This window comes from Thunnus albacares, chromosome 15 (genome assembly GCF_914725855.1).
Source record: "Thunnus albacares chromosome 15, fThuAlb1.1, whole genome shotgun sequence".
Classification (NCBI taxonomy): domain Eukaryota; kingdom Metazoa; phylum Chordata; class Actinopteri; order Scombriformes; family Scombridae; genus Thunnus; species Thunnus albacares.
Genome location: NC_058120.1, coordinates 21154033 through 21298211, shown reverse-complemented (window position 1 = coordinate 21298211; position 144179 = coordinate 21154033). Strand labels below are relative to the sequence as shown.

The window sequence follows — 144179 nt, the reverse complement described above, 5'->3', positions numbered from 1 at the left end:
TTTTTTTTGAGTGAGCATGAAATATGGTTGACTGGGTCCCTGGTGCTCAGGCAGCCTGCCAAGACTTGAAGCAGGCAGTTGAAATTCATCACAGTTAGACACACACACACACACACACACACACATGCAGACACGTACACACACACACACACACACACACATTCTCACTGCTGGAGACCTAAGGCCACAGGGGGAGAACAATCTGACATGCCACACAGCGAGGCTCTCTGCAATTAGACAGTCACTTTATCACACTACAAACTTCTCTTTTTCCATCTTTCTCTGTCTCTCTCACACACACACACACACACACACACAGAGACACACACCCAAACAAACACATAAAGGTGTAATCACTCACAAACACACTGCCAAAGTCAAAACTGCTATTATCTGTCATTAGGGACACACACAAGCAAACACAGTCGGCCTCATGCTGCTAGCCAGCGAGTTGCAGAGAAGTGCAGTGAGTAAGTTAGTAAGTAAGAAAAATTTATTTATATAGCATCTTTCACGGACATATGTCAGAAAGTGCTTCACAGTCGAATAAATAAAACAAGTATAAACAACAGATAAAACACACAAGGGGAAACGGACATAAAACACACGTTAAAACATAAAACACCACATGCTACCTAAATACCTGCCTGAACAGATGGGTTTTTAACTGCTTTTTAAAAGAGTCCACAGAGTCCAGAGACCTCAGACTTACTGTGAGACTATTCCAAAGCTTAGGTGCTGCCGACTGGAAAGCACAATCTCCCCCGAGGTGTCGTCGAAGTGTCCCTCGGACACTTAGACGACCCAGGTTAGAGGACCTAAGAGCTCGGCTCGTGGTGTGAGGGTGCGGAGAGTCCATGATATAATGTGGAGTCTGGCCACGTAGGGCTCTATAAGTGAGCACCAAAATTTTAAAATTAATTCAGAACTAACAGGAAGCCAGTGCAGAGAGGTTAAAATACTGTGGGTGTAAAGTGTGAATAAGTGTAAAGCACAAGACCTTTGCAAAGAGTTATAAATAGAGACGTGTTATGTTGTGGTTGTCCCTCCGGGGGACGACTGGAAGGATAAGTCATAACCTCTGCGACCCATGACCTTTAACCCCTTGCCCTAGGGGTTCAGTGGACGTGCTGTGAGTCAATGATGTCCAGAGGGGTACACAGGAGTATTAGCTTTTATATGATCTGTGCTCATGTCCCCCCTTCACCCCAACTTCCTGGAACACATCTTGAGTTCCACTATTCTGCGTGTGTACCCATTTGAACATGCAAACTGATACACATGAGTAGATTTTAACACATGCTCACAGGCGTACAGTGTATGCATAAACACAAGCATGAGCCCTTGTGGTGTAACCTTACGTTTGCAGCGTGAATACATGTGTGTCATAAACATACAGGGATAAAATCTTACAAAAGATATTTTGAGATTGGTTGCATCAATTGTTGGGGTTGATTATAAATTCTGATGTAATATTACAGATTTGTTTTTGTGGGTTTGTTTGCCTTTATTTGACAGCAGAGGTAGAGAGGAAGGGGGGAGAGGAGGGAGCAAGAGGGTCTCTGGTTAGAATCATAACAGGACGTTAAAGTTATTTATTTATTCTTCATCGATGCTACCTAATTAGCATGTGCTACAAGCTCAATGCCACTCTCATGAGAGAGGTATCAGTGTTCTCATCTGACTCACAGGAAGTGAATAAGCATATTCCTTGTTTGCCTTTTCTTTGTTTGTTTGTCTGTCTATGAAATATGATTATTATATCATCAAAATACCCACCAATGTGTTTCCAGCTGCAATGAGATGCTAATCACTGTTGTTTATAGCAAATAAGGTCCTCTTGTGACCAACACAGCTACAAATATGCTTCCACTAATATATTTACATAACATTTTCATCAGGGGTTTTTGTATTATAGATTTTTTTTCAATCCAATATTCATTTGTCACAAGACTGATAAATTCCTTAATTTCTTTATGAGAAAATTTCCCCAAATAATGCACCTGACTACTCACACGACATAATGTTAGGTACCAGAGTAGCAAAAATAACCCAATTTCCCTGTTGAAGACTATGAAGCTCCACAATTGCGAAACTGGAGCCTCTCGTCACACATCTACATGTGGTCATAACAGAGCAAACCATCAACCCAGGAGGTTCACAGTGTGAACGCAGGGTCAGAGGTCATGCAGTGATTGGCCAGTAAAGGGAATGGAATACGGAGGGCAAAGCTTCACAGAAGATTTGTCACCCATCATTTCACTGTATCACATATCCCAACTCTGCAGTATATGTTTGGCTTAAAAGGAGTTAAACTCCATGCCTTAGAGGGTGATTATTATTACACTGACGCAACAGGTGTGGAAGAGGTGTGGCAGGGCAAGACACCCTGAGCTGGCATGAAATAAATACAACAAAATTAACTGACACTGTGGAAGTGAATGAGGATGTTAGGAGATTATTAAGGATTAGTCACACAATATGTCAATATGCCAAAATGAGAAAACATAACATTTATTTATTGGAAGCAATGAGGGACATTTGAAGCATGTTGTAGTGGATTAACCCTCCTTATAGTGAGTCAGTTTTTTGCATCTGAAATAAATTCATACCTCAACTCATAGTATCATAGATAATCACACTGTAGGTATAGTATAGGTCAGTGGTTCCCAACCTGGGGATCATCTGTATAAGAAAGAAAACTGTATCAATATTATTATATTTTTTCTGGCTTTTCTCAAATGTTTGGTTTATTTATTGCAAAATACTCAATACTTTTTCCTCTTTATGCCTCTATAAATCATCTAAATGAAACAATCTGAGAAGAAAAAAATCACTCTTTGTTTAGACCGCTCATAATTCATGTCAACTCTAAGGCCGTATCTTTGATGAGGGCTCGAACATCAATATTGCTTCATTTTAAAGGGTCACAAGCCAAAAAGTGTGACGTCAACAACACTACAACAACTGCTATGTTGAAACTAGTTAGTAGAGTAAACTCACTACTTGCTTTAGTTGCACCATCTCTACTGGCACTTACTAAGTCAGTCATAATCAAATATTGGTGCTGTAAGTGACATTTTACCAGGTGCATCATTTAGGTAAAACAGAAGAGAAAACCACTACTTTACATTAGGAGATCTATAATAGACTGTATTATTAGAAAAAGAGAGCATGCTGTGTGCTATCATGTGCATAACTAGCTAAAATATGACACAACCCATCTTACGTCACCTCTTAAGTAATTGTTAATTGATTGCTTCTGTGGCACTTTTTTCATTATGGTGAGGATGTCTGTATCACATCTGAATATAGTAATAAATAAGAAAAACATCACCACAAATCTCTGAAAAACTTCCGGTCTTTGCACAAATATTCTGCAAAAGTTAACACCTTAACAGTCACAACTTCCTGTTGCAACTAAGGTGGTCGTGCCAGTGGCGATCCCCATCTCAAGAGAATGCAGCATAAAATCACAGTTGTGCCCGTGTCTAATTTAGCTAATTTAACTTTACAGCACAACACTGACCGTGCATTTCAGTGTCATCATGAATGTAAAGGGTGTTTGTCTGTCACAGGAAATATCCCCCTATAAATATCAAATAAACATTTTTCTGGCTGTTTTGACATTTTAGTCTCTAATAAGGAACAACTTGCACATGCTTGCTCAGGGGAGGTTATTGTAACAACCTTGCACGGTGCAATGGTGGTTATAGCATAACTCCCACACTACATTCAAAGCAGGTTACATTTGATCTTACAAGTTGCTGATGCAACAGGCTGCAGTGGTATAGGTGATATACTGTAGGAAAGTATTAGTCCTTTGACATTCAAATTCACATTTGAAAACAATTTCTTATTATAGCTGGAAGAAATTAATCATAACTGAATAAATACAGTTCTCAAAATGTTCTCCAGTAAAGTCTGCAGATGTTTTACTCATCTGTTTCTTTGCCACTAAACCTCCTGTCTCAAAACAAACTCTCTCAGTAGAATGTAAGCAAAGCAGAGAGAGTAAAGTTAAAAGAAGACGCCAGAAAAGATAAACAAATGCAATTCAACTTGACATCAGTTCTTATGTAGTGGGAGGTGTAAACATGCAAGCGCAAACAGCCCGAAGACATGATGAATTGACTTGCAGAGAAGGCTAAAACAAGGTGTGAACGCCCTCCATGTAAGATTTAAGAGTGTGTGTCTGTATACCGTATGTGTGTGTGTGTGTGTGTGTGTGTGTGTGTGTGTGTGTGTGTGTGTGTGTAAGCTACCAAGAAGAACATTGTGTCCAGGACTTGCAGCCAGGCAGTGAGTCAAGGCTGCAATAAGTGTGTGTGTGTGTGTGTGTGTGTGTGTGTGTGTGTGTGTGTGTGTGTGTGTGTTTGTTTATGTTTCAAACCTTGACACTACTGATGCTGCTGTGTGCTTTTCCTTAAATTCCTCTACACAGTGTTTTCTACATAAACTCCCCAATCTTCTCTGTTCTGAAATAGCATAAAAGGAAGTGGCTGGGGGTTGAACCTGCCTGTGGGGTGTTCTCCTCAACAACACCTCAGATCAGTGTCTCCTTTCACTCTTCTGATCTGTGTAGCTGCCATCAAAGACACCAGAGCTGTTTGGCTGAGGTTGAGATGGGCCCAGCCCTGCCTGCAGTGCATACACCCTGAGCTATTTCTCTTGCCCTGGAAAGGTGGTTTGGTTTCAGACAGGCTGCTACAGGCCTGCATCTGGGATCAGGATGGGGAGACATACAGCAACTCCTACCTGTGTGCTTTTCTATGTGTGTCATTGTATGTTTGCAGAGAGTGAAACAGATTTGCTGGAAAGGCCAGACGGGTTTCTGCTTGCTGCTGGGATCTGCTGCGTTCTGTTCAGTGTGAGTGTGTAATACCATAAAATGTATGGAGGACCAAAACTGCAAAAACTGAAATGCTGCCCCCTATTTGTTTGGATCAGGTGGCCAATTATTACACATTGAACCTTTAAATTGATTTATTTATGTATTTATTTCTGTATTATTTTCCCTTTGCATTTTCACACTATTTATTTCCCCAAACTTATTAATTTCTGTATTTTCTTTTTATATTTCTTTATGCATTTCTTCATTATGCAAATGAGGGGGCTGTCATTCGTGGGGTCAACTTTTCATCTATTAGTTGATCACATCAGAGTGCATAGATCAACTATGCATGTCATTAGCTTGCTCTTTCCTAACTGTATGTTCAGTGGGTGTCTGGTGTTGAGTAATGTTTGTGTCAAGCATAGAGACTGTATTATGTGTAGCTTGGAAAAAAATAATGATATTTTATGAATTTTTTGTTTGTTTTTTGAACATTTATTTATTTATTTTTGATTTTGGCAGTTTCGGTCCTCCATAAAACTGATCTTTATGTAACAGCTATTGAAATAGAAAATCACTTAACATGGGAAACAAATACATTTATAGGAATAAAAAAGTAAAGATAAAAATATAATAATATGATACAGATACATTTATGATCAAATTAAACCAAAAGAAAAGGCCACAAGAAAATGTCACATCCATAAACCATCTCCATTAAAGCACGAATTGTAACTTACATAGAAAATATGTTGGCCCTGACAGCAAAAATATGATCACCCTTAAGGCACTAGTGTACTTCATTAGGACTGCTGCCCTCCAATGTTGGATTTTGGGGAGCTGCGTCTGACAATTTCTGTAACTTTCTGAAACCAAAAATCCGACATTCACACCCACTTCATGCAGTGATTGGCCAGGTGTTCGAAGGTGATAAAATAAGCAAGGTTTTATATGTTTTCTCTCAAGCCTTGAAGGGGAGAAAAGCTCTCAGGCTAACCAGCTAGCTTGTTAGCTCAGTCACTAATAGTTTGCACTGTTTATTCAAAACATATTTATAAGATCTATAAGATTCATAAGATGCTAGAAACGAGCTAGCTACAAGCTTTCTCAATTTTGGACTCTCCGGCTCTCTGTTTCTTCAAAGGTTGGCATCAACATGGCTTGTTGTTGGTAAATGGTGCAAATTGGTGGGTCAAAGATGAACTCAGAGCCATAAATTGGCACAGATTTACTTCGGCCCCACGAGGGAATCCACTGATTGCTGCAATTGGATTGGCATGAATTGATTTCACCATAACAATTTGCCATTTGAAATACTGGTGTGACCAGGCCTTCAAGGACTTAGAACCGGACCTACATGTTGAGTCCTCAGCTCATAAGGGGTTAAAAGGTCAGAAATAGCCCCAGACATGCTTTAAATATAATCAGTAAAACTGGTATAAAGATATTAAAATTGATGTTACATGGGGATTGTTTTTGCACCAACTGAAGTCTAGAGACGTCTTCTTGGCTCAGACAGGAATTCAGTAAGTTACAGCAGTCAAGATGAGATGATTTACGTCTGGGACTCTGGTGAAATTGGGTCAAAAGATTCAAAGGATACAGGGGTGTGTTTTCTTGTACATTTCTTATCAGTAAGAAGATTTAAAGAATTCCTGACAATTAACCTTCAAAGGAATGACTTACTGGTGTGACACAAAATAACTTCTGCTACTGACAAAGAAAAGCGCCATTCACACCACATGATGCATTTAATATCTGTTCTGCAGTTTTCAATCATATCACACAATCCTCAACAGATGGAGTTCAATTGTCATGGATTTTTTTCCTCAGCACTTTAAGGACTTCTCATCTATGTTGGATTTATAGTTGAGACTGAAAGATCACTGTTTCCAACCTTGGAAACAGTTGACACAACAATCTCACCATAAGGTTCATTTAGTTGCTCTGTGAAGTGTGAACTGTGTGAACTAATTTCTTTAACAAGCAAACAATAACAAATTTGAAGAATGTTTTAAAGTTTTATTTTTGAAACCATTACAATTTTGAGTCTCCATGTTTAGGAGATGAATTATCTCAAAAACCCTGAGTAAATCAAGGAAGTGTAAATCTGGTCCAAGGCCAAAACATTTTTAAACATCCTTATCCTACAAGGAGCAACTTGATCAAGTATATTTGTCGTCAGAAAACCCCAATATCAATCAACATAACACATTTTTGTGGTAATCCATGAGTGAAAAGAAGATCCGATATATGTGGGGCCAAGACAAGTTATGAGATTCACTCAAAATTTCAGAAGCCAATGATGTATCTCTTTCAATAACCTAACAATAATAATATGCTGTCAAGGTTAAACCTTCCTACCTCAGCTGTACTCATCTGTCAGGCAGTGATTGTGCAAGGCAGCCTTACATCAGACATCCTGATAAGAGTTGATGGACATGACTGCTCTTCACGCCTCAGGTGCTTTCAATATGGTAGGATTAGTCAGGCAGGACCAGACACGCTGAACCTTATGAAAAAGAACACGATGATTACTTTTTTGGCCATTATACACACAGGCTAGGATTAGTAAAAATATACATTAGAGCTATTAAATTGCATTTTTTCAGAGGTTAGAAAAAAAGGGTCATCTAACACTGCAAGAGCACACCAGCAGCGTTCAACATATAACTCTCAGGTGCTTTGCCTCGAAGGCTAATGAATATAATTATAGATACTGTGCATCAAGTTCAACACTGTTACTTGTAGAATGTATAAATTAGAGTACAAAAGAACGTCACGCGCAGTTGGGTGTGTCTGTTTTTTCTCAAACATTTCTAACAATGAGAGATACAATCAATGTCAAGGTATCTACTTTTGTTGTCAAGTTTGTGACTCCAGCCAAAACTTGACATGTAAGATTTTAAATAAGATGAACACTGAAATTTAAAACAAATGATGGCCCTGAAAGGCTAGTAGATAACTGATGAGTGGCCCCTCTTTGGAGAGATTTGTTTTATACTTGATTATTGCCTTTACTAGCAAAATCACCATTCATAAACCCCAATTCATCATGTTTTAACATTTATAGGAAGAATAGTGAAAACTCTAATCATAAAGAGACAATAATTGATCATTTGCTAAGTCCAGTTACTTACCTACCAGTTACAGTTAGTTGCTAGTCTGTTAAACTGTTGCTAGCAGATTTTACCTGCTGTAACTAGCAAGAGGCCACTGGCTCACCAACCCGCACCTCACCAACCCGCTCTGACCCGGGTTAACTTGTGGATAGTCTGAACCGGTTTGTCTCTTTCTTCCACCACCGGGCTCTGGTAAAATTCATCTGAAGGCAGCAAAGAGGACGGGAGAATACGGACACAGCAATCTTCAGCTCCTCAGCAAATATTCTGTTCTGTTGTTGTTTTAGCAACGGATGCAAATATATCTTCTGAAAAGTGGATTACAAATAAGCATTTACGGATTATACTGCTGTTTTAGCAACAGATGGGCCACTGAAAGTGGGTAGTCAAAGCGCTATATAGCTAACTAGCCTAACTAGGCACTCTGCAACCTTGCGCTAACTAACTAGCTAGCAAACCATTTGTTGCTAGTTGTTTTTGAGCTCGCAAAATGTTGGACTGTTCACCCACTGGTGTTATGGGCTCTCTAGCCTTTCCAACTGGATCTAGTAGTCACTGAGGAGCTATCTATCAGTGTTTTTATTTGTGTATGTGTGTTTTGTGTGTGATGTTGTGTTAAGTAATCAAGCTTCATGAACAAATAAAGTTGCTGTCTCGACACAAGGCTTGTCTAAAAGAATGCTTAACGTGGTCAGAGCTTTTAAAGGCTGATTTTAAAACTCTTTTTTCATTACTACTGGACACAGGGAAACATATCAATATATCTGGCCTACTCCCCACCCACCAGAAGGGCATGGAGAGGTGGTCAAGGCTGTTTGGCCTTGCTAGGGGGCTACTGTAAGTCCATCAGGGTCCCCTATGTCAACAACTTTGACCTTGTCTGGGCAAGGCCTTCCCTTCTCAAGCGAGATGGTCTCTACTCAAACAGGATGGGGGCCCAGTTGCTGTCAGGCAACATGAACAACTGCCTCAGACATTGATGTTTTTATACAGTATGAAATAATTCCTCTGGACTACTGCCTCCTACTGTTTATTCTGTTGGTACTATCACCTCCTGCCATAATAATACAATGGATAGCAGTAAACCACATCTGGGATCTAATAGGAACAACTTAATATCAGTCTCAAAAGTAATAGCCCAGAAACATTGGCACTTTTTAATGTACATTCACTTTCTAATAAGACATTTCTTATTAATGACCTTATTATGGAGCACAAACTGGACTTTATGTTTTTAACCGAAACTTGGCTCAGTACTGACGGACCAGCTGCTCTTATTGAGGCCTTTCCCCGAACTATAGTTCCTCCCACTCATGTAGACAAGGGAAAAAGGGCAGTGGGACCGCAACTAAACTCTCAGCTGTTCTTGCCGGCAGGGACATATCTTTGGAGGACTTTTGTTCATTTGGCCATCATGCCGTTATACTTAGGTGTCAGCCTCCTGTGCTGGAAGTAACTTTATACAGGTCCCCCAAACAAAGACCCCTCTTCCTAGCCGATTTTGCAGAATTCCTATCTATTAGGATTTATAGGTGATTTTAACCTACATGTGGATAATAAGTCAGATTCCAAAGCCATGGAATTTATAAATATTCTGAATTATATGGATTATACTCAGTACACCTTAGATCTGGTGATAACACATGGACTTACTGTTGATGTACCCTCCATTGTTGATATCTCAAGGTCTGATCATTATTGTGTATTCTTTTTGGTTATAGCCTGCACAGCACAGAAAAATACAGAATGCCTTGTTAAAAAGTAGTGTCTTACCCCTGAGGTTCCTGCAAATTTCATGGCCTGTTTAAAAAGTATACCAGCAGTTATTCTACCCTCCTCATGTGATGATCTGGTAAATCACATAATTACCAAACTAAGGACATCTATTGACACTGTTGCCCCTGTCAAATATAAAAAAAGGACAACCCCAAACAGACTACTTGTCTAACATGGTTTTAAGTTATGTACCTCTGGTGATCGCCTCTTGGTTGTTCCTAGGGTCCACAGCAGCCACTATGGCCCCAGCATGTTGAATGGCAGGACCTGAGGGTGGCAAAGTGTGTGGATATCTTTAAAAGAAAACTTACAACACACCTATTTAGCCTGGATTTTATCTAGTGTGTGTTTATTTCGACTTGCGCTTTTATTATTAGTTTTGTCATACTATATTTTATTTATTCATTTTCATGTTTTTCTTATTTAAACTCATGTTCTTTTGAACTTAGGCTACTCTTACTTCCTCTTTTTATGTTCAGCACTTGAAAGTTGCATTTGATGTATGACTTGTGCTATATAAATAAAGTTTGACTGGTTGATTGAAGATAATTAACATTAGCTTCACGAGTTATTTGAAGTAATAACTGTTGCTAGCAGATTTTATCTACTGTGCCTCTCAATCTGGGGACTAGGGTTCAAAAATCTGCCAAAAGCCAGTTTCTCATGCTTTCAAAATCTCCAATATCTATGAATCAGAAGTTATCTTAACTTTTAAAACTGCCATACTGGCTGAAAATCAACATATTTTTCAACTATTATTTAGTAGTTCTTAGTAATTTGATAGTATCCTAGTGTTGAAACTCAGTAGTATTTAAACTCAGATTCAAAACCTGGTTGGAGCCATTTAATTTTGACACATTTTAAGCAAGGGGCATTTGTAACATTTCAAATTGCACCAATCAGAAATGAGACAGAACCATGAAACTCTTCATGTGCTCTGTGGTGATGCCTCTCTGCCTGCCAACGGACAAACTGATGTCTTGTCAAAGTTTTACTGCCAAGACTTTTTTTTTTGAGGTATGAAAGTAATTCTTTTCAACCACAGTATTTTCCTCATACTGTCTAAACCTTTAATGTCTATGAATTTAAATCTGTCTAGTTTTGATGACCATTCCTGCTGACTAACATTTGATATCTTTAGCTAGCTTTGTTGTTTTGTAGCTAGCAGATTAGCTTGTGTCATGGGTGGTACGGTTAGTTGACAACATCAAAATGGTTTCTGGCTTGATTGTTTTTCTCTAAAAACGTCAGAAAAGTGTTTTGTGTTCAATTTAAATACTTATACGAATTAACTATAGCCTAGTATACTATGTATAGGCCTACTGTGTTATCAATATACTTAGTGGCCTAACTGATACACTTGTCCAAAACTCTGCAGCTGGAGAGGGACAGAGCCGTTGGATCAAAGTGCAAGAGGAAGAAGAATTTCACTAAATCCAAACCCAAACCAAAGAAGAAGAATGTAAGTAACAGAAGAGAAGATGATTAGGAAAGTAAAGAGGAGGTATTCTGCATTGTCTGCCTGGAGAGCAGCTCCAGATCAAGTGAGGTTTGGATTTCCTGTGTATCATGCCACTCTTGGGCCTATGAAGAATGCACAGATGGAAGCAAATACTGTTTGTGCCATAACTGTGGAAGCAACTGTGACGTGCTTCACTTCAGAAAATGATGAGAATAAGCATTTGTTTTAACTCCCATGTAATTGTGTTCCCATTTTGTCAGTTGTCAGTTTTCCAGTTGTTGGGTTTTTTTTTTTTTTTTCTTTTTATAACTGTTGGTTACAGTTTTTTCTGTTCTCTTTTCTTGAGAAAAATTTAGCAGGTTGGGAGCATTTGGCACTTCTATAAATGATCAAGTTGAGATGTTTTTGGTGAAATGGTTTGTGACTCACTTCATTTTGTTGTCAGTTATGCTGACTTTTTAATGTTGATGAGGGGGAAACTTTTTTGTGTGATGCTGTTTCTGTTGCTTATTCATTAGACATGTTTAAATTGTTTTAACTATATCTTTATATCTATATTCATGGGGGTTTATTGTGGTCCTTGGTATTTATATGGAGGTTTTACATATGTTGTTACAATTGTCTCTGCATGCGGAGCCAGATGTAACATTTGACATCTAGTATTTCAGTCAATGTTTTGACACTAACATTGCTTGTAAAAACATTTGATGACTGTTAACAAGTCGAACACAGACACAAGTTACCTACAGTACATAAAAATTGTATCCAAATAGTTCAAGAGGTTTTTGATTAATGACATCATAACCAAAAGTTGTTACAGTTGCCCCCGGTCACCCCTACATAGCACAGCAATTTAACCTTAACTTGTTGCATACAGTCAATATTGCCAAGGAGAGATTTTCATCAATGAACTTGATGCTAACTTCTTGTGAAAATACATGTAGTATGTTAACCTTAAAGTATCACTATGAGGCAAAAACCATGGAATAACAGCATAACAAAGTGTCACAGCAAAAAAAAAAAAAGGGTGATAGTGAAATGAACAGATAAATGATTCAGTCTGCTATGTTACAATATCGCGCCAAGGTAGTAAGTCATCTTTATTTCATGTTTATTCTTGAGAGGGCGTTGCACTTTTCAAAGCAAAGATAACTCAATTCATTATAAAGTTGGTTCGGGGCAGAAACATGCCTGTGTACGCTTCCTTTACTTTGACATAATAGAAATATCAATCAACAGGTGAAGGCCAGCAGGTTTTTAGAGGGAGGAGGAGCCTGCGAGGGTTTCTCCCAGGGAACGTGTTTCAACTAGGAGATTTTATAGGCTTGTCACATATGACCTGATTGCTAAACAAAATAACAGTTTCCACGCCCAAGGGCTCCCATTGTACCAGGTGTGAGTGTGCTATATCTGGTAGGTAGTGTGTGTTGTGTATCTGTCTGATGTCTGAATAACATAAAGGGGTTCTGAAACACACAGAAAGAGAGCAGGACCCCCCCTCCACAGCCCTCCATTCCAGTTTCTTACCGTAAATGTGTGGTTAACCAGAAAAAGCTGTTGGTGGGGGCAGAGCAAATCTTGAGGGAAGTACACTTTGACAAATCCCGTTTTTGGTAAAGTTGAGGGCATTGTGGATTTGTTTAGACCGAGCTCATGACTCCCCGCGGACTTGATGATTATTATGATTGAGTTTGTTCATTTGTGCCGGGTAATGCACACATGTTGCCTCTGTGTTACCTCTGGCTACGCACAAGCTCAGATATCCCAGCCAAAAGTCAACCTCTCTGTGTGTTTCAGACTGAAGAAAGCATAAAGAGAGGGGATAGAGAGAGAGAGAGAGAGAGAGAGAGAGAGAGAGAGAGAGAGAGAGAGAGAGAGAGAGAGAGAGAGAGAGGAACAGAAAGAGTGGGAGGAGGAATAGAAGGCCAAGAACGAGGCTGTGAATGAAAGAAACAGATAGCAAGAGGAGAGGAGTGAGAGGAGAGAAGAAAAAAGAAAAAGAATGACAGAAACAGCACGAGAGTGAGAGAGCAGAGAGGGAGGGAGGGAGAGGAGGAGGAGGGAGTGACTGAGCATTGCTTTTCAAGAGCAGCGGGAACAAAGGCTCCTTTGTGTGCAGTGCTGAGAGAGTGAAGTGGAGCCAGGGCTTAGGGAGTGTTTAACAGTGTACACCGACTGCATTCCTGCAATGTGATTACAAGACGCTTTTAATTTATACTCAGGAAATGGACTTAACTCTTACCTCTCCTTGCATTCCCTCACTCTCTACCTGTCTCTGTTTTCCTTCTTGTTGTGCTGCTTTTAGTGTTTTAATGAGTTGTACAGTATGCATGCTTTGTATTTGTTTTCCAGAGTTTGCACAGTTCATTTTGCGTGTGTTGTTCATTTGTTAGAAAGCTCCCCTCATTACAAACTCATTCACCGCAGCCAAACATAGTTGAAACTCACATAACTGTATGTCAAATTCAAGTGGATATTCCAAAGTTTCCAAAGATTTCTAAATATCAGAGCTGCAGCCATAAACACTTCAAGTCTTGGCGTTGGATATTTCACACTGTGTAAACAAGCCGATACAGTATATTTAAGATATTTATAAGATATGATCTTATATTTATAAGATGATTTTAACAACCATAAAACTTCATAAGCAGAAAAAAAGGGAAAACTTTATGTTAAACCATCATTCATTCAGTTTTTTTTGGCCATTTGGGGACAACAGAACCAGCTGTAAACACAACATTAACATGCTATTGTTCTAGCAAACAGATTTACACAGCTTAAAGACATGCAACATAAACATCCATTTGGAGTTGTGTTTCTGGCCACCTGACAAATGCAAGTCAAATTTTCACATTCCTTTTAGCTCTGTTTTGGTCCTCACCAACTCTTGAGGGGAAATATCTGAATTTTAAGCTGCTCAATGCTCCACTATGTTCACCAGATAGTCACGAACTTTGTCTGTCTGCTGTTTGGTGCTGTGCAGGTAGCATACAGTGTAACATAACGTTCCATAAAACTGAGAGGAACTGCAGAGTTGGATGATACTTATTTGTGGGTCTCTACAAGCAACTACTATTCCCATTTCATTTTCAACTTTGAGGGACAAAGTAAAGAAATTAAACTGAAGCTACAGCTGATAGAAAGAAACTGTCATCATTGTCAAATCGCCTGAAAAACAACAACTTCTGCTCCTGCCCCAGATACACCACAGCATTGTTTACCAGCCAGAGTGCCATTACATATTGAGGACAGCCTCGATTATCTAATTTAGCAAATAGCATTTGGGCCTCACAGTCTCCTGACTTGGCTTGCCAAGTCAGAAAGGCTTGCTGGAAAGGTGGAGCGAAAGAGGAGGGGGGGGGGGGGAAGCAAGGGAAGGAGAGAGGGAAGGAGGCAGGGGTCAGGGCATGTGGACGTCAACCTCTGGCCTCGCTGCTGAAACAGCCTGGTCTGTGTCTGGAAGTGATCGTCACAGCTGCTTGTTATCAGGAGGAAACATCTGATCTCAGATCATCAGCTTCCCTTCTCCTCCTCCTCCTCCTCTTTCTCTCCTTCTCCGTCTCCTCGGGATGAAGACAAAAGTGCAGTCTCAGTGCGTCCTTCTTACATGAGATTGGCCACTAACTGCTTCTTTTACAACACACTTCCTCTTCTTTTTTTTTTTTTTTTTTTTGTTATTCCACTCCTCACCCTCACCCCCTCCACCCACCACCCACTGTTTTCATACATTCAAATGTAAGATAAAACTCCTCGCATTTCTCTCAGCTCTAAATCCTCCTTCTCGCTGTGTGATTTACTTTTCTCTTCCCCTTTTCTCTCTCGACATCTCTGCTCAGACTTCGTTCCAGTAATGAGGCTTGGCATTGTCCACCTCGCTCTCAATCTTCTATCAAACGCAGTGAAAAAAATAATAATAATTCACTACGGGTAAAGAAAACCAAGGGTGGGCTGAGAAATAGAATGCATGAAATGAGAAAAGAAAAGTTTTTTGAAAACTCTTTTAAAAGCAGGACAGGCCAGCTCCCACCCACCAGATTAGCTTCTCCTCAGAAAGACGGTATAAAGATTTAATTAGCCAACCGTTTCTGCATGGCCCACTATTCACTCCTTTTTCTTTTATCTGTATTTCAATATGCCCACTCTGCATTTTCCAGACCACCTCAAAACCTTAACTCCATCAGGGTTTTTTTTGTGTGTGTGTGTGCTCTTTTCTTTTCCCTAATCAGAAATGCAGGTCTGTGGTGAAAGGAAGGGCTAAATGGTGAGATGAGCGAGGAGGGAAAGCATTTTGAATCAAGGAGGCTGAGGGGTGTTACAGTATATTGTCCATCAAAAACAATGCTAGGTTTTATATTCAGCCTGGATTAAAACGCCCAAATAACAAGTCTTGAGTCCATGAGGAACCACATGAGGAGCTTATGTGTGTGTAGTGGTGCGACTAAGTCAATTTATGTGTGTTTGTGGATGCGAATGTACAGCTCGTGTACTTCAACTGTCTTTACAAGGACAAGATGTTTAAAATGAATCTGATTCTCTCCATTTTTGACATATTGTCCACATTAAACTACCATATTTGGCCAGTGAGAGCAGATATTTTCTGTTGGAAACAATAATCTTGCATTATGGTGTTGAGCTTCCAAGAAACGCTGAGGTATGACTGCCAGTGATCGGCTGTAAAGCTTCTTGATCAAGTAGTGAATGTACACATCCAATTGAGTTTTAAGGGTATCGTTTGACATTTTGGGAAGTGTTCTTATTCCCTTTCTTACCAAGAGTTAGATGAGGAGGTCACTATAGAGTATAGAGTCAAAGCCAGGAGGTAGTCAGCTTAGCATGCAGACCAAAACCAGGAGAAACAGGTAGTCCGTTTTAAAGGGAGTCACAGTCTAAGCTAGTTATTACAAGACTTCAAGTGATGTCTTGTTTTCCAAGAAATAGTTACAGCATATAACTCCATGTAAAAGCATTCATCTGTAAGAGTACAGACTAAGCACATTAGATTCAATGTGTTAATGAGCTTTAGAGGTGTTGGAAATCGCATTTGTGAACCTTGGACAGAGGCTAGGGCTATAGTTTCCCCCTGTTTCCAGTCTTTATGCTAAGCTAAGCTAATTGCATCCTGGCTCCCGCTCCATACTCGACACACAAACATCAGAGTGTTATCAATTTTCTCATCCATCTCTCTGCAAGAAGGCTAATAAACCTAATAATCAGAAGTAGACAGCTCTAAGTACGTGTGAATGCACCCAAGATGCATTGAGGACACATTGGCCCTGTTCACACTTGTTATTAACATGCGACTTGGGTGATCCGATCACAAGTGGACAGCGTTAAGTACGTCAGTTCACGCCTGGTGCCAGGTGTGAACAGGGCATAAGTGTATTTCCCGAAATGTCACACTATTCTTCAAAGGTTTGGTTAAGTTTAGGCAGCAAATACTAATAGGCTAGGGGAAGATTGTGGTTAAAAGAAGCCATTGTTGACTGTTGGCAGGAAATAGACTGTGTACTGCAATCTCAGCTGTCAAAGTCAGTCATTTTGTACACTCAACCATCCACCCCGACTTCCCTCCTAAGAGATTTTGCAGGGTTATAACAACACTTCATTATGCATGGCCATGAGATGTAAACACGGGTTGTTTTAAGTGACCGATGCTGTCCATTTTATGCTGAGAACAGTCTCTGGATAACATCAGACATACAAAATGGCGTTTTTAATTTGTTTGTATTAATGTGGACTTGGTCTTAGTTTTGTTGCCAACAGGATAGCTCACACCCTTCCAACAAAATCTGAATCGCCTTTGAGGTTAGCGGGGATGGAGGAAAAAAAAAAAGAGTGGAGGAGTGCAAAAACAGTGAAGAGCAAAAAAAAAGAGCTGGACAAGTTTGAAGGAGGCAGCTCTGTGTGCCCGAGGGTCTGTTTTGTCAGTTGAAGAGGGACAGAGAGACAGAGTGAGGGAGAGAGAAGAGAGAAGCAGTGGGGGACTAAAGGCGGGAGGAGGCAGGAGGTGAAGGGGGGAGGCATGGTGAAAGTTAGTCTCTATGAAATCCCTCTTTTTTTTTCACTTTACATCAAAGCTGAGCCTGGCAAAACAATTCAAAGAGGCAATCTGCATTTCCATAGGCTCCTCCTGACCCTACCCCCCCCCCCCCCACACACACACACACCACCACCACCACTACCACATCGTTCTTTTCCACCCCTCCTTCCTTATCCTCCCAAACCACCAACCATGCACCCATCCCACCCACACCTTTCTCCTCCACTAACACAGCAGGACCATTGTCATCTTCTCCCATTAGACCTTAACTGTAACCCCTACCAGACCGCATGCCCTCCACCTCTTTCCCCCCCATCTTCACCTCCTCTGACACCCTTCACATGTCTGAGCGTCCAGTTGACCAACAACTAGGGCCGTTACAGTGTGGTTGTGATGCAAACAATAACAAACAAAACAACAAAAAATAATTTATAGAATCAATAGTTCATGATAAAAATGTATGTGTGGAATGACGGTGATGTAATTGTTCATTAATACCTGTGGAAAAGTCTTTTTTTCCAGTTACAGAACAGCATCCCTGCAGCTGGAGAGGACATTATGTATCCAGGTCATACTATGCTGTAGTGCTATGAGTCTATTTATTGGTGTATGAATGTGAGAAATACTTTTGTCCTCTTGTTCTGTTTTAAAAGCTCAGACTAATCTGTAACTTTCTGTAAATTACAGAAAGTTGGTGTCACCCTTCATGCATTTGACCCCATTGGATCACAAACTCATTACAGACCTTACTAAAAACACAGAGGAAGACTAATATCTACCTTTTCATTTTTAAAGTAGTTCTTGGTAAACTTCCTGTCTATCTCTAAGAAGGAGGAATCATTCTTCACTTGAACTGATCACAGCACTTATCATGAGGGATAACAAGTATAAGGATGTTACTTTATTTTAGGGGTCCATGAGCTAGAAAGATTGGAAACCACTGATCTAGATGGATAATAATAGTCTGTTCTGAACTTGGCAACACTGTATTATTGTAGTATGCGCCCAGGGTTTTGGATTAATTACAATATAAACCTCATTTGAATACACTGCTTTCACTTCAGGCATTCAAACACCACATTCAAAACATGTTACACCAAGAACGTAACTGTTTTAAACTGTCTCTCTCTTTCATGCTTATCAGGTATTGTGTTATGTATGAATGTATGCTACCATTTTGGCCAGATCTCACCTATAAAAGAGATAATGCATCTAAAGAAACTCATAACTTAAATAAAAGGTTAAATTAAAGTAATAGAAAATACATCAAAGATAATAAAGTTATATTGTTGACAGTGCTACACGGTGTAAAAAAGTCAACGACTGTTTAGGGTTGTAAATCATGATTATATTGCGGTAATGTGGTTTGATGTCAAACATAACAGGTGCAACCCGACAAACCTGATCGTCATTTCTCAGCAGCAGCAGCAGCAGTTTGTATCCAGTACAAAAACAGATGAATATAATAACAATATATATGTTATTTAAAAAGTCTAAAAATATGACAGATTTCAGCTTCAAGATGTTTTGGGGTTTGTTTTTGAAGGAAATAATATCAGGCTGTTAAATTATATGTTTGCTTGTTTACTAGCAAATATATATATGCTACATTTGTTTGTTTTGAATACTGCTGGATTGTATTGGTTTTTGTTTGTTGTGTTTTTCTCGATACAGTGGTTTATGTGGGTGTGGGGGCGACATTTTGTTCCACTGCTGGCTGTGCAATGCCAACATTTTCTACTGGTTAAGTTGCATGCTCAGTGGTTTCAGATCTGTTCCATTTTTCTGTGTCAGAACACATTTGCCACAAACACACCTATAGAAACCCACAGATTCACCTACGCAGACAACTATGGTGGCCCAAAGGGGACAATAAGTGAATCTGACAATGTAGTAAAAGGGTCCCTCTATATATTTTTAAATTTTATAAACTTTCAGAACTGTTGGCTAAAGCCCTGGATATTTTTTTGAGGTTGTAATGTATACATATGAGCTTTATCATTCAGTTATTATTGACTATTTCAGACATTAATCGCTGTTTCTTTGTATAGACATGATATAGTGGGTGATACAAGCACACTGTTTCTATCTTTGTCTATCTATGTTCCAGTGCAGTGGGCCTCCCACACATCATCAATTTTAAGCTCTGGTCTGTCATTCTCTGTGGGTGAAGACGTGTCAGCATATCTGAAAAAGTCAAACCTTAAATGGAGAATATCTCTGAAAGGGTGATGGTCATGGCTAAAACGTAGATTTCCATACACACGACCGGAGCGCCGGACCTTCAAAGAACTTCCTGTGCAAGGCTGAAAGAAGGCCGTGATGTACTGGGTACTGCGCACTGTGGTCGGCTAGTGTTATGTGGTCGGAAAAAAGAGAGAGGAGGTGGCGGATGACACAACAGAAAGTGTGAATGGTAAAAGTGAGATATGGGCAAGACAAATGCAGAGAGAGATGAGATGGAGACACTTCAGTCTGAACCACAATATCACAGTTTACTTTAAGATAAACTTCAAAAGGTCAAAAAGTAAGTTTCATATCAACATGCTAAATAATACCTTACTGGATTCCTGCTGCTGATATCAGACATGTCAAGAATGAATTGTTGTAACAAATGGTATACAATTTTGTGACTTCAGCTACATCTTGCACTCAGGAGGCACTCAAAGCATTACAGTACATCACCTGTGAGAAATGTTGTAGTGTAGTAGTAGTTCTGTTTTATCTCTTAAAAATATCAGCATTTTCAAAATGTACCCATCAGAACATCGGTAGATACTCTGAACAGAACGAAGTGCTACATTATAACAAGCCACATAGGTTATTAAATGTGAAAATCTTACAATTTTACAATACAATGTGAATCTTAATTCATTGATATTTTTGGTATTTTTAGAGCGGTGAGAAGAAACCAAAACATCGAAGTTGTGAGCCAGAAAACTCCCAAAATGACTTTCAAATTACCCACATTTAGTCATTGCTAATATAAAAATATTAATGATGCCATAACTCAGATGGAAGGGGCCACACACTGACAACAACACTGCAGAAAACTAGCACGGGAGGCTTAGTTGATGTGGACATGTTGCTAGGGAAAAATAGAAACCAACAAGTCCAGTTTAAATGTTTGTTCAGACAGCGGTTGAAGTTTTTATGCTCCTATGAGGCACAATGATTGTACACTGGAATATTAATAATAGTGAAATAAATTTGCCCTCCAACTTGATGCTGGCAAGATATGCAGCTACTATAACTGGCATAATGCTACTGTACAGGGTATTTTACATGGTATGTTAGCACACAGGTATTTAATTAGTCGATGTTGCCAATGCATTACATCAACATAAATGTTTTGGCTTTGCTATGGGCTACTGCGTTGTTGTTGTTGTTTTCCAGAGTTTAAAGCATGTCAAACATTGTGGACAATCTATAAAAATAAAAAAGTGGAATATGTACAGGCTGTGAAAACATATCTCCTTCTCAGACAATTATCTATCTATCAATAAAGTCACTAACTAATTATCATTAGTAATGGAAAGAGAATTTGACCGGCTAAAGTGTCTTTATTTTGTTTTCAGCTCTATTTCTTCATTTAAATCATCTTAAATCTCCTCTGTGCCCATCTTTCAAAATCTGAGAAACACAACACCCCCTGACAACCACCTCTCCCTCTGTTTACACAATAGCAGGATTTGGTAGATACGGGTGCACTCGTCCAGATTTCACGCTCCCTCGGTCACAGCGGAGAAGTGTTGACCCCAGCGGTGCAGCGCTAGGACTCAAGACACTGGGCTCGATTCAACAGGGCCCTAAAATATGAAACACCCAACTGTGTAAAAGACCTCTCTGTCCCCTTCGTCTTTCTTTTCCCTCAGTTCCCTTTCTGTCCTCGCTCTCTGTCTTTACAATGTATTCAGTGATCAGCCGTCACTCATGCTAACGACATACTGGAACGTGTTTGTTGGCATCATTTCGACTTTGCTCAGGGGCGAACTCCAGGCAGAACGCTCTATTCAAATGAATCTAGGTGCAGTTTTAATTGCCACAGATTATATCAGTCAGTTGTTGTAAGTTAGTAGTAAAATGTTGTCAACTGAAAGTTTTTTCTTGTATGTAATAACAAATTAGTAATATCTACTCTGTATGTTTCCACCAGAGCAGTTCACCACAGCAATGGGCATAAAGGAGGGTAAAAACATGCACAGAAATCTAGTGTCTTTTTCTTTACTTCAATAAGATCAGTATGGCGATTCAGCAGTTTGAGTCTTTGTTTATTTACCACAACACTGATCACAGCGTTAATGATAAAAGAGATCAAGTGCTGCGGCAATTTTACCAACGGAGCAAAATGGGGTTTGCTAACGCTCGGCCAAAACCAAAAGTCTTTGTAACATAAGACTCAAAGCTTTTGTTTACTTACTCGTAACTATAGCCCAAAACACAAACTGTCCCCTTCCAAAGAGACAAAAGAGACACATGAATTTTATTTAGGAAAAAGCTGAGCAAAATGAAAATGAATGACGGATCAGTTCTAGCTGTCCTTATGTAACCCTGCTATGGAAAAGAGGATATTTTGACAAAAAAGGAGACTAAACAACACGGATACCTGGAAGTTACCTCAGGTGCTAAACAAACTACTACTAAGAATAGATAACCATCTTAATAAATACTACGAGGCATTCTGGGCGCGGCACGCTTCACCTTGGCGTTGATTCTATTGGCTGAGGTGTGCCGATCCTCTGTATCGTACGAGTCTAGACAAGGGCAGGAAGTCAAAGGTGGGTGGATTCATTGTTCAGATCAAGATAAGGCTGCTCTTGACGTCTAAATCCCTCCTCCCTCGTTGCACCACACTTACCACATATTTATTGTTTTTCTCACTTAATAACAGCGTAATAAAATCCTTCGTGTTTACTTTAATGCTTGTAACCATGGGTGTTATGTTGTAAGAGCAATTTAGTTATGGTAGAGAGAGGGCCAGCAGAGATTATACTTGCTCTAATTAAACTGGTGAACTGAAAAAATATGCTTCCAAAATTTTAAGTTGTTATGTATACTTGCTTGAAGCTATATTAGATAAATAAAGTATGAAGCAGCAGTAATGATGTTAAAGTGGTTGCTAGTCATGAACCTACAGTAGGCTATATTACACTGCAGCCCCCCCTCTCTCCTTTTAGCATCTTTCAAGTCTTTGTTTTGGTTTTATGTCCTGCAACTTTATTTTTTACATTTTGGTTCACTCTCACTGCTGTTATTTGTGTTGTTTCCAGCATCAGGCAGCAGTAAAATCTCTGATAAACCCACTGTACGCTACCTGCTCAGCACCAAACAACAGATAAGCAAAGTTAGCCAGTTAGCTAGCTGGTGAACATTGAGGGGCATTTAGCAGATAAAGATATTTCTTTCAGGAGCTGTTGGAGACCAAAAACAAGGCTAAAAGAAAACTTACATTCATCAGGTGGCGAGAACCATGACTTAAAGTGAATGCTAATGTTGTTCTGTGTCTGCTAGATGTGTAATATATTCAAATACATTCAGGGGTGGATTTTGTAATGTGGGGGCCCCCAGGCAAACTCTGTCTTGCTTTACTTTCCTCCTTTCTCTACTGGGAATATTGGTATTGACAGTGATAGAAGAAGTACTCAAAACTTTTTTCTGAAGTGAAACTATCAATACCACAGTAAAAGTCCTGCATTCAAATATTTACTTCAAAGTGAAGCGTGAAAGAGATATTATTAGCACAATGTATTTAAATGTACTTAACTTGTGTTCACGGTGGAGCTTTTAATTCTTATATAATGCTGGATAGTTTAATCAATAATAATGCATCACATTTTTATATGTTTATTCATTGTTATATTTTGTGAGTAAAATCTGAATCTCCAACATAACCAGTAACATTTATCTGTCAAGTAAATGTAGTGGTACAACTAGACAGTTGCATATAACATGCATTGGGGGGCTTTTGTAAGTTATTTTGGGATACATATCTAAACATCATAATAAATCTATATGCCAGGCAGTTGCATATCTTGCTTGATAGTAAAGTCCACATCTGAATATATTCACATCTAAATGTACATGCTAGTACATTTGTCTAGCTTGTCAATGTTGTGTTTAGCTTGTTGTGCTGACCACAAATGGCCAAAAAAAAAGACTAAGTTTAGCAGCAGTTTCAAGTTCAGTTTTATCAAAAGCCAGTGATCAGATATTCAGTCCCAGAACATTAAGAGAAGGTACTGAAACCACTACTACTCCCACTCTTGGTTTTCACTTTAGCTTTGCCCTTTTTCTATATCTCAGTTTCACTCAGACCTTTAGACCAAAAATACCACATCACGTTTTATTGTGTCCAGTAAGAACTAACACAGTTGTATAACCTGCAGTATCAGTATCCCCTCTGATGCTACTAACAGGCACTCAAAAGGACTCAGCTGCCTGCCAACAGTATGACAAATGTATGAGTTCTTATAACTGTTTTTGTAGCTCATCTAAAAGGTTTCATAAACTCAACCCCACCCAGAAGTTTCTCATTCCGGGGAGCCAAAAAAAATCATCAAACTGGAGTGACGTGAGTTTCACTCAACAGCAACATTGTGTAACCCCTTATTCATAACTAACTACTTCAGAGTTTTTGGCCTGATGGCTTGTACAGCAGTGTGTTGATTGCATCCATAAGTAGAGCAATGCTGCTCAGTCGTGTTCTCATCTCCATGCACCGCAATGTCTTCGGCACACCTGGGAGTAATTTCTGAGCAATGTGGGCTCTGATGAATCCGGAACACAGATTTAGATTTAATAATCCAAATTGGAGGGATTACACGAGTGGAAAGACAAGTGCGCCTCCTCGCCTGGCTTCACCCTGTCTTCATTTTACCCCCACCACCACCACCACCACCAGCACCTTCATCAACATCGCTCCGCAACCCCTTTCCTCCCCACACTCTCCGCTGACCCTGTGACCCCTCCCCCACATCACTCACGGGTCATCAGTAAGAAGAAAGGGGGATTTAACGGCTAACTTGGCCCGGGAAGGCCTGTGGAGGTGGGGGCCGAGCATGTCTTTGAGAATTCCAATCTTCAGCTGACTCCCCCCCCCTCCTTCCCTCCCCACTGCGCTTTTCTGTTCCCACTGAACAGGAGAGAAAAAAAACATCTCCCCTCGTTTTGGGGTTGATTATTGGGCCTGGAGAGCATGTCTTTCAGGAGTCCGCTGATGAGGAACAGGGATGCCAACTCTCCCAACACACAATCTTGAAGACAGATGGCGAATGATCAGTGCAGAAAGAAATAACTGTGCAGTGGCTGGACATTTTTGGGAAATTCTTGCAGAAGAGATTATTGATACCATTGCATCATATACTGTAAATATGATGCTGGAGACAGCGGCTGGTTAGCTTAGCTTAGCATAAAGACTGGAAACCAGTCTTTTAAGCAAAAATACCAAATATTCAGTGGTTGCCATTTCTCAAATGTGAGAATTTGAAGCTTTTCTGTGTCATGATAGTAAACTGAATATCTTTTGATTTATGATAATTGATCTTACAAAACAAGACATTTGCAGATGTTGCCTTGAGCTTGAAGAAATTGTAGCAGGCGTTGTTTTTTTCTATTTTCTGACGTTATATATACAAAATTATTAATCAATGAGAAAATAATCATTAGTTGCAGCCCTACAATATTCAACATTTTTGGAAATATGCTTATTCCCTTTACAGCACAGAGTTAGATAAGAAGCTCAATACCACTCTCATATTTGTCCATTAGATATGACGCTACTGCCAGCAGCTAGTTAGCTTAGCTCAGCATAAAGACTGGAAAGAGGGGGAAACAGCTAGCTGGACTCTCTCCAAAGTTACAAAAATCCACCTAACAACACCTCTAAAGCTCGCTAACACATTATATCTTGTTTGTTCAATTCGTGTAAAAAAGAAAGTGTAAAAATTATTATTGATGTTTCCTTTTTACAGGGTTTATGTGTCAGTCTATTTGTTGTCTGGGACCAGTTGCTAGGAAACAAGTGGAGACTCTTTTGCACAGATTAAACAAAAAAGACATATGTGTTAATTAGTGAACTTTAGAGGTGCTGGTAGGTGGATTTTGTTACCTTTGGACAGACAAAGGCTAGCTGTTTCCCTTTAACCAGTCTTTATGCTAAGCTAAGCTAACTGGCTGTTGTCTCCAGCTACATTTTTATTTATTTTAGTATCGATCTTCTCAGCAAACTCATGGCAAGAAAGCAAATAAGCGTATTTCCCAAAATATAGAACTTTTCCTTTAACTGCCTAGTTCGGCTGCTTTCTGCAAATCAACAAGTGACTTGACAACTCTCGCTGGGTAAAATAAGGATTTGCGGATTTAAATATTGTTTTGTTGTCTAAGAAAAGGGACTAAAGGATTAAAGGATCAAGCAGGAAATCACAAATGCAATCCCACCTTTTCTAAAAAGAGGCTCATATCACCCATTGAGAGGGAAAGTCATCAGAGGTATTTGTTCCTTCCAGGACTCCTCAACTCCCTGCTTCACTTCTGAAGCAGCGCTGGCGAGGCCGAGGCGGGGGGTTTAGCCTCGAGGCGGGGAAGAATTGAGAGAGGGACTTGTAGAATTATTCTAGCCTGATCAATAACGCTATTAAACACTAATGCATTCAGTGGAGGCAGACTCAATTTGATTGTGAAGCTTTATTTGAACATGGCAGGAAGCAGCAGCAGCAGAATCACATCAAAGAGAGGCTTTGTGAGGAGAAGACCAGATTAGGGCCTCTGACGCAAGGATGGACCCAGCCAAGAGGAGGCCATGAATACACACATACACACACAAGGAAAAGTGCTTCAACACACAATCCTCCTCTGCAAAGGCATTCAATCTAATTCCACATTTTCCATTCGCTTTCACTGGATATCTGCACACACAGCTACAGTATGCAGAGGCATGTGTGCACAAAAACACATACTCAACAAGATTCAAGTTTGCTTTTATACTGACTATCTAAAAGATGGGTAATGGTGTTATACATCATTCTGTTAACATCTTCATGCTTTTTAGCCGAGCTAACGCTGTGGGTTTATGGATGGCAATACTGGTCGGTCAGTCGGTTCACCACTTTGGTCCAAACTGAAATATATATCTTAACAAGTATTGGATGAATTGCCATGAAAATGGATTCAGATGTTCATGTCCCCCTAAGAATGAATTATAATAACTTTGGTGATCCTCCAACTTTTTATCTAGCGCCATCATCAGGTAAAAACTTTTATTTGTATATTACTTTGGTTTATGAAAAAATACCTGCAAAACTAATGGCCTTACCATCAGCCTCAGCTGGACTTAGTGTTTAGAGCTAATTAGCAATTAGCATTAGCCAAATTACAATGGTGAACACAGTAAATATTATACCTGCTAAACATCAGCATGGTAGCATTGTCTTTGTGAGCATGTTAGCATGCTGATGCTGGCGAAGCACCACTGGGCCAAAGCACAGCATCACAGTACCGCTAGCATGTTGCTAGCAAATTGTTAATTTCCCGTGTCCTTTCACACAACCCCTTCTCTGTTTTCTAATGTCCATTTCTGATGACCTATTATTCCCTACAGAGTCAGTTCAGGTCATGTCGCCCATGTGTGCAACTGTTATGAAGAGCATCTTGGAATTCTGGGCAAGAAACAAACAGTTTATTCACCAAATATATCATGTGTTTTGGAAAGTGTTTTGGTGGATTTTGACACACAAGCTCATGAGCATGAGCATCTGTAAGTAAAAAAATAAAAACACACACACACAGACACCACATACTTAAAAGTGTTTCCCAAACTGTTGCTCTTGTGATCCATTAAAACGGAGGAATGTCTACTCAAAACCCTTTGAAAAAGGTTGCATAATGTCTATGACATGTGACTAGTTTAACTAAAGAGCGATGTTCCTTTTGCTTACTGTTTCATGATAGTTAGTAATAGTAATAGTTTTCAGAGGCCTGAGGTGGTAAAAAAGAATATGCAATATTTAATTCAAATATTTAATTTGTATTAGAAAAAAAAAAATTTTCTTCTTCTTCCTAATCATCCGCAGGTGTCACTGACTTCAAGGATAAGGCTGATAATACTGCATATTTTTCTTATTGTCAACAAATCCCATAAAAAGACCAAAACCAATAATGTCTCTCCATGCTACTTCCCTCCCTATCTGTGGCTCATTGTTGTGAGCAGTAAGAAAAATATAGACTATCACCAGCCTTATCCCTTACGAAGTTCTAGTACACATGGTCGCATAATTCCCTTTATTCCTAGAATCATGACAATACAGCGAATTTAGTGAGAAATACTGTAGCAAAAGTACATTTAGACATGCACACTTCTCTGAATTGGGAAATTCCCCTTTTTTTTGATTGTATTATTTTTAATCAAGGACATTGTTAGTGTGCAGTCTATGAAACCGCATCTATCTTCACTTTGTTAGTAACGTCTGAGAGACTGCCAACGGTTATATCTATGTATAACCAGGCAGATGTTGTCATTTGATTTGCATCTGTCACAGCAATGAAACTGTGTAGGAGCAAAGGAGAAAAAAGATAACTAAAAAAAGATTAAGTTGAATTGAGAGTTCTAAAACACACCTGGCTGTACTAAAAATACAACCTCAGTCATTCAGACGAAACTAATGTTAATTTCCTACAGCAGAGAGGAGTCAGATATGTATATTCTGCAAAATCAAAACAAAACAGAAACTATCCACACTCCCACACCCTCCTCCCTCTTACTCACCCTACACCCCCACCTCCTCCTTTTACGATGCCCTGCTTCCTAATAAACTTTTGTGGTGTTTGGAATCCATTAGGAGCAATATCCCACTTCTCAAAACATCCTGGCTCATTCTGGGGGAGTGGAGCAAGGAGTCGGGGAGCCGCGGGAGCCGCGGGAGGGGAGGGCCTCAAATTTCCATTTCTATTGAAGGCAGACTGAGGGGATTTGAGTCAGGAGAGCAGGGCTGCAGGGCCGCTGAGCGTACAGTTTGATAGTAAAGAGAAAGAATGTCATAGGAGGGGATCTCGGGGGGGGGTAAAGATACACTGCAAGAAATGCTCTTTGGAAAGGAGATACTTTGTGCCAAGAAATAAACTAAAATGCCTCTAAATTGAACTGTCCTATAACTGTAAAGAAACAATGAGATCAATCAGGATGATATAATTCTGATGTATGAGATCTCTTAACGTATGCATTTGAACTCAATGATAGGTTAGAAGGCAAACACTTAGATCATTGCAACACCAAACTGTGAGAAGCCTGTTGGAGTTGAAAGAAAAACAAAGATCAAACTAACAGGAGCCACATGGAACAATGAAACGTTCCTCAAATAAAACAAATGAACCATGGAGGTGTTGAACCAGTCATTCAGTTAGTGGTCATAAATATGTTTAACAGCAGTTAGTCGAGGAGCTTTTGTTTTTTAAAGTGTATGGGGTTTCTCGGAAAGAGGACAATGACAAGTGTCTGATTTCTTTTCTTACTGGACGATTTGGTTAATCAAAAGAAAAACAAGATATGAGCACAATTCAATGCCAAGTTCACTGCGCTGAACACTGACGACTCATGCTTGAAGGAACTTTTACTTTCCATCCGTCTCTTTATTAACTACCTCGTCTCCTTTGCTTCTCCCGTTAAAAATTATGGTATAAGGTATTGTCGCAGGCCGCTCTTACTCATATGTATTCCCACCATATCAGTTCTAGTGGGTGTTATACAGCTCCAAACAAACCTTTAATCCAATTCAGATAGCAGGCACTCAAGTGTCGCAACAATTGTTCCCACAGTGTGAAAGTAAGCCACAATCTGAAAAAAACACAAGAGCTGTAAGACAAATGAGTGGCAGAGTGCCAGCAGTGGGAGGTACAGGAGAGAGGGGCTTGAGATTACAGACAAAGCAGGAGTAAACAGCGCCTTCAGATAAAAAACACAGCCGGGTACTTTTAACAATAGCTCTTTCCTGGCAGGGAACGACAACAAAGCACCTTCCTGTATGCGCGCCCCCTTGCATGCGCCCTCACTTCCTGTGGACGCTCAGACATGTGCCTTACCGCAGACGCATCAGCGCTGACCGACCCCACATGCCATCAACCTCTGACCTCTGTGCCGCTCCCTAGCACACACCGAAAACACACGCAGTTTCCCATAAGACATCTATATCATCGGAAATTACCCTCATTCCCACTCCCACTCATGGAATCCTGCCTCACTCGGCTCCTTCAAAACAGTACAAACATCTCAAGGGGCAAACAATTATCTACAGCAGAAATTACGGTTCAAACTGGGTAACTGATTCATTATGTTTGTCCTGCTTTCATAAGTTCTGGCAACACATGCTCGGCCGAAGAAAAAGCATATTTCTGGATGGCACATCTCTACGGACACCAAAAAGCCTTTCTCTTCTCTAAATCATGACTATAAATGACGTTTGTGTGCTCCATGCTTTTATGATTTTTAGCCGAGGAGGGGGCTGAGGATCATAAAAAGAAAAGAGAAAAGGAGAACACAGGGCTTGTGGGTAATTATGGCGTGGAGTGGTGGGAGAGGGAGCGTTTGGGAAAGACTCGGGGGCCAGATGTGTGAGGAATGTTCTGGCTGCTGTAGCGTACAGAGAGGTGGATGGGTGGGTGGGGGGAGTGAAGACCAGTCGAATTACACAGCCTGCAGATCGTTAAAGAGCTGTCAAGCCTCCAGCGCTCTACTGTGTATTTCACATCATCTCGCTGAGCAGCTACAGTATACAGCCTCACTGTTCTGTCTGACAGTGGTGTAAAATAACTCTTGCACATTTACTCAAGTAATTGTACTATTTCCATTTTATACCTCTACTTAGAGGGAAATACATTTATTTGACAGGTGAATTTTTAGATTAAGATTTTACATTAAACATAAACACGTTGTTAAAGTAGTAGTTACCAAACTTTTTAGCTAGTTTGTGAGCCCTTGTCACATTTAAGATGTCTATGAGTTGTTGGCAGTTCCACCAAAGAGTGATTTTCCCCCTCTAAACTTGGTTTAATAGTTTAATTTAACAGTTTCATATAAAGATGGACGTAGTGAGGTGTGACGTCACCCATCGGTTTGAATTTAAAGCCCAGAGTTGCTGCTTATAGTCAGTGCCGTCTTTTCTGTTTGGAGCTTCCAAAAAAGGAGTGCCGTTGCCTTTCCTGCTCTGGAAACGCACCCCGCTACCTCAAACCTGATCGAACGCTAGCTTTCTGGTGTACACTTGGGCTAATGTTAGCTACTTTTGCTAAATTGTGTTAATAGTCTGACTCAGTATGACGAGTCCTGGAACCGGGGAGAGCAGCAGGTGAGCAAACTGTCAATCACAGCTGTCAATCAATGCCCACACACAGCAGACATCAAAGGTACTATAAGTCTTCAAATCTTATTAACAGTGCAATAATAATCCAATAATTTCCAAAATGACCACCAGTACACTTATTAGTGGGCCCAAATTCATCTATTGAGACCATAATGACTCGTTGAATGGGTTTATTGAACGGGAGTCAATTGGAGCCAGCATCTGGCGGCCGTCAGTGACGTTGCACTTAAAGGTACTTCTGTATCGGCTTTAGCCTCAAGCTGTGGTAGTTGCTCCTTGTTTCAGGCCCAAAGAGGTCAAATTATACAATATTTCACAAAAACAGCAACAATTAGAGGAAAGTGGGAAAATAAACACAAATTTGCATTGCAGATTTTTGTTTTTTCTTCTTTCCTCTCCCATATATCAACTCACAACCCCTCAAATTTATCTTGTGACCTTTTGGAGGTGGCCTTGGTTGGAAACCACTGGACTAAACTACCAAACTGTAGTATTAATAGTCATAACTGCAGCTTAAATATTGATGCATCAGCGTTAAAAATGTGTAACATAATAATATATCACTCACAGGGGATTTTTTTCTGCAGAACAAGGAATTTGACATTTCATCACCTTCCTAAAATAATGGCAGAAGTCTTTTTTTTCAGGTTTCTCAGAAAACACACAAAAAAAATCATCATGGTGTGAATGCCCCCCTAGTGATGCACAAGCTGCCTCTAGACACTGTACAACAGGCATACTATGATACCGGTCAAATGATGTTATGATCACTAATATTATGTTCAAGTGAGATTTTCACATCGAAAACACAAAAGTAAAGAGGTTCCTTTGTAATTTTTTTAGTTATACACATAATTTCTAGCTGTTAGATTACAATACGGTATTCAAATCTTTCTTAATTAGATCATGTAATATGGAAAAAATGAGACAAAAACTGTAGATGAAATATTGTTTAAAAGGCAGAAAAGAGTTGGAAAGAAAGCCTTGTAATCACTTGAAACAGCCACAGATTCTGGAGCCTTTCCACTCTTTGCTAAATGCTAGCTTCATGGCTATTTTGCTGACTAAAATGCTCACTGAAAAGACTAAATAACTTAACAATATGACGATTTAGTCACACTCTTGACATAGGTCATTATACCACAGGGGTAGAATGGCATCATCTGTTTATCATCTGTGATTTTACCAGAGGTGGCCAACATCATGAGGGGATGATTTAGGCAAAAAAAACATCTTGGGCCATTATTTTAGGAAGGTGACGATTTGATACTTTAAGTACATTTTGCTGATAATACTTATGTACTTCTCCTTTAGTAGTGACGATTTGATACTTTAAGTACATTTTGCTGATAATACTTATGTACTTCTCCTTTAGTAGGATTTTGGTCATTTTACTTAAGTAAATGATTTGGATACTTCTTCCACCACTGGTGCACCGCTGTGGACAGCTGCATTACCGCAGACAGTCTTCCTCCATCAAGACGGAGCCACAAGAAGCTGAGCATGTACTCATACAGGCTACCCACAATGCACCTGGAGAGCTCCAACCTGCGTCACAGGCAGATAATCATTTAAAAAAAAAAAATTTAAAAAATACTCACTGCCCTCCATCTGCTTCTCATCATCCTCATCCATCTCGTCTTCCACCCCCCACCCCTGTTATACAGACTCTCTCTCTCTCTCTCTCAGTTTCATACTCTCCCTTCTCTAACTCATCCAACCCTCTACCACAACCTCTGGAGCTGTGGCATGGATAAATAGGCCATAACAGCTGGGTCTGAGTCCTGACCAGGACCACCCCTCCAGACTTGACCAACAACACTCCCTTTCCCCTGCCCGCAACCACCACCACCACCTCTATGAGTCTGTGCCCACATACTTGCTACAGAGCTGCCAGTTTCTCCATTACTGGCTTTATTTACGCAGTGATTTACTGGTGCGTGAATAATTTTCTTATGCATTAAAACACATTACCTGAGTTCTTGATAAATGAGCAAGTAACTGCTTAGTCTGGGCTCGTAAAACGTTTGTTTACAGTTGCAGAGTTTGTAAAAGAGAAAAAAAAAAAAGACGTTTTGAGTTATGACAGGTCTGCAAAAATCTATTTTCCATGTTCCTTCTCGAGCGCTTCAGGGCCATATACAAATATACCCAAAACGTACATGGTTCAAATAAATTCCTGATTGCGCCTTTAAGTTGAGAGCGTGTTGTTTGTTCAGCTGCTGAGGGCCTCAGAGAGAAACCCGGGGAGGCCGCGGAGAATTCATACCTTCCATTCATCACAGAGGAGAGGGAGTGGGGAGGAGGAGGAGGGACGAGGGTAAAGAAAGAGCGAGGAAATGAAGAGACAAGAGTGTGTGTTTTTTTTCTGCTCTGCTGAGTAAGGAGAGAGGTAAAGCTCAGCTTTCTGACAGCTGGGCTGTGAAACCTCTGCACATCTGATTGACTACTCATGCCTCATTCATGTGACCGTTCTGCACAAGTCACTGTCCACTCCCAGTGAGCGAGCTGTTGTACGTGCAATATCACACTGGTTTTAACATGTTTATAGGGAGCAGTGCAACAGTTTAGGAAATATGATTATCTCGTGTCTGTCCATAAGTTAAGGAGGCCATTAGATAAGTTTAAGATGCCAGTATACTCCATCAGAACTGCTTGTCGGACAGTTGAATAGCTTCAGAAACCCTTTTCCAAGTTATATTGGGGGGCGGGAGGAGGGGGGTGTACAGCCATTTCTGGAACTTAGTGAAACCAACAATCTGACATTCATCACGACTCCAAACAGTGATAGGCCAGCTGTGCAGGGGTGAGAAAGAGTAAATAATCAATAAATCATTTAGTCAATATGACATAATGATGAAAAATGCCTTAAACTATTTCCCAAGAGTCCAATGTGATGTCTTCATGTTGCTTGTTTTGTCCAACAAACTGTCTAAATTCAAAAATATTCGGTTTATGGTGATATAAACCAGGGAATTCTCACATTTCAGAAACTGGAATCAGTGAAGTTTGATCTTTTACTTGAAAAAACAATGTCACAACAAGGTCCGTTTAGTTGCTGCTCTGGAGCTTTTGATCACACCATCTTCCTCAGTAGATGAAGTTTGCCCAAACTGAATGGTAGATGTTTGTCTAACATTTTCAGCTCTACTTAAGGCTTATTTTTTCTACAGAAAAGATACTCATCTTGGCTTGAGAGATTGCACCAGAGCTGACAGGACACAGAACCCTGTGAGGCCTGAGTAATGTCTGGTTATGAAGTCATGCTAATGTGAGGACATACATGAACCATCTGTGTACTTATGGGAAACATTTAGTCTTCTTTACCGTCTCTTCTTACAGCTGTTGTCATCACAAAGTTGTCACGGTATTTTATGGACTGTTGAAAGCAGAACCTGTTAAATATGTAAGGTTGCCAAACCAAAAAAATACAGAATATATGTTAGTAAACTTAAAATAAAGTGGATGGTGACTAAACCCTGCTGGAGTGTTCTTGTTTAACCTCAGCTGACTTTGTCTTTACTGTCATCATGATTCAGAAATGCATCTCCACTCAGCTCCCACTTCCCCAGTCATGTCCAAGGCCATGTCGGAGCCTTGCTTCATCCTGTTGTTAGTCACTCCCGTTGCACCAGTGCTGCTACACAACTGTCTCATCAGCACTTCTCACTTCCTCAAAGCTCTTGCCACCAAAAAACATGTATGGCTGACTTCAGATCAGGAAGAACACAGCCGCTGCGGTCAAGGAATAATCTCAACCACGTAAACCACGCTGTGCCCAGAACAGCTGTGAGCCCTGCTGATTCAACATTATACTAAAGCTGTGGAGGGATTTTGTTTTTTTTACTATTTGACCATGTTTGGAGTAAAATATTTTGACATAATCACATTTGCGATCATACCAGGGCCTGTCGGAGCTGAGTCGAGGCAGGGGCCAAGGAACTGGAACAGGAAAAATAAGGAAAGGGCGGGAAAAAAACACACGGAGAGGTTGTTTTGAGAGCCCCAATCGTTTATTACCCTCGATTTTCAGGGGCTGAAATTTCAGCCTCGCTGTGAGGAGAAACTCGAACCTGTGGTCCAGCTGTCCACAGCCTGCCAGAGTCGGGAAACCTCCACTGCATACGCTCGCCCACCCTTCCCCTCCCCAAATCCCCCTGTCTCATCTCTCCCAGCCAGGTAATCAATGAGAAACCCAAACACGACATGGCTGTTAGAAGGATCAGGACTGACAGAGCTGTTGTGACATGTAGGCCCTACAAACAAATCTGTCGCTTGGCAGGGTAACCATGTTCCCGGTTGTATGTTTTATGTTCCTTCGCTTGTTCTCACTCTCTGTATCAAAAACACCAACAGGAGGTCAAACAATTTTAATTTATTTTTGGCTGAGCAAGTGGAAACTGTTTTCTTTAATAACTGATTTAATCTGCTAGCCCAGAACCTCTCTTTTCTTCTCTGTATCTGCCACAGAAGGAGGGAAGGCCACTCCGAACGCACAGTGACTCATTATCGATGCCTCTGTCACACACAGGGAATTAGTGACCTTGGGCACCGGACAATGAGGAGTTGTCTAAACTGCTTGTCTTATCAGTCTCCTCTGGCGGTCACTCTGTATCTGGCACACTTATAAACAGGTCCTCTCAGGCAAACTCTCCCACAGTCTCCTCAGCACAGAGACAAGAAAGGATATGTTACCATGGCAATGTGGTGTCAAAGAAATTGCTTATCCTGAATTCATGGTACAGTAAATCGAATCAAGTCTTTTATTGTGTTACTATATTTATCTTCTTAGACTTTTTTTTTTTTTTTACAGAAGTCAAACAAAATACGCCTATAAATGCAATGACTCATTTTACAGATGATTTTTGTCATGATTGTTTTTTTCTCTTCTCATACATACAGATGGTGTTTTGGTCTCGCTGAGTACAGTCTGTACTTTCCTTCAAACTAAACATTACAGAGGAGCAGAACACATGTGCAACTTGTTAATGAATTTGACTATAACAGAGTTCAAACCTGCATTAACTGGGTTTTTTTTTTTTTTTTGGCCTCTTGAGGGAAGCGCAGAAAGCTGTAAACACAATAGTGACATATTATCCGCTTAAAATGTTTCTATGTCAAAATTATTTATAAATTTAGCAGACAAAGAGCAACAATAGTTTTTGGAGTTGTGTTTCTGTCAATCTGACTGAGTGTAAATCCAATATTCACTTCTTTTTGTTCTGTTTACTCTCTATACCAAATCAAGAAGCTCCACTATGTTCACTAGCTTGTGGCTAAGTTTGACTATGTGCCATTTAATGCTGGGCAGGTAGACACTGATGACACCAAAACAATGAGCCGAAAGACACTAAAACACTCAATTTTTAGGGGAACTGTAGAGTCAGGTGAAAATTTACGGTGGGTTTGTCACTATGAGCGACTGTGAACATTACACATAGTAAATGGAACTTTTGCTATCAGATAAATGTCGATTAATGCCACTTTAAAAAGGTACCCTGTGGAGTGTTTGAGCACGAGAAGCGCTATTTTCATGCAATTCTAGCACACATACAAGGAATCACGTGTTTACATATAAACATGCATTTGGCACAGTACACACTCCTGCTGACGGTTTCACAATCTTCTACTGATCAACAGTTGGCAACGATAACACGCTGGGGGAACACAGCAGTGCGCCAGCAAAAGGAAGTGAAGAAGAGAAGTGCTAGCCAACATGAAAAAATGGATGCAAACAGTGCATGTTTTCAAATATAAAGAGATTGCTTGCTTTAACTTGATAATTATAATCAAGAGTATGATGTTAACATGGACATGGGATGTAAACATTGTGTGCACATAAAAAGGACCATTGCAAAAAGTACTAGTTTCCCAATGATTAAATGTTAACCTGTTGCATATGTTTATCAGCACCTCTATATCTCTTGGCCTGAATCTGTGTCACTTGACAGTGTATTGTTCAGCTCTTGACAGCATGCTGTCTGGATGTTGTTGTTATGGAAGTCAGTACTGTTTGTTGCTAGTAGGCGATCAACAAGTGCCAGAGCAGAGTAAAGGGCGGAAGAGGGTACAGGGGAGGAGGAACAGAGTTCATGGGCCAGCAGATGTTTCAGCTTTTGGGTTTTGGCTAAAAAAGGGCAATTAAGAGCTGCTCTTAATGAGGCTGGCAGGCACCCCATAAACTGTCTGGTTCAGTGAAAGAGTTGCTCATTAGGCAGAGCTGCCCAAAAAAAAACGCCCACCTCCCCCCCATCACCTCCACCCACATGGAACAGGAAGTGATGGATCAGACATTTGCAAAATTGCAAATACAAACAGTTACTTTATATTATGTCTGGCTTTGCTGACATTTAGTGTGTGTGTGTGAGAGTGTGTGTGTGCGCGTGTGTGTGTGTGTGTGCATGTTTTAATGTGTGTCCTTGTGTGCTTGCATGTTTGTTGTGCGCCAGACAAGTGTGGTAATGATGCACATTTTCCATGAGGTAGCTACCTCCAGCATTAAAGCCTTGCACAGCCAACTGAACATTACTGATGAGAAGGGAAACATTAAAATACAGAGCAACCAAAACAGACCCCACTATGATCCACAGATCTTGTTTTCCCACCCTCTATTTCTGTGCTCCATAAATTTCTAATTTAACTAATAAAGAACTAGAACCAGAGCAGGGACCCCGGAGAGCTGGCTTACAGCACAGCCACCAGTTATAGCAGTCAGACAGAAACACAGAGACTGATTTTCTTTTTCTTCAAGGTGCACTAGATCTCACCCACATTTCCAAATCAAGTACAGGGATTCTCCACTCTCACGCTATCTGGCATGGCATGTCCCTGGACCTGTCTGGCATCAGGAGTGGTTGGCACAACGCTTTCTATTGAGTCTTCACAAAAACTAGGTCATTTGCAAATCTCTCACTGGACACACGCAGTGGAAGGAAAATAAACGGGGGGAAATGGAATGGACACAGAGCTCAACTGGAGGTGGACAACTCAAGCAGCTTCCTGTGAGGGCCACAGAGGGATGCTGAGAGGGAGGTTAAGATCATGCAAAGTTGTGATAATGTATTGTTGTTTCTGTTATTTGCTATAGCTGTGGAGATCATCGTCCTTCTGATATCTTAAAGGGGATGTATCATGCACGTTTTCAGGTGTATATTCATATTCTGGGGCTCTACTGGTATAGCTTTGCATGATTTACAGTTCAAAAAACTTCTTATTTATTTTATACTGGCCCTTTATGCAGGCCCTCAGTTCGGCCTCTGTCTGAAACAGGCCATTTTAGCTCCTGTCTCTGTAAGGCCCACCTCCCAATGAGCCCCCTCTGTTCTGATTGGTTAGTTTCCTCTGGCTCCATAGGCTACATAAACAAACAGTAGTAGGATTTCACTTCTCCTTTTCATTCTTTACTCGAAATGGAAACTTAAACACATCCGTACATATTTGAGCCTGATTCCGATCTGAAATATGCGAGTGGGCGACGTGAACAACTCATGGAACAACCTTAGCAACAGAAGCTAGGGAACGGAAACAAACAATCTGATGTCATCACCAAGTGACAACCTCCAGGGCTGAAAAATGAAGCCAATGCAGAAGTGCCAAAAACTGCAGTTCCTCAAACGGCCACTTGAGGCTCCAAAAGCGAGTCAATCCCCATAGACCCTCATGTTAAAATGCCCAACTTTACAGCAGAAATAAACATGTTTACAGCCTGGTACAAACAATGGTTTTGGGCTCTATAGCTAATTTACCCTTTCATGACAACTGTATGGGGGGTGATTTTTTTTTCTATAACTCACCCGTTTAAATCTTATTAAGCAGTAAAGTTATGCATAATTAAGGACATGGCTGCTTTAAGTGACAGGTCACTAGCCACTAGGTGGCTTGTTTCAGGAACCAGACTTCATTCAGCCCACCTAAGCTCCACCTCTTCGCCCATTTTGGATTACCCAGGCAGAGTCAGGCACTGCCAAGATGGCGACGGCAAGAGCCGCCCACTTTGAGCTTTGAAACCGCTCTTCAGAAACCAATGGGTGATGTCACGGTGGCTATGGCCATATTTTTTACAGTCTATGGTCATCAGGAGGAAGCAGTAGAGATAACTTTGCAAACCAAGCGTTCAGAGCAGGCTGACACCCTGGCTTTTGACTTTCAGGGGGCATTTTTACATATGTTCATCTCAAGTCTTGGAACTCTGACCATAGACATCCAACATTGTAAAAGTATATGAATAACAGAAAATGACATAAAGCATGATATGTCCCCTTTAAGTCGCCATTTTATTGTTCCATACTTTGCATGTGACGTGATTTCCTCCTGGTGGATTCAATAACTTTTATCTCATCTTATAAATCATGCAGGAATTCCAAACCCCATATCTCTTTCATAATGCACCCCCTCTATCTCTATAGTCCTTTCAAGCAGGCCTTGGATAATGTCTGATAGCAATTAAGCTTTGGAGAACTTCATAAACAAGTCTGTCATAACACATATGACCTATTGTTCACATCACACTGAAGCCTAAAACAAGTTTGCAGCACACATGTTATTGTCATCACCACTAAGACAGGGCTTCTAGAAATATCTGGTGGAAACCAGCCGCGCAGGAAGTGAGAAGAAAAAAGCTCAGATGAGAGACAGGAAATCAGGTGACTAGAGTTTTATTGTTTTTTTTTCCTCATAGTGTTACAGTATAGGAATAGACTCTGGCAAAGAAATAGTTCAATGGAGCCAAACAAAACGGAACAAAAATGCTCACACCTGAAAGAGCCATATTTCTCTCTTTCAGTTAGCCGGAGTGAATATACTGAAGTTCTCAGTCAACAGTCCATATAGAGTTATGGAATCGATCCCTGCCCCCACATCCTCCCTTTGCCATGAGCCTGAAGCGTATGTCTGCCAGATGTCCAAAGCAAGGGGGGGATATGAAAGGGCTGAAGCCTGCCAGAGGTGTCTTATATCGGAGGAATTATTATCCTAACGATATAACATAACACATGCCGTCAGTCCCTCCAGGAGTAACAACCCCCGATCTATATTTGAGCCACGTCCCTTTCATTTAGCTGACCGTCTGGAAAAGCAGAAGGAAGACGATGACAAGAATTTTCCTTCTCCATCCAGGATTTGTCCACCTTTAGGCTATACCTGAGAGTACATGAGACTCAAATCTTTCAAGTTTACTTTTTCAGACAGACAGACAGACAGATAGACAGATAGATAGATAGATAGATAGATAGATAGATAGATAGATGCTGCAGCTGGAAATGAGGCCAATGAGTGACTGAACCAAAACTGTAAAGTTTAAAACCAAAATAAAGACCTGAAAGACATTAAAATACCTGTTGAGCCCCCTATGGGTTCATCACAATGTGCAACCCCTTTGACATTAAACATAGTCATTTGACATATTGTTTATATAAAAATATTGCTTCATACAGCTTTAAATATGAAGCTAGCCTGACTTTGAAAGATTTAGTTGAAACTAAACAAAACTGAAAGCAACGCTTTACCAAGAATGATGAATTGTGGAATTTGTGGTTTTGTGTTATCTGAGTCAAACTGGAACAAACAGGGGAAAAAACCTTTCCTGTGCAGACTGAAACAAAATTATCCTCCCTAGACACAGGACTACTGGTGAAAGTTTACGTGTGGCAGCCAAGTACTGCTCTCAGGTCATAATTTGAATCAGGGGTTTGTTTGATAATTGACCAATAAAGAATATGTTTGTGCTAGAGAAAAGGCCCCATAATCCCTAGCTACACCCCTACTTATTTAGCAAACATAAGCTTAAAAACTCACTAGTAGAATCCCTGAAATATGCACTTCAGTTTGTGTAAGTTCTTGTAAAAGTAAACTATATACATGTAGGGAAACTCGATCCCGTTACTTGACTTGAGTTGTACCATGTAGCGCACATGTATACAGACCCTGGTAGATGGATATCTACCCCTGAGCCCCTAGAGCATTTCAGTGAATAGACGAGGAGGAGGGTAGACAGTACCTGACATTTACTTAGCACTGCAGGATAGACAGGCCATTGTCTTTGCTGAAATGAGAAACTCTGCCGCAGAAGGGCGAATGAGGGAGAAAGAGGGTGACAACCTGATATCAATCTAATGAAATAATAGCAAGAGCTCTGATGTGGATATCTGGGATATCTAGACTTATACCCCATTGTCAAGTGTCTCCTAACCTTGGGAAGCACAGACACACAAAGAGGATGAAACAGTAAAATGATGCAGTGAACTCTCCTGCACACCTTTACTTTCACTCCCTCAAAAGGGGATGACACATGTTGAATAAAAATCCCCCTGGATCTGAAACTATCTGTAGATGTGACCACAGATAAGGATTTCAAAGGTCTGATTGAGATGGCACTGATGAACCTTACGGGCTTAAATGCCACCCTGCCTGGGGTTGTTTTTCTAATCACGTGTTGAAAGCTAACTTTAAAGGAGGCTGCGAGGTAAACAGCCAGAGAGACACAGACAGACAGAAAGCGCATATGGCAGGCAGAGACAAACATATAAGGTGAAGACCAAGCCAACAGCACAAGCTGTCTCCTGATCTGTCCCTGCAATGTCAACAGCCTGGATTACTTTCCCGCGTCTACGCAGTCGGCCAGACCAACAGGCTGCCACAAAACAGCTCGAACCACTCAGCATCCATCAGATAAAAAGAGGAAGGGAAAGAAGAAGTCGAGAGCTGATGAAAGGAAGTGAGACTGAAGCCAACGAAACATCTGCTCCAGATCCCTTTTAGTGGAGTCCGTCCCCTTCTCGCAAAACGTTTTGTTTGTCCATAGGTCAGGAAAACAAGCCAAACACACACACACACACACACACAAACACACACACACACACACACACACACACACAAAGAGATGCTCGGAGATGTGTGCACACAGAGGGAGAAGTTAATAAGTCAATAGGACACAGCTCCATATCTTATTGGGCCTTGTCTTAGCAGCTCGTCCAGGAGAATAATAAGCGGGACTGACACAAATCAATGTTATCTTTTCACTCGTGAGGGTGGAAGGAGCGAGCCAAAGTGCCAAGAAGAACAAAGGAACAAAAAGGAAGAGAAAAAAGGAGGGAAGAGGAGAATGAAAAGCCCCCTTCTGACTCGCAGTGACCCACATACATTTGCCCAGCTTTTCTGGGGCTCGCTCTCTCTTGGCAACCGGCAGCCTCTGTGAAAGAATCCCAGCGTTCAGCCAAAGGCAAAGCCCATGTGAGGGAGGGGAGGGAAGGATGGCAGAGAGGGAGAGGGACAGGGAGAGGGAGAGGGAGAGGGAGGTGCGGACGGGTGGACACCAGACCCCTCCTCCTCCTCCTCCTCCTCCTCCTCCTCCTCCTCCTCCTCCTCCTCCTCTTCCCGAAGGCCTGTTGCTCCTGGCGACCAGCGCTAAATGGATTCCTCCAGATCCAAAAGGCCGAACACACACAGAATGTAGTGGAGGAAGAAGAATTCAGATTCTTTACTTAGAGCACCAACACAACAATCTTTAGCAAAAGAACAGCAGTGTTATCTTACTCTGCAGAGAAATGGCCTCCATGGATGATATATTATTACATGATTTTATTAGATTGTAAATCCTGATGCATCAATGAGTAAATTGCCTAGGGCTAAAGATTACTTCCACTATCGATTAATCAACTGATAGTTGCAGCTCTAAATTTTCCACTGTTGCAACAGGTCAAAGTTTAAAGTAATTTTAACTTTATATATAGTTCAGTAGTTTAATCTGGTGCCTCCAAAGGGTCAGATAAATCTGGAGGTTTGTGAGATGATTAATGAGGCAGGAAAGAAGAAAAAACAAAGTTCTGCGACACAATATATATCATTTTTTATGGACTTTTCTCTAATCTTTGCTTTTTTTTGTGAAAGATTGAGTAACTGAAAGTTTGTGGGTCTTGAATAATCACTTAAATTAAACCATCTGAGAGGTTTAATGACTAAATCCCTCTTTGATGGAACTGCTAACAACTCACAGCAATATTTCCCTCTGAAATGTAGAGGAGTAGATGTAAAAAAGTGGCATAAAATGAACATACTCAAGTTAAGTACAAGTGCATCAAAATTGTACTTAAGTACAGGTCTTGGGTGATGTACTTACTTTCCACCACTAACGGGAATGGATGGCATTCAGCGAGCTGAGCTCTGCCGATCAATAAATCAAAAGTGATGACACTCAACTTCCCATTTCTTCACTTATAAACAGTTATATAAGCGAACATTTCAACACATCATCTTTATTTGATGCAACTCCTAAAAAGAGGTTAGACTGAATGATTTTGGCGCACTAATTCAGAGCAGCAGCTGCGTCTCAATCAGCAAACAAACTGAAAAGAGACCAGTAGAAGGTTTTAATGGGGCATTTGATTGGGGTGTCCAGACGTGTAGCCTCATGATGGATGAATGCGGAGCCTTCTAAGCGACAGTGACATAATCAGAGAGCTGTAGGTCAGCTAGTGACAGCTGAGTGGCTGTGGCCCGAGCGGGAGAAAGAGCCCTTTCAGCCCCAACGCTCGCGGACGCCGATCCAAGTTCATTAGCAGTCAGACCGGCTACAGGGCCTGCTGCAGGCTTCTCCGAGCCACACATGACACATACACACACATGTATCAGCATGCACAGACACACAGAACATCGCATAACAAGCAGCTTTTTCTTCTTAAAGTGAATCAGTTTTTGTTCTTAATGGTCCAAGGTTGTGATTTTTCTCCCCTCGCTTGCCTTTTAACGGCTCTGGCAAAGCGTTTTATCTATAAACAATAAAAGGTTAGGGCTAAAACATTTTTCTCTGGTTTGGCCCTTTCACTACTAATCATCTATATACTCTCCCCTCTTTTCCTGCCATTAAGCTACGATGGAGCCAAACCCGCAGCCCAGCCAAAGAACCTGATAGTCGTGGAACCCATGCAGCTCTCCCCCCCTTGGAATGCATTTCTGCTGCGCTGCACTTTTCACCATCCAGTAGGGAATGGATGCAACCCCCCCCCCCCCCCCACAAAATAAAAAAAAAAAAAACCCTCTCGCACCCACCCACTCAGACACAAACACACCACTTGCTTTTGAGCGATTGCCCTCCAAACCGAGTCGGGCCTACGTGCCTACACAAACTGTCTGATACAAAATCTCAGGGTTTTATAGCACACATTACACATCAACAGTCTCTCTCACACACACACACACATACAAAAAGAGCCACAAAACACTCACACCCTTCTCCTCATAAATGACCACAACTGAACAGATGAACAAATTCCTCCCCCCTCACACTTCTCAGCTTCCCTAAACCACAGCAGCACTCATGGAGAGATGACAGCTTTGGCCAGACGTTAGCGTTCACCTCAGCATGTGATCTTGTGTTTCAAAGTCAACACAATGTGAAGACCACTTCACTTCACCTACAGGCACACACTCACCCCCACCAAACACAGCGTGTCCTTTCTAGTGCATCTTTCAGCCCCCTCGCTTTTATTTATCCCTCCCTCACATGCTGTACTCTGCTCACTTCTTCCTTCCCGCCTCCGAAACATGCCTACCTCACACCTCTCGTGAGTGGGCCTGCAGGATGTACAGTAATTTGGAAAGCGGTGCAGAACTCTAGAGGTAGTTTGTAATGAAAATAACTCAACTGTGTGAGCCGTTTTGAGACTGAAAGTGGGAAAGCAGAGAGTAAAGAAAGCAAGAAGGGGAGTTAAGAAAGATGGAGGGAAAAGATGACAAAAGGGAAGAAGCAGGGGAGATAACTAGAGTGTGACCTGCATCCTGACAGTGCAGCCCCCCAGTTCCTGTGGGAACTATTCTACTGCCCCCTAGTGGTGAACACGCACGTACAGCGCCCTACCTACACTGAACCCATATAGCTGCACTGAACACACCTCTTTCCCACACTACAGTAACACCACGTCCTCCTGCACCATTCATTCACTCTCTCTGTGATGACTCAAATTATACACCACACCACACGTTCTGTAATTACATAGACCCTAATGTGTATACTTCACATAAAAAAGACACTCACCCACGTACAGGATGAGTCGGAGGAGCAGCAGTGTCCCTGTGTGACGCAGGGTTTCCAGACCCTGCCACTCTATACTCTTCACATGTACTCGCCTGCAGTGCAGCATATTATTTCATAAAGACATCAAGTAGGCTATGACCTGATTATAGATGTAATGAATGTGGAGGCAAAGAAAGATGACACCTAATCTACCTGAGACAGCTCCCCCACCCTGGGGCCTGCCATTGTGCCGTGGGTGAGTGTATTGTATGCACATTTGCGCGAGTGTGGATATTAATATGTGGGAATTATTTGTTATTGTGTTAGTAAAGACTTAAAGGCAGAATGAGTAGAATTTTCCTTAAAAAAAAACAATGTATAGACTTGTACACCCACTAGTAGTGTGTGGCGGCGTCTGTATCTGCAGACACAGCGCCCTCTGTCTGTATTTTCTATTTTGTTGTGTTCGGGATGTTTCTGGGCATCAACCTTTGGACAGTGGGTGTGTAGCCCAAAGCCAATAACAGCACGCAGGGTGTGAGGGTTGACTCTATAAAAATTCAGCAACATAGTGCTGCACTAAAGCGTAGTGCTTCTAGTGTTGTAGAGCCGGAGAGGGGGGGCCAACTTTGAATGTCGTATTTACAAACTGCAACCGTCAAATCCTACTTATTCTGCCTTTAACCTAAAAATGTTTCTTGTTTTCAATCTATCAAATATGCTTGCAACATCTTTAAAGGACCAGTGAGTAGTATTTAGTGGCATCTACAGACTTGGCAGAACTGGAATATAATATTCATATGTTTTAATTAGTGTATAATCACCTGAAAATAAGAATCATTGTGTTTTTGTTACCTTAAAATGAGCCTCCATGGCCACCATGTTGCTCCACCGTGTCTTTACAGTGGCTACAATTCTTAGTACTCTAATCCTTCTACCTCATTAAAAATCCAGAATCTATGAATATGCAAATATTATTCATTTCAAAAGTTTAACTGCTGCACAAAAGATGTCTCTTCACCTCACTGAAAAGTCAATTCTCAATGTGTGTGCACTGGTTCCCACATTACATCTGTATGAGATGCATACTGGACCGGGGTTGACTACAAACTAGTTGTGATGTCACAAGTCATGCTTTCAGGTTCACACTTTAAACTCAGATTTTCAGTAGGCTCAGAGAAACTTTCCCACTTCGGTGGCTGAAAGTGAAAACAGCCTTCTATTGTTAAACTCTGCACATACATCATTCTGAACAGTTAAGCTCAAACATTCAAGTGAACAATAAGCAAAACACATCTTTGAGCGGAGGCGGACTTTAAACTGCTGGGAATGATTTTAAAGCCAGTCATAAAATTTTCCACAGGAGAATTTATGTTTGGCACAAACCTACAAAAGCCTCAACTTTATTTTACACCTGTGAAATACTTGAGACAGCATTATTTTTGATATGCGGGGTGTTAAAAGATGTTCAATCAGATTCTAAGAGTCAGGGGAAACATTAGGTATATTTTTCACATGACTAATTAAACTGTAACTTAAACCACAGCTGTTCAGCAAACACGCAGCTGTTCCCTTTGGATAGATTATTTGTAGCTATGCTAGCAGCTCTAGAGAACCACAAGAATTTGGTCCAGAGTGAAAACATCTTGTAAACTATTGGATGAACTGCCATTAAATCTGGAATAGACATTCCTGCTGCCCAGAAGATAAATCGTAATGACTTTGGTGATCCTGCTAACGGTGAATAAATAAACAAGCTAACATTAGTACGATTGTATGCAAATAATCTAATATGCTAAACATTACATCACCTAAATATTAACACGTTAGCTGTGAGCGCACAAGCACATTACTATTAAGCTCAAGACACAGCTGTGCCTAAATACAGCTGAAGCTAAATTTATAATTCTGCATCAAGGGTTCAGGGTAAAGGTGCAGAGATACAGTGTTGGGGCTGCAAAAACTGTATTTGGGCTGTTTGTGTTTTGTCCTACAAGTGATATAGATTGTTGAGGGTGAAGGCAACATGACAAAAGTTGAAAAAATGCTTATTAATGTGCTCCTTTTCAAAAAAATACACATCTAGCAAAGTCATTTCCGCTCCAAACCTTTTGCTCACAGCACTGTAAATATACTGTAAATTACTGTGGGGATGATTGGTCTGAACATGTACAGTATATTGGTCTAGCGTGGCAGTGATGCTATCAGCAGGTGAAACCTGGAGTTGAACTATAAATCACAACTTATGTCATGTATAAATCCAGCTTGAGGCTTAATCCTGTTTGGGAGACAGTCCCAAACACATCCCACTGAAAAGCTTAGGACAGCAGCTGCTGTGCAAGAGATAGGAAAGTTAACCAGATGGACATTTGTCAAACCAAACAGTCTTAGTCCTCATCTTTGAAGGCTTTTCTTTTGTAAAACCAAAACATACAGTTTGAAAACATAAAGCATAGATCTCACCTTTGTGTGGCTTGTCAGGAAGTTTTTGAGTGGAGCCTTCTTTGATTATCTAAGTTGGAATAGTCTTCCTCCTGTGGCCGGAGGGTGAAAAACACCCACTGCAATCACAGTTGGTTGATATGAGTGTATTTTCCCCATCGGCCACAAGAAGCAGCAATGAGAGATAGATATTTTACAAAAAAAGGCTTCAAGGATGAAACTAAAGCCACAGATATACTCCCGAGCAGACACGGACAGCTGCAGACACCACAGATGCAAAGTAGCTGTGTTTATATACTACTTTCTGGAGGATTCATTCCATACATCGAAGTAGATCGGTGTCTAAAGGAAGACAGCGTTGTGACCGCGCAGACTGGTGCGGTCACAACAAATTGGAGGTTCGTCGATGTCGACAGAGCCTATGCGTACACCCTCTGATGATGAAATTTATGTCATGCAGACCCTAGAGGACGTGGAAGGTATAATTTCAGCTTAACTGGTTGGTTTGGCAAATGTACATCTGGTTAACTTTCTCACCACCAGTCAAGACACTTCCTTAAACTTTTCAATGGGAAATATCCGGGACTTTCTCCCACACAAGTGGATGAGACAGTCCAAAGGCTGAAGGCTAAGCTACAGCTTTACTCAGACTCAGCTGTGCCTCGAACTGAATACTAATGTACTGAGAGTTAACGTGTTAATTGTAGAGAGTCGAAGTCAAACTGGAACTTCCAGGAGTTTTTTTTGAAAAACTATCTAATATAGTTGTTTATTCAATAATTATGTTTAGTAGCGGCCTTTAATGACCATCGTTTCCCATTAGAGTCCATGAGCGAGTCGAGGGGTCAAGGCTAGTTCAGACATGTCTGTAATAACAGCAGGACAGAGAGGAGTGAAGGCGGTACAAGTCTTCAAACAGCAGAGATTACAGCCAGAAAGTTGAAAAATGACTTTAGAAGAAAGCCTTGGGGAGTTTTATGGATATGGACAACACCAACTAATGGTAAGTACCCACACTTGTAGTTCTTTTAAGGAGGTTAAGCAACAAAAACATTGTTAAATGTTGTTAAAATAACAATGGTTTAAATTTCTGATAGCAACTGCTGTAGTGGATGCCAAGCGGTCTTAGAATATGTAAGGTAAAGACCAGAAAGACCCATGAAAAAGGTGCTAAATCACGATTGCATTGAGTTACAGAAGCTAGCAGAACAGACACTAACCAGATGTGACATCATGACTTCAGCTATCTATGGATAGAATTAATGTGGAGGCGTTTTCATCCACTACGTCAGTCAATCCCAAAGAGGGTTAAGCTGAGGCTGACAAAGTCCAGTTTAGACTGATGGAAGCTGCGCCAAGTGTATCTAATGTGAAACTGAGTCTGAGATATCCTAAAATGGCCACAAAACATTAGTTTACCTTGCTAATGGTAAGTGTCTAACCTGGAATAGGAAGTTTTCTTTCCATTTTTCAATCCAGCCGACATTTTCTCCTGGTCTACAAGTATTGCAGCCTCAGAGGGACTCTAGCGTGACTTTATACCTTTTGACGTAACCCTCACAACCCTGAGAGTGAGTGATTTTGTGTCCCTGCTCATTTGTGACGGTTGTGCTTTAAACGTACAGTGTGTCTGACTCTGCATGTGTCTGTCTGGTAGGTGTACCTCTGTCCATGTGCCAGCACTGGCAGGATAAAATGAGTGAATGTGTGTGTGTGTGTGTGTGTGTGTGTGTGTGTGTGTGTTTCTCCATTGCTTTTCCTATGGGCCCATAAGCACTGTGGGGTCTTTTTTTCCCAGCCTGCAGTTGAGCAGGTTATGGGCTCTGGCTGCAGTTGGGGGAACATAATGGTCTCATTGACTCAATCACAAGCTCTGACCTGCCAGCCTGCCAGCTTTGTGAGCAAGCTGCGGAGTGAGCATTATTGTAAAAAGGCTTTTAAAACCGCTATTAAGCCACATTAGGTGTGTGTGTGTGTGTGTGTGTGTGTGTGTGTGTGTGTGTGTGAGGTGGTGGAGAATTGTACAGGAGGCTGGTTGTTTTTACACCTTTTCTAAAAAAAAAAAAAAAAAACAGTGGAAAAGAGCTCTGAATGTGTTGAGGGGTATTAAACTATTTTATTTGTTTCATAAAAGCAACACAGAGGAGTAATTTTATGAAGTTTAATGTAATCATGAATCACGGTTTTTATGCAGAACTCTTCCTTGTGTGCTTGTTTGGCTGGTTGGTGTAACTCGCATATATAGCAGTACTCGTATAGCAGTCAGAGAAGAACACATCCCCATTCATATTATGTGGATTGATGTTTGATTTTGTTGCTGCATGGTCACATGTTTGACGTTTATAGCAAAGGCAAATATGTTTATACCAGCCTGTGTATGAAATCTGTGACAGCTGGTATTTGCTTGTAATAATCCAGCTGATAGGTGCGGTTTAGATAATTAAATTATCATCAATTAAGTGTGCTTAACTATGACATAATATATCTACAGGATCACAGTAATAATATTAAATTATTGGGTACACCACACCCATTTTACAGCGATGATGCTCCAAGCCAAGAACAAATCAGTTGCTGGTCTAATTAAACACTTTGCATCATCCAATGTTTTTGATTAAACATGAACTCACGAACACGCCGGAAAGTCAGCAAGTTGAATGCTGACATGCATGAGAGGAAATAACCAGTGAGGAGTCTGTATTTCTAATCCAATCCAGTGATGCCAATTAATGTGCTCCCCTCCTGCAAGTCCCTCGTCAACTTTTGCCACACAGTGCATCATCCACTGCAGAGGTAAGCCTTAGAGGTCCACATAATAAATTACCACTATATTGAAGGTCCAGTAAGGGTGCATGATGATATTTCATTAAAAAAAACCCAAAACTTTGTACATGAACAGCATTTCTGTGTTAATGGGAGATGTGACACCTTCGCTATGTAATCAAGTCCTTAAATTAAATAAAAAGGTGTGTTGGCCAGGCGGAGACACTGGTGTAAGTGTTCATTAGTGAGTTCTTCACTGTATTCATTGTTGAAAATGTTCGATTTTACAATTATTCTACTGTAGTCTTGATATCATGACTTCAACTGGTTCAGTTTTGTGCTTCTTATATCTGTTTTTGGGATAGTTTTCAAAACAAGAATGTTTGGTGTTGCAAGTCAAGCACAATGGTCTCCTACAACCCTCGGGTAAAAGGTGCATTTCTCAGTCCAGTCGTCCTTAAATGCATTTCGCTGTTTTTCACTGTCAACCTTTCTCTTTTTGTATCGGCTAGTTTTGAAACAAGCCATTTTACTTTTTCAACCGGAGCTCCTACATTCCACAACAACCGTGCTAACTAACTGTGGTGACTAGCTGGCGGCTGAATGATGACAGCTTAGTTGACATGATGTCAATCAAAAGCTGTCCAGGTCAGGTTACGGTTAAGTTTTGTTCCCGGTCTGGATTCAATTGTTTTTCAGTCCAGAGATCCGGATTGGAGTCCTCCAATTGAATGAATACAATATGATCTACTGGGCTGCATTGGGCAATCAAACACGTACACGCAGACAGATTCCTGCTAGATTACTTTGTAAGATGAACACTGTATTTCTGCCATTTATTTGGCAATCGTCATGACAAAAGATAAAATTATTGCCACAGTGATACATTTGATGTAAGGTGCTGTCTCAGAGTTTTATAAATTTCTGTCTAATGTTTTGGCGCCTGCCAAACTGACAGATCTGTTACTCAAACTGTACTTTCTGGATCATATTTCATTGTCTCACTAGACCTAAAACACCACGTACGTGATATTTAAGCAGGGCTGACATACAATAGATGTGTGTACAGAATAGAAAAGAAATTACAGAATACAGCATTGAACAGGATAACAAAATTATAATGTATTTATAATATATATGAAGAATGTGATGAAGAGGATGTCAAGCAGCTTCCAGGTGCCACCAGAACAGAATAGGACCTGAGTCACATGACCTCCATCAACGTAAAGACTTGGCAGGAGGACGGACTACACATGCACACATGCAAGACTCACATCACGCCACCCACATACACGTGAGAAGAGACAAGAAAAGACATTATTCACAGAGGAGGGAGGAAAGGATAAAGACATCATTCAGAGAGAGAGAGAGAGAGAGAGAGAGAGAGAGAGACATGAGGTGAGGCTGACCTCCTGCAGGATGGGGAACCAGATCCAAAACCTCAGGAAATGGCACCGAAAGCCAGGGAAGCAGAGCGGTTCCAGGATGGGTGCTGATCCAGCAAAGAGATGCCTGAGAGACAAGAGAGAGCAGGAGGAGAAAATAGAGAGAGAAGACAGAGCTGCACAGAAGTATAGAGAGATGCAATGGTTATCAGAACAGATGCAATAATCAATAATCTCACCATGCAGTACAAGGTCATGAAGTATTCAATTAACTAATCGTAGGTTGAGGGCAAAAAGATGAGTTTTAAGTTTAGATTTAAAGCACTTGGATTGTCACAGGAGTAGCTAATCTCATCAACCTTCCTGCAGAAAAAGTCTAGAAACTCATGAACTCTAATAGGTGAGCAGCTAATAGACGGCTGCTTTTTAGTGTGTTTAGCTAGTATTGAAGAGAAATCTGTTTACTAATATTGGTTAAGTCAAGAGAGTTGGAATTTAGTCGCCTAGTTTTGGTAGCGAGAGGTACATCTGAATCCAGGAGACTAGCGAGGGACACTAGTGAAATTTTCAACAGAGCCTGTCTCTGCAGTGAAAGAAGCCAAGACTTCAGGCGACTGCTGAACAAAATGCAGCTATAGTAGACAGACCAATGTGGCGAGTGGTAAATACATCTGTGTCGGCATTAACAGGACAGGCCAGTGATGCCTCAAATTTAATGAGAAAATGATCTGACACAGCGGATGTGGCTGGCAAGGCGGTCAGATCAGCAACCGCTATCCCTTTAGATAAAACCAAATCAAGGGTGTTACCACTGGAATGAGCGAGAATGACTCATGAACAAACTGAACGAACCCAAAAGAATCAACAAGCACCAGAAAGGCTTTACTAAGAAAGGCTCATTCACCAGCCTGTTCAGATGAATAGTGAAAACTAATGATAATAAATTCTCCAAATTCTTCTAAATATTGTGAATAAACGTCAGGTGGCTGATAGAGTATCACAGTGAGGAATCAACAGAGTCTGTTGGACTTAGAATAAGAGCCTCAAATGAGTTGAATTTAGTGTCAAGTTTGGAAGTTAAACTATATATCAAGGCAAAAACCCCCACCTTGTTTATCTGCCTGAGCAAAACTATGTTCAAGAATCAGATCACTTATTAATAAGGCTTTGGTAGACACTGATCTGATATAAAACCACATTTAAGTGTCTTGTTGCAGTGATCAGTAATAGGCAGAGCTATAGAGCTACAACTAGATGAAATAATAACTGGAATTAGACACTTTGTAATATTAGTTGATAGTTTTGAAGACCTGCGCTTTGGACGATATGTGGTCACACTGTTGATTAGATGTTTGGTTCTGTAGATTATTAGGTGCTTTGTTGCTCATTTCATCACCACCAGTGATATGGATCATTATTAGATAATACAGCGGGGAAGGGAGGAAGTATCAATGTTATAAAGCTATCAGTCTGATCATATATGCTGTGACAAATTCCCTGGCTAGACATACTGAACTAGTTGACCTTAGCCTCAAACCTAGCAGGCTCTCTAATCACCTGCAACCTGCTGAATGAGAAGTCTGATGTGAAACTAAATGCACTCGATCCAAAGGTCGTCTTCGTCTCCTTCTTAGGGACACGTCAATCAGTACATTTGAGGGTTAAGACTTGATTTAAGGTTAAGATAAGGTTAGGGTGAGGGTGTGCGTGTGTGTGTGTCGCATTCTGAGAAAGACAAGAAAGACGATCTGATACTCTGCCAGACGACAAACACGTTATGACTCAAACACACAGCCACAACAAAACAATTGTGACACACATAATGTACTTGTTTATTGTTCTTCCTAGAATTTCACTTCTGTGTCAGTTGTCGGTTCAGTTTCCAGAATCTACTTTGTTCAGTCTGTCTCTACCTGCTCGGTGACTCCCGGTACTGGTACAGACAATAGCTGGGTGGGATAAACCAGTATTAATGTATAATGATGACAGCCTTGCAGGTGGTGCAGGTCTTTTATTGTTCTTCCTCGACTGTCTATTATACATATCCTATCGACTGTCTGTTTGAAAAATATATATTTTTGGTACAATATACATACATAGTACAATAATATTTTTTTGTATTGCCCTGCCCTGTCTGTAGTGCATTGTAGAGAAAAATCTCTGGACTTTGCTCCTCCTCCAAAACCTCTAATCCTCATATATCAGGTAACCTTGTTTTGCATTAATGTTCCCCACTAATCCTGAATTGAGAATGTACACACAGATGTACAGACAACAGCACAAAGGCCTTCTCCCTGAGGCAAACAGAAAATCAGTCAATCTCATAAAAACTGTTATGTCACGTCTCAATAGCAATCTCACACACACACACACACTCGGCACACTGACACAGACAGGTGCAGTTTAGACTCAAGACCCAAACAGTCAGATGTTGGTTGCGTCAGACAACCGTCTTCCCTCCCTCCCTCCCTCCCTCCTTTCTGGCTTATCTGCTCAAACCGGCACTTTACCTTTTATCTGCGTCTTTAACAGCCCTTAACATTTCACATCTGTTCCGCCAAACTCCTATAAACACTATCAAATGCTTTCCGTATCAAAGCCAATCACCTGCCGTTGGTCTGAATAAACAACAGCGCAAGAGACTTTGGTCTTGAATGAGGAACGGTGAACTGAGGTCAAAGTACTCCAGTGGAAGTGAAGTACTGGGAAAATTTAGAGGAAAGTACCAGGGAAACAAATATGTCAACAACCTCTATTCACCCAATCAATGTTGGAACAGCGTATGTGTGTGTGTGTGTGTGTGTGTTATTATGAAACAAGAAAGAGAAACGCTTGATCTTATCGTGCGAGCGAATATGGATGAGAGATCTTGAGTTGCATGAATACTTTGTCACACTATACAACTGTAAACGAATCCCTAAAGCATTTATCGACTGAGCACATGTGAATTTCTTTAGATGATATTGAGACTTTGGAATTAACTTACAGAGATACTCAATTGTCCCATATGACCAGGCCACACATGCATGCCACAGAGTGGACCACTGTGATCGCAGGGTTTCCCAGGTCAAAAGGGGTCCAGATGGGATGGGGGGGATGCTCAGATGGACCGCATTCTTGAGAAAACTTAAACCTGGCAGGACATTTTTTCAGATATGGGTGGTCTGCCAGTGTAATGTGGGACAGGCGAGGATGTAGAGAGGCACCAACTGTCGGCGAGCCGCGATGAGCAGACATCAAAGGCGGCAGGCGTACGGTAGAAAGTGACCCACACTCCAGTCTGGCCCAGTCTGCAGCCACAGTGGCCCCCCGGCCCGCCGAGATCACAGCCGCGCTGTCACAGATCTGCCTCACATTGTCCCCCAGGACCGGCTTCTCGTACACTCACATACCCCGCATCCCAGATTCCCAGTCAAGGTCACATACTATGGCACCTGCTGGACAGGACTGGGAGGGTGGGTTAGGGGCATTTAGGAGTGTGTGTGAACCCCTAACCCTTTGACCCCGCTAACCTTTGTAGCACCAGTCTGACCCTGTCTTTCAACAGTTGCAGGAGACCAGCCTCTTCTTCCTCCAAGGGATAAACACTTAAAGGAATAGTTCCATGTAAAATGAATAAAACTACTTAAATGATGGTTAAAAAAATAAGTTAAAGGGGACATAACATGCTTTTTTATGCTGTTTTAATGTCAGATGTCTATGTTAAACATGTTCAAAGTTCCAAAACTTGAGGAGAACGTATGTAAAACTGTTGCCTTCAGCCTGCTCTGAACGCTCTATTTGCAAAGTTACCTCTACTTCTCCATCGAAATGACATCAGATTGTTTGTGAATGCCTACAAAAGGCCATCCGTTCTGTAGCCTTTGTTGCTAAGGTTGTTGCTAAGGTTGTTTGTGTTGTCCACTTACATATTTCGGATCAGATCAGGCTCAAACATGTACAGATGGATTTGAGAAGTTTATATTTTTTAAGTAAAGACTTGAAAAAAGAAGCAACATTTAACAACTAGTGTTTGTTCATGTAGCATCCGGAGCTGATGGAAGTTTGCCGGGAGCAAACCAATCAGAGCAGAGTCGGTTCATTGGGAGGGGGAGCTTTAACGGCCTGTTTCAGACAGAGGCTGACCTGAGGGGCTGCATTAAGAGCCAGTATAAGATAAACAAGGAGTTTTTTTTTAACTGTAAATCATGCAAACATATTCCAGTAGAGCCCCAGAATAAAAATACAACAATAATTACACGCCCTCCTGTCCACACTGGCTATAAAGAGATTCCAGGGTACAAATAAATTCCCCAGTCCTTGTTCAGCTGAAGCTCATGAGAGACTTAAGCAGGCTGATTTAAGCAGGATTTATAGTTCTTTGATAAAGAGTTGCAGTTTAGCTGCTGAGCCTGCGCACGTTTCCACTGTAGATTCACCGTAGCTGATATGAACTTCCTCAGAAATGTGACTACATGTTAGGACTACAGCTACAGAGATGATAAGTGATTGGTCATCTTGTGTTTTTCTCCTACAAGTTTTCCAGTGTAGAGATTATTGAGAGATTGTTGCTGCTTTTCAGTAACACACATTTAAGAACAGCATCACCACTGTAAATCACCTACCCACCGAAATGAGATATAAAAATGAAATAACGTAAATATGGCGACTGCACAAATAGTCTCATATTCAGCAATGGACCAAAACAGATCTTCCTACTGACGCTTGTAACATAATGTGAATGAAAGAATGTAAACACAATTACTGACATGCATCCTGTAACACTGTGAGAACTATAATTAAAGCAAGATACGGCCTGATCACGTATGATGCATCTGTCTCGTGCCTCAGTGGTGCAATCAAAATCTGACACAAAATTATAAATCAAAATCTACATGCATGGTAGGTATCGACAGACAGGATTCACATTAACCCCTTGTATCAAGTTTAAATGCATTTAGCCAAATATTCTGTGTCCTTGCTAAGCTGCGTTGGAGAGGAAAAGAACATTTTGCACTAAAAAAAACTAACTTTGCAGATACCTACTTCATTTGGACAATTTACATTGGAACTGAGTTAGGAAGGGATCTCATCACGACCATTAAGATGACCAGAAACTGTTTTAATGCACATATGGGCACATGAGATGAATATTAAAAATATGAACATATCCTTCAACCCTTTAAGTCAGTTGTACCTAAATCATGTTAAAATCAAGTTAGTTGCAATAGTTCTTCTCTCTTTTTTTATTAACATTTAGTACATAAACGAAATAGAATTGTTAGACTTAATATTGGATATATTTCAATTTTTTTTTTTACAGAAAAAACTTATTTTTACATATTTGTTGCACCCCTTAGGTGTTTTTGAAGCCTAGTTTAGAAGTATCTGAAGAACAAAATGAAGATTGGGGACAAATGGATTTGGGGATCTTACTCTCAGCTCTGAACTTCATTGGAAGTTCATATTCCACTTAAGTTCCACAGAACTTTTTTATTGCTATAAATCAAAATTTGTGGCTGGCACAAGAACAGCATTCTCTGCAATCAGCGTTCCCACTTGGTCCTGCTGGTTTCACAGTCATTGTCTAGACCTGGTAATCTTGGCTCCATGTGAGCCTGACCAAGTTGTTTTCCACGGAAATTAAAGAATGAGGTCAGCGATGAACTCACAGACAATGAGACAGACCTGCTTACTCATCCAACGTTTGGACAGCCATTCACAGAACTCATGGCTGCTGCTTCTGCTGAAAGCCCCAAACCTGCAGATCCAGTTTGCACAACCTATTTTCCACCTCTGGCACTTGTTTGTGAGTGTGTGTGTGTGTGTGTGTGTGTGTGTGTGTGTGTGTGTGTGTGTGTGTGTGTGCATGCCTGCCTGCTTGTGTGATTGACAAGTCAGAACAGCCAGAGCAAACATTAAAGGAGGCCTGTGAGCACTAATGAAAGGTTGAAGGGTGTGTGTTTGTGTGTTTGCAGACTGTATCAATCACTAACGTAAAGAGCGCTGACTCATAGGGGTCAAAAGCAGCTCAGGAGAGACAAAAGGGGAGCCCTCAGGTAGAGTTCCCATTGTTACATCATAATGGCTGTGAACCCTGTTCTGTCTGGCAACTGGCTCTCAGCCAATCAGTGAACTAGATGGAGGGAAGGGCCTGCCAAGATGATGGATGAGGATTAAAGACTATTAGGAACTGGCATCAATTTTTAAAAAAACACGTATGTTCACAGAACAGGTCACATCATGCCTCGGCTATTTCTGTCTCCTGTGAGGTTGGAGATTTTGTGGCTTCTTCCAGTCGTCCTCCTCCGAGTTAGGTGAGGATGTGACAGCAAAATAATGTACTTAAGTACATAAATGGACCAAATATTATCACTAAACAACTTTCCATAGATTGCCAGCAGCAGTAAAAAGAGTCCTTGTGTTTTAGCATGTTTTATGTCATCCTAACATGAGCAATAGTAAAAAAGTAAAAGTTGCTACCAGAAGGTATGAGTCCCTCATTTTAACAGCTGTTGATGTTTATTTGAGTGTTGAATATGTTGTATTTTGCTCTGGTTTTGCTACATGAAGTCATGTGGTTGTTTACATGACGACGTGGCAAAGCTAGCTAGCTTTTCCTACTGCTAACCGCACCGTCGCCTGTAGGCTAGAGGTGCAGTCGGAGTAAAATACCAGCTAGGTTTCCATCTAAATGTAGTTCAAAGTTTAACTGAATTTCCAGAAAAGAGTAAAAAAGATAATTCAAATTATTACATTTCCATGCACTGCTATTATGTGAATATTTGGAGTTGAGTTGTTGGGATAAACAGCTTGTGGAGCTAGTTTCCAGTCGGGGCTCATCAAACCGTTGCAGAAGGAGAAAGTAACACAAGCTGATAATTAAAAGTCTGTTTCATGTATTAATTTAAGGAGCGTTACAGTCTCCTCATCGTTCCATACAGTCCTGATGTTTTTTCATCTCTTCGGTAGACAGTTGACGTTAAGGTCACATGTCATGATTTATTCACTAAGTCTTAAGTCTGTTTCCATTAGACTTTGTTGCATTTTTCTTTTAATGATACACCAACTTTCCCACTTCAGCCAAGTGTAAAAGCTTTGCGGAATTCGTGTTTCCACTCAAGCGTTTTTTTTTTCTTTCTAGGAACAGAAGGGGAGACTGTGACCATATTTCACATTTGGTCAGATACTGAACTGGTGACACAAATCTTGGGTGTCCACCTTGAAACTGTGGTGATTATATAGATCATCTGTGCTGCCAGGTTGAAGATGTGTGTGAAGCATCCATATTTTAGATTTTGTAGCTTCTTTACAGAAATATCCATATCTGAATTTGTCTGTTGTCATGGCTACAACTCTGTGTTCTATCAGAATAAGCTTTATTAGCCAAGCATGTAAACACATACAAAGGAAATACAGTTAACACCTTTCATTATATTCCTCACTACAAATATTATATAAGTCTGAACAGACATGGATGTAAACTGCAACTTCACTGTAAAATCTGTACTCTTATTTGTAATGATTTATGTGTTTAATCATAGTCATTAGAGCCATGATCTCACAATCTGATCTCAGAAGTGTGTGTTGTGATTCCTAAATGCTGACAACTCCCCCTTTTCAGGGCTTTCACATGGACACCTGAGCAACGACCCCGGCCGTTTGTCATAATTACACCTGACGTTGGAAACTTCTCCTGTCACAATCAGAGCGGCTCCTATCGAGCAACTTGTGCTGCAGTCACCTGCGAGCAATCACTCATCTCCCTTCTCGTATTCCATGAAACACACACTTCCAAAATGCGCCGTGCCCAACTCCACATCCACAGAGAGGCCATTCTATCTCCAGAGCCTGGCGTGCAAAGCTGCAGCAGAGCACTATTTTCATAATGACAAGAGAGATTTGTAGAAAGGGGGAAGGGTTGTTGTGGAGAGTAGACATGATGTAAAATAACTTAACTGCTTCATAAAGTGCAGCAGTTGTTGGTGGGAGGAGGAGGGGTTGAGAGGAAGGAGAAGCTCCCATGAGAGGAACAGGCGAGCTGAGGACTACACAAACCACGCTGAGTTCTGCGCCAAAATCAACATGAGCGAACCGAGCAGATGCTGTTTTTGTTGCTGCCAAATTACGCTGTTTTTGCTACTTGACCCTTTTCATAGGCGGCCAAACATGTCCGATCTTGCATTTTTCACCCCGGAGTTGTTGCCAATCTTTTAGTTTACACTTCAAACCTTCAGTTAACAGCATCTCCGACCGCCATCCGCTGATTGATACCTGTAGGGAAGTAATCACACAAAGCATTACAACCCCGCAGGGTTACAGGATGGCATGAGAGGTCTCCCCTTGTGATGAACATGTAGGGTGACGGATACAGTACGAGCCCCCCTCTCCACATCTCCATCGCTTAACCAAGCAGAGCTCACAGGTGGCTCTCTGCAGAGTTCAGAGGTTACCCGCAGCTTAATGTTGGAAATATCAGCTGTCAGTCCACACATCAAAGTATCTCTATAAATAAACGCTGACTGTGCCCCTCAGCTTTCAGCTTCACCAGCTTGAGAGGGTGAGGGAGGTGAAAGTGGTGGAGAAGTACGGGGGGGAGGCTACACCACAGAATTGACCCGGGCCGGAAATCACACTGTTTTCCTTGACTCTCAAATGGGGGCTCTTTTGAACGGCCCAAATGGTTGAGAAAACAAAGGCTGTGAATGTCCAGCATATTTCATAATCAGACGTCATACTGCAGCGCACCTGCACAAACAGCGGCCGCACTGTAGCCTCCTGTAGAGCGGCTCCCATGCAGACGGCAACAAGCCCCTTGGAGGTTCATGTAGCAGGCCGTACCATGTTTGGGCTAACCCACGTTTGCATATAAAACTGAAGTTTCCACACAGAAGGAAAGCTAAAAGAAGCAATTGACCTGGCTGAGCGCTGCAGTGCTCACCCACTTAGATAAAGGTATTAGCTGAAATGGCAAGAACGGTGCGGCTTAAGATGTTGATGTAAAGTCTCAGACTGGTTACTGCACGTGTGCCTACTGTCTCCACAGCTGGACTAACTCAGCTGGAAGTCAAGCCCTGTCAGGTGTTGCTACACCCGGTGAACAAAAAGGCCATGGCTGCTCACAGTTGTAGGTATGGAGGCAACGAGCCAATAAGAGCAAACAGAGGGCCTGACACACACACACACGCACACACACACACACACACACGCACACACACAGCCACAGCCAGTCACTCAAGCTAATGGCATGCTGGAGTTCCTCAAGAGGCCTGTGTCAGACCCGGCCACCACCACTACTGCCGGCGGCTTGGAAGCTTCACATGGAAAACACAAACACTTCCCTCTACAGGCAATCCATTCTCCCACAGTCGGAAAACATGATGGGCGGATGATGACTGGGGAGGCTTATGCAACAAGGAGCTCCTGCAGTTTAGCTCAAGGGGTAAGTAATACTGTTAGATTCTTATCTAAGCTTGTTTGAATTATGAAATATGGTGTGTGCGGACACACTTGTGTGTACGCCCACAGCTATCATTAGTGTAAACAGGCAGGTGATACCGTTAAATACGGTTAATGACTTGGAGATGACGGTTTGCTTGTACCTGACGCTAACTTGTTCCCAGTTCTCCAGTTGAACCTCAGTTACACACAGAGAGGCAGGAAAATTAAGCTATTTTCACTTCATTCTGTCCTATATTTCATAACTCTAAGCAGAGTACATGTATGTAGCGTGTTAAAGTACACTCAGAACAGTCAGTATACATATAAAAAAAAAAAAACCCACTTGATTCTTGAATGTGTTCTTGATATACACTATCCTCCCACAATGCATTGCACTGGAGGAGCTGCACACACAGCTGGAAAAAATTTAAACTAATTGTGGTTTGTGGTGTAACAGCTCCAGAAACACATCAGAAAACAAAAAATAACTACAACATTTTTGGAGAGATGTTTTGCATTCTGAAGTCGCAGTTTGATTAACTTCTGACAGCTAAAGTGTATAATTTCCTGTTAGTATAAAACCGTTGAGTAGTATGTTGATTTTTCTAAGTGCAGAAACAGCAGCACAGCATACTATGAGATTAGTTTATAGTCAGTACTCTACAGTATACAGTTAGTATGAAATATGACAGGGACACAGCATTTGACATCATGTCTAGAATTGACAATTTTTTACATTTTCTCATATTCACACTGGTGTAAACCATTGAAATCAAACAAGAATAGAACAGTCAACACCAACAATATGTAATTTCTCACTTTGTTTTTATTGAATAATATCAAACAGTAAAGGTTCTCACACACTGAAGCATTGACAAGCACCAAATGCCTCCTCAGTTGTTTATTTCATGATAGCAAATTTGAAAAACAGATGTTTTGGCAGGAAGTGAGTGTCCTTCATGTGTACTTAATCCGGGCAATCAGTGAAATCAATTCTCCACAACAATGCAATGCTTTGACACAGACAATAAAAAATCCCCTTTATACAATACATAAAACCACATTGCCAGTAACATCTGGACGATAACATCAACCATAAAACTGCTTGATGCAGAGAATTAGAGACACATCACATGAAAGTATTTAAGTAATTCTTAATTGTCTTCATTTTTACTTCCTACCATGAATGAATCTACTGAAAGTCACTTTCAACACAGCATGTTTTCCCGACAAAGCAAATATAAAAAGACTCTCAACTTGAAATAGCATGATGTGATTAGGTGAGAAGCTCATCACTCACTTCATCAGCATTACTAATTAATGATTCATCACTTTGATGTACAATTGCAGCACACAGTTTTTTTTTTAAATGAAACACATTTCATGATTAAAAAAAAGTCCCAACACACACATACACAAATAATCACAAAAGACTCATCATAAACATCACTCTTTAAGTTTATATTGTCCAAATTATTTGAGCTCTGTACATTTTTTTAAATTGAAACGTGGTTAAACAACAGGTTAACTGTTAAAAGTTGACTTTCTATCTTGGCCAGCAAATAATTGAATGGTTCCAACAGCTACCTTCATAAAGGCTAACAGGCATAAAGAGACATTGGTAGCATCACAAGCCAGCTACTGCAGCTTTGGTGGCCAAATGAGTGTCTACGGTCCTGTGTACTGGGCAGGAAAAGTAGGAATTAAATGTGTAGTTCAGAAGGAGCCAGCACAACAGAGCCAGCCTCAGCATTTGGATCCCATCAAAACCGAGCCATGATGACGTTAGAACGTGCTAAGTGCAAGGATTCCCACTTCAAAGTAGGGAACGAGGACGGGCCCCGGCTTCAGTACAGTGTGGCGTCTGTTTGAAGCTTAGCGGACCGTGTTAAGACACAACGCAGACCGGGGCCTTTGGGCCTGAAGCTGGCATTGGCTTGTGTTGGACAAATAAGACACTCTGATCGGTGCCCAAAATCCTGCATCTAAAAAAGACCAAATGGAAAGGAACCTGGACTTGAGATTAAGCAGGGATGACACGTGTGCACACAAAATAAAGACACATGCATACTGAGGGATAGATGTTGAATGGGCCCAGTGCACCCCAAAGCTCCTCCTGCAGCCCTGGACCGCAGGAGAAGCAGCAGCACATTAATTTTAATAACTGCTCTTATTTTCCCTCCTGCCAGCAGCTATTACCATAATTCACGCTCTGCCGAGTACCTGGAGAGCAGAGCTGCTGTTAATAGTCCTGGACACCTCGGACAGGGGAGCAAAACAAGACAGGGGACGGGAGGAGAGGTGTGTGTGTGTGGGGGGGGGGGGGGGGGGGGGGGTGAGGGGGGGGGGATAACACAGAAGCAAAGACTCAAAAACATTTGACTGTTATCTGATATACTGAAACTCAGGATGTTTTAAATTAATTATTTACAGTGCAAACAACGTGAGTTTGAATATGGAAAGCAGTGCGCCCAAAAAACGGGCAGGGCGGCGGAACATTTCTTCCTTGGCAGGTTCTTCGTTGACCTCAGGCCTAGATCCGTTGTGCTTGAATGCAGCACGGTTATGAAAGCACTTTTTTTTTTTTTTTTTCACCAGAGCTCTGCACTGATATATTGCGCAAATTGGATTGCCTACAACAAGTTCAAGAAAAGGCTCCATAGCTGTGAAACTGTTTATGTTATAACTCCTCTGAATCAGAGTTACAAACATAAAACTCAACAACATCAGAATCACTGGGTTTATCTTCAGCGGTTAACTCTGCAGAATTTATACTGCTGTTGGAGGGAAATGATAGCTCCTCCTCAATGCACTTCTATTTCAAACAATTAACCCTGAAATAAAATACATGTAAAGCAGCGTGGGAAAGCGCTGTGCCTTCTCTTTATACAAAACCTAGCAAGAGATAAGCCATGACCGTTAACAAAACGACAGGTTTCTAGAGTACTACAGCTGGCCACAGGCTCAAACTGTCAACATCAAATGCACACAACCTGCTGCCTGTTTTGGCTTTACATATTGCAGGAGGGTTGCCAGATATGAAGTGTAATTTTACTAACTGGCGGGACAGTTTCCATTCAGGAGCTATCATCTCATAGCTCTCTAAGCCCATCTCCGGCACTGAAAGTTTCTCATTTCACATGCCTTGAGACAGGAAATGGATAGTGAGTGGCTGTGTTTTTAAAAGTTACCTCAGGGAATACACCTGGGAGGGAGGAAGTTTCAGTTTGTAGAAAATCCACACATCAGTTCTACTCAGTTGTAATTCAAGCAATTGCAGATGGTAATTTTTAAATATCAGTCAGCCTTATAAAAAGAAGTCTTGTTCGATGAAAACATTGAACTTTATTTCCAGTCTCCCCCCCTGAAGACGTCAGCTGTACAACCTGTTCTGGTGAAGAATCTTCAGGGACTGGATCGCAGACTGCCTGTACTGTTTTAGCAAAGTACAATATGTCTGTCACCTAAAGGAATTAGTGGACATAAAAAAGTTTAAATCATCATGTGCAAACAACGTGGTTAAAGGATTGGTTCACGATTCTTCCAAGTCTGTCCTAAAACAATAGTCAGGTGCCCAAATGAAAACTGACACACGACACACATCATTCCTTCTGTTCATACTGACCATTAAAAAATTATTTATGGCTAATATGAATCTTCAGCCACCTGATTTTTGTCAAATCAAGTCAAAATCTTTCAAAGTTACAGTCATTTTAGAGCCAAATTCCCTCTTTTCGTTATTATTCTTCCACTGCAGCTGGACAGGAAAACAATGTCCGTCGAGACACAAATTTTTTACTAAAAGGGCTCTGGAAGATATCAAACTTGATGTGAGTAACTCAGGCTGCTGAAGCCTCATATTATCTTCAGATAAACTTGAATTTGTCCCCCATCACTTACATGCAGCGCATTTGAAAGGGACCATCTAATGGTCAGTATGAACAGGAGGAACGATTACACCGATCAAAACCTGTTTCAATGTTCATTCAGACACCTGACTGTTGTTTTAAGACAGACTTGAAAAATTGTGAACCTGTGAGGCGCCAACCCATGAACCAAAACTCCCATCTGGCCAGCGACCTGTCGTTGCATGTCGTTCCCCATCTCTCGCTCCCCTCGTTTCCTGTCATCTCCCTGCTGCTGGAAAAACAAAGTCATAAAATAACTGAAAAATTATGAGTGAAAAAATCTCTTTTAAGACATATAAAGTACTTGCTTTGAATAATAATTTATGTGTGATAAGGTTTTTCCACAAAAAAGTTCAAATATCTACTTAAAAGTTCTTAAAATTACATCTACTCCTTCTCCCTCATTGAAAAATCATGAACTTCTGAGTATGTAAATTGTAGTTGTGATGTCACAAATCGTGCTCATAGTTACACTTGTTAAACTCAGATTGAGGATGAGCACGGACGCAGCAGACGAATGAAGAGGAAGAACAATACCTAAAACACATTTTTAAGTGGAAGAGGACTTTAATTTAGATTCAACCTTTATAGAAATATATTGTTATATCCTATTGATTTGATGCTGCATGGTTTGATGTGGAGGAATTTGTGTCTTCTGTCAAGCAAACAAGTGAGCAAACTCCATTCTGGTGGCCAAAAGTGGGTTTGACTTGCTCGGTGCTCGGTGGCCATTTTGGAAGATTGGAAGAAAAGTGCATCAACCAGCTCTCCATCTTGGGCTCAGCTCAACCCTGACTGCAGGAGAGCTTGACTGCCCGGCAGCGTACATGGAAGGGAAAAAGTGACTAAAAAAGGGCCCGACTTTTCCAGCAGGATCTCAGTAAAAGACCCAGAGTCTGTCCAAAGCTGTGAAGCCATGAATGTGTTTCAGCAAAGGCCCGATGCATTCGCTCATTCACACGTCAAACAAGTTTCCCCTCAATGGAGGGCTCTTTCTTCACCGGCTCTGATTCAGTGGAAATGCAAATGTTAAGGTCTTGCCCTCCCTCCATACACCCTTACTGACGCTCAACAAATGCACCATGACGCTGTCACTCGCACCACCACTCTCCAATGCCAACCTGACATTCAACTATCCAGAGACTTTTTAAAAAAAACCAACACACTATCGTACCTTCACACACACATACGTAGCTGTTGAAGACATTCTATATTAATCCCTGGACTTCCTGTCGAGCGAACTGTGGAAATCTGACACGGGGAACGGTGAAGTCACACAAAAACAGCCCAGTGAAACTTAATCTCGACACGCATTACAGTACGCACACACGCTCATAAACAGGCCCTAAAATCGGCCTCAGGGAGGACACTTCTTGTCGTCATCGGCGCACAGATTACAGGTTTGTGAATCTCCATATTTGGAGTGCGAGTGACTGATTGGAAGAGGTGTGATGAAGCCACATGTTGACAGTGCCAAATGAGGCAGGTTCATGCCATTAGTGCAGCAGTGTGTGTGTGTGTGTGTGTGTGTGTGTGTGTGTGTGTGAAAAGTGGACACACCCTCATCCATTCAGGCAGGTAGGGTAGGTAGGTAGGTCGGCACCGCTTTGCTGGAGGGGCCCCGGGGCCGCAGGGGACTCACGGCCAATTAAAGGATTTGCCGGGACACGTAAATGGCCCCGATTCTCACTACCTGACACAAGGTGTGGCAGTAAGAAAGGGAGGAGATGGAAAATTTTGCTCGAGGCCTCCTTTTAAAGCAAACAGAAATCTGTCATCGCAGCATTATTTAAATTAATTGATTTGATTTTTTTTTTGCTTTACTATTATATGGAGCTGTCATAAATGCATGCTTGATTAAAGACAAAGAGCAGGGAATTTTTTTTTTTATTATTGAGGAAAACAAGAGGGGAAATTTTTGTCCATATAAAATCTTACAACGTCCTGTCTAGCAGGTTATATTTTAAGCCAATCTTTGTCCCGCTGTTTGAAGAGCTCAGTAATAAAAAGCTGTTTCCTTGACAGACCAACTCAAATGCAGACTGATGACTCAGAGATCAACTTGCGTCCTCATGCTGTTCGAACAAGGCAGGTTTGTCTCGGTTTATTTTTTATTTTTTGGTCAAAAGGAGCCATCGTGTGGCCAAACGAATGTACTGCCAGACTCTCAGGAGCTCATAATATCTCCACAGCTAAAGATGAGGTGTTAGTTTAAGTGTTTATAAAACCTGAATAGAGAAAGAAGAGACAACAAGAAGAAGCTGGTTTGGTATTGATGCTTTTATCTGATAGAATTTTCTGAGGAATACAAGCATGATAATACAAAATGTTTCATCCTGTTGCCCAGAAACATTTTGACAAACGCTGACAAGACATGTACATAATGTTTAACCCTTAGATGCACAGTGCAGAGGAACCTGAATGCTTCCATATATGAGTAAAAAATGACCCCTGTTAGAATCTGTTTATTTATTTATTATAAATGCTATCGTCATAATGTTGCTCAGAATAATTATTTGAATAAGCATTATTTTAGGTTTGTAATATTTACAGTATTTGTTATTTTCATCATATTATCAATCTGCTGATGCTACTTAGCATGACTCCACTTTTAGCATCACAACACTGGCTACCGATTTGTTTTAGGACTGATTTTAAGATTTCATTGATTATGTTCAAGGCTCTTCACTTCATGGTCCTCAGACAAGAACCTGCTGGCTGTTCCTGTGTCTACATGTAAGACTAGGCTTTTAATTATATTCCTGTTATCTGTGTTTTTATTGTTTGTTGTGTGTAAATCACTTTATAACATTGGTTTTGAAAGATGCTATACAAATAAGCTTTAATAATATTACTTTATAGTTAGTTACACACAACTACAGTAATGTTATCTAAAAAGCTAATGTTAGCTAGTTATAAAATAGCTATCAATTCAGTGATATCAATAAAAATATAGATAACACTTAAATGTAAAATTGTCGTCTGACATGATGTGAATCACAGCTGAGATGTGGTCCACAGTAAATACTGTATGTATCTAATAAAAGTAACTAAAAAGGAGGAAATGTCCTTATAAATCTCCATAGGAAATGCATACGGGTCATTTTTTAACCCCTTATGGAAAACTGGAATGATAATACAAAAACTGAATTTTCTTAAAATGTAAAGGATGTGAATAAAAAATGTGTAGATATCAAAAACAAGATTTTTGAGGAATACCTGGAATATGAAATGCTTGAGATATTTTTGTCACAAAAAAATCCCCCCCAAAAAACAAAACCAGTCAGGTCATTTTTGAACCACTTTTACATCTAAGGGTTAATATATATGTTTTGTCAGCAAGCAGAAATGAAATGGTTTCCAAAACACATAGATTTATGATCAAATAAATACATATAATCCCAAAAATTGATAAATTATACATGTAAATAATCAAAGTGAGTGATATACAGTACAGTGTTTTCACTAAAATCTGTCTTTTTTTTTTTTAAATGGACAAAAAAAGTAACCGTTACAGTACATGGGGCCTATAATCGCTTGGATAAAACCGGAGTTTTGAGGAGAAATGGAAAAATTTTGGACATGCAGCCTCAAGGTAAAAATACCAGAGAATCAGTTCAGTTTAAACATACTTTACATGCACATACACATACAGAGACTGTCTCTGTAAAACACACTATACACACTCACCTAATACTCCTTCATTCACATATTGCAGAGAACAAATACACCTCATTTCGCTTGTTCTTGTGATTTGTCTCATCAAAGCAGTAGAATTGGATAAAGACATTAGCTGCATATAAGTTCTCATAATGTAGTTTAGTAGAGTTTTTTTTTTAAATGAAAGCTGGATAATCATTGCTGGGTCAGAAGCCTCTATTGCTTTTAAGCCTGTTGGTTCATGTAAGAAACAAAAAAAAAAACATAATATGCTCACAAAGAATCATGAAATTCAAATAATAAATGTGATAAAAATCAAAAACATTTTCCTCATCCTCTCAAGGATTCTTGATCTTTTATGTTTTTGTTCTTATTTCTTGTTCAATGTTAATAAAACACATCTGTTTTCCAGCTGCTGTTATCATATTATCCACTGGATGGCAGCACTTCATCTATGATCCAGTCATCCTCCCTCTGCACTCACATGGAGGCAGTCAGGGGAAAACACTGCATGGCACTGCAGCCACAATAATGAAGGTCACGCCAATATTTAGTCCGTTAGTCAGCTGGAAACATGGATTTTGATTTTTTTTGTGTTTTTTTTTACATTAACAGTTCAAATGGGTAAAAGCTGAGTGCAGACGAACATTTAGCGATTTAGTCGACAAAATAAATGGTCCTCCTGAGGAAAACCTCTCAGTGATCATGTTTCCATTTCATGTATACTGCCGATCACTGTCCAGCAGGAAGTCTCCGACCTGTTTTATTATCGAACCAGTAGCACCAGATTCACATTACTGTCAGCTCCTGTATGCATGGAGGTGAGCGTACAGTCCTTAACCTTTCTATTGCAGAGTATGAGTCACATGATGCACATGGAGAGTCAATAAAGCTGTGTGTTTTTGCTTGGAGTACCAGATGTCTGGACGTTACCATGTAAGACACAAGAAGTTAAGATCATTCAAAAATCCTAATTTTACATAAACTGTTAAAACCTCTGAGTGACAGAGTTTGTTTTGAGCATTTCACAACAGTTTATGTTATGTTATGGTTAAATAGTGCCACCTGTGGATTGCGTGCAACCTGAAATCAGCCTCAACATCTCTGCGACTTGTCTCAGTTTTTAATCCACTGCAGCACCAATCGATCAATCATTCTCTGAAACAACTGAGCAGCAAATTCTGACACAGTTTCAGGTGAAATGTGAGTTTTTTCATGAATTAAAACCAGTATTTTTCTCTTCTTCACTTCACATATTTGTCAACTATGAATAAAAACCCTAACAAATCTGATAACCAAAAAGCTTTTGAACAAATGCTAATGGGCAAAATGTGCTTTGTGAATGTGAAGTTTGATCATTTAAAATGGACTACGGCTGTCACAGCTGCATTTTATTGAAGATCTACTGGTTTTTTTTTTTTTTTATCGTGCGGCAGTCCATGAGATTTTCATTTTACAGAAATGACAAAAAAAAAAACATGTCCCACAGGTGATTTGTGAGAGTCGACGGGAATGGCTAATGGCTTCAAGTGAATGAGAATTAAGAAATGAGGCTTTACTGTAAGCGACCCCGGCAGATCTGAGAGGTGAAACTCTGATATTAAAAGCACACTAAATGAACATGCAGACAGCGAGTCATTAAAAAGTTTTCTGAAAAACTGTAAAAAGGAAAATTTGGTGCTTTATGCTGATGGTCACGACTCATAATCATTACCATCAACAGAAAGGCATCCCTGCAATTATGTTAAATGGACTGTATTTATTTAGCGCCTTTTGATGCCTCACATTAGCCTAAGCGCAAACACGCGCACACGCACACACACTCACACTCACGCGCACACACACACACACACCATCCATCCATACACTGATGGCGGCAGAGCTGCCATGCAAGGCCATGACCTGCTCACCGGGAGCAGTTTGGGAACCTGTGCCTTACTCAAGGACACTTGGACATGCAGTCAGGAGGAGCGAACAACCGTGATAACCGGTCGACCGGCTCCACCGCCTGAGCTGCCGTCATCATTCCCGGCGCTGCAGAAAACAAACGACTGCTGAGTGACCTGCTTTGTAAGAAATGTATATCATATTGGAAGACAACTTTTTTTTTTTCTCCATGCATTTTTTTTCCAGGCATTGTGGGTATTCATTAACTGCAGAAAAAACATTCTTCATGGCGAAAGCTGACACATGGCGCATTGCTTTGCTTCAGGGTGGACAGTATTGTTCTTAAAGAGCCTTTTGTAGCTACATTACTACAGTACTTTGAATAATACTAAAGGACAATATGTACAGTTTAAAAAGGACGTTACAACTGCAGCTACTTTTATTATGTTTTCTATGCAGCAAGCGTTCTGCTTTCATATAGACTGATTTGCCCTTGAAACAGAAATATTGTTGTCCTTGTTCTTGAATCTGATCCTTTGCAGGATGATAACACTAATCTTTGCAACCATAGTTTTGTTTTCTTTGTTGTTTTTTTTTCATCTCATGTTCTTTGATGGAAAAAGAGGAGATTGAAAGTGTAATCCTGGTTGGTCAAAGGTCCCTTGTTGTCACAAGACCCTGATCTCTTCAACCCCACATGGAAACGGGTGGGTGTGTTATGAGATGCAGCATGGAGTTACTGTGCCTCTGTTGACAGTAGAGGACGCAGTGAGTGATTTGGGAGTTTGAAGCCCCGGTTAGGGATTTGTTTTCTGGTTGTTGTGATACTCTGTACACCTCTGCACACCAGCCCAGTCTACATAGCTGTTTGTCTGTCTTCCCCCCCCGATACGGGTGAGGGGGAGGACTGCTTATGAAATGTGGCTGAGGAGGGTAGAAGAGGTGTAGCAGGGCGATTGGGCTGGTTTCAGATTGTGTCCTTCTTCTATTCCTTCATTCATTCCCCTTTCAGGTAACCGTTAGCACTATTCCCCATCCCTCTGCTCCTCTCTCTCCTCCTCCCAGCCCCCAAATTTCCTCCCGCCCCTCCTCCACCCCCGGCATCTGACGGATGGTTTGACCAGCCATCCTCGGGCCCCTCATGGAAGCGCAGCCGCAGAGTTTTACGGATGACCAAGCGCTCCACGATGAAGGAGGCGCAGAACCAGGGCACGGCGTACTCGGCCGTGATCAGTCCCATGAAGTTGTAGCGGAACTCGGAGTAGTCCCAGGGGCAGGCGTTGAACTGGCGCAGCAGCAGCCCCGTGCCGAACTCCCACAGGTACGTCCATAGCGTGTAGATGATGCAGCGCAACAGCACGGGGCAGCTGCCGCGCAGCTTCAGGTACATTCGCTCAACGATGAGGATGCAGGTGCCGTAGATGAAGAGCGCCCACACGCTGGTCACGCCAGGGAACTTCCAGTTGCAGTTGACCACAAACTCCCAGGCGGCGGTGAACATGACCTCGCAAAAATAGCCATGGATGGCGTAAAGGTACCAGCGGGACAGCGCTGTCAGAGGCACAGGAGCTTCTGGGGTTGCCAAGGTCTCCATCCTTCCTCTGCTCTTATTCTATATGTGTGATCTTATTCTAATAAGATTCAGATCTGAAGGGAGAGGAGAGAAAGAAAGGTGTAAAAAAGACATAAAGGCAAGAGAGTTCAATAAATCAATTCAGTCCGACTTCTTTTAATTTCAAGTGGTGCCACGCCAAAGTTCAATTGAGGACACGGTGATGAAACACTTGACTGACATCAGTAAGATGAATTTAGAGACTGCAGAGCTACACAGCACTTAACACGCTGGCCTTCCTTCAGTTGATGCTATTTACTGACTGACTGAGGGGGTTTCTTATGTAAGGTATAGCTTTATCATCTGACTGCCTACATCATGTGCTCTTTTTCCAAATCCCGCAGCTTGACGCACACAGGCTTTGGTGTCAGGTGTCAGGAGGCCCACGCAGGGTTGGATCCTTCCTCTACTCTTTTTATCACAACACATGTCCAATAAAAAACACTGAACGCAAACAACACCATACCGAGGAGTTCAAAGACCACATAGTTGAGAAGGCCACTGAACGTATATCTTCTACTCTACAATGCCTCCAGAGGAAACTGTGTCAAAACAGCAAGCATTATACAATGGATCATAACCGCTCTGTAAAATACAAGCACAGAGAGAGGCTAGGAGTACAAAAGCTTGTTTGAAGAACAAAAGCCGATTTTTTTTGGCTCTTTTTGTCTTCAAAGGCTGGCTGAGGCCCAGAATGGGCCCATGGGGATTAGCACATTTCTCCCAAACAAGGAACAAGGGTTTCATGTGAGGAACTGGGCCACAGCGACAGACCAACTGACCTCCCTAAACCTTTTACACCATCTTTTCACTGCCTCCCTAGGAATCTCTCTCTTCTCATCTATCCAAGCTGGCCTAGGTCAAACAGTACTTTGCAAAAGATTCTGAGCATAATGCTTCGACCTGTTACAAGAACTAAATGGAGTAAACGGATTTACTACATCAAAACATCCAACGGTGTTCAGACAGAACGCAAAGCAAATTTTCCACACGGGCACAATTAGATACAAAGTCAATGCAGAGACGCAAGTAGGCTCAAATTCGCCCAAGGCAACGTGAATTAAAAATCCGCGTCCACGAGTGAAAAATTTGCACGTGTCGCTTTATGAATATACTTCATGAACGTACAGAGAGGAGAGAGACTGGAGGGAAATAACAGAAAGGACCGGAGTCTCTGGTGAGTTCTGAGTTCAATCAGAGGCTAAACTGAACACAAACACACAGAAATACTCCCACAGACACGGACGGTGCCCTCAGTTGCTAGTTAGTTTACGGCTAATGCACAGTAATGTATTTTGGCTGTTTGTGGTGAATTAACACAAATGATCCAGCAGTTAAACTCGCACAAGTAACGCAAGGCAAAAATTCACTTTGCGTTCTGTCTGAACACAGCTTTAGATAAGTTGCTTATAACAGTAAAACTTGTCAAATCTACTTTTGGTTTTTAGGTTGAAAAACTTCAATCATATCAGGACTGCAACTAATGATTATCTTCATTAAATCTCGATTGATTTATTAGTTGTTTAGTCTGTAAATCAGTATTTTCCCAAAGCCCAAAGTGACGTCCTCAGATGTCTAGTTTTGTCCCGACCAACAGTCCACAACCCAAATATATTCAGTTTACTGTCATAGAAGACTAAAGAAACCAGGAAATATTCACATTTGAGAAGCTGGAACCAGAGAATTTGGGCTTTTTTTAAAAATCGATAATCAAATTAGTTTGATTAATTAAAACAAAATAAAATGATTAATTTAATATTTGACAACTAATCAATTAATCAACTAATCACTGCAGCTTTAAATCATATAATCAATACAAAAAGTATAAAGGAATCGTTTTTAAAAAGTGTTTTTATATTTTTCAATTTTTTGGGGAAATATGATTACTTATTTTATTGCTAAGAGTGAGATGAGAATAATTATACTGCTCTCATATGTGTCTCATACTAACTGGTACTAACTTGTTCCTGGTTACAGCCAGCCTTTTGGAAAATGGAAAACCTGCCATTATTTTCATATTATTTCAACATGGTTAGCTTGAGTCACACCGGATAAGTGTAAATGCAGCCGAGACTCGCCCTTTTATATTGCGTTACACATTTAGCTGTTAACAAGTGAAACCAGATACAGATAAAACACGCAGCAACTCATTTCGATTAGTTAAGTCAACTGTAGTGTGATTGGGAATGTTTTCTCTATAAACGAATAGTGTCAAACCTAAAGAAAACACTCTCTGTTCTCTCTGAAACATTAATGGAGGATTAATCACCCATTGATTAATGACTGATAAGATCTCTATGAATGCAAAATACAATTTTGGTTCAAAATTTGGTATAGGGACTTATTATAAAGGGATACTTGAGCAGGATCAAAAATGACTCACTCTATACTGTGAAGGGTCAAGATGTGAAAAGTGTGCTACTGAAATCTTTGAAAGCTACAGGCGAAACGCGTTGTTCACTCCTAATAAAGTCACAGTAAAGTCATTCCAGTGTGCGGTGGTTAATTTAGATTTTCACTTTATATGTTCCTGCAACCGACCAGCACCCAATACTGGCTGTGCATAGGGAGTTCTGTCTTTTGAAGCCCTGTATTAATATTGAATTTCCAAATAACTCCCAATAATAGCGGCTTTGCAGCCATATTCCACAGGTTTGTTGACACTACTGTACTTCTTTTCACATATCTGTCATATTTCTAATTTCTCAAACTCAAATTACAACTAGTAGGCTGGTGTAAATGTTTTATTCTGGCTGCTCATACTTCAGTCTGTACAATGTGATGTGAATCCAAGTCATTATAACTGAGTGTTAACATTGGACACTCAAAGTGTATTTTGGGCGCCTTTTTTGCTTTTATTCGACAGACAGTAGAGAGCTGACAGGAAATAAGGGCAGAACGATGTGGGTTGACATGCCATAAAGGTCCTCGGGTGAACTCAAACCAGGGATATTGCGATTACATGGTCAGCGTCTTAAAATCCTACGCCACCAGGACGCCCCCACATACCCTTTCTGTGTGTGTGTATTTCAGCATATCTATTGACTTGTTGCCTCAGCATGACACAGTTCACACACTGGGTGCTATTTGATTCAGCTGCTGTTGTTGTTGCAGCTGTTGTAGGATATCGCCCACCAACCCACCAGCCCTCTCACAGGCCCAAAGTATTGATCGGCAAGGTCCCTGCCAGCTCTTGCTGCAGCGCCCCACTTCGCCATTGCACTCTAATGAACCCCGCTAAGGGACATCACTGTGTGATGGTGATCAGAATGGCAGATGTGATAGCACTACATGCTTTGTAAACCTCCCGATGACCATGGGGAGACACAGTGCAGGCAGGGGGTTGTCTGAACTGAAAGGAGTGTTGCGGGGTGGGGGGTCTAACCCAAGAGCGCTGGGAGTTTGTCTGAGATCACAGAGGGAAGACACCAACTGACTGTGTGTGTGTGTGTGTGTGTGTTTGTGTGTGTGCTTTTCAATGAAACAGAAAGGTAAAGAGTGAGGTAGAGAAAGGGAGTGAGCGAAAACAAGCTTTTACCAGAGGGTTCTCATTGAAAAGAAGGCTGACAGGTCTGTGAGTTAGACAGTCCTCTGACAGCAGGTACACAAAGACGAGCGTGAAAAAAAACACAGATATGGGAGCAAGCCAAGGTTGAATAAAAAAGGGGCAAAACAAAGAGGTCCCTTTACTGTGCCCAAAGCATGCTGACAGCTGTGAACTTTGACACCGTGATTAAATCAGAAACCGAACACATTGCTGACCTCACATCATGATATAATCCCTGTTCCCGGCTCTGGCTGTGGCACAGATCCCGGGTCTATGCAGACTTTTGGAAGGTCACTTTGGGAGCTGCGGTGTAGCGTATAGAAACCAGCAGTATCCAATGCAGCTAAGTGCCAGTGACCAAGGTGACCTAACCACCACTTCATCAACTGTGACGGAAACGGCAGCTGCCAGATACATGCCCCTGTAGTCGCATCTGTCTTCATGAAAATAGTGTATATGTAAGGCGATTAGCTATTCTGCAGATTGACAATTCGGGATGCCAATAAGCTGACAGGACTGGCCAGATGTGCTGAAACGATTTGTCCGTTATTCAATCAACAGAAAACTAGCCATGACCCAGTGATGAGTAAGGTGCATGTCACGCAAAGGGGAGAGTAAGAAAGACGGGCGAGGGTGATGGTAGGGGAGAACCGTCCGAGGCAGCGCAAAATAGCCTGAGCTGATCCCGATCAATCGTAAAGACAGGGTCAATTACACCTGAAACAGCAAGCTGGCTCTACCCCGTACATTATCACATGACTCCTTCTCCACCAGGAGCAAAATCACAGGAGTTTGCTTCATCAAGTCATCATACATTGCCAAACCTCATTTTTAACTATTTTCAACTCAGATCTGTACAATTCTGGGCTTCTAGGCAACACCAATGACACTTTTTACGATGAACCACATTTTAACCTGTCATCATGATAAACTTTTCTTTAAGTTTCCACTAAAGTATGTAAAACGTCTTTCAGAATACTTTCTATGTTTATATTTGCACATAGTACACATGCACACCAGTAAGCTGTCCAGCACGACCACAATCCTCTAAATTTTGGCATCTGATAGGCCACTTTTCCACTGGTCCAGTATAGCACACACTGTGGCATTAAGGGTTATAAGAAACACTATCATACATGTTTCCACTGCAGCCTCACATGAGGTGATAACCACTCTGACCAAGACAAAGGAATACAGAATTGGTGGAATTGGATTGTTAGAGTAAATACCTTCTCAATGACACCTTGATGCTGAAGAAGGGCAGAAAACTACATTTCCCTGACCAGGGTCTCCCAGCCATTGCAAGGTTTCAAACTAGCACACTTATCCCTCCTCCCTTCATCCTCCTAAATCCAGAGATTCCTCCTGAGGCACATTAAGTATATTGGTATCAGAAACAAGAATGGCTTCTGATAGAGCTGGAGAGACGCCATGAGGGCTGAGACTAAAAGCCTGGACGCGCCATGGCCAACAGGGGCTCATATAACTTTATAGTAGGCATCCTTTCTATATCTGCAAGGTGAAAGCCCGAACAAAACAAGCAGAGTGGGGAGGGCTCCATGTAAACAGAGAAGCAGGAGCTGTACTCTGAAGGGTTCATATCAAAAACACTGTATTGATCTGGAAGAAATAAAACCTGAGGTCATCTCAGGATCATAACTTTTTGTCTATATTATATCATAGAAGATTCATCTGTAAAACAGTTTGCATTAGCTGATACCCTTTTTCAAAGGAACTGGCATGTCCTTGTCAGTGTGTATCAGGATACAAACTTTATTAAATGGACGGAGAATCAGCCAGATACTACGCTCAGTCAGCAGCTTTGACAAAATACAATAGAGCTGGGCGATAAATTAATATAATATCAATATTGCGATGTACTGTACGATTAAAAATCTACTTTTTTAATCATTTAAGTGATAAACGTAACATTGAATCATACTAATTGCATAATTGTTGAATTTTTGCATATTTTAAAAGGTATAAAATACCACTAAATTTGAGTTTATCAATATCACAACCTGGTGCCACCTGGTTATTTATCAATTAACAGTTTCTAAATTGAATTTTCAGTAAATGTACTATACCAAGTAGTGCTGAAAAGATTAATTGATTCATCAATAAATTGAATAGTCAATCAACAGAAAATTAATTGCAATTTTATATATTGATAACTGATTAATTGTTTAAGTCATTTATAAAGCAAAAATGCCATCTTCTTGAATGTAAGGATTAGTTACCTTTCTCTCTTTTATGTAAGTTTAACTAAATATATTTGGGTTTTCAACTGCTGTTCAGACAATACAAGACGTCTGAAGACCTCAATGTGTCCTCTGGGAACTGATCGTTGCGATTAATCTAGAGAAAATTGACAGATCAATCGAAAATGATAACAATTGTTAGTTGCAGCCTTAACGCCAGGATTTATTGCCATCTTCATATGCTGTACAATTAAATATACCATATTATTAAGATTTTATCCATCCCTCGAATGCAATACAAACTCTCTGAATGATGGTATGTGAATAAAAGATATAGAGGAAAAGGAAATAAAAGACTGAAATAAGATAGATTTTTTGTGTTTTTAATCTATAAATTTTAAATTGAAAAAGAAAAATGTTCTCTGGTATTAGATCGGCTCTCAAACTGGTCAATAAACTGAGTTTAAATATTGTAATTAGTATCAGAAGAGAAAAAAGTGTATCTCTAATTCTTGTTTAAGCATAAAGTGTAACTTTCTGCTGATGGTGGATATCACATTTTGGAGCATAACACCACTCGGCCACTTCAACCTTCACAGACTGATGGTGTGTAGTGTGACCTCTGTTCACTCTTTATTTGATGAATTTGGTCTTACGGTAGCTTTTGGACTGACAGCACACTGTGTCGCAATCTACTTTGACTTTTAATCTATTCTGTTGGTTAATCTAAGCTGCTGGCGGGTGGTCTTTCGTGGTATCTCTTCTCTGTAACTTACTGTCTCTCTGCCTACCTGCCTCCCTGCCTGTCTTTCTATCTCTTAATTGCCCGATAAGTATCCCAAAAATTACTTTTATACACACTGACATTTATAGTTTAAATCATTTCTGAAAGTGTCTTCTCCTTCTTTCCCTCTCTCATCTGCCTATCACCCCCCACACACTCATTAAAGCTCTTGAGCTCTTTGCAGTTTAATGAAAGACCCTAAGACATGGGAGCTAAGCCCTCTCTCCTGAATAGTATGTGGGTCATGCCCCATAGATTAGAAATCTTGGAGCAGCTACAGAGAAAGCAGGAGATTTACTGACATGGTCATCATGGTGCCGTGGAGAGTAATGCCTCTGACGGAGGGATACATGCGTATGTTAATCTGTTATCAGACAAAGAAGCTTTATAATCAATCGCTGACAATGCATAATTGATGCTAGCTGCTCTGCAAAGGTTTTAGGGCCAAAGATTTTTGACAATCAGGCAAGGTCTGGAGCAAATGTGTCATCTGCTTTCAAAAAAGTCAAATATTTAGCATGTTTGTCTGTTAAACTGAAAGGGGCACATGAAAGGGGCCCATTGCTCTTACCAGTATCTTATGCATGTGCATGGAAAGGGTCATACTGGGGCGCCTAACATCTCCCTATGGTCAGCTAGACAACCTCCAATTTGCCTCTAAAGCACAGAGAGGTACTGAGGATGCTACATTAACATTAGTGCACTTGCTTACCAAACACATCCAGCATCCTGAGGCTTATGCCAGAATTTTATTTATTGATTTTAGTTCAGCTTTTATTACGATCAGGACTGACAGGAAGACTTTTTATCTGACCGCCCCCAAAGAGTCTTTGTACAAGGCTCCCTGTCTGATGAAATCATTTTGAATAATGGGGTTGCATTTATATATATATGAAACACACACATCTATGACAGCAACTTTTGTCTTTTTAAACATGCAGATGACACAGCGATGGTGGGTTTAAGGGTAATGATGAACTAGAGAGTTCTTACAACAATCACATCAACAATCTATTAACATGATGACAAGACAGTGCTTTGCCCTTAAACGCTAACAAGACCAAGGAACTCGTTGTCAACAATAGGGGTGGGCAACCAATGTGTCAGCCAACTACAATTGAGGGTCAAGCTGTAGAGATAGTAGGTTTTAAATATTTGGGAATGATTTTAGACACCAACTTAAATTTTAATGAACAATCAGACCACATTTTTAAGAAGGCAATGCAAAGATTGTTTCTTTTAAGGAAATTAAATGGCTTTGACATGAGCAAAGAAGTCCTGAGGATGGTTTAAACTAGTCCAGTGGAAAGTATAATTTCCTACAACCTCACATACTGGTACGGAAACTTAGTGGCTAGAAGCAAAAGCAAGCTCACAAAAATAGTTAAAGGACCAGTGTGTAGGATTTAGTGGCATCTAGTGGTGAGGTTGCAGATTGCAACCAACTGAATACCCCTTCCCTCACCCTCCCCTTCCGAGCGTGTAGGAGAACCTACAGTGGCCGCAAAACTCACAAAAAACGCGGAAGGCCCTCTCTAGAGCCAGTGTTTGGTTTGTCCGTTCTGGGCTACTGTAGAAACATGGCAATGCATCATAGCGAGGTCCATGGAGGAGGACCTGCTCACTAGGTAGATATAAAGGACTCGTTCTAAGGTAACAAAAACAGAATAATTCTTATTTTCAGGTGATTATAAACCCATTAAAACATACTTATGAATATTATATTCCCTTTCTGCCGAGTCTGTTCTGCTAGATGCCACTAAATTATATACACTGCACCTTTAAACACAGCCAGCAGACAGTTGGTGGAGCTGTACACCACATAAATCAGGAGAAAAGCAACATTAATAGTTCAGGACCTTCACATCCTTTGTTTAATGAATTTGAAAACCTCCCTTCAGTAAGACGATATAGGGTACCCACAGCAACGAGAAACATCTTTGAGAGATCTTTTATTTCATCCTCTGTCATCTCACTAAACAAGTGACTCTTAATTAGACATTAGTGACTGCTGCTGTTTTTATGAAGTATGTTTAAGATATGTATTTATTGTTATTATTTTAGCATTTTCATCCCAACCATTTATTATCACAGGCCCCCTTATTTATTGTCTTTATCTCAAGTATTCTAACCCATGACAGATAAAGTTTTTAAGTGTATGTATGTCCGTGAAGTTTTGAAGCGTGTGTATGTCTGTGAAGCCAAAGACAAATTTCCACGTGAGTAGACAATAAAGATGTCTATTCTTATTGTTTCAAATCTAAAGGTGCAGACAGGTGTCTAAATTGCAGAGACCTATTCCAAAGAAAACGCAAAACCTACTTTTATATACTTGCATCAAGCAAAAATCTTATTTTAGGTCAAGTAATACCTAAAATACCAATATTTAAATACAGAAAATCTGATTATATATCAGCCAATATTTGTTTTTTAACATAAAATCATACAAAACTTTTAATAAGTATCCCTAAAATTTAGTTCTAAAAATAATTGTGAATGAGATATGTACTGAGCATATGTACCAAGACATTTGTCTGTTTAAAAATCTACTTTTCAGTCCTCTCTGGCAGACAGTGTAATATGAACACTGTTTCCAAATGGCCCCAAACATATCTTTGTCCTATCCATGCTGAAATTTCTTGGCAATTATCACCTGACATATATGCCAATACTGATATATCTGTGATAAGTTAATATATCTACTATCTGGCTTATTCATCAGCTACGCTGTACTTTTATTGTTAGTCATTACTATTCTTCAAAGCCATCTTCCCTTGCTTTGTTTTATTATGGAACATTTTGTATCTCCATAGAGACAGTGCAACAGTACAGAAATACAATTTTGTTATTAATGTGACTGTATTACAAATCTTCAAACACACACAGTGGAAATTTGGTTTGGGAAAGTAATTCCTTTCCCACAGCAATTACTATTTGTGTGCCTTTAATGTCTAACTGTGCCTTCCCGACATGTCCTATAGGCTATGGTCTGTTAAAATCAGAAGCAAGAAATGAAAAACCTGCTTAAATACATCATGCTAGGCAGTACTAAATACTTCAATCATTGAGACCCACAGCTGAGGTGGGCTCAATGTTATTTTATTTCTATCATGGTGTCATTTTGAGATTCCTTGCTGTGAAAGGCTGTTATAAATAGGTCCAAACTGTCAATACGGTGTAAAACTGAGAGGGGATATAGGCTACCGAGGCAGCAGCAGGGATTATCTCACCCCAAATGATAGTGAACTGCAGGCCTTATATGGAATAAATCGATGAGGGATTTTGGAAATCCAACCCACAGCCCCATATAGCACCATTTCTCTGCACAAAGCATCCACGAATGTAACTTTGGTGATGAAATGAAATCTGACTGAACTAAATCAGCCCTAGAAACACTCTGAGGGTTGTAATAATTATGCTACATGGCCAAAGTCATTTTTATTTTGTCCCTGGGAACTACGGGCCAGTGCGCAGGCCCGGCTGCTGGGACTCCGCTGCAGCATCCTTCACACTGAGCAGTGCGGTACGTTTAGGATCTTCAAACACTAAAAAAATATCACCTAAAATCAACAGAGGATACTTGAAAACACTTTTATAAGCCTTACAAAGAAACACTGGAATCCACAAGACGCAATTAGACACACAGGCTACTGTTGGAGTCCTCTTTCTGAGCTTGCATCGCCTTGTCCTATCCATATTTTAACAGGTGTAACAGCCGAACTGAGGATAAAAAAGCACGCCGAATGAAGGGGAATGCATCCTGATTTAAAATAAAAGCTCAGCTATTTACTTTGCACAAATTACAGAGCACTGGATTTGGGACACAGTTAAAAAAAACATGCTTGCACAGCTGCCAACTTGCAAACACTCATTAAAGATGATCCATTGCAATTCTCGAGGTAAAGCTTGTTAAATTATGCTAACAACCGACCGATTTAACTTCTCAAAAAGCCTCACAAATGCATATGCTGTTCTTATAAATAGTCATGCTTCCTACATCCTAACATGCTGGTTTCATGTCGGCTCCAGCAGACGGACATGAATCATCCTCAGTGCAGGTTTTTTTTTTTTTTTTTTACCTTCAGATTGGACTCTGTGGTGTCTCTCTCTGCACACAGGCCGGTAGATGAAACGCAACACCCGGTGAGATCGTCCTGGATGTCGCTGTGGCCGTCTGCTGCACGTCTGTCGCCGGCTTCTCCTCCACGGTGTCTCTGCTCTCCGATGAAAATTGACACATTTTACTTCACTGCAGCAGCAGCACATGCTCAGACAGACTCACACAGTCCTCGCATCTTTGGTTAACCATTTGCTCACCGCAGCTCAGTGTCCAGACCTCCAGACTCGCTGCTTCTTACCGGAAAGTCTGCTGGAAGTCCACTTATTCAGTCACTGTGGAGCCGCAAGATGACAAACAGGCTTTACACGAGTCAGTATTTACGTGGTCATCCTAAACAACATCAAAGCCTAATTTCATCGAGAATGCATGAGTCACTGGTAACACTTAGCTAATCTTAACCGCTGCATTTAGCATTTATGAGCTGCAGAAAACATAATACTATGCAGTTATAAGCAGATAATTGTAAAGGAATGGTTTGACTTTTGGTGAAATATAAATAATAATATATTTTTAGCAGAGTTGAATTATATGATTGATAAGTTAACTTTACCTCTCAATATGAAGCTACAACCAGCAGCCGGTTAGCTTATCATAGCTTAGCACAATGACAGAATTAGAGAAACTTCTAAAACGCTAATTAACACCTTACCGTTTCCTTTTCTCTTATGTCTTATATATTTTTTCCGTACAAAAACCGAAGAGTAGCCGTTCAAACCAATAATTTGCGGATTTTTCCAGCAGTTATGTACACACTACTCCTGGTTGGGCATTAGGTTGCCAGGCAACAAGTGGTTTTGCCTTGTTACCTCCTTTGTGCTAAGTTAACTAGCTGCTAGCTCCAGCTGTACGTTAGCTTAGAAGTAGCCATAGCTAGTTAACTGCCATTTTAGCTTTTGAAGCAAGTTGTCACAATTTAGTGCAGTTAAACTATTTTTAAATCACATATTTGAATTTACTTATTTATATTAATATATTTAAATAAATGTATTTAATAAATGTGCATGTACTGCCTTTTGTAGGGCAGTTATAAACCATTAATTCAATATTTATCCACTCTAAATGCTAAATAGAGGGGTTAAAATGAGGTGTTTCTGTCACTCAAAATATATTAGTGGATAAGGATTTAATCACTTATTCTTGCATTTCTGACACATATCAACATGATGTTAAAAGTGGAAAGACTCCCTTGCTTTCATCCGTGAACACATTTCCCTTCTCTCACGTCTATAACATCAGGTAATTGCTGTGTTCTTGCAGGTATATACATTTGCATAATTTCCAAACACCCATTGTTCCTAATTCCTGTTGAGACTATTGTAGTTACTCAAGACTTGGGAATGTTTTTCCACCCTTTTAGGCCTTTGTGGGAACCTGGTTTAGTCTCACCGGACCTCTAGTGGGATGAATATTTCAGGAGTTTGAAGAGGTGTGAAACATCACACATATCAAGTGACAAAAGAAGAGGTGACACATACCTCAATAGTAATGCCTCTTTCTTTGTATGTTTGGAAAGAGCCCGAAAAGGTCCTGTTTGACAGGTTTGTAGCAAACTGAAAAACATATCAGTCATAAACATCAGTAACATCATGATAATTTACTCTCACATTACTTCGTTCAGCAAAATAAGGTCAAGTGCTTAAGCTCACATATAATTAACCCCAGACAGTTGCTTAGACTTGCAGCTGTACTTGCAGAATTTCTTTTTTCATTTTATATTCTGCCAAAAACTTTGTTGTGGTTTAAAGGGTGTCAACAACTGTTTAAGGCCCTGACAGTATTAAGTTAAGTTCCCAGACTTTCCATAGAAGTGTATAAATTCTCAGACATGTCGCATTGGTGTTAGCTGATGCTCTTTTCTCAAACAGTTTTAAAATTACAACTTCAAGTAACTAATAATTAGGAACCCAAAAAGCCGTTACGGTATTCCTGAAAGAAGCTCTAGGGTACAAGTTCCCAAACGTTTTTGTCTGACGTACCAACGTATTTGACAGGCCCTGTCAAATGAACATCAACACCAAATGTCACGTCAAATGTTATTTGACACTATTATATAGATGTGGATTTTATTGCAATATTTTAAGCCATGCTAGTGGTGTTAGCTGTAGCGATGTCCACCACAGACTGAAATATCTTAACAGCTATTGGATGGATTGCCATGAAATTTTGTACATACATTCATGGTCCCCAGAGGATGACTCCTAATGACTTTGGTGATCCCCTTACATTTCCTCTAGCACCACCAGCAGGCCGAAAATTTCACTTAATCCTGTGAATTAGCTCCACATCTACTTGGATTATTGGTGCAAAATTTGGTACATACAGACATTCATGATTCCCATACGATGACTTTGGTGATTCCCCGTCTTTCTCTCTGTCACCACCATGCGGTTGACATTTGTGATTTTGAGTGAAATATCCAACAATTTAATGGATTGCCATGAAATTTGGTACAGACATTCTTGTTCCCTTCAGGATGTATTGTAATAACTTTGATGATCTGTTACCTTAATCTAGCACCACTGTCTCCTCTAAATTTCAATTTGTCCAAGTTATATTGATACCTGCAAAACTAACAAAACTCCCATCAGCTGTACTTTATAATTAGTGCTAAGTAGCAAATTTTAGCTAACACGCTAAACTACAATGGTGAACATGGTTAAAACCATACCTGCTTAGCATGTTAGTATGCTGATGTTAGCATTTAGGTCAAAGCACCTCTACAGTTAGCATTACAGAGCCGCTGCTAGCATGGCTGTGGACTCTTAAGTCTTGAATTGTCAGTTAAGGCTTGGTCTCTTTTTACTGTAAGTTTGGTCAAGTTTGCATTCATGTTACTATCACTTATTGGAGCAGCAGAAATGTCCTACTCCGTTACTTTTAGCTATCGATTTCAACTCCTTTGCTAACTGGTTTTTACCCACTCTCAATCACAGCACATGGTGTTAAGGTGTATGTACTGTATTGAATATAAATGGAGGGAAAATCCTTGAGTAGTAGCTTTGGAGCAGTAGAGGATGAATTTGTTGTTGTTTTTTTTGGAAAAAATTTAGAGGATAAGGGTAAGACAAAATGTCCAAAGTCCAAGGACCATCAGCTGTACTGTTGTCACATGTACACGATAGTCAAAATAACGGAAACCACAAAATTAATGTTCCACAACAGAGTAGAGCTTTACTGGTCTCTGTGCAGTGGGAGAGAGACTCTTTACCGATGCGAAATTAGCCCATAGTGGATTTCCAGTAACAATGGCCAGTTGATAGAGTATGCAATAGCAAAAGGCACATTTAGTAAAATCATTAAACCTGAAGATGCATGATAATGTAACACAATTGACTAAAATAACTGCATCCATTCTTTCTAGTTTTAAATGGTCTTCGAAAGGGAAATGTTCCCATCAACAAGACATGAATGGTCACTCAGTGATTTGAAAAGCATTGTAACAATATTATTTGTATGCTCTAGCTATATCACCAACCAGATATGATTTCAATTGGACATTAATGGGAGATACTAAAATACTTTATAGACTCCATTTTCCACAGAGCCTTGTAAAGATGAGACGGGTGCTCACTCAAAATCATAATGTTAGCAATCAGCATCGACCTCGCACTGCAGATGAGTGGACTAAAGCAGAAAATAACAGCCTAGATCATTCATCTACAGTAGGAAGGAGAGGAACAAGCATGCATGGTAGCAGAGCTTTTCTTAAAGCAGCCTCAGACAGAGCTGAGGAGCATTACAACCCCAAAACTCCCAGACAGACAACACTGGAGTGGCTTCAGAACAAAGATCTGAATACAGCCAAAACTTGGACTCAGACGTCCATTAAAATCTATAAACACGTGGATCGCAAATTATCTACATCCAATGTGACACAGCTTGAGCAGTTCTGCAAGGAAAATTGAGAAACTGCCCAAATACATACAGTATAGAGCTTCTACCATTAGTCGATTAATCAACGGACAGAAATTTAATCTGTAACTAGTCTGAGAAACAAATAATTGTTTTAATCATTCTTTAAGCAGAAATGGCATTTGCTGTTTCCAGCTTCTCAAAATGCAGATATTTGCTGCTTTTGTATGTTTTTATATCATAATAAATTGAATATTTTAGGGTTTTGGACTGATTGTCAGACCAAACAAGACATCTGAAGATGTCACCTTGAGATGGCATTTTTTACTGTTATCTGACATTTTATAGACCAATCGATTAACTGAGAAAATAATCTGCAGATTAATTGATAATTGAGAATAATCATTAGTTACCACCCTAATAGTAGGCTATGTGAAAAGCTCATAGAAGCAAACAGATTTAAAGTTGTAAAAACTGCCCTTCATGCTTCAACAAAGCACTTAATAAAATGTCAGTACTTAATGTCAGTTCTGTTGTTTTGTCAGTGTGCTTCCTTTTCTTTTACTTCTTTATGAGTGTGATCCCTCAGTGATAAACATGTTCTTGTTTTTTCTTCCTCTTTTAATTATTCTTCCGTATATTATCTTGTTGCTAAGTACTCTTGCATACGGCTATGTGCAAGCATTTACCTTGCTTTGCATACACCGAGCTAGAAATTTTCATGTCTTAACCCAAAAATCTTTTGACCAGGTATGGACTTATTCTAACCAGACATTTTATGAGAACTAAGAGGGATGATTACAGCACACCTGTTTTAGCCTCTTTACACTGACTTGTATTGAGATCTTATTGATTAAAGACTTGTCAACGCCTGTCTCCTTGCTGTATGCTCTAGCTCTGACCTTTTAGTACCATATGAGACTCAAATCCTTGGAGTTCTTTAATCCATTCTCGGCTTAAAACCAGATTGGACAAAGCCTTTTACAACTCACTGTACTCTTGTCTCTTATATGGTGTAGTTTTGGATGTGTGGTTTGCATCACTGTGGAGCTTTTGGTTTGGTGGTTTTTTTGGACAGAAGAAAAAGTTTGGAAACTGCTCTCAGGCCCACATTTGTCACTGTATACACACACACACACACACACTTACCCTTGATTGCTAACACATGGTCACTACTACACAAGCCAATTTTTAACTTGCAATAATTTCCTGAATTTAAAAGCGTACACACATTTTATATCAACACGTTCAGTCGCTCATGCCACACCTAAGAGAGTTCAGTTATATTCTGTTTGAATTCAGTCATTTCTCCGCTTGCAAACTAGGTGTAGAGACTTTTTTCATGGCAGACATTTACACTGATCATTAGTGATGTGTATCTTTGTGAGTAAACATGGCTCTGAAACTGAAACACTTACATGGAATGCGGTCATTATTCATGTTATCAATAACACCTGCATTCTTCCTGCTATGACAAGTCTTGCCTTGTTTGCTGTGATAAGGTCTTAAGGAGCTTGCTTAAAGTTTTAAACCTGGGTACATGCAGTATGTTATATATACCATCATGTTTCATCAACTCATGGTGTAAAAATCTATTAGAGACAATAATAGTTCTGAGTGAGGACTCCATTTCTCCCTCACAACGTCCTACTCTCACAAAAACAATCCAGATTACATGCATATGGTGTTTGGCTAATTAGAGTTCTCCCAGTCAAAGTGTGTTTGCCTGGATCAGTGGGTAGCACTGTTGCCTCTGTTAGAATTAGTTGCTCCAGCTGTCAGCCTTCACCAAAACACTATCAGTATGATTGAGGTTAGTTGTTTCAACACTTCAACATAACTTCCAGCTTTCACAAGACGAGTGGATGGTGTTAGGCTTGTAAAACCTCTCAGGAAACAGTAATTCTGGCTGACACAGGCATTACAACAGCTGCTGTCCAAACAAAAGGTCCAGGATTTAAACCCTACTGCAGCCAACGTTCTGCTTGATGAAGGTACTCCCACCACTTCTATTTACTAAGATAAGAGCCTTACATTTGTAGCTAGTTGATTAGGGGTTTTAAGGCTCTGTGATATGCACAGACACACTGTCTTTCAGCTAAACCAAGCACACTTTAAAGGGAAAAAAATTCTAGTTTTTATTAAATTTGCAAACATATTGAGGCATGTAAATGCGGATTAAGTTGAGAGGGTTTAATCAACAGTAAAAGATCAAGAATGAACTGTTAAGCTCAATATCTAGTTTGATAGAGAAACTCAAAGTAATTTGAGCAGATGTGTTGGATATTGGTAACACTTTAAGTCAATCAAATTAGTATTTACTGTATAAGCAATGAATAAACATTCAATATGAGGTTTATAACAAACTAATGTAGTTATAAGCAGATATAAGGACATTTTAAGTGTTAATGTACAGTATTTGTCAGCAATTATAACCTCCTATGAAGACATTTTATGTTATTTTGACTGTTCATTACCTGTTTATATACCAACATCTACTTATGGTTGCCCACAGGAGGACTTATGATTGTTAACAAAAACAGAAATAAACACTTGTATCTGCTTACAACTGCATTATAGTGTCATAAACCATTTATTAAATGTTCATACACTGCTTATAAACGCTAAATAGGAGGCTTTAAAGTGTTATCTGTATATTTTCTCATAGTGACTGATAGAACCACTACGACTGATGTTATATATGCAATTGAAGAGTTGTATGCCACAAAGACATTGCTGCTAATTAGCATAAAAAACATTGACAAAATGACTGGATATGGAGGCAAAGCACGTGTCCGTGTCATTTTTAGAACTTTGCTCACAACATGTTTTTGTTTGTGCATTTAATCGTTTGCTTTTCTAATACCAATCATTTTTCTAAGAACAAAATATATGAAGCAATTTGGACAGAAAAGCTTTTTTTTTTGCATATTATACCCTGTTTGCATACCTGTGTGAGTAGAAAAAAGGAGTGAATACCAGCTTAGAAAATGAACATTCAGTGCAACTTTTGACACCTTTCAACCTCTGTACAGACACCAAAAGAAGAGGGAAAATCAATTATCTTTTTTTAATTACATTATCGAAGCATAGATGCATTACTTGTGAAAAAGGTAGAAAAAACAGCAAGTCTTTCTCAATAAGTTAAACCTCTCTGGCCAAAGAGCGGGGCCGGCTCACAAAACAGAAGATTCCCGTAAAGCATTCAAATTCATTGAAACAAAAGACAAGGAGTTAACTCAAGTCGCTGAAATAAAAGTGCGTCTCCTTGTGGAAATATAACTTGTTAAAAAAAAAAAACCCAAAACAAAACAAAAAAAAAAACATAGAAGATGCAAGTGGCTTATGTTACAGTCCTTCCACCCTTTTCCACAGGGTTTTGCAAGCATTTTTCATGAAACTTCACAAGTTCCATCGTTTGATCGAAAAACAATAAGCTGAGTTATAGTTGGTAAAAAAAAAAATTATAATAACAATAACAATAATTACATTGACAGTAATAACGAGAAATGTAAGTAATAAACACAGTCCTGTACAGTCAGGCTCATCTTCTGATCGACCACAGCAAAACTGATCGATTATCAATTGGTCTTCAGTATATCTGACAGACCGGAACTGTCTGAAGCAAGGTGGCCAATGCTGTCGTCTCTTCTCCTTTCAGCTTCACTCAGCTGCGCTCTGCTATGGTTTACTGGAAAATGTCTTTCAGTTTCATGCCCCCCTCTGCTGTGAAAAAAGACACAAGGGAAAATCATTATGAACACTTCTCCTGTTGTCAAAGAGCAGTTAATTGTTTGGGGTATACTTTCCTGGCAGCGCAGTCAACCTGAGTACAATTTAATTAACAAAGCACTCACAATATCTTCTCTTAACCATAATGATGCGCACAGCTGTGCACACAGTTCACAGCTACTTTACATGTGATCTCTACTGGATTTTACAACGTCAGAATAAACCTTTAGGGCTGGTGTGAAAGCTGTCAATCACAATTTTAAGGGAACTCTGGTGTTATTCATTTTTTAGTGTAAAAACTGCCGAACCACAGGATTTTTGTGAGTGGATATGTTATAACCGGTCAAGGCAGATGGCTGCCCACCTAGAGCCCAGTTCTGCTTGAGGTTTCTTCCCGTTAAAGGGGAGTTTTTCCTTACCATTGTTGCCAAGTGCTTCCTCATGGGGGAATCGTTGGGTCTCTGTAAATTAGAGAGTACGGTCTGGACCTGCTCTAAGTGAAAAGTGCCATTTAATAGTGCTATATAAATAAAATTTAATTGAATTGAATATTTTAGTGTGAATTAAATCCACTGATCATAGGAACTATCATGAAAGCAATCTGTAGAAGCAATGTGTAGCCTATATTTAAGCAATATAAGATAAATCAACCCAAATTTAAGTGCTATAGGTCTCCAGAATTTGATTTACCCGCAAGGGTCCGTGTAGTGCTGACGATGCAGGATGGCAGTCACTAAAACAGTCAAATCAACTAAAAGGCAATCATGTTTAATTTTCTTTACCCCTCTGGACCAAATAACTGAACCACAGGTGTGAAAGTATCCATACTACCAACAAAATCAGCTCAAAATAGTAAGAAATCTAACATTTTAAAAACATGACATGCAGCAAGGGTTGTAAGAGAATCCCAACACTGCTTAAAAAAGAAAACAACTACTACTACCAAAGAAATAATCCTTAAAAAAGATAATCCTCAGAGAGACCCGGCAGCGCGCCTCACCTCACTTGGGTTTGCAGTAGAGGTCGTTCCTACGGAGTGTTCAGTCCAGTTCGTGTACCTCGTCCTGCATGGGAGCCGAGGGCCGCGCCACTTCACTCACCCGTTTGGCCATGATGTCCCACTGAGGAGTCAGGGCTTTGGATTTAGTGCCTACAGACGAGGAAGAGCACAAGACATGTTGGTTCAGGCTGGAAAACAAACACAGACTCACACAAAAACACACACAGCCTCCCTCAGTCAGCAGTCAGTCCACTGATACTAATACAGTAGATACACAAAAGGATAAAATCTTCTGCCCTCTGGTGGCTCCATAAAGTACTTATTTCTTTAGTATATCTAAAGAATATAAATTATTATTCATGTCTGTTTTCTGCCTTATTCTACAGCGCTTGAGGAATTCATATCCACCAAACAGGTCTTTCTTTTTTATGTAATTAACAGAAATGAATAAAACATTTAGTGATGTAGTTTTGAATCTTCACACCTATGATGTGAACTCCTTCAATCCCCTCAATAGTGCTTTACAACTGTTGAACAGTGAGTTCTCTCCTCTGCTCTCGCTTTGTGCAGAAACAATTCATCAAACACCAGTAAACAATTAAACATTCACTAAGTAACCTTTATAAATATCGTTATAATATTGTGGATACTCTGATTGTGATAAAGTCACAATTTTAATAATTTGGCTTGTTTGACAGCAACTATTGCATTTAAAGTGTCTTTTTCACACTTCATATCAATATCTGCTGTGAAAACCACCTTGGCTAAACCTGAGTTTGACCTGGAAAAAGACAAAAGACAGATTCACAAAATACTGACATGAATTCAAACCAAGAGAAAGCAGATGATCCGTGACATTTTCAAAGTTGCAGCAAAACAAATTGAATGACTCCACAGCCACACTAAAGCCTGATCCTCTGGCAAATATTCAATTTGAAAGTACATTTCAACATTTAGAGAAGAAGCACGTAATTCACCCCATAATAAGAAATGGTTGTGTTTTTACATTTCTGTCTGCACACGGATTAAAAACAAGATGCGACGTGTTAATTAGTAAGCTTCAGACATACTAGCAGGTGGATTTGTGAGCTGCCTCCAGTCTATATGCTAAGCTAGGCTAATCACCTCCCAGCTCGCCTCCATATTTAAAGCACAAACATGAGAGTGGTGCTTATCATCTCATTTAAACCTGCAGAGCGGAACTTCTACATATAAATGAATGTCCTTGCCAAACAAGTTCACACAATGCTTATTAAGCTTATGACTGTCAGGTAAATCTCTCTTTATTTCACAGTATACAGAGTTTTTAAATCTGGTGTCAGGTTTGATATTCCCACGCTGGCTGGATGAACGCATACTGCGCATGCTCTACGGGCTTCTGCCTCTAGACTTCTGGTCAGCTCTCTGCTATCTTGAATGGGGATAAAATAATATAATCATGCAGCTTTTCTAGACTTTCCAAATGTTATCGGACCAAATGGATCAAATTCTGATAGTGAAAACGAGTCATTTTGCGGAGGTTGTGCGACGCTCAAAACAATTTATCCACCGTTTTACAACAGCTGCAACAGTAGCGACGGAGTAGTAACGTAAGCATGTGTTGACAGTGTTTTTGTAATTACTCTCACTGCCAGAAGAGGGAGACAAATGTCCTGTACTCCAGCTTTAACTCTCTGTAAGAAAGAAAATGAGCATATTTCCCAAAAATGTTGAACTACTCCTTTAATTAATTCCACAGAGAAAATTGAAATTTCCTGATTTAACAACTTGCCCAAAAGAAATAATAAAATTTGTTATGATTATCAATTAAAAATAATACAAGTAACATGCTTGCAGAAACCTTTCCTATCTTCTGTATGATATGAACTATTATGCTGATATATTGGTGTTAAAATAAAAAATGAAAACTAATCCCTAATCCTCAAGCTTGGCTGATTTCCAACCCAAATCTCCTCCTGGTGTGTTATCCCAGCCTGGGCCTGAGGTGGGCTCACAGACCAGTGGAGATGCTCTCCCTCAGGATACACTTACCGAGCCCTCCTCCTCCACCTCCTCCTCCTCCTCCTCTCCGCTGTTACCATGACAACATAGACTGTAGCCTCCAGCTAAAGAAGCAAGGCCGATCCCATCCTCTCGCAATCTCTCTCCCTCTTCTCTCCCGTCTTTCTCTGGCATCCTCTCACTCTCTTGATCTCTTAGTCTGTCTCTTCCCCTCTCTCGTATCACAAGGGACAGGGGAAAGTGGGACATAACCCAAAAACAAGGAGCCCCATACAAACTCTTAACCCTTGAGCAGCGAATCATAACCGTGTGTTGTAGCCATCGAGTAGGCTCGGATGCGCCTTTGCATGCTCCTTAAATATTCAAATAATCAGTGTTTAGCAGAAATATTAAAGCTTTAACATTTATGAATAATTTAATACATTTTAGTTTGTGTTAATGCAGTTAAAATCATTTAAAATTATTCTGTAATGATTAAAATTCCACAAAAATAGATAATATATAAATGTAATTCCATTCCAGTGATTCATTGACTCCAAACGAATACAAACATACTACAGAATGTGCACTATTTTAATTCATTTCCTTCATAAAACCTCATATCAGAACTACCCAGTAATCACTTAGTTGTCAGATAAGGTGATCATGACTATCAATTCTAATGATTTGAGAAAAATATGGAAAATTGTTTTTATGTCAATGCACTTTTTACATCTTCTTCATCTCATCTTATGCCCATATTCAACTACAACAGGAACTGTAATCAAATGAAATGTTTTAGAGCCTGCTTATGCTGTAAAATAACTAGTGGTGGAAACTAAAATTCAGAATATATGACCATGAGTTACAATAATTAATAAGTTTGATTCACAGATTCAGTGAAAGTGAACTACTAAGAAAGCTGAGAAAGCAAAACATAAATCCAGACACACACACACACACACACACACACACACACACACACACACACACACACACACGCTCTCACCATCCAGTCCGTTGTGCTGTTCATAGGTGCGTTTGCCCAGGATGGTGGGTGAACCATTGTTGAAGATGGGAGAGGATTTTATGGGTGTCAGGCTGCCTGTAGAGATGGAGCCTCCACGTATCGGGGGGTCAGGTTTGGCTGGACGGGGATGTGCTTCTGTAAGTGAAAGAGGGAGATATAGAGGGAGGAAGTGAAAGGAAAAGAGAGAGAGAAGTAGACAAAAAGGAGCAAATGAGGATTACAAGACAAAAAGGGATTTTTTTTGAGTGATCAAAAGTAAAAACAAAACTGTTTTCCTTGAACAAGAGGTGAAATAAATGTTGCTATCATACTGTACATCTGTGTTAAAGGTATCCAGTGGAGTATCTGATCACTAGTAGTGCCATGGAGAAATGTTTTTATGAGTGGCTCCATGTTTTGTTTGTTCTTGTGCACGAACACAAACATTCCTGCCAATGATTTCACACTGTTCCACTGATCTACAGGTGGCTGTAACACAGTAATGCATCTGCAAAGGCAGGGAGTAAAAGGATTGTTAGTAATGAAAACATGCCAACAATGAGGGTTTAAAAATTGACAGAAAAATCGGCTTTGCCAACATTTGATGAGGAAGGAAATGTTTGTTACGACCTCAAAGATACTGTATACACTGTGTGTTTTGGTTAGAAACACTGAATGTAAACAGAAACTTGGTTTAGAAGAAAAGGCACCTTTAGGGCGTTTAATGAGGCATGAAAAGTCACTAACAATGACTCAAACTGAAACAAGATTTTTATGCTTGGATACATATTTCTGATGATGAAAAAATACATATAGTAAATCAACTTTAGTCCTCTTTTAGCCCTTTTTCCTTAAGAGTTATTGTGTGTTCATTATAGTAACAAAGTGTTATTATGTCAAAAGGAAACAAAGTTATCCATTTACACCACACCCAGTTAAAACCAAATGAAAACAGAAATCCAGTTCAGACGCACTGGGTGACCGGCTTTCTCTTACCTAAATATCGAACCACAGACTCCAGAGGTTTACGCCTCATAGGTTTTAGTGGCAAAGGCTTTTTTGGCCTTTCTGGCAACCGCAGGGCACCTGTAGAAATTCAATGCAAGAATACAGTTGATGAAAGAAATAAAGAAACAACTGGGCTCTTGCAAACAATAATAACATAATCCATTTAATGAAGGAAAAAAAATGTCAGTTTCTCTTTCAAATACAAGCATCAACTTCAACAAAGTGCTGGAGCAAGCACACACAGATTGAACTTTTATGTGTGATATTGTCATAAAAAGACAGGTTCAAAAGGCTGCTTACATTCTGCCTTGATGGCTGCTGTGTTAACAGGGAGGTAGGGGTGCCTGCCCAGATATCGCGGCCTAATGATGTCATGGCAGAGGCGGCGTGCCACTCGTGTCAGCACGGTAGTCTGCAGGTAGAAAGCCTGTCGCGTCTTCACTGCAAACTTGGGGCTGCCGCTGTGCCGCATGGGCAGGCCGTGGGGGCTCTGGAGGTACAATCAGATTAATAACATGTCTGTTTAGACACAAAAAAACAGTGTGTTGGTGGTTTGTGCCTTCACAGATTAATGATCATTGACAGAGTAGTATTTCACAGGACAAGTCTAATTATCACCTCACTTATGACTAGAAAAACATTTGTAGTAAATCGTTATCTGAAATAGATTTAATTACTTGAATTTATCAATGCTGGTTGGCAAAATGGAGCCGACTGGAAAGCTTCCCAAAATGCACCATCCATTTAACACAGTGGCCTGGCAAATGCAGACTACCAAAGTCATTTAATAGCTAATAATTTACTTGGGTTGGCAGATATTCAGATCCTTTTCAGCTACGTTTATATTTGTGGTACTTCATCTGGCTCCCTGACATACTACAGAAATGTTTATACACCCACATTTACAAGATTTGGACATTACTATTGTGAGGACAGATTGACAATGTTCTGATCTGAGAGTCTGTAGTTAGTGTATTTATATAGAAATACTTATAATTAAGGATATAATGTAGATTTGTTATGGAGTGAATCCAAAGTTAAACTCGATCTAGTCTTTATGCAAAGCTGAACTAACCACCTCCTGGATGTAGCTTCATACTTAATGGACAGATATGAGAGTAGTATCACTCTCTCATTTTCCATAATGTCAAACTATTACTTTAACTATAATGGAAATATATCAAGCAGCGTCACATACAGACGTACATGAGGGTGAGCAGGAAGGGATTTGCCTGGGAGCTGAACTATTTCTTTAAGCGTAAGGTTAGTCTTTAGGCAAACAGTAAGGCTGTTGTTTGCAGAATAAGTAAACTGAATGTCAAGTGAAGCATTCACAGCAGTGTGTGTACATACGCCTGACTGCATGTGTGTGCATGTGCGTGTGTGTGTACCATGTTGTTGCGGTTAGGTCCAGGCCTCTCCCCATCCAGCCTTGTGGGCATCTTTAGCCCGCCGTACTTCTTCCAGTAGGTCCAGCATGAGGCGCACAGGCGACATTGCATGTTGGGAGGTCCCCATGAGTACCACTGGTAGGAGCTGCTAGCTGCATACACACACACAGACACATATAATCACATGTGAGCGCAGATATTTAACACACGTATTCATAGAGAAGAAAGTGAGCACATTGTGACAGAGCAATAGACCGACACGTGCACAAGACGACACATAATCCAGACATAATCAAAATCACGTGCTCGAGCGCACACAGTCGAGAGCGCAACTTTTAATCATTCATCACTTAATTAACTATAACCACTAAAATAACTCAAACAATACTCCGCTGCAGGGCATGTAACGCTCTTCTCTCTGCACTCTCCGCAATGAGAAACAGTATGAAATGTGTGCCTCATACAGAGAGCAGAGTAGTTCTGCACTCTTTAAATCACCTGATTTATAATAAAATGTTCCATCTGTAAATTAATGCAGAAGCTCAAGTTCTATTGCTGGTTCAATTTAGAGGTCTGTTGTAATTTTATGTTAATCAAAACACAAGAGGAGATGACACATTTTTAAGATTTACTGGAGAGCACAAGTTCAATGATCACTTTGTGGTTTTTTTGAATATTTTGTTAGATGTTTTTGGACATTTTATGCTTTTATTCAATTGTGCCAGTAGAGAGATTTCAGGAAAGGAGGGAGAGAGAAATGCAATAAGGGTTCCCAGCTGGACTCAAACCAGGGACGTTGTGGTTCATGGACAGCGTTTTAACCCCTAAGCCTTGAGGACGCCTACAATTAGATGCCAAGCTTGATCTACTGAAATCATGTAGAGAAAATACAGATACACAGTTTATGGAAGATATCCATCCATTTCCTCCATGGATGGACGGATGGATGGATGGATGGATGGATGGATGGATGGAGAACGCCTCTGACAGTGAATGACTTACTGTAGCAGCTTTCACAGGCTCTGCCCAGGCCGGGCGTCTGCCCTTGGCCTGGAGGTGCTGGGACAGTTGCGCCTGCTGCTCCGTTCACGAGGGGTGGCTTTACATTGTTACTCAGCTGGTTAGGGTTTGGCTTGTTACTGGTGAGGCACAGAAACAGGAGACGGAGTCAGACCAATAAAGATAAGACTGGCACACTGAATGTACATTCACTAAGAGAACAGACAACATTCATCAGCCTGCAGCCAGAGACAGCCATTACACTGATACTGTACTGAGAGCTGTCATGACTGCTAATACAGTGAAAGAAGGGTTTGTGTCCAAACAGCAGCAGTAAATGTCCAACTTTAAAATACCAGAGATGTTGCTGAGAAGGTCAAAACGCTCTAAATTTGATGTCTCAATGTAGTATAATGACAGAGTGGAGATACTCACTAGTTAGGGATGTAGACCTGCTTTAACTTGCTTTCTGCTTCGGCTGCTTTTAATCGTTTCTGGAGCGGAGACGGAGGTTGAGGAAGTGGGAGAAAGGAGAGAAGAAGTGATGTGATTAGACAGAAGAGTTCCTGTGATTTGAAGACAGAGTTGATGGATATTTCTGAACGAGACTGATATTTGACTTATTTTTTAATAAGCATAGACAGATTGAGAGTATACATGTATGCCAAAACGTATACTTCCAACTGACAACATGAGTTTTGGGGACGAAAATGAGGTCAAGGGCCAGAAAAGGTTGTGAATCTCCAAAGTTAAGTGTACAAAAAACAATGAATATTGCCTTTTACGCCAGAGATGTAAGTCATCAGGTGTGAACAAAAATCAGAGTGAAATAGTTATTAGGATATAAAGAAGGGAAATTATCATTAATAAATATAGCAAGCTACAACTGATGTGTAATGAAGTTTTTTACCTGCTGTACATATCTGTCTGTGGTCTTCCACATGTAGTAATACTCGATAATACTCGTCAGAGACTTCCAGGGCAACTGGAGAAGTAGAGAGAGAGGACAAAATAATCATTATTTCCCTCTAGAAGGTATTAAAGTGTTGGGAGCAGACTTATGATTGACAGGTCACAATTTCAATCTCCAGACAGGTGGAGAAAGTCTGAAAGATCGAAGTGAACGTGTACTATTCAACACACGCTTCACTGTCCAGACACATTTTATCAATTCACTTCACCAGGAATATTTTCAGAGCAGCTGTTAGTGATCAACAATACTGTGACCACCTAAAAGCTTCAGGTTGTCTCTTTCAGAGCTAAACTGTGTGTAAACAGAATTCAGCACAATTTTTTTTTTATACATTTATGACAAAAAAAACCCACTTTACACTAAAAATATCTTTCCCTAAATGACAAAAAAAGCACAACTGGCCACAAAATCTGTTTGAACCTACAGAGGCTGTACTGTAAAGTTTCCTCGTAGAAGTTTGAAAGGAAAATGAGCTGTCAAGTAGTGGCCCCACCCATAATGGTGGTTTAGTCCTGTTGTTTGAGAAAAGGCCGGGGTGGAAACAAGAGTGAGCGGCACTGACAGCGGCCAGCCACCAGGTGGTGGAGTGATGCACACGGTGAGAGCTCAGCACACAACGTGTAGTAGAGAAGTCCACAAACGGCAGCACTATTCTTCTCAGGCTGAAAGCACAGAGGACATTCTCCGAGCCTCTAACTTAAGGCTCACACTTTGTCTAATCAAAAATGTTTATTTGGAATGTTTCAAGGGATAAATGATCATTGTGCTTTGCTTAAGCATTTTTCACTGTTTCCTCTTGAGCTGGATGTAATCTTTGCTTACAGGACTACGACTGTGCTTGGAAGTTGTTCTGTACAAAATCAGCTAAATGCCTGAATGAAGTCCATATGTCTGCTGCAGAAGTTCAACTCTAATTCTGTGGTTTCTGCACTCAGAAGCAGCAATTATGGGTGCACTGAATACCTACTACACACATCTCTAAATTAGATTTAGGGATCCCACATAAAGGCTGATGAGCAGCATACTGTACCAAGTGCTCCAAAGGTCTTCCTTGCATATCTCAGCTATACCATTTAATTTAGCAGAAATGCCTTGCCCTAAGCTTTTTTTTTGGTTTGTTTGTTTTTTTTCTACTTACAAAATCCTGTTGGATATCGGTGAAGTCTTTGCCGTATTTCTCTAGCGCCTCCTCGAACAGGTTGGCCTCTGAGGCGCTCCACTCCTCCATTTCATCCCTACAGAGGACGGGCCCACCCTGAGGCACCAGCGCTGCAATGGCTCGAGTCATGTCATAGCCCGTGGCGTGGAGGGTGTCCATAGCGTGAAACTAAACACAAGATGGAAATAACTGTTGGGGATTTTTTCATGTTGTTCTGAATCTTGTTTGGAACAATTAAGCAATTAATTTCTGCATTATTCTGCTGAGTTCTTGGGACGAGTATAACACATTTTTATTTGCTCAGTCCAGAGAGTTTATATGCAGCCCCCTGTGCAAGGCTTTGGGCTGTGTGTGTGTGTGTATGTGTATGTGGTGTGTGTGTGTAGCTAGAAGGCCTCTCATCTATGTTTTATATATGAGGATAAGATCTAGGGCAGAATAGACCCGCACCAGGCTTCTGGGGCCCACTGCTTGTTAAGGATAACCAGACACAGCCCTCAACAATCACTAACAGACACACACACACATACACACACACCAGCATTTTCTTTGATTAACAGCACTGCCTCTCTCCTACACTTTCCACCTATGGCGCGATGCTGATTTAACCCAAGGCCACTTTCATGTGTGTGCATGTATGTATGTATGTATGTATGTATGTATGTATGTGTGGATAACTCACCAAGGTGATGTCTCTGGAGGCTGCTGCAGCACTCATGTGAAGGCTGGGCTGCCGGACAGAACTACTGCAGTCCAAGGCTCTGGCGAATGTACCTACTGACCTGTGGGACACGCAGAAAAAAAAAAAAAAAAGATCTATAAAGAGACTTTTACTATGTAGACTTGGGATCTAGTGTATGCATAGTTACACCCAACATCAGATCTTATTCAGAACTATTTATGCAGAAAAAAAAGACAAATCAGCAAAGTCATAAATTTGGTGCTTCCTGATGAAATATTCAGTAATGCAATTTTGCAAAGCAAATGATACACTCCTGGCCAATTATCACTGAATCAACTACTATATCTAGCTCTAAAAAAGTTGAAACACAGGTTATGAAATGTTTGATTTTTTATGTTATTGTTAGTATGTTTTTTTTTCTCTACTGTGTTGACTTACCGAGCTACTACTAAAAACTGGTCGATCTGTTTCTCTGTCAGTGAGCTGTTGGGGTCCCAGACTTTCTCCTCTAGTTTCTCCAGGTCCCTGCCATCTTCCTCACCTACATGGACCCACATGCATACACAGAGAGAGAGAGAGAGAGAGAGAGAGAGAGAGAGAGAGAGAGAGAGAGAGAGAGAGAGAGAGAGAGAGAGACAGCACCGTTATAGTAATTATCTGATGTTGTCCAAGGCCAATGGGGTTCCCCATTGGTCACATCTGTACAACAACAAATTGTAAAATCTGCAATCAAAATGAGATTTTCTTCAAAGTTTCCTTTTTAAAAAAAAAAAAAAAAAATTCCTTGTGTAAAGCTTTAATGAATCCCAGAGTTGAATAGGTGGGTTCTGTCAAGCTGCCAGCCTGCAACCAACCAGCCAAACTGCCCGAGCTTCTAACACATGTAAAAAAAAAAAAATCATTAACATGGGTTTAATTAGAGAGCTTAATGTCCCATGGTGTGCTAATTGCAATTTCAGAGGTTTTCCCACCTGCTAAGAATTAAATTCTGGCAAAACAATGAATAGAAAATCTGGCATTAAAATAGTCATATTTGTACTGAATATCTGCAAAAAAATACTGGCACAAAATGTCTTCAGCTTCAGCCAAGAATATCTGTCAGACTGCTGAAATTATGATAATTATAGATTTAACATTATGGACAAGTTGCAAAGTCAAGAAACTTTTCCAAGAAGTTATAAAGTCTAAACTGACATTCTTTAGCTTTAAAATAAGGCCCACATTACTAATAAGATTTGGATGTTAAATGTATGAGTAGTTCAGCTTTACAATTTTGCCAGTAATGAATATAGTCATGCATCTGATCCTTTCCAAAGTGTGCTGCACATAGACAACATCTGTTAAAACGCCTGCTTTAAGTTCATGAAATGTTCCTGAGAATTGAGCAGTTACAAAAACTTCCCCTGGAAAAGTTGAATAGTTTATGGATGCCCTATTAATGTTGAAAACTTTGTTAAAAAGGAAAAAAGAAAAAAAAAAATCAGTACAGAGCAGGGTAAAATGTCCCCTGCAGAAAAAAGTTAATGTGCTACCCTGTAAAAACGCTGCTCAGGAAAATGGTCAATTAAAACTCCCCACATTTAAGTATGAGTACCTTCTTTCAGGAGGTCGGTGATGTCAGCCTGATACTTGTTCCCCACGCGGATCTCCCCCTTATCAGCCAGCAGGGTCTTTTGCTGAGGGTCATACACCAGTGAGTAGAAGAAGGCATCCTGGGAAATACAGATGACAGGAAGGCGTGAGGACTGAAAGGAATGAAAGGAACAGGAAGCGAGACGGGCAAGCGGAGAGAGGCGAAAGAGTGGAGCGTATGCGCCAGTGTGTGTGTGTGTGTGTGTGTGCATTTTCCCCCTCTGCTAGTCTCTCGTCTCCTCATTACAGTATGTGAAAAGAACATTCTGGGTCAACACATTGAATAATTCATCTGGAAACAAGAATCTCTGAACTCATAAGTCTCTTACACACACTCTCTTACATACCTCCTGAAATCTAACACGCCTAATCACAGCTTAGGAGACCCCGTGATGTTACCGAGCATGTGGAGCTTGTGTACATACATACCTCTCTGTCCAGGTAAGACTTCAGGGCTTCCGTCTCATTTAGCAGTGTCACACAGCACTTCCCCCTGGAGTCCGGCGAGGATGTATGGAAAGGAGATGAGAAAGAAAAGGAAGTATGTGAAAGGGGGGAGAGGAGTAAAGAAAGGAAGGGACAAAAGATTAGTAGGAAGGAGATAAAGAAGAGGGAGAGAATGAAGAAAAAATGGGATGGTTAACATGTGTATACAGAATAGTAGACGAGTTGAAGTCGTGTTACATAAGTGCGAGATGAAAGCTGCTACTCCGGTCCGCACTCTCCTCTGCAAGAGAAACTGTCTAAGAAGAAACTCTGATGTAGGATGCATCTCAGAATCCGCAATGATGAGATTGATTTGGCTCCAATCGGCGCAGCCTGCTATTTGATGAGTCCTGGGTTAGTGTATTGACACTGACAGCACTCATCTCCGTCCCTTAACTGCTACTGTCTGAATTCAAATTATTTACCAGCTAATTAGTCACACCTCTCTGGCCTGAAGCAAATACGATTTGGCAGGGCGATTAACTCAAAACACTTCGAGTAACCTTGCTGCTCGCTGGTGTTAAGATAGAAAAGTTAATCGAGTTTGATTATCTTACTAAACAAACGGCTCGTCAGTGAATTTTTATTCGAGCAGATGTCAGTTTGCACTTTCTGCGACTCTTCAGAAATGCCATGTAATAATGTGGTAATGATTAGGTGGGTTTGCCTGGAGCGTACTGATGAGCGAAGGCAGCTCAACATGCACACTGCAGATGAGTGGATTTTTTTTGTGCCTGATGTTGTTTAAAACCGACTGAAAGTTGATAGGCTCAAACTGCTTCGAGTCATTGTGACCCTTGAGTGGAGGAATCAATAAATGATGACATCATCAATGACCACATTTTTGGTCAGGGCATTGCAGTTATTTACAAGCACAAACAGGATTGAAAGAGGTAAAATGTGCTTTGCATAGCCAATAAAATGGGAAAATGTAGTTTATGCAATGTAATACTGAAAACAGAAACATGATAAGTAAGTCAAATAAGTAGCCAAACTGTTAAAAAGCTGTATAATCAGTGACTGAGATGTGAAACATCACTAATTTAATAGCATAAGCTGCTGTTAAATAATTTATTCAACCTGGAATACCTACCGAATGTTTCATCTTAACAGTTAAAATTAAAACAAGCGAAAACAATTCTGCCAATGGAGTGAGATTATCGCATTAATTGTCATTTTCCAGTGCAGTCATTGCCTTTATTTTGACTTGTTTCAAGTTTCTTGATAATCAATGTCTTAGAAAATTGCATGGTAGGTTTTCCTTGCTTTGAGAACATTAAGATTTCTGGAGTCAAAAGTAGCCAAAAAGACTTATTAAGATAGAAGTTCTTGGTTTATGCAACCTGGGGGAGGCATTTGCCATCAAAAAAGTGCACTGAGAGGGTCTAATTTTGGGAGAAAGACACAGAAATTTAAAGAGAAACTGAAATAAAAATCATATCATGCAAATTAAAACACATAATTTCATGGTATAATACCAGGGAGGTGTGCAGCAGTGTACCTGATGTGTGTGGCAGGTAAGGACTCCAGTTGGCGGGACAGGAAGAGCTCTCTGTGTCTGAGCTGGTGTTTCTGTTTCTCGGGGAGGTCCGCCATCTCTGGATTCTCCATCTCTTCCTCCAGCTCCCCTGGAGGGTTGAGGGCACAGGTCAAACATACACACATCAGATGAGGCGGAACAATAACGTCTACAGGGAAAAATGGAAGGGGGGGGGGGGCTGGGGGGGGCGGTGATGCAAATGTATCGGCTGCAGCCACAAACAGTCTCAGCTGCAAAACAAGCAATATAAAGCACAGGGATGCACATTTGATGAGCTGGAACAATGAAGCCTTCAGGGACAGGGATACCTAAGCATACACAAGCATTTTACACAAAATCTTACAGATTCTGTTTACATGGGACAAAGTCTGAGACAAACAACGGTATTGCTACACCCATAGTATTGCAGTGGTTCACACTCCTCTTTGTCCCCTCAGGATTCTTCATCATTTTAATGCTCTCCTCTTGCTTTTTTCTCTCTCAATAAAATCATTACTTTGGTAATATCCTGTATTTCAAGCGTGGAAACTATAATAAGAACCTGAATGAGGTGTAAAAAAAAAAAAAAAAAACAATGTCTGAATAGATTTAATCTATTTTCTCTACATAGGAGGAGACTACAAAGGTATGTGTGCACAGATAGCTTCAGTTTTAGAGATATCGGTTTCTGAGATTTCTGCCAGCAACCGATACAATTGAGGTGACTGGAATTTGCTCAAAATTTGCTCCAAAACTTACATTTAGCAGCAAAACTTTTCAGAAACAATGTCCCACTTATTCTGGATAATCCACAGACCTCAATGTCAAAAAGGTTTTCATTGGAGCTACTTTTTATTTTCTACCTGTCCTGAGGATTATCTCAAGTAACGGGGTCACCTTTGATGTATTGGGGGTGGAGACGGACGTAATACAGATAGTATTTGGGTAAACTGACCATTTAAGGTTAGCATTGGGTTTTAAATTCAGGTTATAAGTGTGGTACCAATGGTTAAAATCCCCAGAAAAGTCCTCATGAAGACAGAAGTACAAGAATGTGTGTTCATGTTCAGCTTATGTTGTTGATTGAGCTGATTTTTAGCCATGTTAGCGTCATGTCTTCAGTCTGTCGGTAGGTCCACTACTTTGGTCCAGACTGAAATATCTAAATAACTGATGGATTGATTACCATTAAATTTGTACATACACTCATGGTCCCCAGAGAATGAAGCATGCTGACCTTGTTGATTACTCTAATACTACCATGAGGTGGACATTTGTGGTGAAATATCTCAAAAACTATTGGATGATTGCCATGAAATTAGGTCCAGACATTTATTTTCTCCTGAAGATGAAATAACTGAATTTTTAGCATCACCATCACATCAAAAAAGCATTTTTTCCATGCTTTTCTTTATGACAACATACCTGCAAAAATGATGACATTTCCATTAGCCTTGGCTGTACTTTGTGTTTTGTGCTCATCAGCTAATGCTAAGATGCCAACTCGTAAAACTAAGATGATGAACGTTATATCTGCTTTTCATCTTTTTATGAAGTCTCAGCAGGTATGCCGCTGTGTCTCAGACACTATGAGTGTTATGCAAAATGGACTCTCTGAGAAATTTCTTGTCACCTTGGGTACCTCCTGGTACCTTGGATTAAAAAAGAAAAATATTGGACATTCAGTTATCACACATCTGCATCTAACGATTAGTGAAAAATGTCAATCACAAAAAGTTTTCCAAAGTCCAAGGTGTAATCCTCAAATGTTGTTTAGTCCCAACCAACAGTCCAAAACCCAAATATATTCAATTAACTATCATAGAGGACTAAATGAGACAATGAGATATTCATATCCAAGAATAATGAACCAGAGAATTTTGGCATTTTTTCATTAAAAAAAAAAAAAAAAAAAGACTAAATCGATTATTCTAACATCAAAATTATTGGTGATTGACTAATTGTTTGACTGACTGTTGCAGCTCTACACAGATTATGTCTAGAAAGAGCAAGAGTCGAAGGTATTTTGTGACAAACAGTCCTTAACGATAGGTCCAGGGATGAATGGACAGAGGGACGGTTGAAGGACTATCAGTCCATTTGAGTAGGTCACGTGTCTGAGTCATTCTATAAGAATAGCTTTAGCTGCTGCTAGTAGGCAACATCTCCACCACACATCTCCCTCTCCCTCGTATGTGGATGAGATGAAGGTGGGTGAGAGAGGAGTTGAGGGAGAAGAGAAGAGATGGACAGGAAAATAGATAAACAGAGAGACAGATAAAATAGGCAAGAAGACCACTAAGGGAGAAAGTGTGTAAGAGAAAGCGAGAAAGAGAGAGGGAGAGGAGGAAGGAGAGCGATAGAGAAATCAGCAGGGAAAGAGAGAGGAAGACAGGCAGAGAAAAAGCCAGAGAGAGAGAGAGGGAGAGAGAGAGTAAGGAGGACAGTGAGAGAGCCGAAGTGAAACGGAGAGAGAGAGAGAGCAGTCAGTACGTGCTCCAATTCATTTGGAGTTTCATTAGAGGAAGCGAGACAGAAAGAGGGAGACGGGGAGCAGAACAAAAGCAATCAAGGGATTTTCAGGAGAAGAGATGTGTGGCCAAAATCAATAAGTACTTCTTCACTCCCTCACTCTGCCCAGCACTCAGCACCCACCAGACACACTATCAGTGCCCAGTAAGAGCGCGCACACACACACACACACACACACACAGCATGAGCCTCACTCCATCTTCTGCTATGTAAACCCAACAAAATATAAACCTGAATTATTAATAAAAGATTTAAGGGAAAAGGAAATACGGTGGGAAATATTGTGACAAAATGTTGGCGGACATGAACTGTGTGTGTGTGTGTGTGTGTATTAGAGAGACATTTAAGTATACTATGCACATGTGACATGAGTAAAATGTGCTTTTGGGGGGGGTACCTACATGTGTTTTACATTTACTTTACATTTAAGGCATTTACCGATGTTCCAGTAGCAATCCAGCCAGGCAGTTTATAATGAGCTCGAAAATGATAGTGCTGGTCGTGTTTCCACTACAAGGCACTGCATTTGCATAAAAATCTATAACGCTGCAAAACTGATTCACATTCAAATTGCATTAGGAGTGTACTTATTAGCACTGAACTGTTTTTTTTTTATTATTGTTAAGGAGAAATAAGCATGTGTTGTACACAAACACTTGACTTTATACACCAAAGACTATCAGCTAGATAAAAAATTGGTCTAAACCGAGTTGTATGAATTCTTCTGCACTTTTTGTCAGCAGATCAGTTTGAAACATTAAAAGAAAGTAAATGGACTGGAAGAAAGATGAAGACGGTGACTCCAATGTTTTGCAGGAGAAGAATTGTGGGAGTTTAGCAAAGCAGAACTGTGGCACGACTTTTTTTTTTTTTTTCTTACACACACAGGTAACACAGAAGCTGCTTATGTTTGTTTTTAAACGGAGTTGCACAAAAACTCCCACGCACAACTGGTGGCCTCAGCCGGATGGCGACCAGATACATGTACAAATCCAGGGCATACACTTTTCAAAAACTGAAGTGTATAGATCACCAACAGTCATCTAAAGTTTCCCCACAGGAAATTGCTCAGCTGAGGAGTTACACGATTCCCACTTTTTCTCTCACATATCAGCACCTGAATGTGAATGATTGGGGCTGTTTTGTCTCTATTTTCCCCCCCCAATCTTGACCAAACTCTGCAGGGTTTATTTCCTGACGGTGCAATATGCTGCTTTGATTAATGATCAAACACACAAAGTGATAAATGAATCAATCACCTGCTGAACAGCATCAGATAGATCCTGTCACATCTCATCTCTCAGTATCAACTAGATAATAGTTTAAACAATCGTTTATTTACTGATTAAATACATGGCTTTTGCTGTGTGTTATAGTGACACTACTCACTTTCCTGAAGGTGAACTGGCCTAATATTATATTTCATAAAAATGTTATTATTTCTTCTGACGTTAGCGAAGCAGGGCACCTCCACTATACACTATAACCTGTGAATAACCACATAAGAGAGACACTCATGCACAAATTAAGACTCTAGGTTACTTGATTTGGTGGATTTATTTATGTTTTCTTACACCCGTACATGTTTACACATCCACTCACTACACACATTACTGATGAACTGACCGCATACTTAATTTTGTTTTTTTTTTAAACGGGAGTTTTTCCTTGCTGCTGTCACCAAGTGCTTGCTCATGGGGGAATGTTGGTAAATGAAAGAGTAAAGTCTAGACCTGCTCTATGTGAAAAGTGCCCTGAGATTAACTCCTGTTGTGATTTGGTGCTATAGCTATAAATAAAATTGACTTAAGTAAATTTATTGTACTTTAAAGAGTCATGTATGGTCTCTACAATTTCGTCCTTCCTTTGAGCTGAGTCGTGACAAAACTGGGGCTCGATCAATCAGATTTTGCTGGTATTAATTTTTCTTTACTCTTATTTTTGGGTGGAGTATCACATATGTCAGGTGTGTTTTCTTAGTTTGGGGAGCATTATCCATTTTGGTCTCATTGTTTTGAAGTAAACAGGTAGTACTAAACTGTTTGGTGCAGCATTATTTTGACTCTGTGAGGCGTAGCAGCAGGTTCTACAAGAAAGTCTGTTGCAGGGTGTTTTTTTTTAGTGTGACGGAGAAAGCGGTTAGAGCAATTGGCTCGGGATCACATTCAGGGTTTCTTGGGGAGGTTGCTGTTTGTATGCAGTTCCAGTCCCTCCAGTGTCACTGAGTTACAGCGAATAAGTACCTGCCACAAGTATCTGAAGACTAGGGATGAGTTTAGTTAGCTAGTTAATCTTACTAGTTAGTTTAGGATGGGGAGACTCCACTTCTTTTAGCCACTTGTTGCATAGCACAAAGGTTTTTGCAGAGTTTATTTGGTTGGTGGCTATGTTTGACACTGTGGAAGATTTAATTCAGTCTCCCTCGGATGAGTTGCTGGTGCAATGTACCAAGGAACAGCTGATGAAGATTGCTCAGCATTACTCTGTTGAAGTTCAGCCCAAAATGTACAAAGGAAAACCTGGAGAGTACCATAAAGGCCAACTAACACTTGCTTAACAAGAAGGTGGTGTACTGATGGACAGGGAGGTAAGAGTGGTATAAGTATTTCCATGGTTGGCTTAACATTTGAACAGCAGAAAGAATTGCTGCTTTTGCAAAAAAAAAAAAATCAAATACAAAAGGGAACTGAAATTGGATTTGCGAAAATTGGCATTGATTAAAGAAGGTAAAAGGTCTGCATCTGCTTTAAATGAGGAAACCACTTGTTCACGTTTTGATGTTGCAAGTAACTTGAGTTTGTTGCCAAAGTTTAATGAAAAAGGATGTAGATTTTGTTGAGCGTGTTGCTTTCTCAAGAAACTGGCCTGATGAGAAGAAAACTTTAATGTTACAGTATGTCTTTACTTTGCTCCATCTTCTGAAGACTGTAAAGTTTACGATGCGCTAAATCAGCTGTCTTGAAGGCATACGAGTTAGTTCCTGAAGCATGTCGCCAACGTTTCAGGGGCTGGCGAAACAACTGGTAAACAAACAAGTGGAATTTACACAGGATTTGATCGCTGGTGCTCTTCATCTGGTGTGAAAACTTTTGATAAAGGTATGTGATCTAGTTGTTGTAGAACAGTTAAAACAGTGTCCCGATTACATTGCAACATATTATTAACGAACACAAAGTCACATGTCCTAGTGAGGCTGCAGTGCTGGCTGATAACTGTGCTGACACACAAATGTATCTTTGGTGAGCAGTATAATAGTGACAAATCCCAGAAAGCAAATTCTTTCTCCCCAAAGTTGGAACAGCAGCATGATGGAAAGTGTGATCCAAATGTGTATAATTATTGCCATCAAGAGGGTTACTGGAGGAAAGAATGTCCTTTGCTAAAAGAAACAAGCAAAATATCCCATGTGAAGTCGACTGGTCTGGCTGCACCTATCCCTAATCCCACAACTGGTGACGCAGCAGAACTGGTGGCTCCATTTCAAATGCAGGTTAAGCCAATAGACATCTCTGAGATGGACTTGGGTTATGCTCCATTCACGTCTGACGGCTTTGTAATTCTAATTGGGAGTGACAAGAAAGTTACAGTCAGAATTTTGAGGGGCTCAGGAGCTTTGCATACCTTTGTGGGGGAGGCAAATCCTGCCTTTTCTCTTCAGGTTTCAGACACAGGGAGCTGTGTTCCAGTTAGAAGGATGGGGTGTGCCTGTGCATAAAATGTTTTTGTCCTGTGATTTGGTACAGGAAGACGTGGAGGTTGGTGTTCGTCCAGAACTGCCAGTTGAAGGAGATGACATCATTTTAGGAAATGACCTGGCAAGAGGTCAGCCAGATGATGTAAGACAAGAGAATGTACAAATACCTAACATGTCAACAACAACAAAAACAACAAAAAAAGAGACATGTGCTTCATCCCTTGAACCTCCAGAGGTCACTGAACCAGAGCAGGCGGTTTCTACAGTCTGTGCTTCAGAACCACAAGGGGTCACTGAATCAGATCAAGATGTGTCGACGGTCTGTGTCGTGACTCGTGTAATGACTGCTGCTCTGGCTGATAGTGATGCGGTTTCGGAAAAGTTTTGTGATTTAAAAAAAAAATTGCATTGTCAGTGCCAAGTGATCTCTCTGTTTCTTATTCAGAGCTGGTGAAAGAACAGAGAGTGGACCAGTCTCTGGAGGACATGTATGACCCTGATTTTGCCTACATCTCAGGAGGGAAAAGTTAGGCAGGGGTATTTCTTCCAGGATGACCTCTTCCTCAGGGTGTGGGCTCCTCATGGGAAGGCATTCAGTGGTGATCCGGTTGTGCAAATTGTACTGCCTTCAGAATTTAAGACATCGGTAATTCAGACAGCTTGTGATAATAATGCAAGACATATGGATGTAACATAAGATGTCCTTTGGTAGACTTGCCTATCATTCCTTTACATTTCTACTATGCCAGTTTTGATGTACTCTTAAAAAAGTGCTCCCTCTGGATCCAAGGTTGCTGCGTCGTGAAGACTGGGCGGGGTAAGGAGGTACTGGGAGGTGATAGGGAAATTGTGTGTTGATAAAGGGTTGTTGATGTAAATATGAGCTGATCTCATTTCATGTTTGTAGATCATAATGGATTAGAAAATTGTCAGATATTAACTGAATTTTCTTCTTAATATTTATTTTCTTCCAGGATCTGAGGTGGGACCTCGCTCTAAAAAGAGGGGGGTGTGACGGCTTGCAGGCCTAAAGACCAATTTCCTGTTTGGTCTGGGTAGTGACTCATTTGGAGTGATGGCTGACACCTGGTTTGGTTTGACTGTACAGTATATATTCATATATTAGGTGCCTGAGCAGTCAGTCTCTCTCTCCTCTCTAAGTTACTTGGTTTGATTGGACTTTGATTGATTTATTTTGGTTTTCTTATACCCGTACATGTTGACACATCCACACGCTACACACATTACCGATATTTAGTTTTTTTTAAATACATTTATTGTACTTTAAAGAGTCATGTGTGGTCTCCACATTTAGTCCTTCCTTTGAGCCCACAATGCAACCTAAAATGTCTTTTTTTGTCCCAAACAACAGTCAACAACCCAAAGATATTCAGTTTACTCTCATAATATTCATATTTAAGAAGAAGGACCCAGGGAATTTTAACATTTTTTCTTTAAAAAAATTACTCAAAACGATTAATCGATTATCAAGACAGTTGCCAATTAATTTTCTGTTGACAACTAATCATTGCAGCTCTAGATGGGATATAATTTTCACTTCAAGGAAAGTCCTTATCACAGCAAGAAGAATAAAGATATAGGAGAGAAATAAAATTCAGAGTACCAGTTGTTATGATGTCTTTCTTGGAAAAATTAGTTTTCAAGCCTCCAACAGAAACTGTAGGAACTTGGCTGCTCCTTTGCGCTGTGTCCTTGAGTAGCAACTCAACTCCCCAACCTCAGTCCTTCTCCTCTCCTCCTCGGAGCCAATCTCCTGGAGGTGTACCCACACCATACTCTCTACAAATTGCCTCTCCATCTCACCTGTCCCAGCCAATTATCAATTATTGATGAATGGGTCGCCTTACCGGGCTGAGAGACAGCGAGGGGAGGGAAAGGAGAGGAAAGAGCAGGCTTGAGGGCGAGAATAGGAGGTGAGGGGAGCATGGCAGAACGTTATTACCTTAACAAACTGACTTCACCCCGATGATACAGTGTGTGTTAATGTGGTTCAGGCAGGAATGCAGACAGAAGACGACAGCTACATGCGTCAAAAATCACTGGTCAGAAGTAAAGTAACAGTTCATTATTCCTGCTAACGCTGGGAGATCTGTCAATAGAAAATCAATACTGTGTGAGACTAGATTTCATCTGGGAGTTTTGTTGTCATAATATTAAGACATAACTTAAATATCCTGGTCTTAAAAGCTGCATTACAATTAAAGGATGCAAACTTACCAGACTGTCCTGTCCTTTACCAACATTTTTTTCTTCTTAGTGACAAAATTATTTACCTCTATATTAGATTAACTTCGCAAAAATACCAGTAAACTACACATTATCAATGCTATGATGAGGATTTTGTCAGTACTGCTCAGCTCTAACTCCTATATTAAAAAAGAGGCGATTGTGTCGACAAGATCATGTCCAACATCATGTTAAGGAAGTATTTCAATTTTATCATCATTCCTTCTTTCACAAATGCATAGTGGACGTTTTTCTTCATTCGCAGCACATTCCAGACAAGAGTAAGGACAAGAACAGCACAGTCAGGAGAAAGCAAACAGTGTAATAGGACAATGTAGTGCTGATCATGTTGTATTATGGTGACAATGGGACCCTCAAGTCTAGTTTGCAAGACATTTTGCGTGTGGTTTTTGCTGAAAAGTTGGAAATGCAGAATCACCCAGTATGTTGTTTAGTCATCAAGTTGCCAACATTTAATCCCAAGAGGTACAACTCCATAAGAAAAGTGTGAAATGACCAGTACAACATGAGCATGTACAGTAAGTAAAGTCCCCTGTATGAAGTGAACAGGTCTGCGAATTTGGCAGAATCAGTGTTTGTGATTATGTGACTGACTGAGTCTTTATGTCTCTTACAGTTAAATAAATAATTATAACTGAAATCAGAAATGTACTGAAGTGTCTTCACAGCCACAAAACAACAAATCATTGTCAAAAAAAAGAGATCCTAGCAATAACCAAAATATCTAGACAGCAGCTGTAGTTTTTATTATACCTATCCTACAAAAATTTGAAAATGTATGAACAAATGAACACATGTTCATGTGAGCACATGATGCTCCATCTGAATAAGGTGCAGAGTGTAAATACAAATGACCTTTCCTCCAATAAGGTGGATTAATAGACTCACATACACTTACCGGCCACTTCATTAGGTACACCTGTGTAATCTAATGTAATCCAATACAAAAGCTCTGTCATAAATTCTACTTTTATGAAGCTTATACATTTTCAGTTTTTGTTGACATTGTCAGAAGGGTGATAATTCTACTTTATGTTTATTATTGAGGTGGTAGTGGGTTGGTGGTGTTCCTAATATTTTGTCGACTCCATTAACATACATGAGGGGGGCAAAATATTATGAACACCTTTCAATATAATGCACTCCAGTACGCCACAATCACCCATTACCACCTCAATAATAAACATAAAGTAGAATTATCACCTTTCTGGCAATGTGAACAAAAACTGAAAATGTATAAGCTTCATAAAAGTAGGATTTATGGCAGAGCATTAGATTACACAGGTGTACCCAGTGAAGTGGCTGGTGAGTGTATGTAAATCAGTGTGTTTATATGAGCTTCAGTGAACTCCAGCGATTTACTGTCGCAATTCCGTTAAGTTTGGGGACTTTACCCCCCCCCCAAAATCCAGCACATCGCATGTGAAATCGCAACTGAAATGTGTCTTTTTGTTAGATCCTCCCCACCTGATAAACGTCTGCGTCTTTCAACATCCATGTCGCCAATTTGCAATTATTCTACAGGAAGCTGGCGTTGCGGTCTCCACACACAGTTAAACTCGGTGACATCACAAGGGATATATTCTCAGACATGACAAAGCTCCTTTTAGAGACACAGAATACAACTGTTTTCCAAGGGGTAATTAGTTCTCCTCATCAGTGGAGCTCATCTTTAACTGACTGGAACCAGACAGGATGAAACCAAATGTCTGTTCCTGCGGTAAAGATTTTAGCCATTTATTTTATCCTACTGCGTTTTAGCCATGCTTTAAAATATCACTGCTGTACATTCAGTGCTAGCCTTCTTTCAACAATGTGGTCAGGAGTAAAGGAGAAAATCTAATTAGGGGCCAAGTGCATGTAAACATGAGTTTTAGAGTAATTAGGTTGTTGCAGCGCATGTAAACGCAAGTAGCCTGGTTTTTCCTTGAGTGCATGCAAGTCTGGTCAAAAACACATGAAAGGTGGCAAGTCATGAAAAACAACAGCAGTTTAGTTTACTATAAGAAAGGTAAACAAGTCTCAAAAAGTTTACGGCTGCACGACATGTAAACATATGCAGCAGAGGAAAGTATTTTTAGACTAATTTCCTCCTTTCTTCCATGACGGATTACTTATATATTTATACTTTATAATATTAAAAGATTTAAGATTAAAAGGTTAACATTTTTACTACAATGCACATTGTAAAATCTCCTTGTTCTCCATTACAAGCACAAGGATGATGTTGCTTTCACTTTATAATCATTACCATTGATAAGGCTGCAGCTCTGCAGGCTGGGATGCAAATGAGAAATGTATCTCTCACTGTAGGACTTTGTCCCATTATAACATATCCTGTCAAATACAGAGTGGTTGTGTAACTGAAGTGGTACAACATGATACTGCTACTGCCAGGGTGAGGGGTCTCACATAGAGACTCCCCGTACTGTGAATGTGTTCACTTACAGAACGGTGAAGTACTTTGAGTAAAGCATCCATAAAAAAGGGATGTGACCCAAAATGCGTAGAGGCACCAGCTATAAGAGACCGACTGTTATAATATACTGTACTTAACCCACGGCCAGCTTGACTTTAGTCGAACTGGTTCTACTTTAGTGGATCAGTTCACTGGCAACATTGTTGTCTATTGTTCATGGGAGCTAGGAGCCACAGCTCAGAAATAGAAAAAGGTTTGAGTCACGGCAAATTCAAATGTCTGAAAGGAGGGGCTAGGGAGGTAAAATGCCAAGTCCGCCACAGAAACTGACCACTCAGGAGGCTGATTCGGTCACAGGGGAGGAGCTAATGCCGGAGCTGGAGGCCCCATTGAGGGAGCGCTCAGAATCTCTGCAAGCAAAATATTTGATCAATGACTCACAGCAGACACACATAAAGACACATGGGCTCACACACACACACACACACACACACACACACACACACACACACACACACACACACACACACACACACACACACACACACACACACACACTCAACTGCCATTCTCCACTGATCCATAAAGAAACTGAATTAAACGTACCCCTCTAGCAATTACTGTGACAGGGCCCAGAGCTAAAAAACTCCCAGGTCCATCATGCATGTATAAGAACACACACACACACACACACACTCAGAGAGAGGCACATACAGTGAGGCTGCAGCTACAGAAATGCAGACAGGATATCGCCCACACCCATGCGGTACGCAGCCATTCCTGCCATGCATTTTTTACATATTGCAAATGTCTGGAAGCCCCTTACCAAACTGCAGTTAGTAGAGCTCAGCCAAAACCAAAGAGGCCTATATAGGAACAGCCTATACAAACATTATTCCATGACAAAAAATCCATATCTATCAGTGTGCCAATCCAATGAGATGATGCTGGGTAAGCACATTTGTTTACCCAGAAATGCAACACACCAGAGGTTTTGGTTAATTAACCTTGGTTGTAAATTAAATATTCATGTTTACTTAACATTCACTGTGCAAAAACACACACACCAAAACAAAACAAAAAAAAAAACACCCGAATGTCTGTTTTATTTTTAAAATTTGGTAAACTGGGCCTAGAGAGAAGTCATAATGCTTCATCATTCTATTAGCATACACCCTACAAGAGACTTCTGCAGAATAACTAAACATCCTGAAAAGTGTACTGCGCAGATAAAGCAGCATACGTACGAACACACACACACACACACAAACACTGCTCAAAAATAATCACAGACTTCCTTAAAGGGACACACACACACACACATACATATACACACACTCCAAACTGATGCTGTGTGGTCCAACAGAACAAACAATCCCCCTTCTGCCACGGATACACCCCCAGGCCTCCTCTGTGGACACTGTGGTCAAGACTCACAAATACACATACACGTATATACACACGTACAAGCACATGCAGTCTCGCAAACACATGTGTGCTCGTTTAAACAGGACACTTGGTAGCCCTTGAACACACACACACACACACACACACACACACACACAGTCTTTCACACCCCAAGAGCCAACATTCAGACGGCCACACCCAGTCAAAGTCTAGTGGTAGGTTTTGCTACAGGATGGCAGTGTTTCTACTGTTAGTCTAAAAAGGACTTCTGGTGATATGGTTGTGATTTAAATCCAAATGTGCTGAAATTTACTTGTCTTTTTTTTTTTTTTTTTTACATGGACTTTATTAGCCTGCTTTCTTCTAAGTTTTGTGCATTTATTTCATTTCAAGTTGGGAATGAGTCCACTTCCTGCAACCATGTCCATAAGCAAGTTCAAATAAGCTCACATGACCATAACCTGTGTTTCATGTGTTTCTCTGCACTGATGTTATTTCTCATGCTGCTGCTGCTGCACCACAAAACACACACACACACACACACACACACACACACACACAGACTTGCAGGCCATCTCAGTCCAGATGTGAGACGGATACAGTCTACTCATCCGCTTCACTGTGCTCCCATGTTAATATGTTTGCACACAACAGCCTTGGCTCTTCTTTTTTTTTTTTTTTTGCACCTTTGCTCATTTTAACACTTAGAAAAGCCACAAAAGCAAGTCACAGATTAACCCACTAAACAAATTATTTCTCACAATTGTTTCGGCATGCAAGATTAATAAGGATCATGTCATGTTTGACTGAATATGAAACAAAACAACAATATAATCAGTTTCTAAATACACAAACATGACCTCTAGATTGCAAAAAATATCCAGCTGCACAAGTCATTTAGTCTTAAAACTGAGTCACGTTTTTTCCTTAAAGCAAGTTAAAAAAATCTGGAAATGGTGTGAAATCATTCTCTGCCTATCATAGAAGACATTTAGTCCGACCACTATTCATGGTTCATTATTTGAGATTCTTTGAAGAGTGGAAATCATCAAAACACTCTAAAAGGACTCTCTAAGAGTTGTCATCTTCGCTCTCCCTTTTCCTTTGTTTGCATTTCAAGATAACTGGTAAGAATGTGGGTAGTGGGTAAATTTCCTACCATGACTATACTGGAGATGGAGCAGGGCGTATATATATATATATAAGCAACAGTGACCCACGAGAACAAATGCTGCCTACGAACATCTCGTCTTTCAAAATATATCCTCAATTCAAATAAATTCATCTTGTAATGTAAGGTTGCACAGGGTTTACAGTACAATCCAGCCACCTCACAATTCACCACACCATGTACAATGTTAACATCAAGTCATCAATAAAAGGCGTCAGCGGCTTTGAACGGTGTCAAATGGTTGTAAATTATTTCAAAATAAGACAGTTTTCACATGATCAGAGAGGCAACATAAAGTCATGTTCCAGAGAAAGTAAATAACCTGCAGTAGGAGTAAATCCTGCTTCTTCAGTCTTTAAATTCAGGCACTCTGGAGCCGTGCCCTGAAGGCATCATTTCCAACTGACCACCGAGGAGATGACCCGGACAGTTAGGAACGGCTCTGGACTTTAAGTGGCACATTTTGGTTACCTGCAATCTCCCTTTCTGTCTCTTCCATCAACCATTTTAAAACCACCTATTGTTGTTTGACTGCCTTTCTCTCTCCACACAATGCTGCTTAAGGTAGAGCCCATTCAAAGTCTGTTCCAGATACTGCAAAATTTGCTCCAAGCGCTGGAGAACGGCAACACAATTCAAGTACAGGCTACACACCCACGGTTGAACAGGATGAGCCCATATGCATAGACACACACACACACACACACACAGGTGTCGTCATATTGATACACCCAGCAGATCGAATGCTGTCTGCAGTCAGGTCTATCAGAGGAGGGGTGGGTGGGGGGGGGGGCTGCAGTCTGGACCATTTCTTTCAGCTCGGTAACAGCGCACAACCTCGATTCAATTTTGAATCATCCCTTGATAAAAATCTGGTGTGCAAACAAGCCTTACAATCATGCCAAATAACAAATAAGAGTTGTATTTTCCATTCCTGATTGGATGTGAAGGCACTACAACTGGAAATTAACTGAGAAAGTGTTGCCAAAAAGAACTGTTTTAAATCCTGGCTGGCAATGTTTTGATGTCTGATGTTCGCTGGCTGTGTTATGGTCACTCACTTGCATGTTTGTCTGCCAGGGCGATGAGTGTGCTGGAGATGTCCCTGCGCCGGTAAAAACACACCACTTTGGCCTCCACGTTCCCATTGGCTGTCTGCAAACCAGAGACAATCGGCGTTACCACGGCAACAAGTGGTGCCGCACACAGAGCACCCACACATGCACGCACGCACACACACACACACACACACACACACACACACACACAGATGAAAACCTATAAATGAGGCTAATTCTTAACTTTGGCTGAAAATGCAGTGTGAGACTACAACGATTCTCCAAAATCACAATAAGTGTCGCAGTGACCAGGATGGTGTGGCGTGTTTTGGAGTTGTCTGTGTGCAAAAAAATTTGACATTATTTTGAAACACAATGAAGGAAGACAGAGTGAAATTAAAACTACATTAATATTAGTGGTGGTGAAAGAGACCAATAAGGTGTTATGATGCAGTTTTTTCCACGTAACGCTACACTGATATGTTGATACACTGAATTTAAATTAGCTGTATTATAATGTTTTATCACATACCACATAAAAAAAGGGAAACTATCAAGGTAGAATAGCTTATGTGTAAAAAAAAAAAAGCAGTGAGGCTCATTTAGAAATTGATTTGTGGCTTTTACCTTTTTTTTTTTAACTCCCTACACATAAAAGGAAAATGGCATAAACATTTTGCCTGCATATAAATTGCAATATTGATACACTGTGCTTCTTTAAAGTGTTTCATATCATTGACAATCCCATTTGTATCCTATTATGGGCCGGGCATATTGGATTAGGAAATCTCTTGAATCCTTACAGTGAAGTATATCGTGAGAGGGAGATGGAGAGATGCAGAATAAGCAGATTCAACACGATATATATATATATATATATATATATATATATATATGTATGTCTTTACATTCTGCAAACCTTTTTATTGCTGCAGATATTCTACTGTGCCATTCATAAAATAATTAAAATCCAATTTCCCCACATTTCCTTGTTTGAGAAAAGCTGCAGTAAACAAGAAAAGATCATTTCCTCATGTATGATTGCTTCTGAGCACAAACTCATTTTTTTAACAAATGAGGGAAGTTTTTAATGAAATGCCTAGGACGTCCACGCTGATCTGTGTTCCCGGTTTTTTTTTTTCAGATTATGCAATATGTGTCATGCTCTCTTGTTGTACGACAAGAAGACACTGCAAGCGTAGATGCAGCTGCAGCTAAATCTGAAGATGTAAAAAAACACTCCATTTAGCATTTTCATTACAAATTCATAGTTAGCACCAGTCGGGTTTTTCATGGGAGTAGAAAATGTAACACTAACACGGTTTACAGGCCTTTAGGCATCAAGGTTTAAACATGTCAAGCTGCAAACTTGATGAACTTCCTAAAAGCATTACACCGAGATGATTTTACGCAGGTTGATGTCACACTTTTTGTAATGATTCTTTTACATTTTCAACAATTAATTGTTTGATCTTTAAAATGAGAGAAAAAAAAAAGTGAAAAACGCCCAAAGTGACGTCATTAGATGTCTTGTTTTGTCTGACCAACGCTGTAAAACATTAAGATATTCAGTGTACCATCACATAAGACAAAAAAAAAAAACAGAAAATCCTGACAATTGAGAAGGAAGCAGAAAGAAAAGAATGACTTAAATGATTAATCGTTTATAACAATAGCTGGCGATTATTTTTCTGTTGATCGATCGTTTCAGCTCTACACAAACCTAAATTCCACCCAGAGATTATCTACTCATTATTTATCTATCCGTGATCAAACCATGATGACAGCAAACCACAGTGATCAGGATCATTTGTATTTTTATTTTTGAAAAAACATTTGTGGCACTAAATAAGAACACTGACTGTTACAGAATCCAGATTTGGTTTTACATACACATGTTTTCAGGTTCAGTCAGTTCAGCCGAATTCATAACGTTTTGTTTTTAAGTTGTTTTGTGAAGGTGGGAAATTGTTGGGGTTTTTTCTCACTCTGTTCTATATTTTCTAAACCTGCATCTCAAACCTCATGGATGAATGAGAAACCCTAAAGATCCCCGAGGAGCAGAAAAAAACTGACAGCGACAAGCAGAATAGAAGGATCACTCTGAGCTCTGTGTCAATCACATTAAACAGTCTCCATATTATCCAGCACAGACCTGGGACAGGGGACAGACGGCGGGCACCTGTAACTGGTCTACAGAGACAGGCCTCTTTTTCTGCTTCTTTGACTGAACAACGTACGAGAAGGCAGACTGGGATTTACCAGACACCCTCCAGAGCAACATTATCATCATACTTCTGACATGTTAATACAATACTGTTTTTACTGCTTTCAGCGCAGTTAAGATATATATTTTAATGACACATTTCCCTATATTTAAAATAGAATATTGCAATTATATTTTCCAAAATAACTATTATTATTATGATTATTATTATCATGTTATTGGCATATTGACAGTTGTAAGTGCTGGGTGGTTATCAATGCTGCCTTTATCTCACAAAATGTTGGCATAAGATGTTAACAAAAAAAAAAGCAGTTAAATCATTTTTTTTTTTTAAATGATAATCTTGACAGTGTAAATAATCATCCCAGTGTCCCACAAAATAACACATTTTCATATGATAGCCATAAATAAAAAAATCCTCTGGATTAGAGCTGCAACCAACAATTCATTTCATTATCAATTGATCTACTGATGATTGATCTCTGATTGTTTTCTCCGTAAATTATTTGGTTGATAAAATGTCACAAAATAATAAAAAAATAACTTTTACAGTTTCATTAAGAACAAGAGATACAGCCTAAAGCCCAATTATTTCCAGCTTACTGTCATTTATGAAGAACAATGAAGAAAATCTGCAAACTGTCACATTTCAGGAGCTGAAACACACGATGATGACATGTTTGGTATTTTTTTGCTTGATAAATGACTAATGATTAATTATTAAAAGGGGAGGTATTATGCTTTTCTTTATTTTCAGACATATATATGATGTCACAATGTCGGATGTTCATGTTAAAAGTGGCCGACATATGTAGCATAAACATATGTAGCAGTAATCCCTGTGAGCAAAAAGCAGCAGCTTCAGACTGCTCTGAACGCCCGGTTTCCAACGGTTTTTTCTACTTTCAGCCCGAGCTGACATCAGTTTGTGATGGATTTCTTTATATGGACATCTGCTACGTACACAGCGCACGAGTTCACTGAGTAGATACGCCAAGCCACGACGCTATTACACAGCACAGCAAAGTAAAATAAGTAGTTTACCTGTTGGAGATGTGCTGGTTGTCTGCAGCTCTTCATAAAACATCTCACTGTGGCTGTTTCTGCTTGTACTCTTCCTCCCTGCGTTATTTCTAACTGATCCACTGAACAAATAGCTCCAAATAGCTCCATATGTTGTTTTGACCGGTTTTTAGCACCACTAATTCAGTGAGGAACGTGTTTTTACTTCCTGTAAATTCTTCACAATAAAAAAGTCTCCCGTTAGTTATTCATTTAAAAGCTTTTAATTTGAAGCAGTAAAGCAGGAAATGTTTGGTTTGCATTGACGGTACAGTTACACAATTCTGATGCGTAAAGCTGGCCAATCAGAACAGAGTGGGCTCATCAGGAGGGGGGCCTTAAAGAGACAGGAGCTAAAATGGAGCGTAAGAGAAACTGTGTATATTGAGGGGCTGCATAAAGAGCCAGTATGAGATAAATAAGGAGCTTTTTTGAACTTTGAATCATGCCGAGCTACTCTAGTGGAGTCTAAAAATAAAAATTTAGAGCTGAAATGAGCATAATAGGTCCTCTTTAATTATCAAAATAGTTAGCTGATGAGTTTCTGTCGATCAATTCATTAATGTCATGTCAGTTCTGTAAATAAATTCAGAATCTTTCAAAAACCGGAAATTTAATTGTAAACTAAAAATTTCCATTTTCATGAACATATTTTGTCTATGTGTTGTTTCATTATAATGCCTTGTAAAGTGATAAATGCACTGATCCTGATCTGAGCTAGAAAATAAGAACTAGAGCTGAAACGATTAGTCGATTAATCGATTAGTCAATCAACTGAAATTCATGGGCAACTATTTTGATAATCAAATATTTGTTTTTCAAGCACAAATGTCAAACATTTGCTGGTTCCAGCTTCTCCAGGTTGTGGATTTACTGTTTTTCTCTGTTTTCTATCATTATAAACTGTAAACTATTTAACAAACTAACAATATTTTGGGGTTTTTTTCTGTTGCACAGACAAAACAAGAAATTCAAAGAAGTCACCCGGAGCTTTGGGAAACTGTGATGGCCATATTTTTTCTGTGACTTTATAGACCAAACAACCAATTGATTAATCAAGAAACTAATCAGCAGCTTAATCGATAAGGTAAACAAATGTCAGTTGCAGTCCTAATATTATATAGTATCAATATTTTCCCTTCCAAACTAACAGGAAGTGAGAATTTTAATTAAACAGTGCAGAGTGTACAGTATTATTATTAGAAAAGAACACAGGTATACGTTTATGAACACCCAACGAAAAAAGTAGAGACATTCTACAGAAAGTAAAGATTTGCTTTACACTAGAATCTAGATTTTGATTTGTTTCTGTTTTAATGCAATAAAGAGCACGGCGTGCATGTTGTGCATGACGTGACAAGGTCAGATCTGTGCTGCGTTTGAGGGTACAAATTCAACCTCTGTCACACACACTCACTCACTCACCTTGTTCAGCTCCTCTATCCTCCTGATCAGCAGTGGGTTACTGGACGAGTTCTCAAAATAAACATAATCTGCAAGAGGAACAGCAAGAAGGAAAAAAGAGGAAGGGAAAGAGAAAGAGAAAGAGAGGGAGTGTAAAATGGAAAGAGAAAGGGGAAAGGGGAAAAAAAGATCAAGAGAAATGTCAGTCAGCATTGCAAGGTCATCCAAATGTTCAGGGTGATTTCCAGTTGCACCACATTATGACAGCTTAATTAGTCAACAGGAAAGTGAAACACAGACATCCACCAAATGTTGGTTTAACTCGATTAGGCTAATTTCATACACAGGAGATCCAGTTGTAGTTGGGAGGTCTGACTCAATGAGACAGTGACGCACCAATAAACACACACACACACACACATATACACACACACACGCCGAACTTTCCATTCATACTACAGCCTTGTATTTCCTCCGCCCTCATGCTTTCTTTGTCTTATTGCTTCTTTCATTCCCCTCATGTGTGCTGTTATTGTTGTCCGCGAGCATGTGTGTATGAGAAACTCTACGGTCTTTTAACACACGTGTATGACTTTACTATGCATTTAAGTATGTGTGTATGCGCGCGTGTGTGTGTGTGTGTTTGTGTGGCTCCTGGCACCGCTCCAGGCCCATTCGAGGCTTAGCTCTCACCAGGATGTCCCCGCAGGCCCCAGTCTTGGTAGGGTGCCTGGTCTTAGCCCTGCATGTGTCTTGGCTGAGTGCTGTCAGATTATACCCCACACTTGGTAGGCTGCCTGGAGCTGGAGCTATCCTCCCATCACCCCAGAACACCCTCCCATCCCCCACAATCCCCACAGGCCTCCATCTTCTTGACCGACTAGGCCAGAGATCGCCCGAAATTCTACCAGGAGAACCGCGATACACACTGACTCTTGCTTTTTTTTCCTATATCTCCTGTGTCCAACACTAACTGGTTTAGGAACAGACCCATCATGCTCGCACACCCAGCATCTGCTCTGACATCCAAAGCTATCCTATATTACTATTACTGCCGCTGTTAAAAGGAAAAAAAAACCCATCTACAAACACTGCAACAATAATCTGTAATGTATCCTGTATTTTTGTTGTTTTTTTCTTTGTAGCGGCACAATAAAGATATTGTAGCACGCTGAAATAAGAGCGCACAGTGCTCTTATTAATCAATTAACCGATTCATTAACTGACTGAAAATGAATCAGCAACTATTTAAGCTTTTAATCAAGCAAAAAAAATTACAAATATTAGCTTGTAAGCTAATTCTAGCTTCTCAAATGTAAGAATATGCTGAATTTCTTGTTTTTTTTAATCATTGTAAATTGAGTAACTTTGGGTTTTGGACACAGTTGAGGTACTTAAGTCTGGTCTCTGGTTATTCAAATAAAATGGACTGGTCTGGTCCTCTTGCAGACTTTAATCTCAACCGACTCCAACTGGCTTTCTTGCCATTTTATTAAGGCTGCAATTAACAATTATTTTCACTGATGATTAATCTGTCGATTGTTTTCTCAAATAACCAATTACTCGCTTGGTCTGGTCAGAAAATAAGGGGGACAAATTTCAATCACTGTTTCCCAAAAGCCCAAGGTGACGTCCTAAAATGTCTTGTTTTTGTCCTGATCAACAGTCCACAACCCAAAGTTAATCACTTAACTGTTATAGAAGTCTAAAGAAACCAGGAAATGTTCACATTTAAGAATCTGGAACAAGAAAATATTAGTACTTTTTCTTTAAAACGATTAGTCGAAATCAAATCAAAAATAGTTGCAGATTAATTTTCTATCAACCAACTAATTATTAATCAACTAATCATTGCATCTCTACATTTTATGCAAATATATAAAGCTTGTAACATTGTGCAAGGGCATTTCTTTTAAGATTATATTAAGAGTTCTTTTAGCAATTTTAGTAAATGATGAAACATCCAGACTACAGCTGGTTTCCTGTTTCTATCCCACTTACAATTTCCCTAACTCCAGCTAAATGGACTGAGCGATGGTTGTTATATCACAGTTGACATCCGATGAAAAACAGTGAGACAAAAGTATGAGGAATATTGCATGTTTCTTTTATCTTGGTCTCAAGCATATTTGGCTTTGTCTTAACTTGATTGCATAATTAGCCATATTTGGACCGTCTCTAACTCAACTGTTCTTGACAACAGCCCAGGTTTTTGGACTGACTGTCGGCCGATGTCGGCACTGGGAAAGTTTTCACCATTTTCTTGACATTTCACAGAAAAACCTATTCATCAAAAAAAACAGATTAAACAGATCATTTAAGTTATTATTAATTGCAGGTACAAAAAGAGTTTGATAGCTGAATAGGTAAATATTTCACATCTGTATGCTACGGCTGCTAACCTCAACGTTTTGCTGTCAAGTTCAACAGTCACACAAAGAGAAATCTGGTATCTCATAGACAAAAGAGCCAGGAGATGCCAATTTCTCCACCCACACTGATCTTCAACAGAACATAATGCAAAGCAGCCACAACACTGGCTGCGTGTAAGGAAGGGCCACACGCCTTTGACTTCTCTACTGGAAAACCTTTTGGTCCTCTATTCCTATTGGTATTCCTCTCTCCACCCACACATGCACACAACTGAAAGGAACTGGTTCACACCCCTTTTTCTGGGGCTCTTCAAAAGAAATTGTAAGACATCTTTGGTTGGAGTAGCTAAAAGCTGGCAGGCTGAGGAAAAAGTACAGTATAAAATGTAATTCAATGAAATAATTACAAAATAATTTGTATGCACTGAACATCACTGAATGAGAAAGAAAGATGTGGGTTTACTGAAGCAGCAGCGGTAGTTCAGAAAGCATGTAGAGTGTAATTTCTATGACAGCTTCATCTAGCAACCACAGACACATATTCACTACGAGATGGAGAGAGAGATCGTCACATTGTGCCTGTCTACGCTTTACCCTGTAACAGCTTGTTACTAGACTCCACTGACACTGTGACATCTTCGTCCCGCTGCTGAATATCAAATAGGCCAACTTGAAATTGAGCGGCACTGAGACAGCAAATGAAGACAAGATATCTGACTTGCTCGTTTTCAACCACGGAGGGGGAGGTCATAGGTTAGGGAAACTAGCTTTTGACTTGCTGTTATCACCAGACTGGCTGGAACAAAAAAAAAAAAAAAAAGTGAGTGAGATTCTACCCCACTGGTGAGCAACTAAAGCTGAGCCCTTGAGCAACAAATTTAATTAGAGCTGAAACAATAAGATGCTTAATCAATTAGCAGATCACCAGAAAATTAACAGCAACGGATGAAACAAAAGTCAGTTTTTAAACAAAAAAATGGCAAACATTTGATGGTTCCAGCTTTGTAAATGTGAAGATTTGCTGCTTTTCCTCATCTTAAATCATAGTATATCAACTAAAACAACTGTTCCCAAATGTCACCTTGGGAAAATGTGGTTTTTCTAGATCAAAAAAAAGAATCTATGGATTTAATTTATCATGGAAAGAATCATTAGTTGCTGACCTATAATGCAACTAATGAGCTGGAAATAACAATTATTGTCATCATCAATTACTTATTTGGATATCACAATTTTTTGTGAAGGTGATCTTCAAATTGCTTGTATGGTCCGTCAATCAGTCCAAACCCAAAAGATATTAAATTTACAACACATAAACAAAACATCAACATGTTGTATCTTTACATTTGTGGAGCTGAAACCAGCATGTGTTTGCTAAACGACAAATGATCAATCAACTAATATTTTCTGTTGATCGACTGATGTGAATGTACGTGCTGTTACTAGATGCACTGCTGAAAGCTTTAAGCATGACTGCTAAAAAAAGAGAGAAAGTTCCCTGTATACATAAAAGGTAAATAAAACTGTCAATGTTCAAATGAGCCCTGATCAAAAAGTGTTTTTTTTTTTTTTTTCACCCTGAAAAACAGGAGTGGGTCTCAAGTCAAACCGCGGGGAGAAAAATGTTGACGTTTAACTGCGGCCTTCAACGTTCGCCAGCTCTGAGGGAGCCATTGATCGCAAGCCAAAATGCGTCATGACACAGTAAGACATTTTTTTTTGGGTTGGTGACGGCACATGTCTCCCAGCACATTTAGGGTCACTGTGAAGGTGGGATAGTGGGACAGCTCGCCGTCTCTCTTTTTCCTAGCTCGGGAGCTTACGTCATCAAGGCTGGAATCGCTTTGAACTAAAAAGCGATGTCCCCTCCTGCCCCCTCCGGCAAGAAAAAGTGAATAAAAGGGGGAGAACGGTTGAGTTAAAAGTGACAGTCGAGAGTGGGCTGTTGGACTTTCCATCGTGTGAGAAGCTGAAGACTAGTTGAGAGCAAGCTGGAGAGCAACTCAAAATGAGAGCAACAGAGAGGAAGAGAGGGCCTGTAGGCACTGAGCAGTGTCACTCAGTCTCTCCATTTCCCATCAGCCCTCCTGCCGCCTCAACCCGCGAATACCCCCCCCCCACCCCCACCCCACCCCTCTCCACACTCTCCATCCCCCGCTTCCAGTATCAGCCAATCAGCATCCTCTGGCGCCTGTGATGTCACAGTGCAGTCGAATTTCGTGTGAGCCAATCAAGGCATGTTACTGAGCCCCAAAAGAGAGAGTCTGCTGGGTTGATTCAAACCAGGCCAGAGAGAGACAGACAGAAAAGTCAGAGACGCAACGATGAGAGAGGGAGAACATGCAACAACTGATAGGGTCTGAACGAGAGAGAGAGAGAGACAGAGAGAGAGAAAGAGACATACATGGACAGACAGAAGGATTTTAAGACAGGCAGATAAGTACAGAGCATGATAGAGATATAAGTGGACCAATGAGTTAGTGAGACAGTTACAAAAAAGGACAAAATCTAAAATGAGAGACAATGAAAACAGTATTGACATTAAGGGGGAGGGCTAATTGGGTAAACATGCATTAGCTTGCTACACTCAGAGATCCCCATCCACAATTACGCACCTGCATCTTAACAGTAAAACAGATTCAATTTATACACGTGTTTGTTGCCATAGTATTGTCTGTGCTGATTTGTTAATTATGTAATTATGGCTGTCAAAAGTCCACAGTGTTTACTGTTTATTCAGCAGAGAAAACGGTAGATGTCACCTGTGCCTACTTTATTAAAGCATGGCAGAGAGTGAAAACACATATCTTTGTGGGTGCACGGCATCTGAATGGAGAAAGTATTAAGGCTGGTGTGTGCTCCATCAGAACTGCTTGACGGACAGTCGAATAGCTTCGGAAACCCCCCCCCCCTCTCTGTCTACCATACCAATGCCGTATTAGGTAGGCAGTGTCTGGCAATTTCTGTAACTTTCCGAAACAGACAATCTAACATGAGAAAGGAGTCAGGTCCTCTTTTTACCATTCTTTACACAACTATTTCTGTCACTGTTCATGTGAACAACCAAGAGCAACACTATGAATGTCTTCCAGGAGAGACAGTCTGAAAATGTACACTGTTATTGTCATATTCAAAAGATATCACGTCTTCCACCTCTCTATGACGGCTAACTTTTCACTCCGCCTTTGAACGTGGCTTTTCGGAACATTTGCAGGTTGTATGAAGGGGATGATTTAAAGCGGCCATATTATGCTTTTTGTGATTTTCTGTTATCTATATACTGTTTTGATGTCAGATATCTATGCTTAATATGGTCAAAGTTCCAAAACTTGAGGTTAACATATGTAAAAATGTTCCCTGCAAGTCAAAAGCCCAGGCTTTAACTTGCTCTGAGCGCTTCATTTGCCATGTTTTTGCTGACAAGCTGATGTCATATTGTTGCGCTTGCCCATAACTGGCCGTCCGTTCAGTAGCCTCGGTTGCTAAGGTTGTTGCTAAGTTTCTTCCATGTGTTGTTTGCGTTGTCTAATTGCATACTTTGGATGAGATTTCAACTCGAACATGTACGGATATATTTGAGAAGTTGACATTTTGAGTAAAGAGCGAGAAAAAGTAGTAAATCCGACTACTATAGTTTGTTTCATAGTTTGTTGACGTTGTCTCCCAAATGGCTGGAAGTTGGCCGTGAAACAGCTTTTGGAAGCTGACCAATCAGAGTGGGCTCATCAGGAGGGGGGACCTTAAAGAGACCGGAGCTAAAACTGCCTGTTTCACACACAGAAGCTGAACTGAGGGGCTGTGTAAAGGGTCATTATGGGTTAAAAAAAGGAGTTTTTTGAAACTGTAAATCATGCAAAGATATTCCAGTAGAGCCCCAGAATATAAATATAGACCTGGAAATATGCATGATACGTCCCCTTTATGTTTGGCCTGATGATTGTTACACACAGCCTGACAGAAGGTGGTTTAAAATGTTAAAGACTATGTCATAACTGATTTTTTTCTACAAGCGCAGGAACCCCTATGGTAAACCTCAGGGATCATGACATGATTAACAAGATAGAAAATAAGTTTCTTCTTCTTTTCTAACATTTCTGCACACAAATTTATGTATATTTTTCTTACTTTTCTCAACATTTTCGCCTTTTTTTTCTGAAATACTGCAGTTGTACATCCTCAGCACTGAAAAGAAAACAATTTGAGAAGGGAATACAACAGTTTGGTTGAATGGCTGACAGCTCGTAGACATATGCAACCCGTATCGAGAGGGTGGGAGATGGTGTTGTTGCCAAGCACAAGCCAAAAAGGATACCATCTTATATATCCTAATGATGGAGCTCTGCAACCGCATCTGTCACACTATCTGCCAACATTTGGTGATCACCTGATAAAGAATCAACACAGATTCTACCACCAGCGCTCCAGTTCAACAGTTTCCCCCATCCTTGCTGCTACGCAATATGGTGCATGCCAGCAACAAAGCCTAATGGTAGCGAAACCGGTGCTTGCAGGCATAAAGAGAGACAGGTACTGTAGAATTGAGAGCAGACCACCTCACAAATTATATATATATATATATATATATATATATATATATATATATATATATATATATATATATATATATATATATCTGAGTTTTGATATCTTTTCCTTCTTATAAACAAAAACTTGAATTAAACCCAACTTCTCACATGTATCAGTGTTCAAAGTTGTCTTAGTAAACAGCTGTAAATTAACTTTATACTGTATTTAACTATGACACTGAAAATCGAATTAGCTAAATTTGTTTAAGAAAAGGTAAGGATTCAGTGCCGACTTTTCAATATTCGATGCATCATTTGAGATTTAAAAAAGTACTGAGGCTCCATATGCAGCCATTGTTAAGTACAGAGGTGGTGTCAATGTACAGTATAGTAATGAAAAGGGTTGGGCTACAGCTAGGAAGAGAGATGGAGAAGCAGGAAAAGGAGAACGTGAACATCCGCCCACGCTTGTCCATGCACATATACCCCCTCCCACACCCCAACCGACACACACACACACACACACACTGGGAGGTGTGTCTGTCGTCGTGAGCAGCAACCGTGGAAAATATAATGGCTCACGCTGTCATAGTATGGATGGAGGTTTCTATGGTAATGGCAGGTAATTTCATCTTCTGAATCAGTCCCACACCTTGTTTTCACACTTGTGTATCACTCACTTTGCCTCTAACGAGGATGTTCAAACACATCTGTTCAAGGTGAGACCTGAGAAACTATCTATGTCTCTATCTATCTGTCAGTCCCCATTCCTGTGGATTCTTACTTTTAGACAATAGATGAAAGCCTTTCTCTTAATTTGTCTTTATCTCCTTTCTGACCTGTAGATACGTGACATGAAATAATATATTCTAAAACTATAAAATCAAATTGTGTACAAAGGCCAATCAGGACATACTTTAATGGATCGATATTGGCTGAAATAAACCTGATAAAACGGCGGTTCTTTCTTTACTGTACTTTTCTGTGTTTTGTCTACCTCAGCCTGCTGTTGTACGCCTGCTCTTTTCCTTTATGACACCTGGGCTCTACAGCGCAAACATTTCACTGCATATGTGAGTGAAAATTAGAGCTTTTCAGTGCGAATGAGTCACTTCTGACATCCGGGCTGGTAAAATACAGTGGTTCACTGAGCTCCCGACGCTAACGAATCTGTTTTCTAACAATTTATCTTTCCTCTCTCTTTCACTGTTAGCAAAAAGTAGCAGTGTGCAAAACTTTCAGGTAGCAGCTTATTTGTAGCCGGCGCTGACCATCGCTTTCTCCAGTTAAAGTGACAAACACTAGCGGCGGCAGCTCATGTCAGCTGTCACTAATTGATGTTAATTTCATCAGTAACTTAAGGTCATCTTAAACTTGTTTGTTGTGTAGTTAAAAATCTCTCGGCAGTTAGTGTCTGTACTCAGCCAAAGATCATTTGTGAGGGATGAAACTCTTTGTAATACCACTGTACAATTGTGAGTTGATTGTTTTTGTTGTTCCAACAGCACCAATAGTTATACTGTATGTCGTCTCTCTAGGAGCTGCATTCTCCAATTCATACCCATATTATATAGCTTATGCTTATGACCTTATTAGTTTTAAACCAGGACTTTCAGTATTAATCAAAGTATAGATTAAGTAGCTTGTGAAAAATAAGATGTGTCAAATTTAGCAGGTTACACATGTTATTTCAGTGTGTCAGATACATATTTAATTAAAATTGCTTATCTTCTGCTGATACGTATATAATTATTTTTACATATACTGAGCATCTTTGGCACAAAAAGACTTTCAGGATGAATTTAATGCTATTTTATCTCATTTTTAAGTTGTATCTTTAGTGCACACTGGGCAACTGTGTCGTTTAGGAGAATATAAGTATCAGAATGGACTCAGTATTGGCAGGTACCCATTACTAAAAGATTCAGATTGGGACCAGGACCAAGAAAACTTTGATTTAAAACATGAAATATGCCTATCTGTCAAAGTCCTTATGTTTGGTGATATTTAAGCAAAGAAGGATTTTGATCTCATAAAACAGTAGCAACTTAACAGCCATCACGCATCTGTCCTGCACTTGTGCTGCAGCCACTACTGCAGCTTATTCTTATTTAAAAGTGATTAATCAGCACAACGTGTGCAGGTTTTCAACAAAACTTCTCTCTCAAAGAATTATTGTAGGGCAGTTCAGGCGACCAGATCTTTAATTCCAAATAATTGTGATCCTACAAAGAAGCCACAAGGCAGCCAACTTGTATCAAATACCGTTTATTGTGACGGCTGTTTCGGTAGTTTGGACCCTCGATAAATGATGGGGACACTTTGTTGAATAAATCTAGTAGCTGCCATGCTTCTGTCCAACTGACTGTCCTGAACTCGGCAGGATGGCAGTGAGCAAGAGAGAACTTCACTCTGGGAGTACACCCACCAGACCTGCGAGAGAGACAACTGGCAGCATGGGAAATTAACACCAGCCAAACAAAGTGTGGGCGCTGTCAAAGTTAGTCAGTTGGTAAATTAGTAAACACTACAACACCTTTAAGTAGAATCTGAATCATAAACGGCATACATAAAATCCTCACCAGTCACCAGCCAAAAGAAATGTAGGCAGTGACAAAGTTTTTAATAAACACTACAACACATAGCACATTCTGTACAGGATCTGTCACACTCCAATAGCCTTGGTGTAAGTATTGTATGTGGAACATTCAAAACAATCTCCTAATTGTCACATGAGAGTCATATTTGCCTGGGCAATAAGTCTGCAGCAAGTCTTGGTGACTGGATGAGGTTTAGACTTTTAAACCACTGTGGCCAGTGCACAAAACCTCTGGGCTAGCCTCTTTTCCCTGTACAACATTAAGATGGTAAGACCTATGGCATAGTCTATACTGAGTCACCAACACTTTCCTGCATATGGGGAAAGCACTGGGAAGAATCGCTGCAGGCGCAGGAAGAGTGGCTTGTGGCCTGCACGGTAAAAACAAAGACATCAAGGACTACGGAGCCAGCTTTTGTCCACGGTTCATTCACAAGGGAAGTCATTGCTTTTCCAAGATGATCCTTCATTGTCTTGCAAAGTAGCGGCCATCTTTCCAAGGGTTCTGCTTTGTTCTGATGTTAGGCTGAATTGGTCTCAGGAGAAGCTTCAGTCAATTATAAAACTTATTTCTGACCTAAATTGAGTTTTGTTTTTTTTATCTTAATTATTTTTGTGACTGTGGAAATACAATTAAATAGTATGTTTATTCAGTAATATAATTTGTATGCTTTGTGGTTTCAGATTAGGTTATTAGACCTATTTGTAATGTTTCAATTTTGCCAACAACGGGCTAATTTTAATTTCACTTCAATCTTCAGAATGCTACAGTATGCACACAAAAACACATCTACAAACTGCAGAAAGGCAGGCGAATCACATTAATTACTAATTTTTACTACTTTGCAAGCAAATTAGTGTTCATAAAAAGCTTCACAAAAGCTTAGCTGGTTCATATCTCATTGTAGGAGGCTGAAAAAGTGGAGAAACCTATCAAATTCAGCAACATTTGGCTTGTGAAGTGTTAACTCTCTGCCCTGCCGTGGACATAATCCTGTTCTCACTCAGGTAGGCCTTGTTTAATTTGACTAAATAAGATGGGCTTTGACGTTTCCTACAAGCTATTTTTGTGGCGGGTTCCAAGCCAAGAAGAATCACGTCACTCCGGTTTCACTAGACGTTTGTCAGTCATCACGCTTAGATTTATCTTCAAAATGTAATAAATGACTCTCTCTCTCCTTCTATCACATATACACACCCTCACATTAAGTGAAATATAGTATAGTAAAAAGCTAATCCACCATTACAAGGAGAACAACAAACTACGGTCATGTCCAAAAAACCTGAATGAAAATGATTAATAGAAGTGCAGATTGACCAGATAAGAGAACTTGTGGCTGGATAGTTACACCTATATAAGTGTCATGGCACACCTATATGTGAGCCAGTGTTTTGACACTTTATCACAGTGAAATCAGAAAACTATTTAGTTGTAACACAATACAGTATCACATGAAGTCAAACTTTCGTAATACTAATACTTGTCTTAATGCATAAGGCATCTGGTTGCTCTACAATCCTTCTTTATATATAGCAATCCAAGGAAACAGGTCCAAAAAAAAGAAGGAAAAAGCACCTTATTTAAACAATGATATAGCTCTACAGTAACTCTCATGTGACTATTTTTACACAGCACCTAAAGGATGTGATTGAGGGCAACATAAGCAGAAAATGAGTGGGAGGGGAAAAACAGGAATACTAATTAGGTATTAACTGGGGTTGCCTGTGCAAAAAAAAAGAAAAGCAATCCTGATAAAAAGATGTGGAAAAATGCATGTTTAAACGTGCTATGAGATTTTTATTCCTGTTTTCGCATCTAAATTCTTGCAGGTAAAAAGCAGCATTTAACTTTTTTTTTTTTTTTTTTTTTTTTAATCTCTGTTCCTTTCTCTGCACTCTCTCTGTAAAAGCATCCACTCCTTGCTGCTTCCCTACAAGTCTTAAGGGGTTTCTGCAGGTTAGTGAATTACTAATAACATTACTTCTCATTATGAAGCGTTAGCCCGGGCAGTAGTTGAATAGCACGCAAAAACTTTTACAATACGTTCGCCATGATGCCTTAAATATATAGAAACATAATGTATGTTACTTTAAGTGCATCCGCACATAGAAGTAGTTGTTTTGGGGTCATCGTAAGTTACAACAAGCACAAAAGAAACGAGGGAATCCAGCAGCAGCTCTGTAAGCGAACCACTACTCTTCATCACCACCATCCTCCTCTTCACACGGTCACCATCATCATCTGTGGAGCACAAGGCTCTTTAGCTTTAGGGAAATAAAAGAAAGGGAAGGAAAGACGGACCGCGCTCCGTAAATACAAAATACACCCGCGGTGAATCATGGCGTGTCCGCCATAAAATTAAAAAAAAAAAAAAAAAAAAACACACGAGAATGTCCTACAATGTTGTCCCCCCCCTCCTCCTTCTCCTCCTCCCCCCTCACCTTACCTCCAACCCGGTACATGTTCGCTGCCATGACTGCCCCGGTCCCTGGCTTCCTCTCCAGGTAGAGGGGTGGCTCTCTTCTCTCTCTGGCGCTGCCGGAGCTGTGTTAGCACTGCCGCCGCTGTGTGTTGGAAAATGGTGGATTGATCAATACGAAACAGACTAGCGAGAGAGCTTAAAGAGACAGTACACCTTTTTTTTTCACCCCCTCAACACCCGAAATCTGGCGGCAGTATATGGCCACGAGTAGTGTAACAAACAACCACTTAAATTCCGCTTATTTAGTTAACGTTAACGTTAGCATTTTAAGAAACACACAGCTGCGTCACACACTTAGCCGTAGCCCCACACATGAACATGTAAGTGACGTCACGGCCTCATCCAGAACCAACGGTTAAACTTCTCCCATTAATTTTCTTAGTTAACGTTACCTGGTCAGTTAATTAGTTGTTTTGACACATAATTAAGATGATAAAATTGTGGAAATTATCGCGTTGTTCGGCTAGAAGTGGACATATTTCTACTTAACTGACTAGGTGTTGCTCAAAACTATGCACTTCAGCAATTTCCATCAAGCAAAGTCTCATTACTCTGTGTTCAAATAACAAAGCTATCGCGATATTTTGAGTTTAAACCTTAAAACATTCGAGGATTTAGTTGATGAATATCTTTGAGGGTTTAAAACTACCACCTACTACCTATTCCCACAGTGGATGGGACACGACCAGACCCTTGTAGACAAGCACCAGAGCTTTTCTTTTTTTTATAAGCCATTTACCTGGAACTTGGTGCTCTTGAAAATTAAGCATCCCTGCCTCATCCCTAAAGCCAACTCTGTGATCCCAAATCCCTTAGCTCAGTGGTGTCAAGTGAGGTCCATGAACCACCAGGGGGGCGCCCCATGGGGTTTCTGGCAAAGAACAGGCTTAGTTAAATTTAATTAATGTATGTGAAAATGGTTCCTAAATCCATAGCCTAGGTTTATCCCTCACCACTGCTTAATATAGACACGTATGCATATGAAATCTCATCATGTTGAGGTATCTGGCCTAATTCATGGGAAGGCCAAAATTGCTATACAATATGTCAGTTCAAGTGTTTTTTATTTTGGTTTATGTATATTCATGTGTAGGCTACTTTATGGTGGGGTTTTTTTAGGTTATCAAGGTCATGTGGGGTATTTTCATATAGGTGCAGCATGATAATAAGTTTTTATGTGATATTTAGGATTTATTTATTTAGTTTTGTCTCATTGGAGTCTTTAAATGTAGTGAGGGTTATCAATTTCTTTTGTTATTTTCCTGTCTCAGGATTTCCTCGAGTCCACAAATTCATTAATGTGGTCATACTTCATCAGCTGTATAGCAAAATTATGCAGAATCACAGATAAGTATAGGACTATCAAGCTTATTACACCACCTACTTGGGCTGGATTTTGGATTTTGGCATAATTTGTTGTAGAAAAATGGGATATTTTGTACTGCAACAAAGACTAACTGTGACTATTTGGACATTGTAAGATTACATTGCCAAAATATTGTAATAAAAACATAAATTGCTTCAAAAATAAGTGCACAGCTTTTGTTCTGAGTGAAAACAGCCCTTCGTGGAAGGCGTCTAATAAGTGAGACAATGTATGAGCAGAGAGGAAAATATAGATCAGTTTTCCAGCTATGGTTGTTTGATTAGCTCAGTTTCTGTGTGGATATAAGCGTTCAGCCTCCATGCTGGAGGAATGCTGTGGTGAAGGCTACATCTGATCTATACCATATGGAAGCCTCAATTACTGTGGCCTAGCACAGGGGACTACAGTCTGCAGTCACATGACCCTTATAAGCCAATCGTGTGTACTTACAGTACAGTACGCACTCCTGCTCAAGTGTGCAGGCTCAATGTTGGATCTGTGCTGCACTGAAAGGGATTTTGTATCGTGTCTTAGGGCTCTGATAGTGTGTGTGTGTACAACCATGTATTTAATTCAAATAAAATTAGAGTGATTTTAAGAATGTTTTTAATGCCATTGTGCACCGTGGGCACTACACAGTATTTTGCTGTGGACTATAATTTTGTGTTGAACAGAGCATTATGACCCAATGGATGTTTGTACAGATATAGCATGGTGCTCACTGCTATATGCAAAATACTGTGCACTTCAGCATCTGTCAGACTTAAAAAATCCAGCCATTATCCAACTGAATATTGCTGCTTAGTGTTTAGAACATTGCTCAGTCTAGCGCACTATATTTTACACGCTTACCTTGCTAATTGACTCTCCTGTGGAACAGTAAACATGTACATTATTGAAGTATATTGAAGCCTATCTCTGTACAATGTGTGTGTTATTTGACATAGATATACTGACACAAGATAGATCTCTTTTAAGCTGTTGTAATGTTCCCCCAATTAAACTGGGAAGAAAACAGTGCCAACACTTAATATGGTCTTAATTAAAGGAAAATAGGTGGTCAACAATGTAGCCTTGTATTTGGGAACTGTGACTACTTTCATTAGAGATGTTTGTTTACTTGGCTGCTTGCTGATGTGCAGATGTTCTCTTGAATCCATTGCTCCTCTGCCAGATGTTACTGCAGTCAGGAAGACAGGCAGGCAAGCATGTAGGCAGAACTCTATACAACACACTGCAGGTGTTCTCCCCAGTGAATCTCAGTCTGTGGAGATGGATTTGCCCGAGACGCGCAGCGCGTCTGCATAAACTCCCCTCGGTTTGGTTGCTGTGCTGGTAAATGACCTTTGATGGCCTCTCTTTCTATCTACCTACTTTCTCCTCCTCCTCTCTCATCCTCTTTCTTTCCTCCACTCCTCCGTGTAGTGGATAAATCCACAGGAGAGGCAAAGACACAGAGGAAATCAATTAGGCCTGTTTCCTGGCAGAAACCATTCCATATCTTTGATTGGGCTTCCTCATTTGTTCTCTCACTGGGTGTTGTGCTTGGATCTCAGAGACACTATGGGAGATGCAGAAATAAAGGGACTATTGTTAGAGCACGCTCTCTTCTACACCTAATAGTCAAACTGTGCATAGGTGTCTTCTGTATTAATGGTTGAAAAACATTACCCAATTAATTTTACCAAGAATTTCTACCTGACAGTGTTGCCTGGCTGACTCTTAAACCTCAAAAATAGGTGGTGTTCACACCCCACAGAGTCGCTGTCAGTCAGGTTAGTGACAACGATGTTTCATGCTGCACCACAGTCATTGTGTCAATAACCACATGCTGTACACCCCCTGCTATGACTCTTGCTGTCGATATAAAGGAATAGTGACTGTGAAATAAACATCTACAGCAGTCCAAAGAGACCCTATGATTTTATGAATGCACAGACAAAACTGCTCAGCTAATTCCACCTGAAGAGGCATCATCACCATTTCCATTCCATATAAATAAAAATCTCATAAATGGTGCAGTCTATCATGTCACACAAGTATTATTTTTGATTGTCTGACTTGATTGTAAACAAGACCTAAACATGACGGCTCTCTGTTGCAGACTTTATTGGTGACTAGCCATGTTTTCACTATAATAAAAGCCTTGGCACGAAGCAGCACTGACTCATTTTTATTGAGAATCTTTGCTGTAGGGGATCTGTCAGATAAATTTCACAGCTAAAAATATCAGTAACTGAACAGATACCTCGCAAGGAATCATGCAGAGGATGTACAGCTTGTATTTATATATATCAGACTACAGGTGGAGCTATTGTCCTGCTTTTGATAAAAGCAAGAAGTTCATACAAAGGGATGGCTGCTTTAAGGCCATGCACAGTTGGATATACTACAATATATAGTTTTTAGTTCATGTAAAACACACATTTAAGCCCTAATACTCACCATTAACCAACAATAATGCGAATGTCTGACTGAAAAACATCATTGACTTCTGTTATACCATGCTCCAAGATGCAGTTACCAAAGTCTACCAGCAGGGGTCATGACTCACACAGGCTTTTCTATTGTCCTCAGTTGCTCCCAAAAAAAGCAGTTATGACGTGGGAGAAATGAAAAGGCCAGCCATGCAGCCATCCACAACGGAAATGCCACTTCAGTGAGTTATTATGAATTCTGGGACGATGCCAGCCAGTAGCATCAGGGCTGACACAGAAATGTTGCCTGCTGATCTCTAGCACAACATAAATCAAACTTTGCCATTATGTACTCATTATCGTGTCTCTGGTATAGCACAAGAAAGATGGGTTTGTGTGTGTGTGTGTCTATGTGTGTGTGTGTGTGTGTGTCTGTGTGTATTTGTGTTCTGTCACAGGCCACTTTTGGGGACAAATTTCAGACCAGTTAATTGGGGACGGCTTGTACAACTGGGGACAAAAGCCGTGTCCTCAATTTGGAAAAAGCTTATTTTTGGGTCAGTGGTTAAGGATAGGTTTGGATTAGGGTTAGGGTTAGTTGTTAGGGTTAGGTTTAAGCAAATAGTGGGCATGGTCAGGGTTAGAGTAAGTCTCCAGGATATGAATGTAAGTCTATGTGATGTCCCCAAAAGTGACCATGATCTGATACCTCTGTGTGTGTGTGTGTGTGTGTGTGTGTGTGTGTGTGTGTGTGTGTGTGTGTTGCATTTGGGAATTGTCTTTCATCTTTCATCTGTTACTGCAGACATGGTTTGGCCGGAAACACTTATCTATACTTTGAAGGCCTCACAAGAAAATTATGGCCCTAATCCAAAGGGATTAACTATATTGCACTTGTGGGTTATTGATACTGTGACCTTCACAGAATGAAAGTGTTAATAAATGTCAGACTGAGATGCAGGACTGTGGATGCAGACAGTGGACTATGTGGTTTTATACATCCCAGAGCAGCCAAGGGTGTTTTCTTCATCCGCCCCACCTTGCAAGGGAATCCTGCTGTCAAGTGTCCACCCTCCACCACAGGATCATGTGCCAAAATGCCAGGAGCCGCCAGGCGACAGCAACACTTTTTTTCCCCTTTTTTTGTGGAACAGCTGGTGAACCGCCAAATGTGTCTACATCTTCAGAGAGAAAGACTGGCAGTTGGTGAGAGGAGTGTACGATGTGGGGGAAATCCCACAACACTCAGACATGAAAAAGGAATCAGTGGAATGGCAAATGGCTTCATAAAGTCATATATTAAATTTCAGTCTCAAGAATGTTTGGCATTTAATTGGTCAGGACATGATGCTAGAGCTGCACCAGCTGAATTCAAGACACTTGAAGAACAAAGACTCAGCAACGTGACAATTTAATGTCTAATCTGGCATGCACAAACTCACACAATCTGTTTGATATTGTGCACCAATTAGATCACAGAATGATCAATATTGGACACAGAGGTGCTACTTTATATAACTACTAACTAATAGATGCAACTAGGAGAAACATTGTGTCAGTGTTGAAATAAACCATACACATACCATTTAATGTTTTATGGTCTTCATCAGACACACTCTTGACAATGGAAACTGGGAGTATGTAGCAAAAAAAAAACAAAACACGTGTGCACAGTAATTTATACTACACTAAATTGGGCTCTCAAGTGATGCATCACTGAGGTTTTCAATCTTGTGCAAGTCTGAGTTCCTTCCAAGAGAAGATTTTTTTTGTCCCACTAAACACAAATAACACAAATCTCACTCTACTGTGCTAGTTAGGAACTTCAACTTGTTGGTTGTTTGGTTTGGATGGAAAAGTGATTACTCTTGAGCTTCCACAGTGCTTGATTCAAACCTACAATATGGGCTTGTTTAAACGTCTAGTTGGCTTGTCCAGTTGAAAAATTTTGGGTAGACATAGAAAATTGCTTAATAATTAGTTAGTTAGAGTAGCATGTTTGGCATGTTTACTATCAGTGCCTTTTGCCTTTTGAGGCATCTAATTTCATAATAAGTTGATTATTAATATCTAAATTGTTCTAATGCTTTGCTAAACACAATTCAGGTTTACTCAGCTCACTAAAAAGCCAAAAATAACAAAGTTTCTTTATCTAGCCAGGTTGTTAAATATTTCATTTTTACAACAGCATTTCTTCTTGGACTACATGATGGTACCTATTATGACAAGATGCGTGAGTATCTGGAAAGCCTCTTCAGAAGGATCAATAACCTAATGATGTATTAGTGCTTTACAGGTCAGTGCATAAACCTAGGAGATTGATACATCCCATCATGTAGTATAGTTGACTGATGTGAAAATATATTACACAGTAGAGATGCGCAGGGGGCCCAGTATTCGTATATGTATCTGTATTTGTTGAGGCAGCAAAATTATTTGTATTTGTATTTGTATTTGAATAAAAGTAGAAAGAGGCTTAAAATCCTGTTTTTGTTTTTATTATGCTTTTAATTTTAGAAAATTGAAATGTGACGATAAGTGTTCATGAATAAACTACCTTACGCAGGAGGTCCCCACACCAGGTCTCCCAGATCATAGACGACTGCGCTGACTACTGAGCTAAAACTTTACTCATTGCCTCATTGCAGACGGACCTCTACCTATTTATACACCCATAACACAGAGAGAGCACACCGTGTAACATGTAGCTTTGCACTTTTCATTTATTGCCTATTTTTCCCAACCTAACTTTGTAGAAAGGAGAAGGGGAACAACATGTTATGGAGAGTCCCTTGGGAGCACTTCGCCTGTGTCAGTAGCTTAGCTTTATCTGTGGGGGACACCCCCAACTCTGGAAATGATATCCAAATTAGGAAATGTGCATCATGTAGCAGGAGGATGTGACTCCCCTCGTTGAGACCTACTGATAGACGTAACAGTGCAGCAGAGGAGAGAGACTGAGATAGCGATGTAACTGACCTGCGTGCTGGTATTTGACATGGTTCTTCCCAAGACAAATAATTTTTAAAATACTTGTATGAAACAAATATTCGTAAAAAAAAAAAAAAAAAAAAAAAAAAACCTGCTATTTGTGTTTTGCCGAATAATGTATTTGTATTCAGACACACCCCTATTACACACATTGGATGTTCTTATTATAACTGGTATTACATCAAGTTTCCAAGTGCTAAAAGAGGCGTATTCCACTTCCTTTATCCTGCAGGGGACTGGGGGGGATGAGGTAAAAATCTAGACTTGTCTTTTAAATACCCCTGCAAACACCTAAAATAGGATGGGACCATTGTTTTCCATTACAGCACCACACTTGTCACATGTCTAATTATACACCACAGTAGCAATGGAACAAATTTTTTTTATGTGCTGAATGTGACCGGTCATTTTGACTTGGACCAAAGCTGTGTAGGGCAGCTACATCTGAAATGTCCCTGACTATGTGAAATAAACAGACAGGCTTTGTTTAATGCTGAGGTACAAAAAAATGTTCCAGTGCTGAGTTTTTTTATGATGAAGTTTGGGCTCGAGAGGGGTAAGCAGGCAAAACCTTGTCACAGTGACTGATATTGTTTGTGGACAGACTCGGCATGGGAACGCCTGTCAGATTGAGGACAAGTTAAAAAAAGTAGGCATTTTCTCTAGGGGATTTCCATCAGGCATCATTTCAAATTCCTCTGACTTCAAGTGTTCATAATAATGTTGGAGAGCCAATGTAGGGGGAAAAAAAATCCCCCCAAATTGTTGCAGTTGCCATAAACCTTACCATAATATGCTAGAAGTTGGTACCAAAACAACTATTTTGTCTTTTTTTTTTTTTTGCCAAACGTTAACACTGTACCAAACTAAACACTTGATGTGTGGCAGAAAATATCCAAAACACTGCATAAAATTAAAAGAATAGTTTGATGTTTTGGAAAATACACTTATTCTTGCCAAGAGCAAGAGATCAATACCACTCTTGTCTCTGTATGCTAAATATGAAGCTAAAACCAGCAGACGATTAGCTTAGAGGAAAACAGCTAGCCTGGCTCTGTCCAAAGATGAAGCTAATCATCTGCTGGCTGCATTTAGCATTGTTTACAGAAATGAGAGTGATATCTTTTCATCTAACTCTTGGCAAGAAAGTAAATAATCATATTTCCTAAAATGTCTATAAGTATTCCTTTAAACTATTCCTTGCGTGTGTTAAACTCTCCATACATGCAGACTACAAAGCCTCATTCATACAGCTGCAGAAGTCAGTCTTTAGCATTTAAGTACTGAATGACTCCCCTGCTGACTGATGCATGATGAATGAAGCACACACAGCACATTCACCAGTGGAATCCTCAGCAGCAATGAATCACTGATCAGACATATTGATCACCAATCAGTTACATTTTAACTACATGCTGCTGCACAAACAGGAAAGCCTTGATCAGTCAGACATTCAACTGACTGCTCTCTAGTGTGATTAAACTGTGTAACCAGCAAAAGGGCAGGAACGTAGAAAGCATTAGATTTAATGCTATTTTAAATGTTGGTTCAGTCACTCAGGTCAAATCACCTTCTAGTATGAAGCCTAATTTATCTGTTAATTATCTTCTTCATGCTAATATTACAATTCAATCTAAGATGAACATGAGGTCGTATAGACGCTCTGTATTTACAGTGTAAATCCCATGTGCGTCACTGAAGAGATTCCCTCGGAAATGATAGGGAGTCTGTGAGAGGGAGGATCACAGAACATAGAGATAGGGAGATCAAAACCTCCAGAAACTTCTGTCAGCTGCCTCTACCACACCCTCCTTTCAGAGGGACAGTCACTGGGATACGTCCTTGAAACAGCACAGCACATGTGCCCCCCCCCAACGCTTACATGGGCAGAAAATCAAATGACAGATTTATTGAATATACACTATATGTGCCAGTTAAAAATAGGCTTTTCGGATGAGACAAGAAAGCAGTAAAAGTGCAAGCAGTGGAACACACCCACATCACTAAAAATGGCCTTCTGTGGAATCTAAACCCCTCACAGTCCCAGTGGGAATAAAATATCTTAAAATTGACTGCCAACGGCTGACGAAAATACAGGAGCACTCTCCCATCTGCACTTAAAAATAGTGTAATGGAGCCATGGTTGCTTTGTCTGTAACATCCACCCCAGTGTCAGGTCAGAAGTCCCAGTGCGGATGTACGTGATGAGCCTGAGTTAAAGAGGTCACTGAGTCTGTGACGAAGATTTGGCTGGAGGTGATGTTTAGACCTGAGGCGGGTCTTCAACAAATAGGAGCACCCATTTAGTCAGATGGCTGATGAATACCATTGTAAATCATTGTGAAACATCCTCCCAATCTCCATGTGGTGTGGTTGCTAGACAACTGTAGGAACCTATTGAAACTTCATTCAGTAAAGCTTTAGTACACCATAAGTTTACAGCCTAA

General features: G+C 40.2%; 2 protein-coding genes and 3 long non-coding RNA genes across 14 annotated transcripts in view; 2 read left to right on the top strand and 3 right to left on the bottom strand.

The window, feature by feature from the left end:
• The window catches only part of LOC122998952, a 57535-nt gene extending 10436 nt beyond the window's left edge, over positions 1–47099 (bottom strand). For 2 of the 4 annotated variants that reach the window (XR_006407541.1, XR_006407543.1), the window contains exons 1-3: positions 9925–10090; positions 9610–9678; positions 7199–7346 (exon numbers count right to left, since the gene is read on the bottom strand). This is a non-coding gene — a long non-coding RNA (uncharacterized LOC122998952). Of the gene's footprint in view, positions 1–5466; positions 6404–7198; positions 7347–9609; positions 9679–9924; positions 10091–47048 lie in introns of those variants that run through there. The other 2 variants (XR_006407542.1, XR_006407544.1) reach the window with 2 other exon arrangements.
• On the top strand, positions 10192–11969 carry LOC122998953. Its single transcript, XR_006407545.1, has 2 exons — positions 10192–10749; positions 11111–11969. It is a non-coding gene; the product is annotated as an uncharacterized LOC122998953 (long non-coding RNA).
• An 11958-nt stretch (positions 47100–59057) lies between the features above and the next one.
• Positions 59058–71061, top strand: LOC122998800. The gene is made up of 3 exons (XR_006407512.1): positions 59058–60596; positions 66529–66595; positions 68009–71061. It is a non-coding gene; the product is annotated as an uncharacterized LOC122998800 (long non-coding RNA).
• On the bottom strand, positions 69571–84396 carry tmem229b (transmembrane protein 229B). 5 transcript variants are annotated; one of them, XM_044375812.1, is made up of 4 exons: positions 83790–84396; positions 82512–82586; positions 82274–82408; positions 69571–71697 (listed from the first exon to the last, which is right to left on the bottom strand). In XM_044375812.1, exon 4 carries the CDS (start codon positions 71642–71644, stop codon positions 71048–71050), a length of 597 nt encoding a protein of 198 aa, XP_044231747.1. In that variant the 5' UTR covers positions 71645–71697; positions 82274–82408; positions 82512–82586; positions 83790–84396; the 3' UTR covers positions 69571–71047. The 5 variants fall into 5 exon arrangements, with proteins under 5 accessions (XP_044231747.1, XP_044231746.1, XP_044231749.1 ...); XM_044375811.1 differs by lacking the exon at positions 83790–84396 and adding an exon at positions 82964–83758 and having other exon boundaries at positions 82512–82644; XM_044375814.1 differs by lacking the exon at positions 83790–84396 and adding an exon at positions 82964–83758 and having other exon boundaries at positions 82553–82644.
• Positions 84397–89221: 4825 nt separating this feature from the next.
• On the bottom strand, positions 89222–135511 carry mta1 (metastasis associated 1). Of its 3 annotated transcripts, none has more exons than XM_044375133.1 (19): positions 135351–135511; positions 134923–135040; positions 123000–123067; positions 118289–118382; positions 103719–103845; positions 102161–102224; positions 101694–101811; positions 100538–100640; positions 100100–100199; positions 99397–99585; positions 98196–98270; positions 97721–97779; positions 97289–97425; positions 96287–96438; positions 95196–95385; positions 94884–94973; positions 93888–94043; positions 90899–91048; positions 89222–89892 (listed from the first exon to the last, which is right to left on the bottom strand). In XM_044375133.1, exons 2-18 carry the CDS (start codon positions 134948–134950, stop codon positions 90939–90941), a joined length of 1860 nt encoding a protein of 619 aa, XP_044231068.1. In that variant the 5' UTR covers positions 134951–135040; positions 135351–135511; the 3' UTR covers positions 89222–89892; positions 90899–90938. The 3 variants fall into 3 exon arrangements, with proteins under 3 accessions (XP_044231068.1, XP_044231071.1, XP_044231069.1); XM_044375136.1 differs by having other exon boundaries at positions 89222–89889; XM_044375134.1 differs by lacking the exon at positions 135351–135511 and having other exon boundaries at positions 134923–135241.
• Positions 135512–144179: the final 8668 nt, after the last annotated feature.

Bases quoted from the DNA above. Each gene is read 5' to 3' on its own strand.
- mta1 (XM_044375133.1), bottom strand. From the start codon at position 134,950: ATGGCAGCGAACATGTACCGGGTTGGAG. The intron at 102,225-103,718 runs GTACACTGCTGC...GCCGGACTCCAG, and splicing joins TTACCTGCCACACACATCAG to GGGGAAGTGCTGTGTGACAC. The intron at 91,049-93,887 runs GTGAGAGCGTGT...CCTCGTCTGTAG, and splicing joins ACAGCACAACGGACTGGATG to GCACTAAATCCAAAGCCCTG.
- tmem229b (XM_044375812.1), bottom strand. From the start codon at position 71,644: ATGGAGACCTTGGCAACCCCAGAAGCTCCTGTGCCTCTGACAGCGCTG.